This window comes from Sceloporus occidentalis, unplaced genomic scaffold, assembly GCF_023333645.1.
Source record: "Sceloporus occidentalis isolate IW3139 unplaced genomic scaffold, rSceOcc1.0.p SCAF_434, whole genome shotgun sequence".
NCBI classification, from domain to species: domain Eukaryota; kingdom Metazoa; phylum Chordata; class Lepidosauria; order Squamata; family Phrynosomatidae; genus Sceloporus; species Sceloporus occidentalis.
Window position 1 is genome coordinate 85,446 of NW_028317414.1, and position 143,730 is coordinate 229,175.

The following is a 143,730-nucleotide window of genomic DNA, read 5'->3' on the forward strand; positions in this document are numbered from 1 at the left end:
CTGGAGAGGGAAATCCTTGTCTGTGGGACCTTTACTTGTTGATGTTATTTTCTCCGGGGACTTTGGCCCCCATCTGTCTGGTTGGTATAAATATGTGTGAGCGGCCCTAGGAAATGGGAGTACTTCCTGGTCAGCGGCCGATGTTCTTGGGGGTAACGATATCAACGTCAGCGGCCGATGTTCTGGTATCGCCCAGGAACCCGCGAGAGGCTCAGAGGTTCGCGGGGGGCGACTAAAGCGGGTATTTCCAGCAAGGATACCGAGACTCGCTAGAGGTGCCGCGGGGTATCAGAGCGTTACTCACCCTGTATATATAATGTGTAGTTGTAGTAGTAGATGTGCGCAGTGTATTAATTTGCCCCCAGAATCAAGCACTGTATAGATCCCAGAATCCTCTCTGGCTGCGTCCGGTATCTCCAGGGTCTCGTTCTCGGAGATCCGCAGTCTCGATGCTGGGATGCACTCTTTAGATTTTGCCAGGAGTGATGCGCTAAAATCATTTTTATACCGGTATTTCCATTTAAACTCGTCACATCTCCACGGACGTGAAGAATCCCTCCGCAGCTCGATCTCCATGGGAATCAGGACCCCAACGCTGCGGAAATCTCTCCCTGTGCTGGGAAGACACCTGCAGACACGGGTCAGACACACAGACACGGGTCAGACACACAGACACGGGTCAGACACACAGACACGGGTCAGACACGGGTCAGACACACAGACACGGGACAGACACACAGACACGGGTCAGACACACAAACATGGGTCAGACACCTTCTGCATGTTCTGATGTATAGATGTAGGTAGGGGGTCAGTTAGTCCTCGGGGTGAAGGGTGGGTACCGGGGGCTCAGGTTGCTGAGGTGGAGCGTTTGGAGAGTGAGGAAACCCCTTTGGCGGGGCCGGATGGGGGGGCGCGGGGGCGTCTGCTGGGGTCATGGACGGCAAGGTTGGGGTTGAGAAGGGGTCTTTGGCCGGTCAGTGTCACTTTTGGCAGAACGGCTGACAGACTTACCTGCTTCCCTCCCTCCCTAATTTTATGTACTTTCTTTTCTTTCGTCACAGCTGGCGGTTTGCGTGTCCTTGCCGGTCTGGTTTGGTAAGTGATGGAGTTTGGATGCTGGTGTGAAGGAAGGTTTAGTCCTCCCCTGGCCTCTGTTGTTTTTATTGGACGTGCCCACTGGTCGGCTGGTGGTTAGCATTAGTTGTGGGACAGCGGATGTTAGCTGTCAGGTTTGTTTGGACGAGGGGGGAGGCGAGTACCTGTGGTTTGGATTGTACAGTGGTGAGCGGCCGGCAAGGACGGGGTTAATTCAGTTCCTGTGTTTGAATGGATTATGTTGTAGATTTGGTATTTATTATTAGTTATATTTTGTTGTTTGGTTGTTTATTGTGTGTTTATGTTAATTTATATATGGTGTTTTAGGCCAACACAGTTTGTTGTTTGTGGTTTTGTTAATAAATTGTTTTACCCAATGTCAGGCTCTGCGTCTTTATTTGGTGGGTCTTGGCGGTAGTTGGATGTCAGAGCACGGTACACACTACCTACATACATGGATGCGGGCTTTTTGTATCTTGGCGTGCGTTCTTGGGGAGAAATAATAAAGGGGTCTACTGGCTGTTTAATGACAGCCAGTGCAAGTGGGGGCCTTGTGCAGATTTAAGCACGGATGCTCATGATGCAGGGGTAGTCACAGCCTGTCCAAGCGCTTTAAGCGCGCCAAGACGGGTGCAGACTCAGGTCATTCTGGGTCTAAAGGGGAGAACGTAGTGAGGCGCGACGCTGCCGTGGCTGAGCCGTTACGGTAGGCGGGCGGCCGCGGCGTTTCTGGACGGCGGGTTCGCGCAGGGGTTTCAGATCCCCTTTGTTCCCTGGGATTCGCGGATACAGCGGGGTAATTTGAAGTCGGGGTATCCTGAGGTGGGGCGTGAGAAGCTGGCCAAGGAAGTTCAGTTGGGCCGTAGGGCGGGTCCTTTCAGGGAGCCGCCATTGGTTGGGTTGCGGGTGTCACCCTTGGGGGTAAGTTCCGCCGTATCCGAAGGGTGCGTCTGTTAATGACGACATTGCGGGGGAGCGGCTGTGACAGGGCAGGCTAGCTGTCGGTGTGACGTGTAGCTGGGTCACGGAGCGTCTGTGTCCGGTTTGAGATACCGTGACCAATGTTCCATCTAATTTCATACTGCCGTCTCTCCCCTCACACAATGCTGTCTTTTCCCCCCCGTACATACTGCCATCTCTCCCCCTCACACAGTGCTGTCTCTTCCCCGTACATACTGCCATCTCTCCCCCTCACACAGTGCTGTCTCTTCCCCGTACATACTGCCATCTCTCCCCCTCACACAGTGCTGTCTTTTCCCCGTACATACTGCCACCCCCCCCCTCACACAATGCTGTCTCTTCCCCGTACATACTGCCATCTCTCCCCTCACACAATGCTGTCTCTTCCCCGCACATACTGCCGTCTCTCCCCCTCACACAGTGCTGTCTTTTCCCCGTACATACTGCCACCCCCCCCCTCACACAATGCTGTCTCTTCCCCGTACATACTGCCATCTCTCCCCTCACACAATGCTGTCTCTTCCCCGTACATACTGCCATCTCTCCCCTCACACAATGCTGTCTCTTCCCCGCACATACTGCCATCTCTCCCCCTCACACAGTGCTGTCTCTTCCCCGTACATACTGCCATCTCTCCCCCTCACACAATGCTGTCTCTTCCCCGTACATACTGCCATCTCTCCCCCTCACACAATGCTGTCTCTTCCCCGTACATACTGCCAACCCCCCTCACACAATGCTGTCTCTTCCCCGTACATACTGCCATCTCTCCCCTCACACAATGCTGTCTCTTCCCCGTACATACTGCCACCCCCCCTCACACAATGCTGTCTCTTCCCCGTACATACTGCCATCTCTCCCCTCACACAATGCTGTCTCTTCCCCGTACATACTGCCATCTCTCCCCTCACACAATGCTGTCTCTTCCCCGTACATACTGCCATCTCTCCCCTCACACAATGCTGTCTCTTCCCCGCACATACTGCCGTCTCTCCCCCTCACACAATGCTGTCTTTTCCCCGTACATACTGCCACCCCCCTCACACAATGCTGTCTCTTCCCCGTACATACTGCCATCTCTCCCCCTCACACAATGCTGTCTCTTCCCCGTACATACTGCCATCTCTCCCCTCACACAATGCTGTCTCTTCCCCGTACATACTGCCACCCCCCCTCACACAATGCTGTCTCTTCCCCGTACATACTGCCATCTCTCCCCTCACACAATGCTGTCTCTTCCCCGTACATACTGCCATCTCTCCCCCTCACACAATGCTGTCTCTTCCCCGTACATACTGCCACCCCCCCTCACACAATGCTGTCTCTTCCCCGTACATACTGCCGTCTCTCCCCTCACACAATGCTGTCTCTTCCCCGTACATACTGCCATCTCTCCCCCTCACACAATGCTGTCTCTTCCCCGTACATACTGCCACCCCCCCTCACACAATGCTGTCTCTTCCCCGTACATACTGCCACCCCCCCCTCACACAATGCTGTCTCTTCCCCATACATACTGCCGTCTCTCCCCTCACACAATGCTGTCTCTTCCCCGTACATACTGCCATCTCTCCCCCTCACACAATGCTGTCTCTTCCCCGTACATACTGCTGTCTCTCCCCCTCACACAATGCTGTCTCTTCCCCATACATACATACTGCCGTCTCTCCCCTCACACAATGCTGTCTCTTCCCCGTACATACTGCCACCCCCCCCTCACACAATGCTGTCTCTTCCCCATACATACTGCCATCTCTCCCCCTCACACAATGCTGTCTCTTCCCCGTACATACTGCCATCTCTCCCCCTCACACAATGCTGTCTCTTCCCTGTACATACTGCCGTCTCTCCCCTCACACAATGCTGTCTCTTCCCCGTACATACTGCCACCCCCCCTCACACAATGCTGTCTCTTCCCCGTACATACTGCCATCTCTCCCCTCACACAATGCTGTCTCTTCCCCGTACATACTGCCACCCCCCCTCACACAATGCTGTCTCTTCCCCGTACATACTGCCATCTCTCCCCCTCACACAATGCTGTCTCTTCCCCGTACATACTGCCACCCCCCCTCACACAATGCTGTCTCTTCCCCGTACATACTGCCATCTCTCCCCTCACACAATGCTGTCTCTTCCCCGTACATACTGCCGTCTCTCCCCCTCACACAATGCTGTCTCTTCCCCGCACATACTGCCATCTCTCCCCTCACACAATGCTGTCTCTTCCCCGTACATACTGCCGTCTCTCCCCCTCACACAATGCTGTCTCTTCCCCGTACATACTGCCACCCCCCCTCACACAATGCTGTCTCTTCCCCGCACATACTGCCATCTCTCCCCTCACACAATGCTGTCTCTTCCCCGTACATACTGCCACCCCCCCTCACACAATGCTGTCTCTTCCCCGTACATACTGCCGTCTCTCCCCTCACACAATGCTGTCTCTTCCCCGTACATACTGCCATCTCTCCCCTCACACAATGCTGTCTCTTCCCCGTACATACTGCCACCCCCCCTCACACAATGCTGTCTCTTCCCCGTACATACTGCCATGGTAACAGAACTCCCTTTTCCCCTGCCTGGGCGGGACCTAGCCCCAAATCCATGGAACTGTACCGGCAATGTCTGACGAACTTTGGAACGAGGGCACCGTGGGCACTCGTTACTCTACCGCGTTGCTGTTTATGTGGTTATATGTGGTTATATTGTGCCTGTGGTAGAGCACATCGGGAGCGGGAGCTCACATCATTAAAACGGGGATCTCCTAGGCGTGCTTATTGTGGTTGTGTATAAATACCCGTGTTGTTTTCAATAAAGTGAGTTCTATTTTACCCCTGCGCTAAGTCTGGACCAGTGCCTAGGGGGAGCATTACTGAGGGCAACTGGAGCAACTGAGCATTCACAGCAAGGAAGATTTTTACGGCGGAGCTACTCAGTCCGAGTACGGGTCTCTGTCACACTCACACCCTACTAGGTTCCTCACACCCTGCTGGGTTCCTCTCTTCACACCTTGCTGGGTTCCTGCCCTCACACCCTGTTGGGTTCCTCTCTTCACACCCTGCTGGATTGCTCACCATATGCAGATGGTATCAGGACACAGAACCGCCACACGGTCAGGAACATCTTCATCCACTTGGGGCCAAATCTCCAATAAAATGGGGAACCAAACCCACTTTCTCTAAAAACAAAACCCAGCAGCCCAGAGGAGGCAGCTTCAGATTGTGAAAAGCGTGAACATTATGTGTGCTCCCTTCATGCACATTTACTCATTCACATTTGTTGCTCCACCTTAATAAGGCTGCCGGTCAAGTTCTTGCCAAGCTCATCTAACCACCTCTTTATGGTTTGTGCTCCGGGCGCCGGAAAAGAGAAGATTTTCCCCAAACTGTCACCACAAAGTTAGAAACCGAGCACTGTCCAAAAAGATGTCTCCTTCAGCTCTCCGTACAGAACCCCAACCCCAACAAACACTTTTCTACCTTCATACAGTAACTTATTCACACACACTAACACACCTTCATACAGTAACATTTTCACACACACACTAACACACCTTCATACAGTAACACATTCACACACACTAACACACCTTCATAAAGTAACATATTTACACACACTAACACACCTTCATACAGTAACACATTCACACACACTAACACACCTTCATACAGTAACATATTCACACACACTAACACACCTTCATACAGTAACACATTCACACACACACACTAACACACCTTCATACAGTAACATATTCACACACACTAACACACCTTCATACAGTAATACATTCACACACACTAACACACCTTCATACAGTCACATATTCACACACACTAACACACCTTCATACAGTAACACATTCACACACACACACTAACACACCTTCATACAGTAACACATTCACACACACTAACACACCTTCATACAGCAACATATTCACACACACTAACACACCTTCATACAGTAACATATTCACACACACTAACACACCTTCATACAGTAACACATTCACACACACACACTAACACAACTTCATACAGTAACACATTCAAACACACTAACACACCTTCATACAGTCACATAAGTCAAAGCGATAATTCAGGGCATGCCCAGCGAATGCCATTCAAACCCCCTATCTGTGGCATACATTTTGGTGAATCAGTGGGTCTGCATTTTAACCCTCGGAGACTGTCAAGTAATTTAAAGCCTTCTCTGAACACCTTTTTTTTCATTGCTTTGCCTTATTTTTGTATATTTTTTGTGTATATTTGCAGCTTCTGACCAAAGCTTAGAGTTAACCCCTCTCCTGCCGCACAGGAGCCTCATTAATGGAGTCCGGAGAAGTCATTAAATCTCTTTGGGGTGAACACTTTTTGTCTTACTCATATATTTCAAGGGGATATTAAAAATATCAGGCGCCGATAGGCTGTTGCCATAGAAACAGGAAATGCTTTTTTTCTGGGATTAAAAAAGAAAATTATAGATCTGTCAAATAAATTAAATAAAGGGTTAAGAGGATGTGAGAGTACCGTGATGCGTGTGCAGCAAACACGCTCCCGCAGCTATACGCTCTGTGGCGACTCTCACTTCTCTCTGTCATTTCCGTCCCTAAAGAGGTAACGACGGAATTTACCAATAAATAGACTCGTCCGCCAGTCCCCCAGCATCTCTGCGTATTTCCCAGTGTCTCCCAGTATATCTGCGTATTTCCCAGTGTCCCCCAGTATCTCTGCGTATTTCCCAGTGTCCCCCAGTATCTCTGCGTATTTCCCAGTGTCTCCCAGTATCTCTGCATATTTCCCAGGATCCCCCAGTATCTCTGAGTATTTCCCAGTGTCTCACAGTATCTCTGCGTATTTCCCAGGATCCCCCAGTATCTCTGAGTATTTCCCAGTGTCCCCCAGTATCTCTGAGTATTTCCCAGTATCCCCCAGTATCTCTGCGTATTTCTGTGTCCCCCAGTATCTCTGAGTATTTCCCAGTATCCCCCAGTATCTCTGAGTATTTCCCAGTACCCCCCAGTATCTCATGAGCGTGAGGCCTGTCACTTCAGACCTATGCGTCGGCAAATAATGGCGAGTGCGGGGATATGATGTCATCCCTGCGCTCTGCAGCAATAGCCGGCGCGTAATGATGAGGGAGCAGTGACAGACCTCGCGCTCCCACCGCAGGATACAGGATGGAGGCTGGAGGAAGAAGGAAGGAGGAAGAAGGAAGGAGGAAGAAGGATGGAGGAAGAGGTAAGAAATGGGGTGTAATGACAGTGTATATGAATGTGTGTGTTTGTAAGCTGTGTGTGTATGGACAGGTGTGTGTAAGAGCAATATATGTTTATATATGTATGTAAGGGCAGTGTATGTGTATATGTGTGTGTGTGTAAGGGCAGTGTATGTGTATATGTGTGTGTGTGTGTAAGGGCACTGTACGTGTATATGTATGTTTATGGGCAGGTGTGTGTAAGGGCAGCGTATGTGTGTGTATGGACAGGTGTGTAAGGGCAGTGTATGTGTGTGTATGGACAGGTGTGTAAGGGCAGTGTATGTGTATGTGTGTGTTTATGGGCAGGTGTGTGTAAGTTGCAGTTACTGGTTACATGTATAACGAGTTACACTCAGATATAACTAGTTACACTAACATATAACTAGTTGCAGTTACTGGTTACATGTATAACTAGTTACTCTCACATATAACTAGTCGCAGTTACTGGTTACACTCAGATATTGCAGTTACTGGTTACATGTATAACGAGTTACACTCACATATAACTAGTCGCAGTTACTGGTTACATGTATAACGAGTTACACTCACATATAACTAGTCGCAGTTACTGGTTACGTGTATAACGAGTTACACTCAGATATAACTAGTTACACTAACATATAACTAGTCGCAGTTACTGGTTACATGTATAACGAGTTACACTCACATATAACTAGTCGCAGTTACTGGTTACATGTATAACAAGTTACACTAACATATAACTAGTCGCAGTTACCGGTTACATGTATAACGAGTTACACTCAGATATAACTAGTCGCAGTTACCGGTTACATGTATAACGAGTTACACTCACATATAACTAGTCGCAGTTACCGGTTACGAGTAACGAGTTACACTCAGATATAACTAGTCGCAGTTACCGGTTACATGTATAACGAGTTACACTCACATATAACTAGTTGCAGTTATTGGTTACATGTATAACGAGTTACACTCACCTATAACTAGTCGCAGTTACCGTTACATGTATAACGAGTTACACTCAGATATAACTAGTTGCAGTTATTGGTTACATGTATAACGAGTTACACTCAGATATAACTAGTCGCAGTTACCGGTTACATGTATAACGAGTTACACTCACATATAACTAGTTGCAGTTACTGGTTACATGTATAACGAGTTACACTCACATATAACTAGTCGCAGTTACTGGTTACATGTATAACAAGTTACACTAACATATAACTAGTCGCAGTTACCGGTTACATGTATAACGAGTTACACTCAGATATAACTAGTCGCAGTTACCGGTTACATGTATAACGAGTTACACTCACATATAACTAGTCGCAGTTACCGGTTACATGTATAACGAGTTACACTCAGATATAACTAGTCGCAGTTACCGGTTACATGTATAACGAGTTACACTCACATATAACTAGTTGCAGTTATTGGTTACATGTATAACGAGTTACACTCACATATAACTAGTCGCAGTTATTGGTTACATGTATAACGAGTTACACTCACATATAACTAGTCGCAGTTACCGGTTACATGTATAACGAGTTACACTCACATATAACTAGTCGCAGTTACCGGTTACATGTATAACGAGTTACACTCACCTATAACTAGTCGCAGTTACCGTTACATGTATAACGAGTTACACTCAGATATAACTAGTTGCAGTTATTGGTTACATGTATAACGAGTTACACTCAGATATAACTAGTCGCAGTTACCGGTTACATGTATAACGAGTTACACTCAGATATAACTAGTCGCAGTCACTGGTTACATGTATAACGAGTTACACTCACATATAACTAGTCGCAGTTACCGGTTACATGTATAACGAGTTACACTCAGATATAACTAGTCGCAGTTACCGGTTACATGTATAACGAGTTACACTCACATATAACTAGTTGCAGTTATTGGTTACATGTATAACGAGTTACACTCACATATAACTAGTCGCAGTTATTGGTTACATGTATAACGAGTTACACTCACATATAACTAGTCGCAGTTACCGGTTACATGTATAACGAGTTACACTCACATATAACTAGTCGCAGTTACCGGTTACATGTATAACGAGTTACACTCACCTATAACTAGTCGCAGTTACCGTTACATGTATAACGAGTTACACTCAGATATAACTAGTTGCAGTTATTGGTTACATGTATAACGAGTTACACTCAGATATAACTAGTCGCAGTTACCGGTTACATGTATAACGAGTTACACTCAGATATAACTAGTCGCAGTTACCGGTTACGAGTAACGAGTTACACTCACATATAACTAGTCGCAGTTACCGGTTACATATATAACGAGTTACACTCAGATATAACTAGTCGCAGTTACTGGTTATGTGTATAACGAGTTACACTCAGATATAACTAGTCGCAGTTACCGGTTACATGTATAACGAGTTACACTCACATATAACTAGTCGCAGTTACCGGTTACATGTATAACGAGTTACACTGAGATATAACTAGTCGCAGTTACCGGTTACATGTATAACGAGTTACACTGAGATATAACTAGTCGCAGTTACCGGTTACGAGTAACGAGTTACACTCAGATATAACTAGTCGCAGTTACCGGTTACATGTATAACGAGTTACACTCACATATAACTAGTTGCAGTTATTGGTTACATGTATAACGAGTTACACTCAGATATAACTAGTCGCAGTTACCGGTTACATGTATAACGAGTTACACTCACATATAACTAGTCGCAGTTACCGGTTACATGTATAACGAGTTACACTCAGATATAACTAGTCGCAGTTACCGGTTACGAGTAACGAGTTACACTCACATATAACTAGTCGCAGTTACCGGTTACATGTATAACGAGTTACACTCACATATAACTAGTCGCAGTTACCGGTTACATGTATAACGAGTTACACTCAGATATAACTAGTTACACTAACATATAACTAGTCGCAGTTACCGGTTACGAGTAACGAGTTACACTCAGATATAACTAGTCGCAGTTACCGGTTACATGTATAACGAGTTACACTCAGATATAACTAGTTGCAGTTACCGGTTACATGTATAACGAGTTACACTCACATATAACTAGTCGCAGTTACCGTTACATGTATAACGAGTTACACTCAGATATAACTAGTCGCAGTTACCGGTTACGAGTAACGAGTTACACTCAGATATAACTAGTCGCAGTTACCGGTTACGAGTAACGAGTTACACTCAGATATAACTAGTCGCAGTTACCGGTTACATGTATAATGAGTTACACTCAGATATAACTAGTCGCAGTTACCGGTTACATGTATAACGAGTTACACTCAGATATAACTAGTCGCAGTTACCGGTTACATGTATAATGAGTTACATTGAGATATAACTAGTCGCAGTTACCGGTTACGAGTAACGAGTTACACTCAGATATAACTAGTCGCAGTTACCGGTTACATGTATAACGAGTTACACTCAGATATAACTAGTCGCAGTTACCGGTTACATGTATAACGAGTTACACTCAGATATAACTAGTCGCAGTTACCGGTTACATGTATAATGAGTTACACTCACATATAACTAGTCGCAGTTACCGGTTACATGTATAACGAGTTACACTCAGATATAACTAGTTACACTCACATATAACTAGTCGCAGTCACTGGTTACATGTATAACGAGTTACACTCACATATAACTAGTCGCAGTTACCGGTTACATGTATAACGAGTTACACTCACATATAACTAGTCGCAGTTATTGGTTACATGTATAACGAGTTACACTCACATATAACTAGTCGCAGTTATTGGTTACATGTATAACGAGTTACACTCACATATAACTAGTCGCAGTTACCGGTTACATGTATAACAAGTTACACTCACATATAACTAGTCGCAGTTACCGGTTACATGTATAACGAGTTACACTCAGATATAACTAGTCGCAGTTATTGGTTACATGTATAACGAGTTACACTCACATATAACTAGTCGCAGTTACTGGTTACATGTATAACGAGTTACACTCACATATAACTAGTCGCAGTTACCGGTTACATGTATAACGAGTTACACTCACATATAACTAGTCGCAGTTATTGGTTACATGTATAACGAGTTACACTCACATATAACTAGTCGCAGTTATTGGTTACATGTATAACGAGTTACACTCACATATAACTAGTCGCAGTTACCGGTTACATGTATAACGAGTTACACTCACATATAACTAGTCGCAGTTACCGGTTACGAGTAACGAGTTACACTCAGATATAACTAGTTGCAGTTACCGGTTACATGTATAACGAGTTACACTCAGATATAACTAGTTGCAGTTACCGGTTACATGTATAACGAGTTACACTCACATATAACTAGTCGCAGTTATTGGTTACATGTATAACGAGTTACACTCACATATAACTAGTCGCAGTTACCGGTTACATGTATAACGAGTTACACTCACATATAACTAGTCGCAGTTACTGGTTACATGTATAACGAGTTACACTCACATATAACTAGTCGCAGTTACTGGTTACATGTATAACGAGTTACACTCACATATAACTAGTCGCAGTTACCGGTTACATGTATAACGAGTTACACTCACATATAACTAGTCGCAGTTATTGGTTACATGTATAACGAGTTACACTCACATATAACTAGTCGCAGTTATTGGTTACATGTATAACGAGTTACACTCACATATAACTAGTCGCAGTTACCGGTTACATGTATAACGAGTTACACTCACATATAACTAGTCGCAGTTACCGGTTACGAGTAACGAGTTACACTCAGATATAACTAGTTGCAGTTACCGGTTACATGTATAACGAGTTACACTCAGATATAACTAGTTGCAGTTACCGGTTACATGTATAACGAGTTACACTCACATATAACTAGTCGCAGTTATTGGTTACATGTATAACGAGTTACACTCACATATAACTAGTCGCAGTTACCGGTTACATGTATAACGAGTTACACTCACATATAACTAGTCGCAGTTACTGGTTACATGTATAACGAGTTACACTCACATATAACTAGTCGCAGTTATTGGTTACATGTATAACGAGTTACACTCACATATAACTAGTCGCAGTTACCGGTTACATGTATAACGAGTTACACTCAGATATAACTAGTCGCAGTTACCGGTTACATGTATAACGAGTTACACTCACATATAACTAGTCGCAGTTACTGGTTACATGTATAACGAGTTACACTCACATATAACTAGTCGCAGTTACCGGTTACATGTATAACGAGTTACACTCACATATAACTAGTCGCAGTTACCGGTTACATGTATAACGAGTTACACTCACATATAACTAGTCGCAGTTATTGGTTACATGTATAACGAGTTACACTCACATATAACTAGTCGCAGTTACCGGTTACATGTATAACGAGTTACACTCACATATAACTAGTCGCAGTTACCGGTTACATGTATAACGAGTTACACTCACATATAACTAGTCGCAGTTATTGGTTACATGTATAACGAGTTATTTACACATGTACATGTAACGCATGAACGCGTGGAGGGGGCGGGTCGTCGTCTCATATTCTCTGATCATTCGCTCTCACTTCATCTTTTGTGGGTTATTTTTAACCCTTTTGTGCACCTGCAGACAGACAGACGCTCATTCTGGGAACAGGCAGAGAACGATGGGAGCTCGGAACCTCCTGTGTGCCGCGGTGATCGGCCAGCTACTGATCGGTGAGAGGAGGGAGAGAGGGAGGGAGAGAGGGATGGGATGGAGAGAGAAGGTGGGATGAATGGATAGTTACATAGTTATATAGGCTGAAAAAAGACCTGCGTCCATCAAGTTCAGCCTTTCCTGTATCTGTTAATTTGTTGCTGTTGATCCAAAAGAAGGCAAAACCCCCCCCCCCCCGGTTTCGCTCTTTCCAATTTTGCAGTAACCAGGGAAATAATTCCTTCTTGACCCCAAAATGGCCGTCAGATTTCTCCTTGGATCAATAAGCTTTTACCCCATAATTAAAGATTATATCCCCGAATATTATGTTTATCCAGGTATCCATCCAGTTGCAGTTTAAACGTCTGTACCGACCCCGATAAAACTACCTCTGCAGGCAGAGAATTCCACATCCTTACTGCCCTTACTGTAAAAAACCCTTTCCTCTGCCTTAGACTAAATCTCCTTTCTTCCGGTCTAAACGCATGACCCCGCGTCCTGTGCATAGTCCTGTTTATGAACAGATTCCCACACAATGGTTTGTATCGTCCCCGAATATATTTATATAATGTATATCCTCCCCGCATATATTTATATAATGTATATCGGCCCCGAATATATTTATATAACGTATATCGGCCCCGAATATATTTATATAATGTATATCGGCCCCCCGAATATATTTATATAATGTATATCCTCCCCACATATATTTATATAATGTATATCGGCCCCGCATATATCTATATAATGTATATCGCCCCGAATATATTTATGTAATGTATATCGGCCCTCTGAATATATTTATATAATGTATATCGGCCCTGCATATATTTATATAATGTATATCCTCCCCGCATATATTTATATAATGTATATCGGCCCCGCATATATTTATATAATGTATATCCTCCCCGCATATATTTATATAATGTATATCGGCCCCGCGTATATTTATATAATGTATATCGACAACGCATATATTTATATAATGTATAGCGGCCCCCCGAATATATTTATATAATGTATATCGGCCCCGTATATATTTATATAATGCTATCATATCCCCTCTGAGGCGACGTTTTTCTAAACTAAACAGATTTAAATTTGTTAATCTTTCTTCATAACTAAAGCGCTCCATTCCTTTTATTCATTTTGTAGCCGTCTCTGCACCCTCTCTAGTGCTATGATATCCTGCTTCAGAATAGGTGCTTCAAAATTGCACAGCATATTCAAGGTGCGGCCTTACCATTGATTTATAAAGAGGCAAAATTATATTTTTATCCCGCGAATTGATGCCCCTTTTTATACACGACAATACCCTACTGGCCTTAGCAACCGCTGACGGACATCGCACATTGAGGCCTAGTTTGTTGTCTATTCCCCAATTCCCAAATCCTTCTCATTTGTCGTTACCCCTAATTCACTACCGTTTAGGGTGTAGGTTGCTTGTGAGTTCCCTACCCCGAAGTGCATAACTTTACATTTATCTACATTGAATTTCATCCGCCATTTGTGTGCCCGGCCCCCCGGTCTATCTAGATCCCTCTGCAGCACAGTAATATCCTGCTCACATTATATTACGTTACAGAGTTTAGTGTCATCCGCAAACACAGAAACATGACTTTCAACGCCTACTGCCAGGTCATTTATAAATATGTGGAATAAAATTGGTCCCAGAACAGAACCCTGAGGGACACCACTTACCACTCTCCACCAGCTTGAAAATTTACCGTTTTTGACGACTCTGTTCTCTATCTCTAAGCCAAAGTTCTACCCAAGAACAAGAATTTGCATCCAGATCAATTTCCTTCAGTTTGAATTCTAACCTATTGTGTGGAACCGAGTCAAACGGGTCGGCAAAGTCCAAGTAGATTCCATCCACCACGACCCCCTGATCTACGCTTCTACGTAGAATGCAATTCAATTAGTTTGACAGGTCCTATGTTTCATAAAACCTGCAGATTTTGCTAATAACACCGTTCTTCCCAATGAATTCCTGAATATTATCCCTTAGTAGGCCTTCAAATATTTTCCCAGCCACGGAAGTTAAGCTCACAGGTCTATAATTTCCGGGCACAGAGTTTGAACCCTCTTTGAATATAGGAACCACATCTGCCTTCCTCCAATCCTCCGGTACGATTGCTGAAAGGAAATAAGTGAATCCCTGTTTAAAATCTTTCGGGATTCTTTCCTGACTCAGCTCCTCGTACTCGTGGGTGAAAACCGCCAGGCCCCGGAGCTTTGTTAACATTCATTTTCTTCAGTTGCTGCAGCGCCTGTCCCGAGCCGTCCAATCACAGTCTGAGTGTAATTTTTTTTCAGTGGTCCTATGTATATCCGTTGCCATAGATTCACCCTGAATATATACTGAGGAAAAATAGTTATTTCAAGTTTCTGCTTTTTCCTGGTCCTCCTTGACCAACCCTCCCCTCTCTGTTTTTAGTGAACCTACGTTTTCATTTTTTGTTTTTTTAGAATTTATGTACTTAAAGAATTTTTTGGGGTTAGTTTTGCTCTCTTTGGCAATCACCCTCTCATGTTCTAGTTTAGCCCATCTAATCACCTTTTTGCATGCTTTATTGGCTTCCTTATATCTTATATAGGATGCCTCTGATTCGTCTGATTTAAATGCTGTAAAAGCCATTTTCTTATTTTTAATTTTCTGCTTAACGTCCCCACTAAGCCCCATCGGTTTCAATTTGTTTCTTTTATATTTATTTCCTAGCGGTACGTACTGAGAAGTGCACCCTGCTAATATTTGTTTGAAAATACTCAAATGTAAAGCTGCCCTTATCTTAGTGAAATTGGCCTTCTTAAAATTATATATTTTAGTAATCTCCATGGGCAATTTCTTTTTTGAGTTTATTTCATAAGACCCCATATTGTGATCACTATTACCCAAGTGCCCCCCACTTGAATGTTTATCACCAGATCCAGACAAGAATCCTTTATGGTTGCTGCTGGTACCGGTTGTGACATGAAGGCATCATTTAACAGGTTAAAAAACCTGAATCCCCTTGCAGAACTGCCAGTCCCTCTATCCCAATTTATATCCGGGTAGTTAAAATCTCCAATAATTAACGTGTTACCCAGATGTGCAGCTTTCTCAACTTGCTCTAACAGCGGCTCTTCCTCCTCATTATTAACATTAGGTGGTTTATGACATATCCCACCAGTGGAGGGATGGGGCAACCAGCGAAGGGATTGGGCGACCAGTGAAGGGATGGGGTGACCAATGGAGGAATTGGGCAACTAGCGGAGGGATCGGATGACTGATGGAGGGATTGGGTGACCAGTGGACGGATGGGGTGACTGGTGGAGGGATTGGGTGAGTGGTGGAGGGATTGGGTGACCAGTGGAGGGATAGGGCGACTGGTGGAGGGATGGGGTGACTGGTGGAGGGATGGGGTGACTGGTGGAGGGATTGGGTGACCAGTGGAGGGATAGGGCGACTGGTGGAGGGATGGGGTGACTGGTGGAGGGATTGGGGGACTGGTGGAGGGATTGGGTGACCAGTGGAGGGATGGGGCGACCGGGGGCGGTATGGGGCTGTGGACAGATTGGATAAGAGAGGAGATAGGGTGGGCCACAGACGGATCCTGAGGAATCCGTCCTGCTGTGGATTTTTGGCCAAGTCAGCTTTAAGTGAAGTATCAGCCGTTATAATTTATACCCCCAGAGGGGTGACCCCCGGCACAAAACAGGAGCTTGTAGGTTTAAATGCATCTCTTACAACTACAAATCTGAATATTTAGGACCCGCCGCTCCAGGAGCCCCGGGCCCCTCAGACCTAAAAGGGAATTAAAATAAAGAGTCATTTGTATTTTTGGACGTTTGTGACCTTGACATGTTAGACGTTGGGCTCCCAGCAGGCTTTCCGCCTCGTTGGTGACCCGCCGGCTCCGTCGATATATCAGCACAGTGTATTCGTTCTTACGGGTAAAAAAGGTTAAATGCCCCGACTCTGCATCGTTGGGTTTGGCCCAAAGTCTTGGGGCAAAGAGCTGGGTCTCCAGGCCACTCTCTTGTGTTTGGCCACCCTCCCCTCAGGTTCCACTTTTTACACAGGTACTGGTTGTAACACCTTGATGGCAGCCCTGCCTCCCAGCAGAGGTGGTAGAGGGTAATACAGTGAGGGTATTAAGCATGCATGGGATAGACATACGGCTCCTGAATCTAAGACGAGACCAACGACTGATTAAGGTCGACTAGTTGGAGGCCGGATAGGGCCGATCTGCCGGCAGGTTCTGGGTTCCAACAACAATATGAATGGTCCAAGGGCATCTTATCCTTTTGCCCTGTTACTAATCTGCCCCTAGTGAAATGAAGAGCAACCCTTTCCACAGGTCTCCATGGCAACTTGTCTGTAACATCACCTGATAGAAATGTCACCAAGGAGTCGCTGGACCAAGGACCAAGCATCCAGGACACGTACACAGGGGGTGCGCGGGACACAGGATCACCACCACATCACGGCAAGTAACAACTCACTCTGGAGTCAGAACTCCAACGTCACTTCCCCCAGTGCCCACAGGAACTCCGACATCACTTCCCCCAGTGACCACCAATAACTCCAACATCACTTCCCCCAGTGCCCACCAATAACTCCAACATCCCTTCCCCCAGTGCCCACAGGAACTCCGACATCACTTCCCCCAGTGACCACCAATAACTCCAACATCACTTCCCCCAGTGCCCACAGGAACTCCGACGTCACTTCCCCCAGTGCCCACAGGAACTCCGACATCACTTCCCCCAGTGCCCACCAATAACTCCAACATCACTTCCCCCAGTGCCCACCAATAACTCCAACATCACTTCCCCCAGTGCCCACAGGAACTCCGACATCACTTCCCCCAGTGCCCACAGGAACTCCGACATCACTTCCCCCAGTGCCCACAGGAACTCCGACATCACTTCCCCCAGTGCCCACATAAAAACTCCGTCACTTCCCTCAGTGCCCACAGGAACTCCAACATCACTTCCCCCAGTGCCCACCAGGAACTCTGACATCACTTGCCCCAGTGCCCACCTTAATTAGGGTAGCCGTGTTTTCCAGGACAGGTGTACATTTCCATGATGCTGCCCAGCACAGGTAAAGTGATGCCCCCTGCAGTATTTCCAGAGTTTGTACATCCCACACCCTGCAGGGGGCGGCACTTTTCAAGGGGCCGAATGTGGCCCTCTGTCTGGTGTGTTTGATCTGACATGTTGTGTCTTTTGCAGCCCCCACCAGCTATGGAGCAGAAACGTCGAGCCAAACCGAGTCCAACCCCGGGCAGAGCGGTGAGTGCGATGTTTGCCCCGCAGACAGCCGTACGTTAGACATCACAAGCAATAAGTGACAGAAGAGACAGTCCACCCATAACCAGAGAGACAGACCCTAGACTGCATTATGCAGTACGTGTTATGTAGAATACCTGCCAAGTGTCCTTGTTTAGTCCTCCCAGCCCTCTTTTGGCCTCCACTGTACCAATCTTTCCTCCCATAATGTTTGCTGGGTATGAGGGTATCGGAGGGTTCTACTGCCCTAAAAGCCCCGATAAGGTGTTTTGTAAATTCTAGATTTATAATTTAATGTGAATAGTTCTGGATCGGCCTCTGGAGTCATAAATAGAGATCAATGGGTCACAAAGTAAAGGTAAAGCCCCACCCTGGCCACACCCAACTCCGCCCCTAACGCCCCCTCTCTCCGGCCGCGTGACACGCCCGCTTCAGTACAGAATGTGGCGGCTCTTTTGCCCTGTCCCGGCTGCTTTTTCCTGCCGTACATATATTGCGGATATCGGTGATATCCCAGTGATGTCCCGGTGATCCACCAGTCGTGTCCCGGTGATGGACATGCGCCGCCTGGCAGCTGGCTGTATCCTGAGTGGCTGTTTTTTTTTTTTTCAGGGTGCGTCTGGGACTTTTACTTTTACATCATTGGGGGATCAGTCGCCCTCCTGTTCGTCGTGTCGCTTGTTCTTTGTATCAGCAGCTGCTACCTTTGGGGTGGAAAGCACAAAGGTGAGGGGCAGTGACAGCAGGGGCAGCATTACCTCCTAGGCACTGGCCAGGCCTCTACAGGTGTTGCCCATAACGCCAACATTAAATGGGGGGTATGGGAAAAAAAAGAGTATGGTCAAAAATGGGCAGTATGGCAGTGGGTGGGGCTAACTACTAAATCACACCTCCCAAACAGGTTTCCATTGTGAAGTCAAAGGGAACAGGCGTGGGGTGGGGGAGGTCTGGGGAAGAAGGGTCCAGATAAAGCGGGGCAGAAATAATGGAATTATGGTAACAGTGGCCCCAACATCAGGAAGGTACATCGTCCACGAGAACCCATAGGCTCATTGAAAAACACCGTGTCCAGCCTTGAGCCGCCCGGGGCAAAAGGGTGCCATAGCCCCACAAGAAGGGGGGGTGAACCAGGGGTACATGAAATTGCCCTGAGCATTCTCGGTGGCTGATGTGATCTGTGCCTCTGGAGCCCCTTACAGGCTCAGTGCCCTACACCCTATATGATAGGGCAACCCTGCAGGGACCCCTACATATTATGAATATGATGTGATTTCTCCCACATGTCTTTATAGTGGTCAGTCCGGCAGATCGTGTCCCTTTGTCCTCGGTGGCGGTTCCTGATGAAACATCCCCAAACCACGGCGAGGCCACGGACCTCCCTCCTCCGGATGCAGCGGGAACACCTGGTGGGTCTCTTGATCAGCGACCCCCTCTTTCTGTCCTTCCCTCTCATTTATAAGCCGTCTCTGTTCCCCTCGAAGCCTAAAGTCTTCTTTCTCTGTCTGCGGCTCCCACCTCGTCCCTCGTCCCTCAGTCTGTCCTCCTGTCTGGTTGTGGCGTTTCGTCTACCGGCTCCAGGAACGTTTGGCATCAGCCACTTCTTCTAGAGACACGCATACATTTCACATTGTAAAGTGCTGCCCCCTGGAGGGTGTGGGGAGTATAACTGAACAACGGATTCCCTCCTGGTAGTTTATACCTCATACACCCTGCAGGGGGCAGCACCATACCAGCCAACGTTATTTGTGTTAATATTTCATCAGCTTGTTACCAAAATGCAGGAAAAAAGAGAGGATGGATGGATAGATGATGGATAGATGGATAGAAGGATAGATAGATGGATAGATGATAGATGATAGATAGATAGATAGATAGATAGATAGATGATAGATAGATGATAGATGATAGATAGATAGATAGATGGATAGATAGATAGATAGATGGATAGAAGGATAGATAGATGATAGATAGATAGATGATAGATAGATTATAGATAGATGGATAGATAGATGGATAGATAGATTATAGATAGATGGATAGATAGATTATAGATAGATGATAGATAGATGGATAGATAGATCATAGATAGATAATAGATAGATAGAAGGATAGATAGATAGATGATAGATAGGTAGATACATAATAGATAGATGATAGATAGATGGATAGATAGATTATAGATAGATGGATAGATAGATAGATTGATAGATAGATAGGGGGCAGAATATGGATGGGGTTACCATGGAGCTCCTTCCTACCCCTAAACCTGGCACTTTAAATGAGGGTCTGGTCTGGAAGATCTAGCCCCGGTGGGGCGCCACAGCTTCTGTTACCCCTCTCCAATAAAATCCCCTTTTTCCTAACACCGTGGCTTCTTTCCGCAGACATAGAGAACGGCACCTCAGCCCAGGAGACCCCGCAGGATCTGCCCAGTGAACATCTGCCACCCGACCAGATGCCCCAGTAAGGAACCCGATCACATCCATGATAATCATCATGAATGCCGCCACCCTTACCCGGTGACCCCAACACCCCGCCGGCCGATGGAGTCTCCTCCGACCTCATTAATAAATTCCCCAAATAATGTTTGCCCCAAAGCAGTAGAACGCAAGATGCCCCCTTATCCCTCGCGTCTCCATAGAGCCTGCAAACTGCCACCGGTGGAGCGGAGGGAAGGTGGGCAGGGGCAGAAACCCCCCAGTACCAGCCCATGCGGTGGATGACCATTTGCCCAATCTCGCAATAAAATGGACCGGGGGGTATTCCAGGGGTGCGCTAAGGCGAGTGCTGCGGTTTTCACGGCTCCCAACTGGGGTCACTCGGTGTGGTGTTAGTGTGAGTGTGTGTCAGTGTGTGGTGTTAGTGTATGTCAGTGTGTGGTGTTAGTTTGAGTGTGTGTGTTAGTGTGTGGTGTTAGTGTGAGTGTGTGTGTCAGTGTGTGGTGTTAGTGTGAGTGTGTGTCAGTGTGTGGTGTTAGTGTGAGTGTGTGTGTTTCAGTGTGTGTGTGTCAGTGTGTGGTGTTAGTGTGAGTGTGTGTGTCAGTGTGTGTGTGTCAGTGTGTGGTGTTAGTGTGTGTGTGTGTGTGTGTGTATGTCAGTGTGTGGTGTTAGTGTGAGTGTGTGTGTCAGTGTGTGGTGTTAGTGTGAGTGTGTGTGTCAGAGTGTGGTGTTAGTGTCAGTGTGTGGTGTTAGTGTCAGTGTGTCAGTGTGTGGTGTTAGTGTGTGTGTCAGTGTGTGGTGTTAGTGTGAGTGTGTGTCAGTGTGTGGTGTTAGTGTGAGTGTGTGTCAGTGTGTGGTGTCAGTGTGTGGTGTTAGTGTGAGTGTGTGTGTCAGTGTGTGGTGTTAGTGTGTGTGTGTCAGTGTGTGATGTTAGTGTGAGTGTGTGTGTCAGTGTGTGGTGTTAGTGTGAGTGTGTCAGTGTGTGGTGTTAGTGTGAGTGTGTGTGTCAGTGTGTGGTGTTAGTGTGTGTGTCAGTGTGTGGTGTTAGTGTGTGTGTCAGTGTGTGGTGTTAGTGTGAGTGTGTGTGTCAGTGTGTGGTGTTAGTGTGAGTGTGTCAGTGTGTGGTGTTAGTGTGTGGTGTTAGTGTGAGTGTGTGTGTCAGTGTGTGGTGTTAGTGTGAGTGTGTCAGTGTGTGGTGTTAGTGTGAGTGTGTGTGTCAGTGTGTGGTGTTAGTGTGTGTGTCAGTGTGTGGTGTTAGTGTGAGTGTGTCAGTGTACGGTTTTAGTGTCAGGGATGTTTGTTTTAGTCAAAGGGAGCTCAGAAAAAAAATTCTGCACCCAGGGGCCACAAAGCCTCGACTCCCCCCTGGTCCGGTCCTTCAGTCTAAAGCCCCGATAATAATTGGTATTAAAGGATCCTCACCTGCCCCTCCCCCGACCAACCTAATAACTAAGGTATGGGGATGTTAGGAGGATTTAAATAACTTTTACCTTATGGAGGGATCTGTAACCCGCGGTAACGGACAGTCACAAAGGGCAATTCTCAACAATTCTTATTTTTAGACCGGTTTTATAAAATGTTCTGCTGTTTTGCGTACAAACTGACTGCCCCTGCAAATCCCCCCCACCCCCGATCTCATCCTGTTCTCTGCGCGGAACGCGTGGGCTGCGCGGCTCCTCTGTTACCGAGGGCTGGTAGTGGGGGGTCCGAGGGTCTCGTTAGACCCCCCCCCGCGTTTAGGCTTTTGCTGTAGGCGGAGAATGTATTTTTCTAAGTTTTTGTTCACTGAATGATTTGAAATAAAGGTTTTTGAGTCGCGGAACTTGCCGGCCGATAAATCGGATATAAAATGTGCGGCAGACGGTGACACGGAAAGCGGACATTTATCTGCTGAGAGGAGTCACTAGCATCGGTAACATAAAACTCCCTGCCGCTCCATCGCAGTCTCTGACGCTCTAGTGTTAGATTCCGCTCTCTTTTTGTAACTTTTCTCCTCCTCTGAAATAAATTCCCTCCCGTCCTTTATGGATTTAAATGTCTTTCTCCTATCCCCTCTCTCATCTCCCCACCTCTCTCCTATCCCATCTCTCTCATCTCCCCCGTCTCTCTCGCTCTCCTATCCCCTCTCTCATCTCCCCATCTCTCTCCTATCCCCTTTCTCTCATCTCCCCATCTCTCTCTCCTATCCCCTCTCTCTCATCTCCCCATCTCTCTCTCGCTCTCCTATCCCCTCTCTCATCTCCCCATCTCTCTCGCTCTCTGATCCCCTCTCTCTCATCTCCCCCATCTCCCTCTCGCTCTCCTATCCCCTCTCTCATCCCCCCCATCTCTCTCTCGCTCTCCTATCCCCTCTCTCATCTCCCCATCTCTCTCGCTCTCCTATCCCCTCTCTCTCATCTCCCCATCTCTCTCGCTCTCCTATCCCCTCTCTCTCATCTCTCCCAGTCTCTCTCGCTATCCTATCCCCTCTCTCTCGCTCTCCTATCCCCCTCTCTCTCATCATCTCTTTCGCTCTCCTATCATCTCATCTCTCATTGTCTCTCTCGCTCTCCTATCCTCTCATCTCTCCCCGTCTCTCTCGCTCTCCTATCCCCGTCTCTCTCGCTCTCCTATCCCCTCTCCCCGTCTCTCTCACTCTCGTATCCCCTCTCTCTCTTATCTCTCCCCGTCTCTCTCTCTCGCTCTCCTATCCCCTCTCTCTCATCTCTCTCGCTCTCCTATCCCCTCGCTCTCATCTCTCCCCGTCTCTCTCTCTCGCTCTCCTATCCCCTCTCTCTCATCTCTCCCCGTGTCTCTCTCTCCTATCCCCTCTCTCTCATCGTCTCTTTCGCTCTCCTATTATCTCATCTCTCATCATCTCTCTCGCTCTACTATCCCCTCTCTCGTCGTCTCTCTCGCTCTCCTATCCTCTCATCTCTCCCCGTCTCTCTCTCGCTCTCCTATCCCCTCTCTCTCTCATCTCTCCCCGTCTCTCTCTCGCTCTCCTATCCCCTCTCTCTCATCTCTCTCGCTCTCCTATCCCCTCGCTCTCTCTCTCTTTGCGCTTTCCGTTTCTGTGACACCTGGTGGCTGGTGGTGGTATTGCAGGTCTGTAGATCTCATGCTTTTGACTCTATAGCGCCAGCAGATTCCGTAGCGCTGCTATAATAGAGGACAGTGAAGGTAAACAAGACAATTAAAATATCATTAACAGATGTTAAGCATACTGGTACAGAAAGAGAAGAGGGCCCTGGTCTGGGGAGCTGACAATCTATTTGCTGGTTGAGGGTAAGGCAGACAGTAGGAGAGGCTGCTTGGGTGCGGATGAGCTGATTGCAGCGAGGGCGATATGGAGGACTGTGTTCGTCCCGCAGGTGGACGCGGCCGATGGCTTGTTTGGCTTGCTGGCTGAGAGTATTAGGAGAGGAGGTTGTAAGTGGGTTTTCACTGAGAGCATTAGAATAAGGTAAAGAAGGTCTGATGGGAGGGGGCGGGGACTCCAGGAAATAGGAGCAGCAAGGGTTAAATCCTGAATCCTTTAAGTCAGACTCTCGCCAGATATTTAAAGTCTTTTAAAATGATTAAATCTCCCATAGCGGTTGGAGGTCTGTGCAGCCTCTCCACTACTAATACCCATCACTGTACTAACGCCTACTTGGGGCAGATCTTGGTGGTTTCGTTCTGATGTGAACTTATGTGACGTGTCATGATATGATGTCATATTGGCAAGGAATGGGCGTGGCTAAACACATCTCCAGGTGAGACCCAGAGAGTTCCCAGGTACAGCACTCGGGGGTCGGTCGCAGCCAAACCTCCCTTGCAATTAAGCTAAAGATTTAGGATTTAGATTGTAAACTCACGTGCGGGGCCCTCAGGAGCCCACCATTCTTGCCAAGAACTTTGAATGAAAGCGTCATAAGGCTATAATAAGGCTATAATAGATTGTAAGCTCACGGGCCAGGTCCCCAGCTCCTGTTGTATCTGTCTGTGTAAATGTATCTGTGTTATGTGTTTGTTAATCTTTGAATTGTACAGCGCCGCGGACTATATTAGCGCTTAATAAATGAAGTATAATAAAATGAATAAAAGGCAGGACATGCGCAGGGACATCGCTAATCCCCGGCAGCCGGACCAGGCAGGGCCGCAATGAAATGACAGCACGGAGGTGGCTTTTAGTCACTCGTCGTTGTTTTGTTTGGTTGTCGAATCCGCAGAATAAGGTGACAGGAAGTGGCGGAGAAACATCTGAGACCCGTTTCCTGGAAGAGAAGATTCAAACCCCGAATTTGCCTCCTACAGATAAACGAGCCAGAAATATACGTTTTTACCATAAACATCCTGCCCGGGGCCCTCTATCACACTTCGTTTATCCCAAAGTGCCAGGGAGGTGTTTAGGGCCCAGCATGTATCTGGGCCCCCGGGGGTCCCACTCTAATACTCTTCCCAACTTGAATAAAATATCAGAACTGTTTGTCTTTAATGGGGGCCATGGGGCTAAAGCAGGAGGGCTTTTTATTATGAGGGGCACCTTGGTAGGTAAGCATGATGGGAAGTGACTGGGTGGAGGTTGCGACTAGTTGCACCTCTAGTTGCCCCATGGCAGGAGATGACATCATATGCCAGAGCTCTACCTAATAACGATGCACGGTGAGGTTATGCACTGCCTCGACGGAGATCTCCATAGCGTCACTGAGCTGCTCACAGGGATCCCCGACCCTCACATTGAGCAGCAGGGATCCTGATCACCCAACAGCAGCATCAAAACTGCCGTGATTTAACATGAGATCATATCTAAAACGAAAACACGACGTAAGTGAGAATCACTGTCAGGTGAAGAATCTTTCCAACATCAACGCTGTTACCCAGAACAGGGATCTTCTAAACCTGGACATCTCTGAAGACCAGATTTCACAGAGACCACATAACGTTCCTTTACAGACTGGATCCTCTCCTCTCTCGGCGTGGCAGGGAATGTGTCCTCCTCTCTCGGCGTGGCAGGGAACGTGTCCTCCTCTCTCGGAATGGCTGGGAACGTGTCCTCCTCTCTCAGAATGGCAGGGAATGTGTCCTCCTCTCTCGGAATGGCTGGGAACGTGTCCTCTCTCGGAATGGCAGGGAATGTGTCCTCCTCTCTCGGAATGGCTGGGAACGTGTCCTCCTCTCTCGGAATGGCTGGGAACGTGTCCTCCTCTCTCAGAATGGCAGGGAATGTGTCCTCCTCTCTCGGCGTGGCAGGGAATGTGTCCTCCTCTCTCGGAATGGCTGGGAACGTGTCCTCCTCTCTCGGAATGGCAGGGAATGTGTCCTCCTCTCTCGGTGTGGCAGGGAATGTGTCCTCCTCTCTCGGCGTGGCAGGGAATGTGTCCTCCTCTCTCGGAATGGCTGGGAATGTGTCCTCCTCTCTCGGAATGGCTGGGAACGTGTCCTCCTCTCTTGGAATGGCAGGGAATGTGTCCTCCTCTCTCGGAATGGCTGGGAATGTGTCCTCCTCTCTCGGAATGGCAGGGAACGTGTCCTCCTCTCTCGGAATGGCAGGGAATGTGTCCTCCTCTCTCGGAATGGCTGGGAACGTGTCCTCCTCTCTCGGAATGGCTGGGAACGTGTCCTCCTCTCTCAGAATGGCAGGGAATGTGTCCTCCTCTCTCGGCGTGGCAGGGAATGTGTCCTCCTCTCTCGGAATGGCTGGGAACGTGTCCTCCTCTCTCGGAATGGCAGGGAATGTGTCCTCCTCTCTCGGTGTGGCAGGGAATGTGTCCTCCTCTCTCGGCGTGGCAGGGAATGTGTCCTCCTCTCTCGGAATGGCTGGGAATGTGTCCTCCTCTCTCGGAATGGCTGGGAACGTGTCCTCCTCTCTTGGAATGGCAGGGAATGTGTCCTCCTCTCTCGGAATGGCTGGGAATGTGTCCTCCTCTCTCGGAATGGCAGGGAACGTGTCCTCCTCTCTCGGAATGGCAGGGAATGTGTCCTCCTCTCTCGGAATGGCTGGGAACGTGTCCTCCTCTCTCGGAATGGCAGGGAACGTGTCCTCCTCTCTCGGAATGGCAGGGAATGTGTCCTCCTCTCTCGGAATGGCTGGGAACGTGTCCTCCTCTCTCGGAATGGCAGGGAATGTGTCCTCCTCTCGGCATGGCATATTTAAATTTTTTTAGAGGCTGGTCTGTTCGTGTAGAAAGAAGCTCGTTGGCCATCTACACGCAAGTTATCTCCATTTATCAATATTTGGTCTCCATAAAGAAAGCATCTGATTGGTGGAGGTTTGGGATATCATCACGTCATCCAATAACATGCAAACGGGAGCAAAGGAATTATGTCACAGTCTTTCGGTAGTTTGATCGTATGAAATAACCCCACTACTCCTGAAGCTGGTGCTGGAGCAGTCACGGGGGCAGCAGGGGCAGCATCCATACTGTCAGCAATTGTGGGGAACTTCTGAGTAATTGGATCCCACGCTTCGGGGCAGCCACTTCTCCTGATCCGTGATTCAAACTTATTTTCAGTAATGTAAGGAAATGAGATAATTTTACAAGAAAAGGAACAGAGCCCAATCACATGAATTTGGGTATCAATTTGTTGATTTTTTGCAAATTAACCTTTTTTTAGCCAGCAGATATTAGCCCTCTTCAGCCAAAACACTGCCTCCTTATCACCATGACAACCATCTTCCTGTCACTATACCACAGAGCCCCGTATTATCGCGCCTCGCGCGCGGCTCTCCGCAGGTGGCGGGGTACATTGAGGAATCGCCGTGACCTCATTCTGCTGCTTCACAAAACCAAGGGCAGGAAGCGGAGCACGAGGGGGTGTAGGGGCACTTTGGGGCATCTCATAAATGTGTGACATGCGTGAATTTCACATACTGCCCCATACCTCCCAACATTTCAAAATGTGAAAGAGGGACACTGTTTTTTGTTTGTTTTTCACTAACACAATGTCGCGCTCGCATCACCATGTAAAACACGTTTCATTTCTGGACTACAATTCCCATGGTGCTCAGCCAGCCAGGTGTCCAACATGACTAGGCATCATGGGAGTTGTAATCCACAACTAACACCTGTCATATCATCTGCTGTTAACTACAGTTCCCATGAGGCTCAGTCAGACATACTGCTTCCATGATCCTGGCTGAGCATCATGGGAAGTGCAGTCAACAGTAAAGCTGCAGGAGTTAGCTGTGAACTACAATTCCTATGATTCTCAGCCAGCCAGGTGTCCACCATAATGCTGGCTGAGTATCATTGGAAGAGTAGTCAACAGCAGCAAACAAAAAAAGGCTAATGTTAGCCTTCTTCCCAGGACCCTTACACGCTGCCTTTACACACGCCTGCCCATAAACACACATATACACATACACTGCCCTTACACACACATATACACATACACTGCCCTTACACACACATATACACATACACTGCCCTTACACACACATATACACATAAGCTGCCCTTACACGCCTGCCCATACACACTGCCTTTACACACACCTGCCTATAAACACACACATATACACATACACTGTCCTCACACACACATATACACATACACTGCCCTTACACACACATATACACATACACTGCCCTTACACACACATATACACATAAGCTGCCCTTACACGCCTGCCCATACACACTGCCTTTACACACACCTGCCTATAAACACACACATATACACATACACTGTCCTCACACACACATACACTGCACTTACACACACATACACTGCCCTTACACATACACACACATATACACATACACACATACACATACCCTTATACACCAACTTACAAATACTGTTCTTACACACCCACATATATACACATGTACTGGGCTTACACCACTTTCTCCCCATCTTTTACTTCATCCTCCATCCTGTGGTTGGAGCATAAGATCTGTCACTTCAGACCTCGCTTTACTGCTCCCTCATCACGCCGGCTATTGCTGTAGAACGCAGGAATGGCGTCATATCCCTGCACTCGGCATCATTTGCCGGCTCTTAGTGATTAGGGAGCGGTAAGGGACAGACCTCGGGCCGGTTAGAGGGGGTTTGTGATCTCCCATCTTGTCCTGCATGCTGCAGCTGCTGATCGCGTGGCTACGCGCCCCCCGCAGCTGTGCCCGAGGGGAGTACCGCTCTCACCTTACCCTTCCTACGGCCCTGAAAAGCAGGACAGTAGGGGGGCATGCTGCCCCTGTCAATACCCCTGGTATTACCCCTGTCTCATAGTAATGCCCCTGTTTCTCGGTAATGCCCCCTCATTGGGGTGTGAGCGACTAAGCGGCTATTGGGTGCAGGAGCGGTCCGGCTCGGTGCTGAGGAAGGTGCGCAGCCGCTTCACGTAACCCGGGACTCACCCCAGGGGCCCCCAAACTTCTGCTAAATGCTCCCGGTTTCACACCTTACTGGGAAGTGTCTCTGCCGTCCGCCCCGCACCCCCTGCCTCCGCTTCCTGACCTCAGCCGCCTGCAGCACTCAGCCTCAAACACAAAGCTGCCGGAGGATCCACAGCCTGCCGGCCTCCTCCGCTACACGATGTTACTGCTCGCCCTCCGCCTCGGCTCCTGGCTCTGGCTCTGGACTCTACTACCCACAGGTACGGCGCATCGCCTCGGGGGGGGGGTCGGGGTGTCATCAGCACTGCGATCGGTTCCTTTGGGGTGAAAAGGTGACATTCTGACAGTTTTTTGATCCCGGTGCAGAGATCGGCAAAAAAATTCTGGCAACGGATATAATGGAGTTTTCTCCCCAAACTGCTTTTATTTCAAATCTGTTTATTGAGATTTTTATGTGACAAATGGACATCGTCCTCAGCCAGCGATGACCCCACAAACCCGCGCGTTGTGACCCCGTCGGTGGTTGGTGTGTGCGCTTGGCTCGGTCGAGTGTGAGTGGTGCTGCCTGTAGAATGGGATGATGACCTGTTCAAATTTGGGGGCGCACCACGCCGTATGTTATTGGGAATCTGCACCCCGAATCTAACGAACACCTTATGGCTTCCGCCTCCTCGGATAAAGCGGCCTCGGCCTGAGTCCGTCGCGTTGGTCGCGTATGGTCGGCGATGAGATAATAATCTGCGTTCCCTTCGCCGACGGGAGAGACGGACCTCGGCTGCCGGCGACAGAAACCTCTCATTCCGTGCCTCAAACTAAAGGAAAAGAGGAAATTATGCGGCCAAGCGCTGCAGGCATTACGGGCCCGGACCCCTCAACTGGCGCTTGGCCACCGAGTACTAACGTCCCCCATCACCGGGGCAGACGTGGAGCTCCACATACGTTAGGCGAATCAGCGAAGAATCAGCCCAGAATCATCGAAGAATCAGCGGGGAATCAGTGGGGAATCAGCGGGGAATCAGCGGGGAATCAGCGGGGAATCAGTGGGGAATCAGTGAAGAATCAGCCCGGAATCAGCGGGGAATCAGCCCGGAATCAGCGGGGAATCAGCCCAGAATCAGCGGGGAATCAGCGAAGAATCAGCCCGGAATCTGCCCGGAATCAGCGGGGAATCAGTGGGGAATCAGCCCGGAATCAGCGGGGAATCAGCGGGGAATCAGCGAAGAATCAGCGGGGAATCAGCGGGGAATCAGTGGGGAATCAGCGAAGAATCAGCCCAGAATCTGCCCGGAATCAGCGGGGAATCAGCCCGGAATCAGCGGGGAATCAGCCCGGAATCAGCCCGGAATCAGCGGGGAATCAGCCCGGAATCAGCCCGGAATCAGCGGGGAATCAGCCCGGAATCAGCGGGGAATCAGCCCGGAATCAGCCCGGAATCAGCGGGGGATCAGCCCAGAATGCGTAACAAACAGTCCCTGCGAAGCCGACAATCCCGGCAATTCCTGCCATAAAAGCCGAGCTAAATGTCCAAGCGAAGCACCAGGTGCAGCTCTGGGCCTCAGCACGGGAGGGCCGGCACCTTCTGGCCCAGGGGGCAGGTAAACCCCAGTGGCCATGTTGGCCCCTTGACCCCCTCAGTAACTAATATACACATTAGCAAACATATTTACACACTTACACTAACGCACAATACACAGTACACTTACACTACACACTCATACTAATACACGCGCCCTCTAACACACACTTACACTCATACTAATACACGCGTCCTCTAACACACACTTATACACTCATACTAATACACACGCCCTCTAACACACACACTTACACACTCATACTAATACACACGCCTCTAACACACACACACTTACACACTCATACTAATACACACGCCCTCTAACACACACTTACACACTCATACTAATACACACGCCCTCTAACACACACACACTCATACTAATACACACGTCCTCTAACACACACACTTACACACTCATACTAATACACACGCCCTCTAACACACACTTACACACTCATACTAATACACACACCCTCTAACACACACTTACACACTCATACTAATACACACGCCCTCTAACACACACACACTCATACTAATACACACGTCCTCTAACACACACACTTACACACTCATACTAATACACACGCCCTCTAACACACACTTACACACTCATACTAATACACACGCCCTCTAACACACACACACTCATACTAATACACACGTCCTCTAACACACACACTTACACACTCATACTAATACACACGCCCTCTAACACACACACTTACACACTCATACTAATACACACGCCCTCTAACACACACACTTACACACTCATACTAATACACACGCCCTCTAACACACACTTACACACTCATACTAATACACACGCCCTCTAACACACACTCATACTAATACACACGCCCTCTAACACACACACTTATGGGCCGTCGGGGGCCGATCTGCAGGCAGGTTCTGGGGTTCTATGTTTCTGAGATAAATGAATGGCTCACGGTGTAGAAACGAAAGTAAAAACGAAGACATGAAGGTGAGAAAGGAGATAAAATCTCAGATAATCGCTATTTCCCGGTAATTTACCACCAAGAACTCCGCTGTCAGCCCTACAGACCACCGGAAAACGGAGAACGACCTGATCCCGTGACGGGGTCTCTTTTAAGTCTCTACTCCGGAAAGTGACTGTTTTCTGGGGCAGTGCAGTGGGGCAGATAGCTGCCTGCTGGCCGGTGAGTAGTGAGTGGGGCATTAAGTACCGGGGGGGTTTGGGGCAGCGGAAGAACAGAGAAGTAAAGAAAGGAAAAGCCGTAAGGGGGGCTGTGTGTGTTAGTGTGAGTGTCTGGGGGGTGTTAGTGTGAGTGTCTAGGTGTGTGTGTAAGTGAGTGTCTGGGTGTGTGTGTTAGTGTGAGTGTCTACTAGGTGTGTTAGTGTGAGTGTCTGGGGGGTTGTTAGTATGAGTGCCTGGGGGGGGTTAGTGTGAGTGTCTGGGTGTGTGTCTTAGTGTGAGTGTCTGGGGGGTGTTAGTGTGAGTGTCTAGGTGTGTGTGTGAGTGTCTGGGTGTGTGTGTTAGTGTGAGTGTCTACTAGGTGTGTTAGTGTGAGTGTCTGGGGGGTTGTTAGAGTGAGTGTCTAGGTGTGTGTGTAAGTGAGTGTCTGGGTGAGTGTCTTAGTGTAAGTGGCTGGGAGTGTCTGCCTTATAATATTAACCCCTTCCTGGGACTGTGACGGCGCAGCTTTCTGTATTTAACCCTTTGCGGTGGATGTACCAATCTTGTTGCTTTCATGCCGCAGGGAGAGTGACAGGCACTTTCTATGGGGCAGTTAATGGCTCCGTGGTGCTCGACGTGCCTCCGACTCCCGGCAGAGACGTCTTTGAAGTCCGCTGGAAAGACTCGAATGACCAACTAATGGGGAAACTCAAGAAAAGCGACGAGAAGCCGTTACTGGGGGGTCAGTGCGGCTGCGACGTCCACAGGAACGGATCCCTGCACCTCCTCCAGCTGAGGGCCCCGGGGGAGCGGATCTACACGGTGACCGCGTACAATGCTGCTGGGAGGCAGATCCACAACGGCACCGTCAGACTCGTCGTGATAGGTGAGCGGCTGCCGTGACCCCACGCCACAGCAAGTCTCCCCGCGTCAACTACACCTCCGCTCCCCACCTCGCCACGCTTACCTATCTGTATAATAATTTCTCCCCGCCAACACACTTCCCAACAGTCCCGGTTTTTGCAGAACAGTCTTGATTTTTGGGCACTGCCCCATAACTCCCCCGTCGGCAGGTTGGGTAAAAAGGGGCAGTTTTAAGGGGTGTGGTTGGGGGCTGGGCTGGGGGTCTTACGGAGAAGAATGAGTAGAAAAATGAAAAAAGTGGATCCCATTTATTGGTCCGGAAAAGGGTTCAGGAGCTCCGAGGCCGTCATGTTGGTGTCAGCGGTGGGATGAGGTCAGTGTGAGGGCACCGTGGGCACCCGGGGGTAACCCGACCACTCCGGCTCTTGTGTTACAGAAAAGGTGAATACGCCGCTCATTGGCTATAACTGCTCAAACACAAAAGTGAGGGTCACCTGCTGGGTGTCCGGCGGAACCGACCCCGAAATCCGCATTAAATGGGACGGTCAGGTGAAAGCCCGACTCAAAAGCCGCTCACTGGAGACGAGCATCGGCCACATGGGCAAAGCTGGGACCGTGACGTGCGGGGCCAAGAACCCGGTCAGCGACCAGGAGCAGGCAATGGAGGTCAACTGCTTGAAGGGTAAGAAAACCTGGGGCGTTAAAAAGATCTTATAGGCGGCGACAAGCAAGGGGGGCTGTAAGGAGACGCAGGCATTGAAGGTATCAGTGTTATAGCAAATGGCCAGCAGGGGGGCTGTAGAGACTGTCATAGAGGGGTTATAGGGAGCAGCCATCGGGGGGAGCTGGTAGAGAGACTAATAGACTGTCATAGAGGGGTTATATGGAGCAGCCTTCGGGGGGGGGACTGGTAGACAGACGAATAGAGCATAACTCCTACCATTATACAGTGAGGAAGGCACTGAAGGTGTCACAGCATAACTCCTACTATTATACAGTGAGGAAGGCACAGATGCTGGGACAGCATGACTCCCATTAGACCTACTGATGATGATTAGACCCCAGACTTGCAGAAGTTCTCCAAGGGGCCAGAATAACACAGAGCGATCCGCAGAGGGAGGCACAGAAACACTTCTCTTTCGCACCATACAATTCAATCTACCCCCTAATACCCCTCCTATTACTCCCCTCCTATTACCCTTTGGCATGGCTCTGAGGATGACCGCATCTTTTCCAGGACACACATACGTGTTACATGTACAGTGCTGCCCCCTGCAGTGTGTGGGAGGTATAGGTAAGTAACGTATTGAACATCAAACACGCTGCAGAGGGCAGCACTTTACCTGGGGGGGGCAGTAACATGTGACATGTATGTCCTGGAAAATATAACCAACGGAGTCACCCCAAAGCCCGCCTGTTGGTGTTATTCCGTATCACACTGTACATGCGGTTATTTGTTGGGAAGGTAATCACTGGTCACAAGAGCTTGCACTCTGATCTGGCTGCAGTAGCACACGTTACAACAGCAGACTTTGTCCCCCCCAATACATTTGCCCCAGTATGGAGAGGCATTTTAAAATAAATTGGTTAAATGTTCAGTATGAAGTGTTCTAGGAAGGCGCCGCCTAGTGGTGGAGACCACGTTTGACAACCTGTGTCACCGCTTCATGTGTTGCGTGTGTTGCGTGTTTTACCCCCAGTTTGGAGCCTTTACATGATCCTGGCCGTCGTGGGGGGAGGAGTCGTCTTCATCATCTTCCTCATCCTGCTCATTTACTGCGTGAGACTGAAGTGTAACAAACGCCGGGGGAGACACGGTAAGAACACGCTGTGCCACACGGAAACTGGCTTAATCCCACTAACTAGGCCCTATTACCCCCACGCGGGGCACGACCATGACTGGATCCCTTTGGTGTGGGACAGGATTGGAGGGCTTGCGTCCCGTGTGCTGCCAGCCAATGTATGGCCAATTATATTACTGGCTATATATGTGGGTCCCCCACCGACCCCTACATGCAGGAGTCAGCACCCAGGGGCCCAGAAACCTGCTCCTAAAACCACAGCGCTGTACGAGCCGCGCATGCACAAAACGTCTGTACATACTACAGCCTATACCTACATGCAGATCACATGTGCACATACATACATATATACAACATATACCTACATGCAAAACACATGTGCACATACATACATACAACATATACCTACATGCAGAACATGTGTGCACATACATACATACATACAACATATACCTACATGCAGAACACATGTGCACATACATACATACATACAGCCCATACCTACATACAGAACATACATGCAGATACATACATACATACAACCTATACCTACATGCAGAACCCATGTGCACATACACACATACATACAGCCTATACCTACATGCAGAAGACACATGTGCACATACACACATACATACATACAGACTCTATGACACGGATGGACACAGGCCGCGGCTCCGTATATACAGGTTCTTTGTATGTTGTCATGTTGTGTGTCACTGTTATTAACCCTTTGTGTTACACGCAGATGAGGAGGTGAGCATCACGTACCAGCCGGCCGGACACCGCATCCAGCAGCGCCAGTTACCAGAGCCCCCCACGGGCCGGCCCACCGCAGACCCCCCGGAACGCAGCCCGGGACAGAAGACCCCGATGAAGCCGGTGTCGGCCCCCCCAGCCGTGAAAGGAGCCCATCGCAAACGGCCCCAGGAGCCCCTGAAGGGGCCACAACCTCCGAATAATCCTCCCCAAATACCTAGCCTCCCGTTAAACCACCCCAACGAGCTGCCGCCCCGGCAACAGCCCCGGGCACAGCCCCGGCAACAGCCCTCACAGACCCAGCCACGGAGGAAGCAGTAGTGGACAGTGAGACGCTGAGTGAGGAGAGAGTGGGGGGCCGGGTCCCAGGGGCCACAAACCTCAGGGCACTTAGCAGAGTCATTACAACCCCCCGGGGGGGGCAATTTAATTATTAAATACCCCCTTACATAGTAAATCAATGATAGTGAGTTTATCATTCAGGCGTGTCCTGGCGGCTGACCAATGAGCAAGAGCGTCTGTCACCGCGCATCATAGTAATGACATGATGTCATACAGCGCCGGCAGCGATTGGAATGTCGTATCCATGACCGCGGATGACTGGCCCTTTGTGAACGATTCTGGACAGGCCTGGGGGGGCGTCTGAGCCTCTAGTGCTAGATTCCGGCCTCTTTTGTGATTGAAAATAAACTTCCCTCCCTTTGTGTAATTATGTATTATCAGTGACATCATTATCCGTGACATTATTATATGTGACATCATTATCCGTAACATTATTATCTGTGACATCATTATCCATAACATTATTATCTGTGACATCATTATCCGTAACATCATTATCTGTGACATCATTATCCATAACGTTATTATCTGTGACATCATTATCCTTATTGTTATTATCTGTGACATCATTATCCGTGACATTATTATATGTGACATTATTATATGTGACATCATTATCCGTGACATTATTATCTGTGACATCATTATCCATAACATTATTATCTGTGACATCATTATCCGTAACATCATTATCTGTGACATCATTATCCTTATTGTTATTATCTGTGACATCATTATCCGTGACATTATTATCCATGAGATCATTACCGCACAATGATCCAGTTTGTGACACTATTACCTCTTTGAGTGACAGGAGGGTGGAAGTGATTATTATAAAGCCCCCAGCTGTGATCTGTTACCCCAGGAGGCCAGGATAGGATTAGACACAATGACCCCCCCAGCTGCCCCTCCCTAGCACACAGATAGCTGAGCAGGAGCTGGGGCTGCAGCCAATCAGCAGTGAGGAGATAACGCAGCTCATTAGCCAATCACGAGGCGTGAGACAGCCCATTGTCAGCCTGGAGTTTCATTTAACCTCTGAGGTGCCAGTTGGTTAACCTCTTTACTGCCAGGACAGAGCGGAGGGGTATTTACCTGGGGCACTAACCTTGGCCTGGCCCAGGACAGAGCGGAGGGGTATTTACCTGGGGCAGTAACCTTGGCCTGGCCCAGGGCAGAGCGGAGGGGTATTTACCTGGGGCAGTAACCTTGGCCTGGCCCAGGACAGAGCGGAGGGGTATTTATCCTGTCCGACCTCCTCATAGATTGCAAGCTCCGGGGACAGGGCCCCTCCTGCTCTGCGTGTATTAATCATATTGTCAGTTTTCATGCCCCTTGTATCGGCGCCACTGCACCTGCGGGCGCTATATGAATAAGCGGAATGTTGCTCGTTCCGGGGCCTCCCGGCTGTGGAGTCTCCGCCGCGGGGCAAATGGTGCAAAATCTGCTCACATGTGATCTGCAAGGGTGGAAAATGTCTAAATATCTGCCCCAAACCCCCATATTAACCCTCTAATACCCGTCACACAGACCCTTTTTACAGCGCCTAATAGCGGTCGTTATGGAAACCGTGACTGGTCAGGAGTTATTCAGAATGGAGTCACCTGTAATCAAGCAGGGATTCCACCTGTGAGGAGAAATGCACCAACCAGGGCGCTCAGATATCATTAAATCAGAGGAGACTGTGTGACCCTAAGAATCTGCCCCGAGACTGGGGTAAATACCCTGATAATCTGCCCATTCACCCTGAGACCGGGGTAAATACCCTGAGAATCTGCCTATTCACCCCGAGACTGAGGTAAAAACCCAGATAATCTGCCCATTCACCCCGAGACTGAGGTAAAAACCCAGATAATCTGCCCATTCACCCCGAGACTGAGGTAAAAACCCAGATAATCTGCCCATTCACCCCGAGACTGGGGTAATAACCCTGAGAATCTGCCCCTTCACCCCGAGACTGGGGTAAAAACCCTGAGAATCTGCCCATTCACCCCGAGACTGGGGTAAAAACCTAGAGAATCTGCACATTCACTCCAAGACTGGGGTAAAACCCAAGAATCTGCCCCTTCACCCCGAGACTGGGGTAAAACCAGAGAATCTGCCCCTTCACCCCGAGACTGGGGTAAAAACCCAGAGAATCTGCCCATTCACCTCGAGACTGAGGTAAATACCCTGAGAATCTGCCCCGACACCCTGAGACTGGGGTAATAACCCTGAGAATCTGCCCCGACACCCTGAGACTGGGGTAAGAACCCTGAGAATCTGCCCATTCACCCTGAGACTGGGGTAAAAACCCAGAGAATCTGCCCATTCACTCCGAGACTGGGGTAAAACCCGAGAATCTGCCCCTTCACCCCGAGACTGGGGTAAAAGCAGAGAAAATGCCCCTTCACCCCGAGACTGGGGTAAAAACCCTGAGAATCTGCCCTGACCCCCCCCCACCTAAAAACCCTGAGAATCTGCCCTGACCCCCCCCCCCCGTATATGTAGAGCGCTGCCGTGCCGTATGATGAGGGCATCGGTTTCCCGGCTCACCCTGACTCGAGTCTCTGATCTGCTACGGGGGTAAATCTTCTCACCTCATTTACAATCCTGCCCCCCTCCCGTGCCTAATCCCATCAGTGCTATCTGCCCCGTGATATGATGATCCGCCCCGGGAGGGGTTATAAGGGGCTCACAGGAGACACCGAGAACATTCAGCCACGACAGATCCAGAAGCATGCGGCGCACACTCACCCTCGGCTGGCTCCTACTCCTCCTCTATACAGGTGAGTGCAAGGGGTTAAACTGTGCTATGGGCAGGGCTTCAGCATGGAATGGGTTAATACAGGGTGCGATGGCATGCAGGGACCAGCCATAGAATGGGTTAATATCTGCAGGAATGTATGTTATTGGCGGGTAATGATACTCTGCAGAGCTCTGCACTTTGGGGGTCCCGTCTGCTTGTCATCAGGTGTTCTTCTTACACAGGAGGGGCATTCTGCCAGCACCAGGTGCAAGTCCCCCGCGGTCCCCTGCTCCGCACCGAGGCCTCAGCAGTCTCCATCTGGTGTAACGCGAGCGGGTCCTCGGAGGGAGGGTTTGAGTGGTCTCTGTTTCCGTCTCACTCACCCTCCAAGAAGCTGCAGATACTGAGCTCGGCGGACCCCCACTTCTCCTACGCCGTATACAGGGAGCGGGTGAGCGTCCGGCGGGAGATCTACCTGGAGAGGGTGGGTAAGAACGCGGCCCGGCTTCATATTGCCCACCTGAGGGCAGAAGATGGCGGCGAATATGAGTGCCACACTCCGAACACTGCGCACACTTACTACGGGAGCTACAGCGCCAGCGTCCGGCTGACAGGTGGGGAGCCCGACGCATTTCACACCATTCCATCTGCCCCTGTAACCCCTCCTATCACTGTGATAACCCCTCCCATAATTTCCTATAACTCCTCCTATCGCTCCCTATAACCCCTCCCATTCCTCCATATAACCCCATCCTATGACTCCCTATAACCCCTCTATCACTCCCATAACCCCATCCTATAACTCCTCCCGTTCCTCCGTATAACCTCTCTTATCACCCCCATAACCCCTCCCATTCCTCTGTGTAACCCCTCCTATCACTCCCTATAACCCCTATCATTCCTCCATATAACCCCTTCTATCACCCCCAAAACTCCTCCCATCACTCTGTATAATCCCTCCCATTGCTCTGTATAATCCCTTCCATTCCTCCATATAACCCCTCTATCACTCCCATAACCCCTCCTATCACTCCCTATAACGCCTCCAGTCCCTCCGTATAACCTCTCTTATCACCCCCATAACTCCTCCCATTCCTCTGTGTAACCCCTCCTATCACTCCCTATAACCCCTCCCATTCATCCATATAACCCCTCCTATCAATCCCCAAACCCCCTCCTATCATCACTCCCTATAACCGCTCCCATACCTCTGTATAATCTCTCCCATTCCTGCGTATAACCCCTCCCCGTGGCTCCTCCCTTTAGTGATCCCAGACCTGTTGCGGGTGCTGAATTTGTCTCCAGCGCCTCAGAGTCTCCGGGAAGGTGACCCTTTGACCTTGTTGTGTGAGGTGTCGTCGGAGACCCCCCAGCACACCCACGTCTCCGTGGCATGGCTCCAGGCGTCTGCGGAAGCCGCGCATGCCGTTCTTGGACTGTCGGCACATGCGGTGGTGTCTGCCGGGCCGCGCTTCGCCGGGCGTCACAGGAACGGCGAGCTGAGGATAGAGAAATTAGCCGCCGCTCGGTACCAGCTGGCGCTGAGCCGCCTCCGTGCCAGTGACGCCGGGGGGTACTTCTGCCGGGCCACGGAGTGGATCCAGGACCCCGACGGCAGCTGGTACCCGCTGATTACCAGGAGCGGCAGCATCACCACCATCCAGCTGAGCTCTCCAGGTACAAAATGATTGGTGGCAGCGGTGGGATCACGAACCAAATTAAACAGCCAATCAGGGGAAGCTGTATTAGTGGGTGCTGGGAATTAACCCTTTACATTTTAATAAAGATAAAAAAGTGAAGAAAAAGGGAGGTTTGTATGAAATATTTCTCTATTTTCTAACTGTCACGTTTCCTCCGTCATTCCAGGTGTGATGTCAGGTGTGATGTCAGCGGTCCAAAGCGCCTCTGAGAATAGCGCTGCTCCCCCAACGCTGCTCGTTGGGCTCCTGGCTCTGCTGTCCTGGCCGCTGTATTGAACCCGCCGCCGACCGGCCAAGAACTGCCACTGGGCAACTCTCAGCACTCTTACCCCGGGGCAAAATCCACCGAGAGCCCCTGGCTGCAGCTCCTTGGACGGGCCCCAGGCTGCAGCTCCTTGGACGGGCCCCTGGCTGCAGCTCCTTGGACGGGCCCCATCTGAACAATCTGGGAATTGCCCCGAGGGCCAGAAAAATCCAGAACCTCAAATAATACCAACGAGCGCGAGTGCGGCCCCCCAGCCCTGAAGCCCCCCGGGTATTAGGATCTCCCGCACCCCGCAGACTCGAACTTCCCTTTTATAACCCGTTGTACTGCGCTGCGGAATATGATGGCGCTCTAGTGATCAATAAAGAGAAATGTGTGTGCCAGCGAGTCCCGCCGTGTCTGTGACGCAGTACCGCTTCCCACCAGCAGAGCGCAGCACACACCTCCGATTAATCCCCGGCGGGAGGGCGATGAGGGGTATCAACACACAAAGTGCCCCAGGGGGCAGATGTAAAAGAAGGGTTAATGCCCCTGGACGCCGAATGGCTTTTATGTAAATGGACAGCGCTGTTACTCGCAGATTTCTGCTAAAATGATGGATTTGGGGATTTTTGCTCCACTCGGCAACATTTCCAGCGTCGACCATTTTCTGGGCAGGCGCTAACCGTGGCTCCTGCCCCCGGCTGGGGCTTTTCTTCCCTCAGCCGGCCTTGAGTGTTACTGTTTATCCCCCCCCCCCCCGCACCTATATGATACTTAATATATTTAATCCGCCACCAGAAAGTGGCAATTTACACTCAAACAACGGGGTAAAGCATCCCCGGATCTTACTCACAAGTCCTACCCAGTGTAGTGAGGACAATAACGGAGTGCAGTCTGGGGAGCGAGTTTCGGGCCCAGTCTGAAAGCGGAGATGTTAGTCCATGAAGTTTAATGTTACAGAAACTGTAGTAGATAAGTGGAACTTCTTCCCAGCAGAGGTGGTAGAGGGTAATACAGCGAGGGTATTAAACACGCATGGGATAGACATACGGCTCCTGAATCTAAGACAAGACCAACGACTGATTAAGGTTTGAGTCTTTACAGCACTAGACGGGGGCCGGATTGGGGCCGATCTGCAAGCAGGTTGTGGGTTCTCTGGGTTTTTACCCCAGTCTCAGGGTGAATGGGCAGATTCTCAGGGTATTTACCCCAGTCTCGGGGTGTCGGGGCAGATTCTCTGGGTTTTTACCTCAGTCTCGGGGTGTCGGGGCAGATTCTCTGGGTTTTTACCTCAGTCTCGGGGTGTCGGGGCAGATTCTCTGGGTTTTTACCTCAGTCTCGGGGTAGGTTCTCTGGGTTTTTACCTCAGTCTCGGGGTGTCGGGGCAGGTTCTCTGGGTTTTTACCTCAGTCTCGGGGTGTCATGGCAGATTCTCGGGGTTTTTACCTCAGTCTCGGGGTGTCGGGGCAGGTTCTCTGGGTTTTTACCTCAGTCTTGGGGTGTCGGGGCAGATTCTCTGGGTTTTTACCTCAGTCTCGGGGTGACGGGGCAGGTTCTCTGGGTTTTTACCTCAGTCTCGGGGTGTCGGGGCAGGTTCTCTGGGTTTTTACCTCAGTCTCGGGGTGTCGGGGCAGATTCTCAGGGTTTTTACCTCAGTCTCGGGGTGTCGGGGCAGGTTCTCAGGGTTTTTACCTCAGTCTCGGGGTGCCAGGGCAGATTCTCTGGGTTTTTACCTCAGTCTCGGGGTGTCGGGGCAGGTTCTCTGGGTTTTTACCTCAGTCTCGGGGTGTCGGGGCAGATTCTCTGGGTTTTTACCTCAGTCTCGGGGTGTCGGGGCAGGTTCTCAGGGTTAGGAAGTAAAGATATTGTTAGCGCTGTTTAGGGGTTAATATGTGGCTATCACAGGGTTAATATTGGGGAATTAGCCCCGGATCTGGCCCCGCCGGCCCCCCGCTCACACACCTGCCCCACTTCTACCATATTCTTCCCACGTTAAACTGCCACGTGATCCGGGGGGATTACAGAGCGGGGGATGAGCGTCTGGGAGATCTGCTGCCCGCAGAGGGGGCATTCCTGCAAGGGGGGCTTATCTGCATCCAGAGGCGGGGGCGGAGCGGGGCAGGAGCGCCCGGGAACCCGCAGGGCACTTAGGAGTGATTGGGGGGTGTTGATATGGTAAATGGGGTAAATTAGACATGTAGGGGTGCCAAAAAAGCCCCCTCAGCTCAGGTTTGCCCCTATTAGTTAAGTCAGTGGCTGTGTGGGGGTCCTTCCCAAACCCTCAACCACGCGGCCTCTTAAGGGTTAACGCGGTCGGCTGCTCCATGGTGCGGGGCAGGTTTAGTTGAATTTGCCCCAGTAGAAGATGGGCCTGTGGCGGGGCAGACGCGTTTCTCTGGGAATTGAGTAATGAGTATGTGCGCCGACCGCTCCTATCTGCCCCTCTGCCCCCCTCGACCTCCCATTCAGGGCAGAACCTGCTTCATATCTACCCCAGGAACCTGTCACTGGGGCAGAATACCCCCCCCCGGCACCTGCCCCCCTGTCTGTCTGTCCCGACGCGTTCCGCTCTCGCACTCCGCCGGGGAGTCGTTTCCCTCTTCATTAGCCGGTAATTGCTTCTGTTAATGATAATGAGATTGCGTTACCATGACAACCCCGGAATTCCTTCATTAATTTGCCCATTTAATATGGCTTTATGGGCCGTTACCGTGCAGTCACCGAGCTCGAGACCCCCCCCCGGAATACTGGGGAAATAACCAGCCCCCCCCCGAAATTCCCACTGCCAATCCTTCACCCTCCCCCAGCGCTTGTTACCCCACGGGGGGTAACTGTCCCCCCAGCCGGGCAGGTCTGCTTTATGGCGCCGCGTGTTTGTGTAACGGGTGCGGCAGGAGACGGCCGTCAAAGGGCAACTACCGGAACGGCACAAAGACAGAAGCCCCGGGCACGTCCGGACCGGCCCCGGCGCCACGGGGGCAGATAACAGCCCCGGGTAAAGGCGCCAGATTCTCTGGGTTTTACCCCAGTCTCAGGGTGTTGGGGCAGATTCTCAGGGTTTTTACCCCAGTCTCGGGGTGAATGGGCAGATTCTCTGGGTTTTTACCCCAGTCTTGGGGTGAATGGGCAGATTCTCTGGGTTTTTACCCCAGTCTCAGGGTGAATGGGCAGATTCTCTGGGTTTGTACCCCAGTCCCAGGGTGTCGGGGCAGATTCCCTGGGTTTTACCCCAGTCTCAGGGTGTTGGGGCAGATTCTCTGGGTTTTTACCCCAGTCTTGGGGTGAATGGGCAGATTCTCAGGGTTTTTACCCCAGTCTCGGGGTGAATGGGCAGATTCTCAGGGTTTTTACCCCAGTCTCGGGGTGAATGGGCAGATTCTCTGGGTTTTTACCCCAGTCTCAGGGTGAATGGGCAGATTCTCTGGGTTTTTACCCCAGTCTCAGGGTGTCAGGGCAGATTCTAGGGGTCGGGAGGTAAATGTATTGTGTCTGCTATAGATACTGTGTGGCTATTACAGGGTTAATATTTGGAGTCTCGGGTTAAAGGTCATTAAGGAAGTTCCCAGGTGTGTGTGATCAGAGAACCAGCAATGCAGGGGTTAATCATCCACTCAGCTGGAAGCGCCTCCACCAATCAGTGGCCACGACAGGTGAGATCCGCGGCTCCTGATTGGACGGCACAGAGACGAGAGGAACGAAATCGCGCACCTGGGACAGTGACGTCATGGCTTCGAGACGGGAGCGGCAGTGGGTGGGGTCTCTGCTGTCGAGTGCCGGATTTGGGGCGGGGTTCGGCTGGAAGCATGGTGCTGGGCGGGGCGGAGTCCGGGGGCGGGGCAGCGCTGGGATAGTGAGTTCTCACCGCATTGCCCGGACTTCCCGGGAACGCAGAGCCGAAAATCCCGAGCCTGGAACCCAAAAGCGGGGAGCCCCGGAGTCATGAAACCCAAAATCCTACTCCTACTGATGCTCTGCACCCGTGAGTACTGCTGTAACACTGGGGAACAATACTGGGCATGGAGTGGGGTAACACTGGCCACAGAGGGGGTAACACTGGGTGAGGGTACTTTGCATGGCGGGGTTAACGCAGGGTAACAGTACTGGGTATGGCGGGGGTAACACTGGGTGAGGGTACTGGCCACAGAGGGGGTAACACACTGGGTAACGGTACTCGACACGGCGGGGGTAACACTGGGTCACGGTACTGAGCATGGAGTGGGGTAACACTGGCCACAGAGGGGGTAACACTGGGTGAGGGTACTGGGCATGGCGGGGGTAATGCAGGGTAACAATACTGGGCATGGTGGTGGTAACCCCGGGTGAGGGTACTGGGCATGGAGTGGGGTAATACTGGGTAACAGTACTGGGCATGGGGGGGTAACACTGGGTGAGGGTACTGGCCACAGAGGGGGTAACGGTACTGGACACGGTGGGGGTAACACTGGGTCACGGTACTGGGCATGGAGTGGGGTAATACTGGGTAATAGTACTGGGCACGGCGGGGGTAACACTGGGTGAGGGTACTGGGCACAGCCGGGGTAACACTGGGTGAGGGTACTGGACACGGCTTGGGTAACACTGGGTGAGGGTACTGGGCACGGCGGGGGCAACGCTGGGTGAGGGTACTAGGCACGACGGGGGCAACGCTGGGTGAGGGTGCCGGGCACGGTGGGGGGGTAACACTGCGTAACGGTGCCAAGCACGGCGGGTGTAACACTGGGTAACGGTGCCAGGCACGGCGGGTGTAACACTGGGTAACGGTGCCAGGCACGGCATGGGTAATGCTGGGTGAGGGTACTGGGCACTGCGAGGTTAACACTGGGTAACAGTACTGGGTACGGGGGGGTAATGCTGGGTGAGGGTACTGGGCACTACGGGGTTAACACTGGGTAACAGTACTGGGCACGGCGGAGGTAACACTGGGTAACAGTACTGGGCACGGCAGGGGTAACAGTGCCGGGGACGGCAGGGGGGTAACACTGGGTAACGGTGCCAGGCACGGTGGGGGGGGGGTAACGGTGCTCATTAGGCGTGTGGATGGGGCAGTAATAAGATGGGTAGCGAGTGTTTGTTTTGCGCAGAAACTGCATTAACCCTTTCATGCAGTGTGTTGTGTGCAGGGATCTTGGGGTATTTGGGTAATTATTGCCCCGTGAGGGATCGTTTTATTGCTGATTGATCTCCTACGTGTCTGGTGTCTGCACAGCTTCCCTCGTCCCAAGAGCTTGTAATCCAAACAATGTCGTGTTAACTGTTTGTTTGTGCAGCGCTGGTGACACTGGTTACCATTATATATATATATATATATATATATATATATATATATATAATATATCGCCCGCAGACGCCGAAGCGCAGAGACAGCGGGGAGAGAGAACACATATATACACGCACTATATATATATATATATATATATATATATATATATATATATATATATATATACGTGTATAAGAAGCTGAGTGTGTGTGTGTATCTATATCCGGCGCTCACCCAGACTGTGAGATATACCCCAGGCGGAGGCAGCGGGATGTGGGGTGTCAGCGTGGTGGTCCGGCCCCCGTGTTTGGTAAGCAGAATTTGGGGAAGTTTTTATTATTGATGTGGAAATCCAGCGGGGCTCTCGTATTATTCCGCCCCATCTGGCCCCCGTCTAGTCGCCCGTTCCTCCTGCCTTAAAGACTCAAACCTTAATCAGTCGTTGGTCTCGTCTTAGATTCAGGAGCCGTATGTCTATCCCATGCATGCTTAATACCCTAGCTGTATTACCCTCTACCACTTCTGCTGGGAGGCTGTTCCACTTATCCACCACCCTCTCAGTAAAGTAAAACTCCCTTCTGTTCCGGGGGCGTGTCCTGGTGCTTGAGGAACATGGCCGCACATTAAGTCGGCTCCTGCTCCTTACTCGGCAACAGCAGCCTTTATAGCCTATCCATTTGCCAGACCTGACTGTTTTTCGGCATCTTATCACCCAGCACCGAGATGTCCACCCGCAGGGGCGGAAAACAGGGGGCTTCCTCCGAAATGCCTGACTTTTTTAAGAAAAAGGACGCCGCACGGAGTGAGGGCCTAGCGGGAGCAGATGAGGCAGGCCCTTGCGGGAGCAGATGAGGCAGGCCCTTGCGGGAGCAGATGAGGCAGGCCCTTGCGGGAGCAGATGAGGCAGGCCCTTGCGGGAGCAGATGAGGCAGGCCCTTGCGGGAGCAGATGAGGCAGGCCCTTGCGGGAGCAGATGAGGCAGGCCCTTGCGGGAGCAGATGAGGCAGGCCCTTGCACTCGCAGCGACATCGCTGATCTCAAAGCCTGCATGCTCTCGGTCAAACAAGAGCTGCAGTCGGATCTCAAGGCAGGGCTGACGCTATCTCCGCAGATATTGCCGCTCTGGCCAATAGAACTGTTCAGTTGGAGACTGCGGTTGATGCCCTTACTGCTGCGCCTAGAGGCCACGTGCGCGGACCTTCAAGATGCCATGGAGGACTTGGACAACCGCTCCAGACGTTCCAACTTGCGGGTCAGGGGCGTCCCGGAGTCCCTGCCCGATATCCGCTCGTTCCTCCTCCGATATCTGCGACAACTTTTGCCAGACATTCCGGAAGAGGAGCTGCGCTTGGAGCGGGCTCATAGGGCGCTACGCCCGAAACCAGGCTACGGTGCACCCCCCAGGGACATTGTTGTGAAGTGCCATTACTTCACTACCAAGGAGGCAGTCCTGCGCGGAGCTCGACGGAGTGACCCCGGAGTGGTATGCCGACGTCGCCCCTTCTACCCTGCGGAAACGCCGGGCTTTAAAGCCACTTACAGATTTCCTGCGGGAGCACGGAGTCCCCTACAGATGGGGCTTTCCCTTTCGGCTCCTGGTGCAGAAGGGAGGACTACTTCTGCAGCTCCGGGAGCTTGAGGATGCCGGGCCCTTCCTGCGTCGCCTCGGATTACGGCCGCCTGTCCACCTAGACCGACGCTCCGATGCGACGGTTCCGTCGCCTCCTCAGGGTGGTCGTCCATCGCAAGCTTCGGTATCCCCGCGGTCCTCCCCCGGCCGGGCGGTCAGCCCCGATCCGCCACAAGATCGCCGTTGATTTCTACGTGCCGCCCTGGTTCTTATGGGGCCATGTACCTACAGATGTGCCGGACTGTACCCGCGGTTGCCTCCGTCCCCCGGGCAGTGGCCAGCTAAGTTCTGCTGTTCCTATCATTTATTTTTATTCTTTCTTTTTTCTTGGGACTTTTGCTATGTTTTATTTTTACTTTATTTATATTTTTCTGTGTACTAGCCACACGTGCGGTGATATCTTTGACTGTATATATGGCGCCACCCTTTGCTCTCTACATCGACATACATTACTTTGCCATGCTGTTGCCTACCATACAGGGTGGGATCGGCGTACTCGCCTTACCCCCCCACGCCTGATTGTACCTCTATGCTACACTTGCCCTTGTTGTGGTAGTTGGGGTGCTTTTGTCCCGCCCGCGCCGACATCCTCACCCTCCTGTGCTGCTCACGTTCACTTACCACACATCTTTTTTTTTTTTTTTTTTTTTATATATATATATATTATTATATATATTACACGCCGCATGTCTGTGGCACTGTGCTTGAGCCGCCTCCGTGTGGGACTGTATTCCTAGACACTCCACTACCCATTTGCGCTATGATATATAGGGGGGTCCTTCCCGCCTATTAGCTCTCGCCTTGATTCATTGGCTGTAGCTTCGCACCCACCTTCCCACACGTTTCCATATTTTTTTTTATTTTTTTATTTTTATTTTTTATTTTTTATTTTATTTTTTATTTTAAATATATCCACGCCGCATGTCTGTGGCACTGTGCTTGAGCCACCTCCGTGTGGGACTGTTTTCCTGGACGCTCCACTATCCATTTGCACTATGATATATAGGGTCTTTCCCGCCTCTTAGCTCTCGCCTTGATTCATTGGCAGTAGCTTCGCACCCACCTTCCCACACATCTTTCCACTACCCTTTTTTGTTTGTTTGTTTTGTTTGTTTGTTTTTTGTTTGTTTGTTTTGTTATGTTTTCTCTATTTTTATTTATTTATTTTCAAACATATACGCTCGCACCTTACGCGCCACTGTGTTGCCTCTCCCGATGTTCATACGCCACATTTCGGGGACTGATTTCCACTTACCCAGGGGGGCTCTCTTCCGTCCTGGACGGTCACTCCGGAGGCGGTGACCCTGATGCTAGTGGGCACGCCGCTGCTGGTCATTTATCTGTTCTGTGGTATTATTGTACCTTGTTCCAGTTTGCACTGTTTAATGGATGTTATATGCTTGTTCTATTTGTTGTTGAGGGAGCATTCTCTCCATCTCTTCATTCCGGTTCCCCCGAGATACTTTCTTATAGACACATTTGACTGTAGTCTATTACCTTGGTGCTGCACTGTTCTTTCCCTGGTGGTCTCTCCCACCGGTGCTCTTTCTTATCTTTCTCTTTTTTTTTTTTTTTTTTTTTTCCCTTCTCCTTTCCCTTTTTTCCCCTTCCTCTGCCTCCAGGCCCGGTCGTCTGACCGATGGCTTCCTCCCCACCGCTAGGGCTGAAGATCATATCCCACAATGTGAAGGGGTTGCTCTCCCCGCAGAAACGCCGCATGGCGATTCGACACTATGTTCGATTACATGCCGATATTATTCTCCTCCAGGAGACCCATTTCCGCAAGACATGCATTCCCCACTACTGGGACCCCCGATATCCCATGCACTTTCACTCGGCGGCTCCGGACAAGCACAACGGTGTCACTATTCTCATACATAAACGACTTCCCTTCCGCGTACTTCACTCGTCCTCGGACTTGGATGGTAGATTTCTCCGATTGGATGGCCTGCTCAACGACCAACCAGTTTCGATAGTAAACGTCTATGCTCCCAGTCCTCCGTGCTCTGCGTTCTTTGACAAGCTTCTGCACCTGCTCCTCACGGTTTCGCCGGGAGGCCTTATCCTTGGAGGGGACTTCAACTCTGTGATGGATCCTTACATGGACAGGACGCTTTCCTCAGCCTCCACTTGCCCAAAGCTCCTCTTTCAACCTTTGCAACGTTTTGTCAAAACCCTTGGATTGTTTGATGCCTGGAGACTTCTCCATCCCACGGACCGGGATTACTCTTTTTATTCTCACCCTCACACAATGTACTCCAGACTGGACTATTTCTTTCTGAATCAGTGCCTCCTCCCCTCGCTCCTTGCCTCCAAAATTCATGAGATTTCATGGTCGGATCACGCAATGGTGGAGATATCGCTCGCGGACCTTCAACCTCCTAATTTGCGACCCTTCTGGCGGCTCAACGACGCTCTACTTCTCGATCCTGAAGTCCGGGGGACCATCACGCAATCTCTTACCGACTATTTTGCTGAGAACTCCACTCCTGGGGTTGCTTTGGGTACTGTTTGGGATGCGCATAAGGCGGTCCTCCGGGGCCAATTTATTGCCCTGACTTCTGCTAAGCGGAAACGACTTCAATCCCAAGTTCAAGACCTTACTGCCTCGTTGCTTGCGTTGCAATCTGACCATAAGCGTTCTGGTGACCCTCGTGTTCTCCGAGAGATCGTAGCGACTAGGGGCCAATTGAATCTGTTACTCTCTACGGACTCCATTAAAGCGATCCTTCGTACCAAGCAAAAGGTTTTTGAGAAGGCTAATAAGCCAGATACTATGATGGCCAGGAAACTGGCGAACCTTACTCGCTCCCGGACTATACGCACCATTAAGACCAGATCGGGCTGTTTGACATCCGACCCTGAAGCCATTTCAGATAGATTTGCTGAGTACTACTCCCATCTCTACGACGGCAAAAAAACATCTTCATCTCCGGCCCTCGCTTCTACTTTGCGCCGCTTCCTCTTGGACTGTAAACTTCCTTTGCTCGCTCCGACGACCCTTGCTGCGCTTAATGCTCCTATCACGGTGGACGAAGTAGCTGCTGCCTTGAAGCTCTTCAAGAACCCGAAGGCCCCGGGCCCAGATGGCTTTACCGCCAAGTACTACAAGTCTTTTGCCGCATGTCTTCTCCCACACCTTACGAATCTCTTCAATACCTTTCTCACAGGTGAAGCGCGTCCTTCCTTGGACATGCAGAGGGCCAAGGTAGTCATGATCCCTAAAGAGGGTAAGGACCCCTCCCTTTGCACTAGTTATAGACCCATCTCCCTCATTAACTTAGATTTAAAATTATTCGCTAAAGTTCTCGCCCTTCGCTTGAACGAGGTCCTGCCTTCCCTGATCCATCTTGATCAGGTGGGCTTTGTCCCGGGCAGGGAGGCCCCAGATAATATTCGGCGTACTCTGACCCTACTCCACTCGTGTCGGAGGTCCGGCACGCCTATGATGCTTCTGTCCCTGGATGCTGAGAAGGCCTTCGACCGGGTGGATTGGGGATATTTGTGGTCCACTATGCAGGCTTTTGGTTTCGCTGGTGCCTTTCTGAGGGGTACCCAAGCCCTATATACACAGCCTTCCGCTGTGGTGGACATCGGCACGTTCCGCTCTAAGTCCTTTGCAATTAGGGGAGGGACCCGCCAGGGATGCCCTCTGTCGCCCCTGTTGTTTGCGTTGGCCATTGAACCCTTGGCCCAGGCTATCCGCCTGCACCCTGACATTAGGGGCACCACGGTTGGTGGCCATGATTATAAACTTAGCCTGTTTGCTGACGATGTCCTACTCTCCCTGACGTCCCCTCTCACGTCTCTTCCTAATTTATATGACTTGTTGGGTCGCTTTGGGAAACTTTCGGGTTACAAGATCAATTCCGACAAGTGTGAAGCCCTGAATGTGTCCCTCCCCAGTCCCATGGTAAAGCTCCTTTCTCTTAATTTCGATTTCAGGTGGCAGCTTCACTCCCTACGGTCCCTTGGTATTAATATCACCCCTTCCCATGAGCAGATGTATGCCACTAACTACCCGCAATTAATTACGACCCTTAAGCGAGATCTATCCACCTGGTCCTCCTATTCCCTGTCCTTTATGGGGAGGATATATGCAGTTAAAATGACACTGTTACCTAAACTGTTGTACCTTTTCCGCTCCATCCCCTTGCCGATCCGACGGAGGGACGTTGCTGGCCTCCAAAGTGCTATTGAGAGATTCGTCTGGCAGGGTCGACGTAGTCGGCTGGCTAAATCCACCCTCTACAAACCAAAGACGGCCAGGGGATTGTCCGCCCCCCTCCTTTACGAATATTATGTCGCAGCTCAATTGGCGATGCTCCTATCCATTTCAGTGAGCTCTCCCCCAGCGCGATGGGTCCACCTGGAAGCGGATATTTGCCTCGGGACGCGGCCGCGATGGCTTTTGTGGTACCCCGCTCTGGACAAATCAAAGATCCAGCATTGCCCCACCCTCCTTCACTCGCTTACCTTGTGGTTTCAAGTTCGACGTAAATTCCGGCTCACAGACGTCGGCACCAGGATGACTCCACTGTTCCAGAACCCGGGGTTCCCTGCGGGCCTCCAAGTACGCCCGTTCCAGTGGTGGGTCGCCAAAGGTCTTGTCACAGTGGGAGATTTGCTCCTGAATGATCGCCCCTACTCCTTTCAACAGTTGTCCTCCTTGCATGAGATCCCTCCCACGGAATTATTCCGCTATCATCAGCTCTCCCATTTTCTTCAACATTTTCTCAGGCGCCATCCCAACCATGCACCTACGTTTTACGAAAAGGCGAGCCGTCAGGCTCATAAACAGAGTGGAGCCATTTCCCAACTATATTTTCACATCCTGGGGATCAAATTTTCAAAGCCGCCGTCCTTTGAGGGGAGATGGGAAGCCGACCTGGGTCAAACGCTTGATTCCTCCGACTGGGGGGAGGTATATGACAATGTCTGGAAGGTCACTGCTTGCACTCTCGTGCAGGAAAACTGCTTTAAAGTCCTGTCCCGCTGGCACCTCATGCCCTCTCGACTCCATCATATGTTTCCGACATACCCTCCTACCTGCTTCAGAGGCTGTGATGAGGATGGAACACCTTTGCATATATGGTGGACATGCCCCAACCTTATGCCGCTCTGGGCCCACTTCTTCCGTATGCTGAGTGAGGCTCTTGGGGAGTCCCTGCAGCCGGAGCCTTGGACGGCTCTCCTCTGTAGAAATTACCCTTCGGATACTCTGACCAAACCAGCTCACCGCCTCATTTTTCGTATTTGTACAGCGGTTCGTCTTACTATTGCCAAGGTCTGGAAGTCGGGTGCGCCATCGATTCCTGAAATTGAGGCTAAGGTATGGCTTCTGCTGAAGCTGGAAAAGATCACGGCGTATCTTCATGATACCTCCCATTTATTCCTCGCTACCTGGGGCCCGTGGCTGGAGAAGTTTGGTTCTCGTGCATCCGTCTCGTGGATTTGAGAGAGCTGGCCATGGGTGGTTCCGCTTTGTTCTGTAGGCCGTGGCCGGATGGCTTTGCCCCTCCTTATCCTCCCCCCCACTCCCTTTTTTATTTTTTTTATTTTTTTTTCCCTTTTTCTTTCTCTCTTCTCTTTGTTTCTCTTTTTTTTGACTGTTCCTCCCACTCTCCTTTCTTTCTCTCCTTCTAGGTGTTTTCCACTGTCAGTATTGGGTCTGGTTCTAGACCCACCAGATTTTCCGTATTAGTGGCCCTCATGCATTGTGACTCGGGGCTCTGTCGACTCTCTCCTTTATGGTGCCGCGCCCGACGTCGACAGCTAATCCTGTTTTGTTATTATGCCTTTGTAAACATTTCTATGGGCTCATCAGCGTGTATGTATCTCTTAAACCCGCTATGATACGCTTGTTTCTTATGTATCTTTGGAACTCACCTTCTGTACTTATAACATAAAATAAACTAAATTTCTTCGAAAACTCCCTTCTGTTCCATCGCAGTCTCTGACCCTCTAGTGTTAGATTCCGGTCTCTTGTTGTAACTTTTTTTTCCTCCTTTGAAAAGAGGTCTCTGCCTGCCTGCCTCTCTGTCTGTCTGCCTGCCTCCCTCCCTGTCTGTCTGCCTGCCTCCCTGTCTGTCTGCCTGCCTCCCTGCCTGCCTGCCTGTCTGCCTGCCTCCCTCCCTCCCTGTCTGTCTGCCTGCCTGCCTCCCTCTCTGTCTGTCTGCCTGCCTCCCTCTCTGTCTGTCTGCCTGCCTCCCTCTCTGTCTGTCTGCCTGCCTCCCTCTCTGTCTGTCTGCCTGCCTCCCTCTCTGTCTGTCTGCCTGCCTCCCTCTCTGTCTGTCTGCCTGCCTCCCTCTCTGTCTGTCTGCCTGCCTCCCTCTCTGTCTGTCTGCCTGCCTCCCTCTCTGTCTGCCTGCCTGCCTCTCTGTCTGCCTCTCTGTCTGCCTGCCTGCCTGCCTCTCTGTCTGCCTGCCTGCCTCTCTCACTGTCTGCCTGCCTGTCTCTCTCACTGTCTGCCTGCCTGTCTCTCTGTCTTGTCTCACACAGTCCCCCCCCCACCTCCTGTGCACTGCAGACCATGGCACAGATAAGGATTTGCAGCTCCCACCTCTTCTGGGAGTCCAATCAATGATTCAACTAGACTCCTGGGTCAGTACCGGTCACAGTGCTGTGATTGGGCCTCGTCACCGGCACATGCATTCTGATTGGAGCACTCGGGTGCCTCGGGATCTGTCCTGTTCCTTTAAGACATAGAACCATAGAACGTGTTGGCCCGATTTCTGAGGATTCAGTCCTGGCATGATACCTGTGAGAGCTTTACGCTGATCCCATGCCTGCTAACTCCCTCACCACTTCTGCTGGGAGGCCGTTCCATGCATCCACCCTACTTTTACACGTCTGCACTTTGTCCTCTTGTAGTTCAGTCATACCTCCCCTCTGTCTCGTGTTTCTCCCAAGCTGTACATGTTTAGGTCATTTAAGTTTTTCCTGGGACTTTCCTCTATTAACCCTTTATTTGCGTTTCAAGTTTGCCCCCGGTGGTGGTGGTGGTGAGGGGGGTGCAGTTTGCTTCCTGTGTGTCGCTCTCTTGTTTACGTTCACTCCGGCAAACAGTGAGCGGTAAAAACTGCCGGTGATGGTAACGGGGCATATTAACTAAGGATGTCTGCAGGAGAGTCGGCCCCTGTATAATGCATAGATAAATCAGTGTCCGGCCCCCTGTATAATGCATAGATAAATCAGTGACTGGCCCCGGTATAATGTATAGATAAATCAGTGAGCTGTTGGGGGGGGGGGGGGGGATGATGACGGGATAATGTGGGGAGGATGCTGGCTTGGGGGGGGTGATGACGGGTTGGGGGGGTGTGGTGGGATGATGACGGGTTGGGGGGGTGGGATGATGACTGGATAATGTGGGGATGATGCCGGGTTGGGGGGGGATGATGACGGGATAATGTGGGGATGATGGTGGCGGGGGTGCGTGGGGATGATGCCGGGATAATGTGGGGATGATGCCGGGATAATGTGGAGATGATGCCGGATTGGGGGGGGTGGGGATGGTGGCGGGATAATGTGGGGATGATGCTGGGTCGGGGGGTGGGGGATGATGACGGGGGGGGGTGCGGTGGGATGATGACGGGATAATGTGGGGATGATGACGGGTTGGGGGGTGATGGCGGGGGGGTGAGGTGGGATGATGACGGGATAATGTGTGGATGATGCTGGGTTGGGGGGGTGATGACGGGATGATGGGGGGGATGCGGAGGGATGATGACGGGATAATGTGGGGATGATGGGGGGGGTGCGGGGGGTTGATGACGGGATAATGTGGGGATGATGACGGGGGTGCGGAGGGATGATGACGGGATAATGTGGGGATGATGACTGGGGGTGCGGAGGGATGATGAAGGGGGGGATGATGACGGGATAATGTGGGGATGATGGCGGAGGGTGCGGAGGGATGATGACGGGATAACGTGGGGATGATGACGGGGGGTGCGGAGGGATGATGACGGGATAACGTGGGGATGATGACGGGGGGGTGCGGAGGGATGATGACGGGATAATGTGGGGATGATGACGGGGGATGCGGGGGGATGATGACGGGGGTGTGGAGGGATGATGACGGGATAATGTGGGGATGATGACGGGGGTGCGGAGGGATGATGGCGGGATAATGTGGGGATGATGACTGGGGGTGCGGAGGGATGATGAAGGGGGGGATGAAGTGGGATGATGACGGGATAATGTGGGGATGATGACGGGGGGTGCGAAGGGATGATGACGGGGGGTGCGGACGGATGATGACGGGATAATGTGGGGATGATGACGGGGGTGCGGAGGGATGATGACGGGATAATGTGGGGATGATGACAGGGGATGCGGAGGGATGATGGGGGGGGTGCGGTGGGATGAGGACGGGATAATGTGGGGATGATGACTGGGGGTGCGGAGGGATGATGACGGGATAATGTGGGGATGATGATGGGGGGGTGCGGAGGGATGATGACGGGATAATGTGGGGATGATGATGGGTGGGTGCGGAGGGATGATGACGGGATAATGTGGGGATGATGATGGGGGGGTGCGGAGGGATGATGACGGGATAATGTGGGGATGATGACGGGTGGGATGCAGTGGGATGATGACTGGGGTGGGGATGATGCTGGGCTGGGCGTCTCTTGCTCCCTAATAACACCGATCCTTTAACCCCTGGGGCTCTGGGCTCGGCTGGGAACGGCAGGCGCTGTATTACTAATGCCTTAACCCCGTCTCTGCTGGCTGCGCGCTGCAATGAAATAGTTAACGATCCGCCAGCCAGTACCGAGCATGGGGAGGGTAACCCCCCCCCCCGTCAGCTTGTGGGGCGGTCTCCCGACAGTCGGCGACATCTCGAGGCCCCTGACGGCCGTGTTTGGGGTGAAACCACCTGCTGTTTCCGTGGCAAATTATTACACAATGTTCCTGGATGATGTCATCGTGCGGTCGGTGCAGTGGGGCCGTGGGAAAGCGGCCGCCGGTGATGGGGAGTGGGCCCCCCGGGCCGGTGATGGGGAGTGGGGTGGGAATTATTATATGATTATTAGCGCCGGCAGTCTGTGCCGTGACGGGGGCCCCGCGGGGAGCGTGTTCTGTTCATACATGTTCATGTAATCTCTTTCCAAATGTTGAGTTTCAATGGAGCGGGGGAGGGTGTGAAGGGGGCTTTTGGGGGTAAAGTCGGGGGCTTCGCGTGGGAGTTGTGACCGTGGAGAGGGCAGGAATCCTTGGGGGGGGGGGTGACCCCCATGCAGCTTTACGGCTCCGGAGGTGCGGGGTGTGGCGTGTCGCCTAAATGGGTCTTCATCAGGGTGGCATCGGGGTAGATAGCGGGGCAGTCTCCCAATCGTAGGCTGGCTCCTGAGGAGGTGACTTTTGACCCCGGTCACTGTCTATAGTGTTGGTACCGGCACCGGCCGAGGGTTTCGGGGTTGGAGTCCTTTTTGAGCCCCAATAAAATATATTCTAGATGCCCTGAGGGGGGTGTGGAAAAGGCTTGGGAAATGCCCCGGTGCCGGGGTGTAGTGCTGTGATTGGCCGTGTGTCTGATAGACGTGCTGCGCGCGGGGGGCGGTGGGGTGGTGTAAGGACCACAGGGGGCTTTGTGGCAGAATTTCTGGGGGCCCCCCGACCTGCATGCTCTCTCCGTAATACCCCGATTTCTGCCCCGGCACCGTGGCCGGGAGGATGCTGACAGCTGTGATCAGAGCACTTTTACCCCGATGTGGAGCTCTTCTTGCCCCTGGCATCTCGCCACCTTACCAAGAGTGGAACAGCCTCTCAGCAGATGCGGTAGAGGCTGATGGTTCAGGGGCCACATGCCTATCCCATTCCCTATAATAATGTGGGTTTTTTTCCTCCCCGATGCCCACCGGGGGGGCATTTAACGGTTATCTGTCGTGAGTGTGAGACGCGGCTGCTGTGACTCACCCCCACACCCCCTGGAGGTGTGGGCACAGAGGGGGGCCAAATTCCTTCGATAAACCCCCTACAAGGAAATAAGGAGGCATTAAAGGCTTCTTAACTCATTCAGCGCCGTTAGAAGAGCATTCGGTGCTGCAGCTGTTTGTAGTCATTTCACTCCCCGGCACTGAAGGGTTAAACTCCGAGGGATACGCAAGAGCTCACACTCTAAACAGATGGCCGAACAGTTCCTCGGTGTAAATGATTCATTAACTCTTTGGGTTGTTTGGATAAGTTGGCGCTGACAGGGTTAATTTGAGGGGCGCTGTCCGCTCGACTGTCCCGTTGTACTGCGCCGCAGCTCATGTTGGCGCTGGGCGGATATAGAATGAACTCCGCTGCATGTATGTGGTGTGGGGGGGGGTTTGGCCTCCGTAGTCCAGCGAGGGTTAAATCCCTAATGCCCCGGGGAGTCGGCGGCTATCGGGTGTCGGGTGTGATGGCCGGAGGGGGCCGGCAGCTGCACCGAGGGTGTGAAATCTGCCCGTCAGACAGCTGCCGGCTCCGCGCGCGCGTTAACCCTCTGTGAGCGGGGGCAAATCCTGAAATATTAACCCGTTATTAACCCGGGGTAAGGAGGGCGACAGGGGCCGAATCTGCTTGTTTAGGATTTCCTTGGGTTTAGTGGTTTATCTGGCTCGGCACCGGCCCCCCGGGCCAGGCTCTGGTATCTCTGTGGCCCCGCGGGCCAGGCTCTGGTATCTCTGTGGCCCCGCGGGCCAGGCTCTGGTATCTCTGTGGCCCCCCCCCGGGCCAGGCTCTGGTATCTCTGTGGCCCCCCCCCCCGGGCCAGGCTCTGGTATCTCTGTGGCCCCCCCCCGGGCCAGGCTCTGGTATCTCTGTGGCCCCCCCGGGCCAGGCTCTGGTATCTCTGTGGCCCCCCCGGGCCAGGCTCTGGTATCTCTGTGGCCCCTCTATGCTGTATATAGAGATGGGGAGGAATCAGGCTTGTAGAGCCCCCTCTCCATCCCAGTACAGATAAGACTGGAATCTGCTTATTACCAGTCTGCCCACTCCATGTAAAGAGGTTTAATGGCGTTGCCCCCTCCCCCACACTAACTGGGTGTTAACCCCCATGTGCCGGTCTGGGGTAGAAAATCTGCCCGTTTCTCCTGCTGTAACGACTTAAACCTTAATCAGTCGTTGGTCTCGTCTTAGATTCAGGAGCCGGATGTCTATCCCATGCATGTTTAATCCCCTCACTGTATTACCCTCTACCACTTCTGCTGGGAGGCTGTTCCACTTATCCACCACCCTCTCAGTAAAGTAAAACTTCCCTCTGTCCCATCTAAGTCTCTGACCCTCTAGTGTTAGATTTTTGCCCTTTTGTTCTCCTGTCTCTCCTCCTCCCTCTTTTTGCCCCTTTATGGTGTTCGCTGCTGGGGAGGGGGCAGTAATTTTGGGGTGGGGGAGGGGGAGTGCATTTTCTTGGCTGGGTCACCTTTGTTGTGGTTCCCAGAATGCTTTGCTCTGGGCAGGCTGGGACCTGACCCAATGAATAGACGCCCGGTTATGAGACAATGTTTTGGGATTGGCTGTCGGTGACATCACACCCTGCGATGAGGTCATCACTCACACACTGAGTCGTGGCCGCCGTGACCCTGTCTGCGGGGGGGTTTGTTGGGGGCAGCTAGCAAGGGGTTAACCGTGTCTTCCTGGGTAACACTCTTTGTGGGCTCTAATGGGTTAAGCCACTAATGCTCCGTATTATCGCCCAGATCTGTCCCCTCCGGGGCAAATTCCCAGACTTGCTGCTGATTAACCATTTCACCCCTGGAGGGGCGGAGCAGGAGCCACACGGGGTATATGTGCCGGCGCAGCGGGGTACTTCCCCCTGCGCCTGGGGGCAGGAGCCAGGATTTGCCCCATTAATACCACCTCTCGGTGTTACGTGACGGTCGCGTTTCTTTGGACCCAGAATATGTGCCCCCCCCGCTCCGAGGTGTGCCAGCCCCCCCCCACTTCATCAGTCTGAAACAGATTTGGGGCAGTAACAGCTGGGGTGGGGGCATTACTGGGGGGCTCTGTGCCCATTGCGTGTCTGTCCCTTTTTACCCCAGTCTGACCCCCGCTGTCCCCCCCCTGCAGGTGCCGCCTGGCCCCGTGTCGTCCGTGTCCCCCGGGGGCCGCTGCTGCGGGTAGATGGCACAGAAGTCTCCATTCCCTGCGACGTCAGCGACTACGAGGGTCCCGCCGAGCAGAACTTCGAGTGGCTCTTCTCCTCGGACGGGTCGGCCGGATTGGGGGTCCTCAGCACCTGGGACCCCTCGTTCACGGACCCCGCGTTCTCCAGCAGGGTAACTTCGGGGGGCATCCGGCTGCAGAGAATCAGCCCCAACCGGGTGGTGCTCCGTATCCAGCAGCTGCACGCGGCCGACGCGGGGACCTACACCTGCTCCACGCCGAGCACCGACGCCACCGTCCGGGGCAACTACGAGGACCGCGTCCAGCTGAAAGGTACGTCGGGGGGGGGGCGATGCTGTCAGCCGAGATATAGAATTACCCCGGTGCGGGGCAGTAAGTAGCAGCGGGGAGCTTTGTGAGATGTTTGGGTTGGGGCAGAGCAGGCATGCCACAAATTCTGACCCCCCCCCCCCTGCTCTGTGCTGATTCTGCCCAGATCGCCTAGCCCCCCCCCCCCCCCCCCCCCCCGTGCTGATTCTGCCGTTTCTCCTCCTCGCAGTCTTACTGGACACGCTGAGTGTTGCCGGTGCCAAGGGGCGGCTGGCGAGTACCCAGAATGTCACCGTAGGGGGCTCTTTCCAGCTGTCGTGCCACGCGGCCTCCTCCGAGACCCCCGCGCATACTCACCTGTCGGTGACCTGGGAGCGCCGGACGGGGACTGAAGCCGTAGAGGTGCTGACCCTGACCCACCTCGGCCGCATCCAGCCGGGCTCAGAGTACGAGAGCCGTTACGGCACCGGGGAGGTGGGTCTGGGCACCGCGGGGGCCGACGGCTTCCGTCTCACCGTGAACAGAGCCGAGAGCGCGGACGCCGGGGAGTACAGCTGCACGGCCGCTACGTGGGTGCCGGCCCCCGACGGCTGGGAGAAGATCCAGGAGAAGCGGGTGCCAATCGCACGAGTGGAGGTCCGGCCCATCGGTAAGCCGCCGGCAGCGTGTCCCCATCTGTCTTACGCGTCCCCCCCTGTCTGTCTTACGCGTCCCCCCCTGTCTGTCTTATGCGTCCCCCCCCTGTCTGTCTTAGGCGTCCCCCCCTGTCTGTCTTACGCGTCCCCCCCTGTCTGTCTTACGCGTCCCCCCCTGTCTGTCTTACGCGTCCCCCCCTGTCTGTCTTACGCGTCCCCCCCTGTCTGTCTTACGCGTCCCCCCCTGTCTGTCTTACGCGTCCCCCCCTGTCTGTCTTACGCGTCCCCCCCTGTCTGTCTTACGCGCCCCCCCCCTGTCTGTCTTACGCGCCCCCCCCCCCTGTCTGTCTTACGCGCCCCCCCCGTCTGTCTTACGCGCCCCCCCCCTGTCTGTCTTACGCGCCCCCCCCTGTCTGTCTTACGCGCCCCCCCTGTCTGTCTTACGCGCCCCCCCCTGTCTCTTACGCGCCCCCCCTGTCTGTCTTACGCGCCCCCCCCTGTCTGTCTTACGCGCCCCCCCCCTCTCTCTCTCTCTGTCCTGTGGCCCCCGGGCTGAGCGCCCCCCCGCTCTCTCTCTCTCTGTCCTGTGGCCCCCGGGCTGAGCGCCCCCTCTCTCTCTGTCTCTGTCTCTGTCCTGTGGCCCCCGGGCTGAGCGCCCCCTCTCTCCGCAGGTGTGAGTGTAAAGGCTCTACTGTCGGACGTGCGGATCTCTGAGGGTCTCCCGCTGAACCTGTCCTGTCTGGTGTCCGCCGACTCGGACGGGCCGGTCCTTACGAGGGTCCGCTGGCTGCTGTCACCGGACTCGGGAGAGCCTCGCAAGCTTCCAGGAGGGCCAGAGCCGGACCTTGTTGGTACAAATGAGGGCATTTATCAGCTTTTACTGCCCCGGGCGTGGGACAGCGGCAACTACAGCTGCCAGGCGACTGCGTGGGCTCCGCGTGGCAACGGGACGTGGCATCCGGCTGCAGAGACCGAGTCCGAGGCCGTCAGAGTCCTGGTGCTGCCCCCTGGTGAGTGATTGTGTACCTGGGACTGCCCCGCAAGCACCCTCTGCTGTATCCTGCCCCGCAAGCGCCCTCTGCTGTATCCTGCCCCGCACGCGCCCTCTGCTGTATCCTGCCCCGCACGCGCCCTCTGCTCTATCCTGCCCCGCACGCGCCCTCTGCTGTATCCTGCCCCGCAAGCGCCCTCTGCTGTATCCCGCCCTGCTCCTGCCCCGCTTCCTGCCCCGCAAGCGCCCTCTGCTGTATCCCAACCTGCTCCTGCCCCGCTTCCTGCCCCGCAAGCGCCCTCTGCTGTATCCCAACCTGCTCCTGCCCCGCTTCCTGCCCCGCAAGCACCCTCTGCTGTATCCCGCCCTGCTCCTGCCCCGCAAGCACCCTCTGCTGTATCCCGCCCTGCTCCTGCCCCGCACTGATGTTTCTTCCTTGTTCCAGAAGCGGATCTCGCGGTCTCGCTGAGCGCCGCTCTCCTGCCTCACTCCTCTGAGGAGCCCACGGAGCTGCTTTGCCGCGTTGCGGGACCGGAAGGGGCCCGTCTGTCTGTGTCCTGGTATCACAGCCCTTCCTCCCCCGCCGGCGCTCGCCTGGTGGGCTCCCTGGATCAGGACTGGACCCTCCGCGTGGGAGAGGAGTACCGGCAGCGCATGGATAGGGGGGAGCTGATCTTCCTGCGCAGGGACCCCCAGACCTTTGTCATGAGGATCCAGTGGACAACAGAGGCAGACAGGGGCAGTTACCGCTGTGTGGGCATCGCCTGGGGGCAGCAGCGGAACGACAGCTGGGCTCCGAGCGCGGAGGTGCCGTCGAGTCCCGCCGTCGTCTACTGGGAAGAAGAAGGTGAGAGCGGCGGGGGAGGGGGACTTGATTGGCCGTTATAGTCACTGCATCCGCCTCTTCCTTAAAGTGACTCCAAAAATGTGGATGTTAATCAGCAGCGGCGCTGCCCGTTTGGGGAATTTTCTGCCATATTTTAGGTTTTTTTTGTAAAAAGATGTTTTGGGGGAGATTATTACTAATTCCTCGTTTCCTGCGCCGGTTAAAAGTTGTTGCAAAGATTTTCTTCGATGGTTTTTTATTTTATACGTATACGCTATTACTTTATATAAAGGTTTATTATTATATAGTATATATGATTATTTTATACGTATACGCTATTACTTTATATAAAGGTTTATTATTATATAGTATATATGATTATTTTATACGTATACGCTATTACTTTATATAAAGGTTTATTTTATATATATATATGATTATTTTATGCGTATACGCTATTACTTTATATAAAGGTTTATTATATATGATTATTTTATGCGTATACGCTATTACTTTATATAGTTGTTTTTTTTATATATACTGTGTGATTTGTGTATATGTTATTTTATATATATTTACATTATTAACATTATTTTGTACATGGTGTGTATATATTAATTTTTTTTTTATATATACGTTATTTTATATAAGTTTATTACATAAATAGCCGTTATTTTATATGTTGTATACGTTATTTTATAAAGGTACGCGTTATTACATATATTATATTTATTATTATTCTATATATAATGTCTCCGCCGTATTCCGTGGCGTTTGTCTTTCAGAGCCGTCGCTTGCCGTTAATGCTCAGCTCACCAAGCTGGTGCCGGCGGCTGGCGGGACCTTCGAGATGCTCTGCGCCGTCAGTGCCGCGAACATCCCCTCCCCGCGGTACTCGGTTCAGGTGACCCTGGACAGGCCGCTCACCGGCCCCGTGGGCCCCGCTCCCGTTATCTCGCTGAGTCACGACGGGCTGACCAGACGGGGCCCGGAGAGCGCAGGGAACGCCGCGCTGGAGAAGGTGAAGCCGGGTCTGTATCGCTTCACCATGTACCGGGCGCAGACGCAGGACACCGGCGCTTACCGCTGCACCATCACCGCTTGGACGCAGGGTGGAGGCGGAGCCTGGAGGGAAATAAGAAACCAAACGTCCAATCCCGTGCCTTTAGAATTTCAGACCTCAGGTAGCTAAACCGCCCTTATAGGTCGCCTGGGGGCGAGGGCCGGTGTGTGGGTGTGTAAGGGGGGGGGCGAGGGCCGAGGGCCAGTGTGTAGGTATGTAAGGCGAGGGCCAATGTGTGGGTGTGTAAAGGGGGGGTGAGGGCCGGTGTGGGTGTGTAAGGGGGGCGGGGCGAGGGCCAGTGTGTAAGGGGGGCGGGGCGAGGGCCAGTGTGTAAGGGTGGGGCGGGGCGAGGGCCAGTGTGTAAGGGTGGGGCGGGGCGAGGGCCAGTGTTTGGGTGTGTAAGGGGGTGGGGGGCGATGCTGGTTCTCCTCTGTCTGACCCGATATTTTCTCATCTCCTCTCTCTCAGGTCCGGTGTTTAATGTCACGGCCCACACGGACAGATCCTCTGTCTACGCCGGGGAAAGAGCAGAGTTCTGGTGCATCATCTCCACGGATGGGCCAGCTATGGACCCAGGTACCGGCCGCGTCGTTATTCTGCTACCGAAAGCGTTGGGCTTCACCGGCGGGGGTGATGGGAGTGATGGAGTTCACCGGCGGGGGTGATGGGAGTGATGGAGTTCACCGGCTGTGGTGATGGGAGTGATGGAGTTCACCGATGGGAGTGATGGAGTTCACCGGCGGGGGTGATGGGAGTTGTGGATCTCCGTGCAGTAAAGTTACCCGGGAGTTTTTACAGTAGTTGCCCTGGGGTAAGACCTGGCCCGGCTGGGGCAGATGCTGTTTGGAACCGCCTAATGCCCTCTCGCCCTTCCTTTCTGCAGAAGACGTGGCGTTTGAGGTCTCGTGGTTCGCCGAGCGCCTGGGTGCCGGTGCCAGTCCCTTGGTGCTGGTGGATCGGGCCGCGCAGGTGCGGAGCGGCCGCAGGAATGGCACCAGCGAGGTGGCTCTGGAACGCGTCAGCGATATGGAGTACCGGCTCCGCATCTACGGCTGCGAAGAGGGGGACGCCGGGGGCCATTACTGCGCCGTCACGCCGTGGGTGCGCTTGGGCGAGGGGGGCTGGAACCAGCAGGAGGCCATCAGATCCAACGTGGTCTCCATCAGCGTCAGGATGGATCGTAAGTGAAAGCGTGTGCCGGCGGGGGTCATATGGCACACAGCAGACGAGGGGCAAAGAATTACACCCCCGGGGGGCAGAATCTCTCCCTATAGCGAGCTTCACACACCTGAGCCAGGCGTCACTCAAAGGGGCATCTGTGGGGTTGGGGGCTGTGTGTGGGAAATAACACGTTTCTTTTTCCCCCCCAGTGCTCAGCGCATTCAGATATCCCCTGCTGATCGGGGTGGGGCTCTCGCTCCTGGCCGGGCTCCTCTCCTGTCTGATTGGATACTGCAGCTCCCGCCTCTGCTGCAAGACCCAGCCCAAGCAGGACGTGCGCAGGGAGCACCGCAGACTAATGGCCATGGAGATGGACTGACTGCCGGCACGAGCTGCGTCTGGGGCCAAAGGGGGCCAGGGGAGTCCGGGGCGCAGAGAGTGATGGGAGTCCCAGGGAGCCATGGGAGTGGAGCCGGCACCAACCTCAGGGATTTGGACTCTTGCACCAAAGGGTTACGGAGGGCCAGCCAGGGCCAGCAGACGCACTGTGGGGGCCACGCTGCATTAACCCACGTGCTGCTGGCTGCGTTATGCAAAACGTTCCGTCTCAATGGAGAGAAACCTGGCAAATATGACAGCGCCACAGCCTGTGTGTGCGCGCTATAATCACACCGTCCAATGAGCCACAGACTCGTTTGAGGGCACCCTGCACTGTTCGGGGCCCCCAGGGGCCGGCTTGGAAGCTCCGTCCAGCTCCGCTGCTGCACACATTGTGATCCTCTGCCATAGAGACGCTGTTTGCCTGAAAAGCACACATTTCTGGGGTCTTTACATGCATTTTCATGATGTTTGGGATTTTAAAGGTTAAATGAGACTTTTTAACCCTTTTTTATATATTAAAGAAACGGCCGCGTCTCTCCCCCCCCCCCCGCCGGCAGGAAGGGGCTTCAGATAATGGGGTTTGCTGATTTCACCCTCTCACGCCCAGAGATGTTGGGTATCAAGCTCCTCTGGCAGTGGCAGGGTTAACCCTTCTTTCCAGACAGCCATATGATTTGCACTCCAGTTTAGGGGTGGGTGGGAGAGCCGGGGGTATTTTGGGGGTGCGTTGTGTGAGTTGCCCCCCCCCCCCTTACTGTTCTAGCAATAATCGCAATAAAAAGGACTTTATTTTTTCTGCGGGTGAGAAGAGGTTTGTGACGCCTCTGCAGCGGCATCATGGGAGCTGCATGTGCAGATCACGTGTGTCTCAAACACGTTCTGTGAATATTTAGCACCGCGGGTTGGGTTGGGTTGGGGGGGGGGGTGGTTACTGTGCCTGGCATTAACCCTTCACACTTACAGAATAATATCCTACAGTACACATACCGGACACATTCCCCCGCCAGATACTGCCCCCCCTGGCGTACCCCAGCCGCATATTCCAGGGCATCCAGAGGTCAGGTGGGGACACTGAGATTAGGCTGGTTCAGTGGGTCGTGGGGTATTTAATAACTGGTGACAAGTTACCCCATTCTCTACGGATAAACCAGGTGAAAACTGGATCCTGTAAGCCGCCTAAAGCTGCTAAAGGGGTTCTTTACAGTAACAGCAGCAAAGATGTGGAATTCACTCCCCATGGAGACTTCGCCATCAGGGCCAATAGATGCCTTTATATACGGGCCGCAGAGTATATAATATGAGGAATATACAGGGATATATAACAGGTTATAAGGACGGGATTAGTTATACGGCTGGAGAGTATATAATATGAGGAATATACAGGGATATAACGGGTTATAAGCACGGGATTAGTTATACGGCTGGAGAGTATATAATATGAGGAATATACAGGGATATAACGGGTTATAAGGACGGGATTAGTTATATGGGGGGAGAGTATATAATATATAATATGAGGAATATACAGGGATATAACGGGTTATAAAGACAGGATTAGTTATACGGGGGGAGAGTATATAATATATAATATGAGGAATATACAGGATATAACGGGTTATAAGGACGGGGTTATACGGCCGGAGAGTATATAATATATAATATGAGGAATATACAGGATATAACGGGTTATAAGGACAGGATTAGTTATACGGGGGGAGAGTATATAATATATAATATGAGGAATATACAGGATATAACGGGTTATAAGGGCGGGATTAGTTATACGGGCAGAGTATATAATATATAATATGAGGAATATACAGGATATAACGGGTTATAAGGACGGGATTAGTTATACGGCCGGAGAGTATATAATATATAATATGAGGAATATACAGGGATATAACGGGTTATAAGGACAGGGTTAGTTATACGGCCGGAGAGTATATAATATATAATATGAGGAATATACAGGATATAACGGGTTATAAGGACGGGATTAGTTATATGGGCCGGAGAGTGTATAATATATAATATGAGGAATATACAGGGATATAACGGGTTATAAGGACGGGATTAGTTATACGGCCGGAGAGTATATAATATATAATATGAGGAATATATAGGATATAATGGGTTATAAGGACGGGATTAGTTATACGGCCGGAGAGTATATAATATATAATATGAGGAATATACAGGATATAATGGGTTATAAGGACCGGATTAGTTATACGGCCGGAGAGTGTATAAAATATAATAGAAGGAATATACAGGGATATAACGGGTTATAAGGACGGGATTAGTTATACGGCCGGAGAGTATATGATATATATTATATATCATATACTCTCCGGCCGTATAACTAATCCCGTCCTTATAACCCGTTATATCCCTGTATATTCCTCATATTATATATTATATAATATGAGGAATATACAGGGATATAACGGGTTATAAGGACGGGATTAGTTATACGGCCGGAGAGTATATAATATATAATATGAGGAATATACAGGGATATAACGGGTTATAAGGACGGGATTAGTTATACGGCCAGAGAGTATATAATATATAATATGAGGAATATACTGGATATAACGGGTTATAAGGACGGGATTAGTTATACGGCCGGAGAGTATATAATATATAATATATAATATGAGGAATATACAGGATATAATGGGTTATAAGGACGGGATTAGTTATACGGGGGGAGAGTATATAATATGAGGAATATACAGGGATATAATGGGTTATAAGGACGGGATTGGTTATACGGCCGGAGAGTATATAATATATAATATGAGGAATATACAGGATATAACGGGTTATAAGGACGGGATTAGTTATACGGGCCGGAGAGTATATAATATGAGGAATATACAGGATATAACGGGTTATAAGGACGGGATTAGTTATACGGCCGGAGAGTATATAATATATAATATGAGGAATATACAGGGATATAACGGGTTATAAGGACAGGATTAGTTATACGGCCGGAGAGTATATAATATATAATATGAGGAATATACAGGATATAACGGGTTATAAGGACGGGATTAGTTATATGGGCCGGAGAGTGTATAATATATAATATGAGGAATATACAGGATATAACGGGTTATAAGGACGGGATTAGTTATACGGCCGGAGAGTATATAATATATAATATGAGGAATATACAGGATATAACGGGTAATAAGGACGGGATTAGTTATACGGCCGGAGAGTATATAATATAAGGAATATACAGGGATATAACGGGTTATAAGGACGGGATTAGTTATACGGCCGGAGAGTATATAATATGAGGAATATACTGGATATAACGGGTTATAAGGACGGGATTAGTTATACGGCCGGAGAGTATATAATATATAATATGAGGAATATACAGGATATAACGGGTTATAAGGACGGGATTAGTTATACAGCCGGAGAGTATATAATATATAATATGAGGAATATACAGGGATATAACGGGTTATAAGGACGGGATTAGTTATACGGGGGTAGAGTATATAATATATAATATGAGGAATATACAGGGATATAACGGGTTATAAGGACGGGATTAGTTATACGGCCGGAGAGTATATAATATATAATATGAGGAATATACAGGATATAACAGGTTATAAAGACGGGATTAGTTATACGGGAGGAGAGTATATAATATATAATATGAGGAATATACAGGGATATAACGGGTTATAAGGACGGGATTAGTTATATGGGCCGGAGAGTATATAATATATAATATGAGGAATATACAGGGATATAACGGGTTATAAGGACGGGATTAGTTATACGGCCGGAGAGTATATAATATGAGGAATATACAGGGATATAACGGGTTATAAGGACGGGATTAATTATACGGCGGGAGAGTATATAATATATAATATGAGGAATATACAGGGATATAACGGGTTATAAGGACGGGATTAGTTATACGGCCGGAGAGTATATAATATATAATATGAGGAATATACAGGGATATAACGGGTTATAAGCACGGGATTAGTTATACGGCCGGAGAGTATATAATATATAATATGAGGAATATACAGGCTATAACGCGTTATAAGGACGGGATTTACATCATACCATATAACATGTATGGGGCATCAGTGACATCACCCACCCCTGTGGGGGGCAGGATGTTGTGTGATAGTGCCACAATCTCCGGCTATGGCTGGTACCTGGCTGGCTCCCGGGGGCCCCTGGTCTTTGGGTCCAGTATTTCACTGCCTGGCTGGTTTTCCTGACCTAAAAGTAACGAACGGGGCGGAAAAAGGGGTTCCCAACTTCTACTGGCTGTAACAAAGTCCTGTTTTACCAGAAATTATTTAAAACAGAATTGGTACAAAAAGTATCACATTTACAATAACTCAAATAAACACCCCATTGGGGGGGCAATTAAAGCTACATAGCCCAGGCAGGAGCAGTTAACGATTTATTTCCTGGTATTCTGCGCCCCCCGGTGGCTAAAAGCAGCTATTGGAGTTTCTGAGAATTATCAAAATGCCTCCTTGTGTTTTTTTTGTTTATTAAAAACTGCCCCGGTGTCCGCTGCCCAGTCTGGGAAATCCGGGCAACTATTTGGGGCCACATTCCCCAGAAACAAAATCTAACACTAGAGGCTCAGAGGCTGAGATGAAATGGAAGGAAGTTTTACTTTACTGAGGGTGGTAGATAAGTGGAACGGCCTCCCAGCAGAGGTGGTAGAGGGTAATACAGTGAGGGTATTAAACACGCATGGGATAGACATGGGCGACTAGGCGGGGGCCCGTCAGGGGCCGATCTGCGGAGGGATTCCGGGTTTCTATAGGCTGTCGGCTGCCGTGTGATAACGTGATTTCGGGGTCCGTATCTGAGACGCGTCGGGGTAACCGCACTCTGTGGTGTAATCCCTGCCTCGCTGTCTCTTCTCGTTGCTCAAGCAGTTGGGTTTCCTCTCCCTGAGAGTCCGTGGTTTCCGGGGGCCGCGCGAGACGTCGCCCCGTCTGAGCATCTCTCTGGGTGACAAACAGACTGGCGGCTGCAAGACGGGCAGATCACCCGGGCTGCCAATCCCTGCAATGACTCCAATGTACACCTGCCTACTGCTGCTCAGCTTTATAGGTAAGTGCCCCGCGAAGCTGTCACATGGACAGTGTCCGGGAGGGGGTTAGGGGGGTAGGACAGGGGACTTGCCCCAGGGGCACCATGAAAAGCTTGTTCCGCATATAACAACCAGGGAGTCTGGAGTAACATGGGCTTTAGGCAGCATTTGCCACCTGACTGTATCCTTTCTGTGCTCCTTTCATGGACTTTCTATGCAGTTTATTTTGGCAAATATGTGTTGGACAGGACTGGATTCTGTGATTCGAGCATTGTTGTCCTTTACCCCCGTCGGCTATATCTTCCGACACCGTATTATCGGGTCTCCCCTGGGCTAAATGGTGCCAACTGCCCCGTATTACAGGCACAGTCTGGGGGTTAAACATACAATGAGCGTGTGTTTCTCTGTCACAGAGGCGTCCCTCGCCCAGCGAGAGGTGGAGGTCCAGCGGGGGCCTCTGTTCCGCACCGTGGGCTCCCACATCACCATCTGGTGCACGGTGCGCGGCTACCAGGGCCCCCCCCAGCAGCACTTCCGCTGGTCCATCTACCTGCCTTCTGCCCCCGAGCGCGAGGTCCAGATGGTGAGCACAGAAGACGCGTCTTTCTCCTACGCCATCTACAGCCAGCGCGTGCGCGGCGGAGACCTCTACGTGGAGAGAGCGTCCGGAGACCGCGCCGTCCTGCACATCCGCCAGCTGCAGGAGCGAGACTCCGGGGCGTACGAGTGCCACACTCCCAACACCGACCCCACCTACCACGGGAGCTACAGCGCCAAGGTCAACCTGACAGGTGAGAGGCGCGGGGGGGGAGGTCGGAGGGGTCTCCCCCATGTCCGCACGCTCACTCACCCAATAAACCTCTGCCCCGGAGCGCCTCGGGGTTCTCGCTTTAGATCCAGTGCTGCAGACAACTTTGTTGTATTTGCCCCTGGGGGCATCTGCTGCCTCCCGGGAATGGCGCGGTCTCTCCTCTCCCGTGGGGTAACCCGTACTTGTTTGTTCGTCCAGTCATTCCGGACACCTTGAGGGTCACGATGGCCGCTCAGAAGCTGCTGAAGAGCGAAGGCGACCCGATGGCTCTGACGTGCTTCGTGTCCAAGGAGTCCGCGCAGCACACTCACCTCTCCGTCACGTGGCTGCTCGAGAACCACATCGCCGTGGAAACCGAGATACTGACCTTAACTCGAGACTTCGTGCTCACAGCCGGCCCCGGGTATTCCGGACGCTTCGCCTCTGGAGACCTGCGGCTGGACAAACTCAACGCCACGTCCTACAGACTGTCCACGGCGGCCCTTCGGGTGACAGACGGCGGAAACGTGTCCTGCCGGGCGTCTGAGTGGATCCAGGACCCCGCGGACATATGGACAGAGATCATGGCGAAGCAGTCAGAGAAATCCAGCGTGGGGGTCTCTGCTCGGGAGGGTAAGTGTCAGGGGGGGGGTGACAGACCACCAACGTCTGTAAGTCATGCCGGGTAATGGCTCTTGGTGGTCTAGGCGGCTGCCTGTACGGTGGGGCTTTTGGGCCGTATCTGCTTCTTTTTGGTTCTTTTTCCCGGAACGTATCCGTCTTGAACCTTTTTTTTGTATATTTATCCCATTTCCAGGAGGTGGCTTTGTGGCTAAGCTGAGACCCGACGGCGGGGACCTCATCCCCGGGAAGCCCCTGGAGGTTTTTTGCTCCATCAGCAGCCGAGAGGCACCCGGGCGCCGATACCACGTCGAGTGGTTACTCAATAATAGCAGGCTGGGGACGTGGTATCCATCGGGGGTCTTCTCCTTCGAGGGGCAGCATGGTGCCCGGGGAGCCCAGGGAGAGCTGGTTTTGGGGAGGAGGAGTCAGGACACTTGGTATTTGAGGATTAGCCAAGTGCGAGTGGAGGACGGAGGCTCATACTCGTGTGTCGTGTCCGAGGAGGAAAGTGGAGGCTCGGGAACGCAGAGGACCCAAACATCTAACGCCGAGGTCCGTAACCGTGACAGAAATAGGTGAAGCGCATCTACTCAATGTACCCCAGCAGGGGCATCTGGGCATGATACCCGCCACTACACAGACATAATACACACCCACCCCCAAAGGGGTAGCATGGCCCACGGGGCAAGTGGGCCGTACATTAATGCCGTGTATAATGAGGATTATCTTTTACCATCAGACCAGGGGGTGGAGAGAAGGGGCTCAGAGAGGGGCCCATGGGAGGAAAGAGGGGCATCAGGGGAGGAGAGAAGTGAATTGGGGGAGGAAAGAGAGGCTCCAGGGATTTGGGAGTGGGACTGGCCAGACTAAACAGGGACACTCGGGAGGGATGCACCTACAACATATATAATATGAACATTTTCTTGAGGTGGGATATCTGTAACCGGACCTCCATTTCTCTCCCTTTAGAGAATCTGTGAGACGCGGGGGCTTCTTACGGTTTTTAGGGGCAGATTATCTGGGTCGGCGGGAATTATCAGGGAATTGATTTCCGCCATCTTGTGTCTGCAGGCCCCTCCCTGGGCGTGGCTCTCAGTGTCCGGGCGCCAGGCGTTGCAGTGGGCGGAGCCGTTGGTCTGATCTGTGCCGCGTCAGCCCAATACAGTTTGGCAAACAGAACCCTCCTGTGGGCCTGGGACTTCTGCCCCGGCTCGGGCCCCTGCGGGCAGTTCCTGGAGCTGGTTCGTATGTCTCCGAACGGCGACTTGTCTTGGGGGGACTCGCTGCCGGCCTTCCAGGGGAAGGCCCAGCTTTCTGTGTCTGGGAAAAGGTCGACGCTGAGTCTCCACCGTGTGCAGAGAGGCCAGTCCGGGTCGTACCGCTGCAGGGTCCGGACGGAGGAGACCACCAAAGCGTCAGCCGCCTCCAACAACGTAATGATACAAGTGTCACTGCCAGGTGGGTGCACGGAAGCCCCCGTCTCAGCCCCAGCAGGGGCATAAATGGGACAAGTATACGATGGCAGTCAGGTCAGGACCCTACGTCAAACGCGCAATGAGCAACTGCTCCATGTATGTTTAAATCCCCTCACTGGAGTGGCCTCTACCACGTCTGCTGGGAGGCTGTTCCACTCATCTACCCCCTCTCGGTAAAATAGAACTTCCTTCCATCCCACGTCAGCCTCTGACGCTTTAGTGGACGTGAGCCCTCTGCGTGCGTACAGAAGCCCATCTCCGCCGTTTAGCTGCTCTCTCGGTCTCTCCCCCTCTATTAATGGGGGTTTTTCACAGAATTAGAGTAGTGACGGGAAGCTTCCAACCGGCAGAGACCACACGCCTCAGACACAGGAAGGAAGGGTCTGCGGTCAGACAGAGCAGCGTGCAAATCATGCAGAACACGGAACATCACATGGGATACGTGCTGAACATATGACCTACATATAAAGATATATGGGGTCTCCTGTGACCGGGGGGCTTACCGCGGACGTATACCCCAGGGCTGCCATTAGAGTTCTTTATTTAATGGGGCCACCTGCCCCCAGCATTGCCGCCTCTCAGGCTCCATTACAGCCCCAGTCATTGCCCCCAGAGGCCGTGCAGGGGTTAATGCACGATCCGGAAGGCAGATCAGGATGGGGGGGGGGGACAGGCACGGCGTGAAGCGTGTGTGATATTACACATGAATGCCCTCTGATAATGTTCCGGGGGGGGGGGTAATTGGAATAAAGCCCCCATGTCTCCCGACTCTTTTCTTTCTTCCCCAGGCAGCCAACTGAAAGTTGACGGGACGTCTAGAGTTCTGTCGCTGAGTAACGGTGATGAGCAGATAAGTGTGAGCTGCCGCATCGGCGCCCGGACCCCTCATACCTTCCTCAACGTCACTTGGCTCTTCCGCCCAGTGGCGGCTCCCTCCCCACGGGAGATCCTGAGGGTCAGCCAAGACGGGGTGTCCACGCTGCTGGCCCCCACTCAGGACTCGCGATTCCTTAGTGAGCGAGTGTCCTCAGACACCTTCATCCTGAGGATCCTGAGACCGGATCTCAGCCAGCTTGGGTCATACCACTGTGTGGTCGGAGAGTGTCTGCGGGGGGAGGCTGGAGATTGGATCCCACTGGAGGAGAAGACGTCTGGGGACACGACCTTGGAATTTAGGAGATCTGGTAATGGGGCATATCCACAGGGGGTTAACCGGAAAAGTAGGGCCCGCACAATGCACCATTGGAGGGGGCAAAACTGTTAATATATGGGGTAAATATCTGAAGATGGGGGAAATCTGTTGATTCTCTTTTTATGGCCGTATTAATTCAATTAAATTAATTCTCCACACAGAGAAAAACCTCAACATCCCCAAAACCAACAGCAGCGTGAAGGTGGTGGAGGGGCAGGATGTGGTGCTGCGTTGCCCCCTGGGGGTGGTTCCGAACTCCGTGGCCCTCTACTCCGTGTCCTGGTATTATCAGGACTCCGCACCCCATTCCGCCAGACTTCTATTCCACGCCGGCTGGGACGGGGTGACCCGATACGAGGGGTCACAGGCAGAACGGCTGCGCCTCCTGACCACCAGCCGGGGCAATTACAGCCTGATCGTCCACGTTGTGGGGCAGAACGACTCCGGGACCTACCACTGCCGTGCAGAGGAGTGGAGGCAGCAGGCTGGAGGAGGAGGCCGGAGTCTGGAGGATTCTGACGTGTCCGGATACACGCGGCTCGCGGTCACGGCTCCAGGTACCGAGTATCAACACCCAGCCCGGGGAAGAAGGGGTTAAATAAAGGGGGGTTAAAAGCTACGTTCTGCGATTTTATCAAATGTCTCCATCTCCGGCCTCGGAACCGGAACCCTGAGCACCGAGGGCCCCGCCGCTGTATCTAGAACATCCAGTTTGGGGCAGAATCTGTTTTTTTAGGGTAGTAGAGACGGAGGCGGACGGAGGTCAGAGAAAAGGCGGTGGGAGGTCTCGCTAAAGACCGGGAACGGGAGCTCCTGCGTGCTCCGTGTCTCTCAGGGGCCCCGCGCTGTCTCACACGTGGTGCGTCGCGTTGGGGGTTCTATTCACTCTCTGTCGTTCTCTTCAGGGGATCATCTGAGTCTGAACTGCACAGCGTCGGCCCTCCTGGTTCCTGCCCCCCAGAGCCTTCTCCTGCCCTGCCAAGTGCTGTCCGTCTCTAGAACCGACTCCGCCCTCTCAGTGTCCTGGTGGAGGTCTGTGGCCCCCGGGGCCCAGGAAGAGCTGCTGTTCCGTGTCAGCCCTTGGGGTCAGTTTAAATACCCCAGTGAACAGGGGGCTCGGCTGCTTCAGTTTGAGAGGCCGTCCAAGCTCCACTTCCAGCTGAGGATCCTGCAGCCCGAGGAAGCGGACGGCGGGGTGTATCACTGCAGGGTTCTCGAGTGGGCGCCGGACGCCCGTGGAGTCTGGAACCCAGGAAAAGAGCGCAGGGCCGGGAACATCTCTGTCACCGTCCTGCCGGCAGGTACAGCGCCCACCACCTGAGAGCCCCCCCCCCGCAACCCCAAATTAGCAGGGAATAGTCAGGAGTCTAGAACATGCCCCTTCCCACCATGACAGCTGTACCTGGAACAGAGCTTTCACAGCACTCCAGCTGTACCTAGAACATAATGCTGATAATATTGTGGCTGTTGCTAGAGCACAGAACTTACAGTACTGTTGCAGTACCTAGAACATGTTTGTCTAGAACATTACTGTTATCGCTTCAGTGCAATAAGAAGAGTTTTATCTCCTTGCGGGTGACTCTAGAACGTGCTATTCCATTGTCTCCCATGGCTTTACCTAGAACCTGTCACCACTCACATTATTTATGACATATCTAGAACATGATTACATCTGATCTAGAACATTCACACGTATTCTTCTTTGTAAAGGCAGTGTGTCGGAGCCCCTGCTCTGCTCCCTGGTGGGGGTGGCCGTTCTCTGCGTCCTCCTGGTCTCTGCCCTCATCTGGTTGTTCCTGAGACAGAGGAGGCTCCAGAACCATCGCTTACATCCCAGGACAGAAGCTGAGATCCCGATGAAGGACAGGGAATGATCGCCATATTACTGCCCCTCCAACCACCTCATCGCAAGCAGTGACGGCCTCCACCTCATAGCAAGCAGCGACGGCCTCCACCTCATCGCAAGCAGCGACGGCCTCCACCTCATCGCAAGCAGCGACGGCGTCTCCTCATCGCAAGCAGCGATGGCCTCCCCTCATCGCAAGCAGCGACGGCCTCCACCTCATCGCAAGCAGCGACGGCCTCAACCTCATCGCAAGCAGCAACGGCCTCCACTTCATCTCAAGCAGCGACGGCCTCCCCTCATCGCAAGCAGCGACGGCCTCCACCTCATCAAAAAAGACTTTATCCAATAGTGTGTTAAAGGGTTAAAATAAATTCAGTTCCCCCCCACCCCGTGTGTCGGACTTACCGGTCTGTGATCCCCCGCCGCCTCATACCTCATCAGAGCCACCAACTCCCACAACTCCCAGTCCCAGATACTCTGCTGTAACGCGGGCCTTCACGGAGCTTCATGCAGGGGCCACGCCGGGTCATAATGTATAGATAAATCAGTGACCGGCCCCCTGTATAATGTATAGATAAATCAGTGACCGGCCCCCCTGTATAATGTATAGATAAATCAGTGACCGGCCCCCTGTATAATGTATAGATAAATCAGCGAGCCGGCCCCCTGTATAATGTATAGATAAATCAGTGAGCCGGCCCCCTGTAGAATGTATAGATAAATCAGTGACCGGCCCCTGTATAATGTATAGATAAATCAGTGACTGGCCACTGTATAATGTATAGATAAATCAGCGAGCCGGCCCCCTGTATAATGTATAGATAAATCAGCGACCGGCCCCCTGTATAATGTATAGATAAATCAGTGACCGGCCCCCTGTATAATGTATAGATAAATCAGTGTCCGGCCTCCTGTATAATGTATAGATAAATCAGTGACCGGCCCCCTGTATAATGTATAGATAAATCAGTGACCGGCCCCTGTATAATGTATAGATAAATCAGTGACCGGCCCCCTGTATAATGTATAGATAAATCAGTGACCGGCCCCCTGTATAATGTATAGATAAATCAGTGACCGGCCCCTGTATAAAGTATAGATAAATCAGTGACCGGCCCCCTGTATAATGTATAGATAAATCAGTGACCGGCCCCCTGTATAATGTATAGATAAATCAGTGACCCGGCCCCTGTATAATGTATAGATAAATCAGTGACCGGCCCCCTGTATAATGTATAGATAAATCAGCGAGCCGGCCCCTGTATAACGTATAGATAAATCAGTGAGCCGGCCCCTGTATAATGTATAGATAAATCAGTGACCGGCCCCCTGTATAATGTATAGATAAATCAGTGACCGGCCCCTGTATAATGTATAGATAAATCAGTGACCGGCCCCTGTATAATGTATAGATAAATCAGTGACCGGCCCCTGTATAATGTATAGATAAATCAGTGACCGGCCCCTGTATAATGTATAGATAAATCAGTGACCGGCCCCTGTATAATGTATAGATAAATCAGTGACCGGCCCCTGTATAATGTATAGATAAATCAGTGACCGGCCCCTGTATAATGTATAGATAAATCAGTGACCGGCCCCCTGTATAATGTATAGATAAATCAGTGACCGGCCCCCTGTATAATGTATAGATAAATCAGTGACCGGCCCCTGTATAAAGTATAGATAAATCAGTGACCGGCCCCTGTATAATGTATAGATAAATCAGTGACCGGCCCCCTGTATAATGTATAGATAAATCAGTGATTTAGAGGGTAGTACAGGAAGGGAATGATCTGCAGGTTCTGTGACATTTGCTGATCTGCCTCTAGGTGGAGCTGTCTGCGCAGGTTTCTCTGGGACAGGGATACATACACAGCGCTGGTTATACTGGGAGGCGATTGCAAGCTCTTCTGCTCAGCTAGTCGTCGGCATCAGGACGGACACTCCACGGTGACCCTCCAGTCAATGAGCGGCCAGATAGCCCCCCGGAATTATTATTACCCCCTGTTATTAATATTACACCCCCCCGGAATTATTATTACCCCCTGTTATTAATATTACACCCCCCGGTATTATTATTATTACCCCCTGTTATTAATATTACACCCCCCCCCGGTATTATTATTATTACCCCCTGTTATTAATATTACACCCCCCTGGTATTATTATTATTACCCCCTGTTATTAATATTACACCCTCCCGGTATTATTATTACACCCTGTTATTAATATTACACCCCCCCCCCGGTATTATTATTATTACCCCCTGTTATTAATATTACACCCCCCTGGTATTATTATATCCCCCTGTTATTAATATTACACCCCCCCCCGGTATTATTATTACCCCCTGTTATTAATATTACAACCCCCTGGTATTATTATTACACCCCCCCCCGGTATTATTATTACACCCTGTTATTAATATTGTATGTGGGGTGTGCAGGGGGTATGTGGGGTGTGCGGGGGGTATGGGGGGGGAGTGCGGTATGTGGGGGTATGCGTGGGGTGTGCGGGTATGTGCGGGGGGGGGTATGTTGGTACAGGGTCACCGTACCCAAGGCTGGGTCCCCCTATTTGAGGGCGGAGGAATCACCAGTCAGCGCGGGGGGTATGTGGGGTTTGCGGGGGTATGTGTGGGGTGTGCGGGGGGTATGTGGGGTGTGCGGGGGGTATGTGGGGTGTGCGGGGGGTATGTGAGTGTTCGCGGGGTATTTCAGCAGCATGCGGAGCATTCATTCATATATTTTCATGTTGCCACGGGGGGCGGGGCTACTCAGGGTATTTGCGGGGCGGTGGGTTGTTGTTGGGGGCGGGACTGGTTATTTTTGGAGGCGGGGTATTGGTTGGGGGTGGTGTTGTGGGTAGTTTTTGGAGGCGGGGTATTGGTTGGAGGCGGGGTTGTGGGTAGTTGTTGGGGGCGGTCGGTAGTTGTTGAAGGCGGGGTTATTGTTGGGGAGGGGTTGGGGGTAGTGGTTGGGGCGGTCGGTAGTTGTTGGAGGCGGGGTATCTCCCAGCTGCTGCTTGCGGATAGGTGAGTGTCGGGTCTCTGCAGTGAGTGGACCCTCCGCGCCCGGCTCTTACTCTCTTGGGCGCTAAGATCCTAGGGGTGCCTGCACGGCCAGCGCCGGGTAACACGGGGGGCCCGGGATCCTGGGGTCACAGGCTCAGCGACCCTCAGATACCCCCCATCCACAGCAGTCTCTGTGTTAGAGGAGAGGCCACGTGCTGTCTCTCTCTCTGCGGGGTGGGGGCCGTCTCTCGGTTTGAGAGCCGTCTCTCCGGGGTGGGCGGCGTCTCTCGGTTTGGGGGCCGTCCCTCTCTCTCCCTCTCTCTCCGGGTTGGGCTCATTGTCAGTTGTGTCGGGGAGGTGCGGCGGAGAGCAGTGGTTGTGATCGGCGGTTTCTCTCAGGCTGTCTGTCTGTATCGGGCTGCGGGTCTCTCAGGGTAACAGAGGTCAGCGGCGGGGATGTTGATGTTGCCAGTGGGGTAGCGGCAGGGATGTTGCCGGTGGGGTAGCGGCCGGGGTGTTGCCGGTGGGGTAGCGGCGGGGATGTTGCCGGTGGGGTAGCGGCGGGGATGTTGCCGGTGGGTAGCGGCCGGGGTGTTGCCGGTGGGGTAGCGGCGGGGATGTTGATGTTGGTGGTGGGGTAGCGGCGGGGATGTTCCCGGTGGGGTAGCGGCGGGGATGTTGTCGGGGTTGCCGGTGGGTAGCGGCGGGGATGTTGCCGGTGGGTAGCGGCAGGGATGTTGTTGGTGGGGTAGCGGCGGGGATGTTGTCAGGGTTGCCGGTGGGTAGCGGCGGGGGTTGCCGGTGGGTTGGCGGCGGGGATGTTGATGTTGTTGGTGGGGTAGCGGCGGGGATGTTGCCGGTGGGGTAGCGGCGGGGATGTTGCCGGTGGGTAGCGGCGGGGATGTTGATGTTGTTGGTGGGGTAGCGGCGGGGATGTTGTCGGGGTTGCCGGTGGGTAGCGGCGGGGATGTTGCCGGTGGGTTGGCCGCAGGGATGTTGATGTTGTTGGTGGGGTAGCGGCGGGGGTTGCCGGTGGGTTGGCGGCAGGGATGTTGATGTTGTTGGTGGGGTAGCGGCGGGGATGTTGTCGGGGTTGCCGGTGGGTAGCGGCGGGGATGTTGCCGGTGGGTTGGCCACAGGGATGTTGATGTTGTTGGTGGGGTAGCGGCGGGGGTTGCCGGTGGGTTGGCGGCAGGGATGTTGATGTTGCCGGTGGGGTAGCGGCAGGGATGTTGCCGGTGGGTAGCGGCGGGGATGTTGTCGGGGTTGCCGGTGGGGTAGCGGCGGGGATGTTGCCGGTGGGTAGCGGCGGGGATGTTGATGTTGTTGGTGGGGTAGCGGCGGGGATGTTGTCGGGGTTGCCGGTGGGTAGCGGCGGGGATGTTGCCGGTGGGTAGCGGCGGGGATGTTGATGTTGTTGGTGGGGTAGCGGCGGGGATGTTGTCGGGGTTGCCGGTGGGTAGCGGCGGGGATGTTGCCGGTGGGTAGCGGCGGGGATGTTGATGTTGTTGGTGGGGTAGCGGCGGGGATGTTGTCGGGGTTGCCGGTGGGTAGCGGCGGGGATGTTGCCGGTGGGTAGCGGCGGGGATGTTCCCGGTGGGTTGGCCGCAGGGATGTTGATGTTGTTGGTGGGGTAGCGGCGGGGATGTTGCCGGGGTTGCCGGTGGGTAGCGGCGGGGATGTTGCCGGTGGGTAGCGGCGGGGATGTTCCCGGTGGGTTGGCCGCAGGGATGTTGATGTTGTTGGTGGGGTAGCGGCGGGGATGTTGCCGGGGTTGCCGGTGGGGTAGCGGCGGGGATGTTGCCGGGGTTGCCGGTGGGTAGCGGCGGGGATGTTGTCGGTGGGTTGATGGCGGGAATGTTGATGATGTTGGTGGGGTAGCGGCGAGGTTGTTGGCGGGTTTGCCGGAGGGTAGCGGGGGCGTTGCCGGTGGGTAGCGGGGGTTGGCGGTGGGTGGCGGTGGGTAGCGGGGGGGCGGGGGATGTGTATTAATGGCAGAGACGGTCTGCGCGTTGATCGCCCCTGTGGAGTCTCTGATCTTTTCTCTCTCTCTTTGTAGGTTCTCTAACCCCAGTTGGAGTGAAGTTAAGGTGACCCGCCTGTCCGCAGTTACCCCATTTTGCCCCGCCTGTCCGGAGTTACCCCATTTTGCCCCGCCTGTCCGGAGTTACCCCATTTTGCCCCGCCTGTCCGGAGTTACCCCATTTTGCCCCGCCTGTCCGGAGTTACCCCTTTTGCCCCCGGGTACATGGCATTGTGACACGATGGGCACGGCCGGCATCTCGCTTCTCCTGGCTGGGATCTTCGTGCTCGGTGAGTGTGGTACTCTGTGTGGCAGGGCAGGGAAGGGGTTAATGTGGGCATGCAGTGCGTGAGGCTCGTTTGTTTAGTTGGTAGTGTGTGGTTTGGAAGGGGTTAATACGTATAGACAGTGGGACTGTGCAGTAGGCTGGCAGGGAAGGGTTAACTCCTACTTTGCGGCACATTACCATGCTGAGGTGTGGATCTGGTAGTTAAAGGGTTAATATTGATTCTATCAGGGGTCTATGGGTTACATAGAGAGAGAAGGCTGTTTGGTAGACAAAGGGTTAATGCGATGAATTAGCAGGGAAAGGGTTAATGCAGGCCTCATTGAACAGAGAGAGGAATGTTCTGCAGGCCTCTGGCAGTGAAAGGGTTGATGGATTTGGGGGGTTGGTCTTTGCTGGCAGTGAAGGGGTTACTATGAATCCTGTGGAAGGAGTGATAGAGGGTGCGATGCTCTGCAGTGTGCTGCGTGTTAGCGCGATGCTCTGCCGGCGGGATCCGAGTTGGGGCATGCGCTGGTGCCGGGGTGTGTGGGGCGGGGGGTTGTTGCATGCGCTGTCGCCGGGGGTAGTTGGGGCATGCGCTGTCGCCGGGGGTAGTTGGGGCATGCGCTGGCGGGAGCGGCCCCGGTGACTCGGTGTGAATCACGCAGAGCATCGCACTCTTTACCTGTATGAACGCCTCCGCCCCCCCTCTGCATCAGGCAGCGCTCCGCGGACGTTTAGATTGTCAGCTTCTGGGGGCCACACTTGGGACCTCCGTACGTTTAGAGTGTGAGCTCACGGGGCCAGCGCCTCTCTATGTTCCGCGCCATTGGTCCTGTCTTAGATTCTATCCCCTCACTGTATTACCCTCTACCACTTCTGCTGGGAGGCTGTTCCACGTATCCACCCCCCTCTCAGTAAAGTAAAACTCCCTTTTGCTCCCTTTTGGAGGGAGGAATAATATTCAGTTTGGGGTCCCTGGGGGCCCCGCCGCTCTTTTGCAGCCTCCTCGGGGGGGGGGGCCGCGGGTCCTCGTTACCGGTTTCTTCATAACGTTGCTGTCGGCGGGGGGCTGCCGGTGTGTAGATTTACCCCCGCGGGGTATCAGCTGCTAAATAGTTGGTTTTTATTTTTTTGATTGGCTGTTCGCTCTCTCCTGTAAGCCTATTGGTGCGTTTGCCGGGTCGTGGCGTTGGGTGTAGTTATGTGGAGTGGTTGCCGCGCGCTCGGTTTCCATGGCGATGCTGCATATTTATAAATAATACAGACCCGGGAGACACCCCCCCAACATCTGCAAAAGTGATGTCGGAACGTGCGGGGCCCCCGGGGGCCAACGGAGGCGAAACAACCGCAGTGAGTGGTATTCACCCCGTGTCCCCCCTCCGCTGCCGCCGCCCCCCCTCCGCTGCCGCCGCCCCCCCTCCGCTGCCGCCGCTCCCCCTCTCCGCTGCCGCCGCTCCCTCCCCTCTCCGTTGCCACCGCCACCCCCCCTTTCTGAGCACCAGGATGTGATGTCATATCCCAGAGCTCCGCATGCAGGCCGAGGGGGCGCAATAATGGAGCAAATCCCCCTTTTAACTGCCCCACTGACTGGGCAACCGGGTCGATTTCCTGGTGGGCCGGCAGGGCCGGGAGCGTTAGTCGGCCCCAGTGCCGCTCGGCCCCCGGACCGGAGCAAGCTGCGGGTGGGTGGGTGAATCAGTGTTTGGGGGCAGACGTGGCACAGGCAAGCTGTTTGGGGGTTAAGGTGGCACCGAGAAGTTGAGGCCCCTGCGGTTTCTGCCCTGACCCTTGGTGTAAGAGAGTGGTAGAACAGCCTCCCAGCAGAGGTGGTAGAGGGTAATGCAGTGAAGGGGATTAAACATGCATGGGATCGGCGTGTGGCTCCTGAATCTAAGAAGGGCCGATGGGGGCCGATCTGCCGGCAGATTATGTGAACGTATAAATCCTCCCAAATTACCCCAGAGCCGCGCTGGAGCCCCGCCGAGGTGGTCCTGGTTCGGTCAGGGATGCTCCGTGATATAGTGGCACACATGGCGGTGGCGCAGTACGTCTCCGCGGCGTCTCCTCATATATACCGTATTGGCTCGAATATAGGCCGCACTTTTTTCCCCCACTTTTAAGTCTTTAAAGTGGGGGTGCGGCCTATATTCGGGGTCTAGCGCCCGACGCCCGGGACATGCAGCGGGGTTAGGATACAGATCCCCCGCAGCGGTGCAGGGGACCCGCATCCTACTCCCCGATACGCTCAGACAGCCGCCCCTGCCGGCACTTCCGCACGGGAGGTTGTCTAACCGCACGATGCGTTTTACCTCTGGCCCCCCGCCTGACTTACCGGAGCAGACTCCCGGGTGTCTTGCGGGGCCGGCGGGGGACATCTACGCAATACAACTTCCGGTGCCGGCACATCCGGGGGGGGAGGAGGGACAGTGGTAGCATATCTGGGGGGGGGGGGGATAGTGACAGCATATCTCGGGGGGGGGACAGTGGCAGCATATCTCAGGGGGACGGACGGACAGTGGCAGCAAATCTCGGGGGGGGGGTACGGACAGTGGCAGCATATCTCGGGGGGGGGGTACGGACAGTGGTAGCATATCTCGGGGGGGGGGGACAGTGGCAGCATATCTCGGGGGGGGGGACAGTGGCAGCATATCTCGGGGGGGGGACAGTGGCAGCATATCTCGGGGGGGGGGACAGTGGCAGCATATCTCGGGGGGGGGACAGTGGCAGCATATCTCGGGGGGGGGACAGTGGCAGCATATCTCGGGGGGGGGACAGTGGCAGCATATCTCGGGGGGGGACAGTGGCAGCATATCTCGGGGGGGGGGGGGAGGAGTGGCAGCATGTTTTTTTTGGTGCTTTTTTAAAGAAAAAAACCTTTTTCTTTAAAAAATCACCAAACTTTTAGGGTGCGGCCTATATCCGGGGGCGGCCTATATCCGAGCCAATACGGTATATATATAGGTGACGAGTCTCCTCAAAGTCCTGCTTCCTTGGGCCTGTGCGGCTGGAACCAAAAGCCCCCCCCGCCCCCCTCGGGGTGAGATCGCTGCCGTCGGGCCGCACCGGGAACGTTCATTATATCACTTCTCGCCCCGGTATCTGTGCCCAATCACACTGCCCGGGGGGAACGATAGAACGCCTCGGTCGTAATTTGCATACGGGGGCCACGCTGCGACTCCCGCCCGACTCTTCTGTGTGACGGGTCGGAGGCCGCAGCTGGACAGGCCGGTTACTGAATACCCCGGCGTGGGCATGCGCAGCGCCGGCCCCTCCTCCGACCGCTCAAAGTCCGCGCTGTTCCCGCCTCCTGAATCCCAGATAAAGCTCAAGGACGGCGGATTATTTCACCCCAGGGGCAGGAGAGGAAGTCACCTGATCAGCTTCCCGTCCTGCGGCCCCCCGGGGAGGAATTAGTGAAGACACCGTGTGGGGGGGGCTTTAATGGCCGGTGAGCTGGACATGCTATAGGTGCCAAGAGTCCCAGGGTTTCTGTGGAGTCCCGAGCTCAGCCGTTACCGGGCGCCAGATTCTAAACCTGGATTTAAAGAGTCTAAACCGCAGACGTCCGGCCGGCGGCTTGGGTCTAAACTACTCCTTTAATGGAATTTGTCTGATAAACAGACTTTTTGCGGTGATTTCCTGTTTATTTCTCCCCGACCGCATTATCTCATTACCGCGGGGAGGGGGTCATGGCGTCCGGGACACCTGGCGGGGTATTAGTCACCCTGCGAGGACCAATCACTGTCCAGTAAATGAAGAGCTCGGGCTTTTCCTCTTTTGCCCTCAAACGCAGTGACTTTGGCTTCTGCTCGGGGGGGGGGGGTCTGATGGTTACCGGTTTTAGTATCCGCCCCGAGGAGGGTTTGTGTGGTCCTTGCAGTGCTGTGTCACCCGGCGGAGGTGGCCTGGGGGGGGTCGGGGGTCTGTCAGCGCATGAATATTTAATGCCCCCCGGAGCCCCCCCTCGGGGCATTTAACCCCGTGTCTTCCTGCTGGGCAGTGGATGGCGGTGGGGCGGACGTTCTGTGGGTTTGTGGAACCTCCGGTGCAGGCTCCGCTCTGCCCGTCCGCCGAGGGCCGCGGTGCGTGTAACAGACGGCCCCCTCACGGGAATCGCCCCCTCGGTACCCTGCGTTCTGGGGATTTGCCCTCTTGCCCCACAGTTTTAGTATCGCGGCCATCCCCCCCATCTCGCCCGCCGGCGTGTGCCGAGGAGGATGTGACCGGCGCCGCTCGGAATGGCTTCCCCCAACAAAGTGACTCATGAGGCCGGTGAGGAGGTTCCTCTGCTGGGGCTCGATTCCCCCCTCTGCACACATGCCCCGGCCCCCCCCCCTTACACACATACCCCGGGCCCCCCCCCCTTACACACATACCCCGGGCCCCCCCCTTACACACATACCCCGGGCCCCCCCCCCTTACACACATACCCCGGGCCCCCCCCCCTTACACACATACCCCAGGCCCCCCCCTTACACAATACCCTGGGCCCCCCCCCTTACACACATACCCCGGCCCCCTACATGTTACACGCGTGTTTGTAGAGAGTTTCCGCCTGTGCTTTCTCTGTCGGTGAGAGATCGGGGCGAGTCTGTGGAAAAAACCGGTCGGACCAGATTCACCGGCCCCGCCTGTCACGGGGCTCCACCCCCCTCCCGGCTGTTACCCTCCCCTGCCAGTCTGCCCCCTCCCAGTGCTGCCGGGGTAATTCACACACTTGCCCCGCCGTCACCCCCTGTCCTACAGTGTGGCTTCAGCCTCTGATACCATCTGCCCCTGTGTGTGCTCGCCCCGCCAACACTGCTCCAATCCTCTAACTACCCGTTACTGCAGTTACCCCGACGTCCATGAGGGTATTAAACATGCGCGGGATAGACATACGGGTCCTGAATCTAAGACGAGACCAACAACTGCTTAAGGTTTGGAGTCTTTCCTGGGAAGGGGGCCGCCGGGGGCCGATTTGCTGGCAGGTTCTGGGTGAGATTGGGGTATTTGTGCGTCTTTCCACGGTTTGTGGGGTCTGAATTCTGTTCCTGGGTTGGTGTTTTGAGCGGGGGGAGGGGGCGCGGTGACAGGGGATGGGGGGGCGCGGTGACAGAGGCGGGGGGGGGGCGCGGATCGTTATCTCTGGCGGGCAGATAATGTGGATCAGCTGGCGCCTTGTGCCCCGGGGGGGCCGCGCCGGGGGGGCCGCGCTACTCCTATCTCCCTCAGGCAGCACCGCCGAATCTCTAAACCCCTTCTGGGGCAAGTAGCGCTGCGCTGCTGTGATGTCTGTGATGGCGTAACGCGTGTTTCTCTGTCACAGAGGCGTCCCTCGCCCAGCGAGAGGTGGAGGTCCAGCGGGGGCCTCTGTTCCGCACCGCGGGCTCCCACATCACCATCTGGTGCACGGTGCGCGGCTACCAGGGCCCCCCCCCAGCAGCACTTCCGCTGGTCCATCTACCTGCCTTCTGCCCCCGAGCGCGAGGTCCAGATGGTGAGCACAGAAGACGCGTCTTTCTCCTACGCCATCTACAGCCAGCGCGTGCGCGGCGGAGACCTCTACGTGGAGAGAGCGTCCGGAGACCGCGCCGTCCTGCACATCCGCCAGCTGCAGGAGCGAGACTCCGGGGAGTACGAGTGCCACACTCCCAACACCGACCCCACCTACCACGGGAGCTACAGCGCCAAGGTCAACCTGACAGGTGAGAGGCGCGGGGGGGGGGGGCTGCCGGGGGTCTCTGGGAGAGGGGGGGGTCTGCCGGCGGTCTCTGGCCAGGGCGGAGGGGGGTAGGCTGCCGGGGGTCTCTGGCTGGGGAGAGGGGCGAGGCTGCCGCGGGTCTCTGGGAGAGGGGGGGGGTCTTAAAAGGGTTAATTTACCGTTTACGGGGATTTGGGCCAATCATCCACTACTCCTCTGTTTGCAAATACGTGGCAATCGCATTTAACTCTTTCAGAGGCAGAGTGTCGTTCAGTCCCTGGCGCTGCGAGGGTTAAGGCTGGTATTGATGACGGATTTATTGGTTCCCGGGGTATTTTACCGCGGATCACTGATGACGTCGCAGCCACTGCAGAGTATCACTCCCAGGGACACTCAGCGGCTGCAAATAACTCTTATAGTGCTCAGCCGGCTATTCGCTGCCGCGGGTGTGTGTGGGGGTTCTGCCCCACCACGTCTAAAGGGTTAATTAATTTCCCCTCTAACCCTGTGCCGCTCCTCCCCCCTCACACATTTTAGACCCCCTCCATGAATTGTTAATGGGGGCATTATCTGGATGTCTGTCTGCAGCAGCTTGGAGGGTCTCGGGAGACCCCTTTTAAACCGATGTCTGCTCAGAGCGGGGGTGGGGGATAGGACGGAAGGCTGGAGCGTGTCAGATGCCCCTCTGCGGTTGGATACTTGCTCCTGTGGGGGCAGTTAGGTGGGGCAAGGGGGTTTGGGGTCCCCTCCCCCGCACACACCAGGCAGGCAGCAGGGTATTTGTCTCACTGATATGTTAGTGGTGGGATGTCTCGCCAGTGTGTAACGCAGACGCTCTAATGGGTCCTGGGGGGGTCTTGCAAAACTCTCCTCACTGGGTGGTCTGTCCTGACGCGCCGGAGAGAGAGGGGGAGAGAGAGAGCCGGAGCGAGGGGGGGGGGAGAGAGAGCCAGAGCGAGCGAGGGAGGGGGGGGAGAGAGCCAGAGCGAGGGGGGGAGAGAGAGCCAGAGGAAGGGGGGGAGAGAGAGCCAGAGGAAGGGGGGGGAGAGAGAGAGAGAGAGAACCAGAGCGAGGGGGGGAGAGAACCAGAGCGAGGGGGGGAGAGAGAGAGAGCCAGAGTGAGGGGGGTGGGAGAGAGCTGGAGCGAGGGGGGTGGGAGAGAGCCGGAGCGAGGGGGGGTGGAGAGAGCCGGAGCGAGGGGGGGGAGAGAGCCGGAGCGAAAGGGGGAGAGAGAGAGCCGGAGCGAAAGGGGGAGAGAGAGAGCCGGAGCGAAAGGGGGAGAGAGAGAGCCGGAGCGAAAGGGGGAGAGAGAGAGCCGGAGCGAGGGGGGGGGGGGAGAGCCAGAGCGGGGGGGGGGAGAGAGAGCCAGAGCGGGGGGGGGAGAGAGAGCCAGAGCGGGGGGGGGAGAGAGAGCCAGAGCGGGGGGGGGGAGAGAGAGCCAGAGCGGGGGGGGGGGAGAGAGAGCCAGAGCGGGGGGGGGGAGAGAGAGCCAGAGCAGGGGGGGGGGAGAGCCAGAGCGAGGGGGGGGGGAGAGAGCCAGAGGAAGGGGGGGGGGAGAGAGAGAGAGAGAGAGAGAGAACCAGAGCGAGGGGGGGGCCAGAGCGAGGGGGGGGGAGAGAACCAGAGCGAGGGGGGAGAGGGAGAGAACCAGAGCGAGGGGGGAGAGAGAGAGAACCAGAGGGGGGGGGAGAGCAGGAGCGAGGGGGGGAGAGAGAGCCGGAGCGAGCGTGGGGGGGTGAGAGACGGAGTGAGGGAGGGGGAAGAGAGAGAGACGGAGGGTCTCCGGGGGTATGCAGGGATGGAGCGCTGTGTGTCCCGCAGGGGAATAGCTGCAGTCTGGCCGATATGGGGTTAAGCTGTCAGACGCCCCTCCCCCATCTGGGTCCCACCTGTTCCCTCTGCCCCCCCTCCTTAATGTGAGGATTACAGCATCTGCCACACAAAGTAACCCCCCCCGTAACACGCCCATTAGAACTGCCCCCTAATACCCAACCCCCCCCGTAACACGCCCATTAGAACTGACTGCCCCCTAATACCCAGCCCCCCCCCCGTAACACGCCCGTTAACCCCCCTCAGTGCTTTCCATCCATCACCTCCCTGCAGTTACCCCCTCATCCAGCAGTTGATCAGTTTGTGCCCCAGGGCCGTGCTGCTGTTGTACGGAGGGGTAATTGCTGGGTACGGAGGGGTAATTGCTGGGTACGGAGGGGTAATTGCTGGGTACGGAGGGGTAATTGCTGGGTACGGAGGGTCCCCGGGGGCGGCTCAGCTGTTAGGATGGATAATCTAATTAACCCCTCGGACCTCCGCGCCTCGCACCCCATCACTGCCGCTCTTCTGGGGGGCATGTACTGGGGGGGGGTTCCTGTTACCCCAGAATGAATAAAGCATGATGGCTGCTCAGACCCCGCGGGGTATTTATATTTACATGGGGGGCCGCATAGTCATTTATAACGGTGGCGTGTCTTCTCTCCACAGTGATCCCGGACACCCTGGTGGTCTCGGCCCCCCCGCAGACGCTGCAGAAGGTGGAGGGGGGGTCTCTGCAGCTCTCCTGCGACGTGTCCCGTCAGTCCGCGCAGCACACCCACCTGTCGTGTCGTGGTTACCGGGGGTCAGGAGACCAGGCGGAGGAGGTCGTGTCCCTGGGGCGAGACTTCATGGTGCAGCCCGGACCCGCCTACGCTCAGCGGCACGCGGGGGACGATGTGCGGCTCGACAAGCTGGGCAACAGCACTTACCGCCTCACCCTGTACCACCTGCAGCCGTCGGACCGCGGGGGACTACTACTGCCAGGGGGCCGAGTGGATCGAGGACCCCGACGGATCCTGGTTTGCCATGACCCGCAAGAGGTCGGAGGGGTCAGAGGTCAGCGTCCAGAGCACAGGTATAGCCCCCGAGCGGGCTTATTCCCGGGTTGCCCCGGTGGAGGGGGCTTCTGCCCCTGTTGGGGGGAATAGTCTAAGCCGTCTCTTAACCCTTTGCTCTCCGCAGACAGAGAGTTCACCGTGCGCCTGGACACGGAGCGGCGCTCGTACCGCGTGGGGGAGACCGCCGAGCTGCGCTGTGTGATCGAGGCGCAGAGCCCCGCCGAGCGCATGTTCTCTGTCTCATGGGCCTTCAACAGCTCCCTGATCGCCAGCCTCAGCCCCAGCGGCGTGCCTGCGCTGACCGGCGACTACGCGCTGCGGGAGGACCGCGGGGAGATCCGCGTCGCCAAGGAGACCGACAGCGTCTTCACCCTGAGGATCTACCGGCTGCGGCTGGACGACGGGGGCAAATACAACTGCCGGGTGACGGAGCGCGAGAGGGGGGGCGTCGGGGGAGCTGCTCGACCGCGAGAGCAAGAGGCCCAAGAACATCCCCATCACCGTGCTACCACCTCCGTGAGTGCCGGGGCAGATAGATCCCCCCTCCCCGAGTGAGTGACGGGGCAGATAGATTCCCCCCCCCAGCGAGTGACTGGGCAGAACCCCCCCCAGCGAGTGACTGGGCAGATCCCCCCCAGCGAGTGACTGGGCAACTGGGGGCAGAGCCCCCCCCCCAGCGAGTGAAGGGGCAGATCCCCCCCCCCCCCGAGCAAGTGACGGGGCAGATCCCCCGGAGTGAGTGATGGGGCGGATCCCCCCCGACAAGTGACGGGGCAGATAGATCGCAATCCCCCCCCCCCCGAGCGAGTGACGGGGCAGATCCCCCCGAGCGAGTGACGGGGGCAGATCCCCCGAGCGAGTGACGGGGCAGATCCCCCGAGCGAGTGACGGGGCAGATCCCCCCGGAGTGAGTGATGGGGCGGATCCCCCCCGACAAGTGACGGGGCGGATCCCCCCCCGACAAGTGACGGGGCGGATCCCCCCCGACAAGTGACGGGGCGGATCCCCCCCGACAAGTGACGGGGCGGATCCCCCCCGACAAGTGACGGGGCGGATCCCCCCCGACAAGTGACGGGGCAGATAGATCGCAATCCCCCCCCCCGAGCGAGTGACGGGGCAGATCCCCCCGAGTGAGTGAAGGGGCAGATCCCCCCGAGTGAGCGATGGGGCGGATCCCCTTCCGACAAGTGACGGGGCAGATAGATCGCAATCCCCCCCCCCCCCCCCCCGGTCAGGGAGGTGAGGGGTTAACATTTATTGGGGTCTTTCAGACCATTAAGCGCACCATCCCTGGGAGTTCCATCTGCGCATGTACTGCCCCCCCTGCTCGTTGTGGCCCCCTTGCTTGTCGTTGGCCCCCGGTGAGTTCTGGGGTAGGTTCGGGGGTCTCACGGATGTCTCCTCTTTCCCCCCCCCCCCAGGGACGTCTCTGACGGTAACCGTGACGACCGGCTCCAGCTCAGTGCTGGAAGGCGCCCCGGTGTCGCTGACCTGCGCCGTGGCCTCCCTCTCCGGCCCCCAGAGCCGCTTGTCTGCCTCCTGGTACCTGCAGGACCGGCAGGGCCGCTGGCGGGAGGTGGTCCGGCAGGACCGCGACGGGGGTGACGTGGGCGAGCGAGACGTACCGCGAGAGGGCGGCCGCTGGGGCGCTGCGCATGGTGAGGACCGCCTCGGACGTGTTCACCCTGGAGCTGGAGGGCAGTCAGCGGCTGGACTCCGGGGAGTATGAGTGCCGCGTGGCGAGTGGGTGCCGGCCGGGGATGGCGAGTGGCAGATGTTAGGGGAACGATCTGCAGAGTCCAGCGTGGAGGTCACGGCGCTTGGTGAGTTAAATATCCTGGGGGGGCAAATGCCGAAGGAGGGGCAGTTTGAAGGGGGGCGGACCTTTGGTGCCGGTGATTGGGGTGTCCCTGACACTAATGCCCCCTTTTTCCTCCCCAGAGACGGGTTTTGCCGTCACGGCCATCTCCCGGACCCCCGGGGTCTCCTACTTTGACACGTTCGAGCTGCAGTGCATCCTGAAGCCCCACTACCCCCCCTGGGTGGGCGTGTCGGTGACGTGGCGCTTCCTACCGGCGGGGGGCGGAGCCCCGCGACCTGGTGACCTTCAGCCGCGCCGGCGGCGTGCAGTGGGGGGAGCGCGCCGGGGGCTTCCGCGGCCGCAGCGTCCCAGAGAAGACCGATTCCGGGACACAACGTGCGTCTGAGCGTCAGCCGCGCTGGGGAGTCCCAGGCCGGCAAGTACCAGTGTGTGGCGGAGCTGCACCGCAGGGAGCCCGACGGCAACTGGACACGCCTGGCCGACAGAGCCTCGAACCTGCTGGAGATACGGGTCCAGCGCCCAGGTGAGGTGGTCTGCGGGGGCGGGGTTAGCGCGGGAGCTACGGAGCCGCAACACGCAATCCGCACACGGGTACCGACATGGAGAGATATGGCATAGACGGTGCCGCCGCGCCACACGCCCACTACCACCCCACCACACGTTTACACAGCCACAGTGCCACCCCGCCACGCATGCACTACTACATCACCACACTGGCTGGGCGGCGGATCCCCGGGAGTCCTGTTTCTACTTTCGTCACACGCATTAAACACCCACTCGGTGGTGCTCTGTGCATATGGTTTCCTTGACAACGAGCATCTCCTTGGCGACCGTTGCTAGGCAATGAGGTGCTGGGTGCCGATCGGGATTTCATTGAAATTGGGGCATGAAGCGGGGGAGGAACGCAGAATATTAAGCAGCGAGTGGGCGGGGGGGGGGTTACGCAGGGCTCGCCTGCAGAGCTGACACTGGGGGGGGGCAAAAATCACCAAAGCTACCTTAACCACGCAGGGCCGCTCCGCAGGCTTAGAATTCCCGTCTGCTCGGGGCATCCGCTCTGTGATCCACTACCTCCTTGCTGATGCGTGTCCTTTCCTTCCAGCGCCCCGTCTGCAGGTCGCGAAGGTGAAACGCTCCCTTAGCGTGTTGGAGGGATCCCCCCGTGACGCTGGCGTGTTCCGTGCTCTCCCAGACCGGCCCCAACCTCCCGCTTCTCCGTGCTGTGGTTTCGCTCATCGGCCCCCAGGGGCCGACGGGAAGCTGCTTGTGCGCAGCGCGGCCGGGGCGGAGTATGGAACGTACGCGGAGGAGGAGGAGCTAAAGAACCGTCCTCCAGCTGGAGGTGGCCGCGTCGGGGCAATACACGCTCACCCTGCTGGGGGCCCGGCCGGAGGACAGCGGTAACTACTACTGCCACGTCCAGGAGTGGGCGATGGACCCCGACGGGGCCTGGTACCGCCTCTCAGAGGACGCGTCGGGGATGACGGAGCTCCACGTCAGGATGCCGGGTAACGGAACCCACCGTGGTGATCTAGAACCCTCTTGAAATGCTTGGCCGCTGTTGGGGTTCTGGGTAATTGCCCTGCAGCCTGGGGCATTGGGAAGGAAGAATCTGGTGGGTGGGGGTATAGGCGGGGACCCAGTGGGTGGGGGTATAGGCGGGGACCCAGTGGGTGGGGGTATAAGCGGGGACCCGGTGAGCGGGGGTATAAGCTGTGGGCGGGTATAAGCGGGGACCCGGTGGGCGGGTATAAGCAGGGACTTGGAGGGCGGGGGTATAAGCGGGGACCCGGTGGGCGGGGGTATAAGCTGTGGGCGGGGTATAAGCGGGGCTCTCGCCGGGGGCCACATCTCGCTTTACTTGTCTCCTCTCTCCCCCCCAGATAGTAACCTGCAGCTGGACCAGACCCCGCGGAACCGGAGCGTCCCCGAGGGCCAGAGCTTCACCGTGGCGTGTCAGGTGCTGAACCGCACGCTGCCCGACTCGCGGCCTGGCCGTGGAGTGGCTGTCCTGGAGGGCCGGGGCCCCGGAGAGACGCACTCTAGCCAGGCTCACCGCGGACGGCGTCGCCCCTCCCCCGTCAGAGGAAGACGGCGCTGTCCCGGCCCCCGACCTGCAGCTGTCCCAGCCGGCCCCCGGCTTGTTCACCTTCACCCTGCAAGGGGCCACGGAGGACGACAGCGGCGCCTACAGCTGCCTGGTGCAGGAATGGCTGCGGAACGCGGCGGGGCGCTGGTACCGACGGGCCGAGGAACGCTCTGCAGCCACGTATATCAGCGTGCGGCGGCCAGGCGAGTAACACGGCCCCCTGCGGGCATTAACACGCGTGGCACACGTTAACGGGGGGGGGCTTCAGAGAGCAACGGAATAGCCCCATAGGGTTCGTTGAGCCGAGGGGGGGGGGGGTCGATGAAACCCCGGGCAGACATCCATGTTGGGGGGTTTCCATAGCGATTTAACGATACCCTGAAACGGCTAGGGGGTAGATTTGTTGCTTGTTCTGGTTGCTGCTGTTGCCCCCCCTTGCCGGTCCCGTTAACCCTTTCTTCCCTGCCCCCTGTAGACCCGGCCCTGAGCCTCGACGTCTCTCCTCTTAACGTCTCCGTGGTGGACGGCGGCCATTTTGAACTGGACTGCGTGGTGTCTTCGCGCTCCCACCCCGACTCCCAGCTGGGCCGTGTCATGGGCCCTGCAGGGGGCGGGCGGGCGGCGCGGGGCCCGAGGTGCTGCTGGCGACGGACCGTGGGGGGAGTGTGGTCGCCGCTGGCCCCGCGCTGGGAAGGCCGCCTGCAGCAGCTGCAGTTATCCCCCACACTGTACCGACTGAGGGTCCCGCAGGTGGCCCCCGGGGACGCTGGCAATTACACGTGCTCCGTCCAGGAGTGGCTGCCCGGCCCCCGCGGGGAGTGGTATCTTCTCGCGCAGGAAGAAGCCCTCTTGGGCTGGGTCAGCGTGCAGAGCGAGGGTAAGTTCTCGGCTCTCTTCCCTCCCCCCTCTCTCTGACCGCTCCCCCTCCTCTCTCTCTCTGGATGTTCTCTCTCTCCCCCCTTTCTCTCTCTCTCTCTCTCTCTGGATGTTCTCTCTCTCCCCCCTTTCTCTCTCTCTCTCTCTCCCCTTTCTCTCTCTCCCCCCGACCGCTCTCTCCCCCCTTTGTCTTTTCTCTGACCGCTCCCCCTCCTCTCTCTGGATGTTCTCTCTCCCCTCCTTCTCTCTGGATGTTCTCTCTCCCCTCTTTCTCTCTTCTCGCTGACCGCTCTCCCCCCGTCTCTCCCGGCAGAGTCCTCGCTGCAGTCGGCCATCTGCTCCAACGATGCTCTCTTCTACCTGGTCTTCTTCTACCCGTTCCCGATCTTCGGCATCCTCATCATCACCATCCTGCTGGTTCGATTCCGCAGCCGGCCCTCGGGCAAGACGGGCGAGGGCAAGAACGGGGTCCCCTTACTCTGGATCAAGGAGCCGCATCTCAACTACTCCCCTACCTGCCTGGAGCCACCGGTGCTCAGCATCCACCCGGGAACCATCGACTAAGCCAGGGGCCACACGCCGGTGACGTTATCCCCGCGCCGGCCGGTTTCAGCCGCTTTCATAGAGGGTGGGGAGAGCTTCCGTTCTGCCCAAGAGTTACCCCGGGGGATTTATTTGGCTTCCCGCCAAGGATCTCGGACCCCCAGGCTGATTATCCCGGACCCCTCACGTGGTACCCGGATACCCTCCGGACCCCTGACTCTGGCAGTCGGGGGAGGGAAAGGGAATGTCTCCAAAGGAACTGACACCAGGAATGTGCATTTCGTCCAGTGGGGGGAACACTTGCCCCTGTAAATACCCCGCTGGGAATTTTTTATTTTTTTTGCCCCGGGCGTGGTTACCGTGACGCCGCGGGCATCCGGACGCTTGTTGTGTTTTGTTTTTTTTGTATATATTTAATGTTTTCGTACCGAACCCGAGCTTCCCGCAGTCTGGAGGCTTTTTTATTCCTCCCCGAGTCCCCCTTTTTGCTGTGTAAAGTTTTTTGTAAATTGTGTTTTTTTTTACCCCTGAATTTTCTTGTCTATTTGTCTGCAGTCACCTTTTGGGGGGGGGGGGGGTTCACTCCTTTTACCGGGCCGGGGGAGGGGGATCTCCCACCTGCAAGGGCCATGGTTGTGAGTCTGTGTGGCCAGATCCCCTGGATACCAGCAGTTGTCACAGGCCGTGTTTCTTGGTCACGCGTGTGGGCGCGTAACGTGTTCCGGCCCAGCTTTAAAATGTCTTCCTGTTCATATAATGAGGTCTGAGGGGCATCTGTTGCCCCCCCCCCCCGGTTCTTACCACGCGTGTCTATCGGTCTGGCAAATGTCCAGGTTCTTCCATCCGGCAGCAGGGGGGCCGTCGCTCAGACAGCGCCTCCCCCCGGTCCCCCCAGTTTGTGGTTGGCGGGGGCTGTTATTTTGTGGCAGTAAAGTTGTGTTTGTTTCATGGATGTCGCTTCTGTTTCTGGGTGATGGGAGATAGGGGCGGGGCTGGCAGCAGAACCCCGGGGCAGCTGGCAGGGGTAGAGTGAGTGGCACCGGGGTGGGTTCCGGGCCGCTTCCTCCAGGACGGAGGGGCAGGAATCGTTTTTTTTTTTTTTACATTTTTTGTTATGTAACCCAAGAAAAAAAAAAAAAGTAATTAGATATTAAGAGGGGGGGGGCAGGAGGATCGGGGGCCCCCGGGGACCCTCACTGCGCCTCGCTATCAAATATTAACATTTACTGAGAGAAAAAACCCTGACGGGGGGGGGCGAGGGGGGGGCTGCGGCTTCCCGGAGATCCATTAATTATGCAGAGGAGCGCGGGGGGGGGGGTGAATCTGCGCAGAGATTACATACAAACACGTAACACACGGGGAAAACACGGCGTTGGAGGTTTAACCCTTTCAGGACTGCCAGGGAGTAAAACATTTATATTGCATGATATTGGTGGATAAGTGAGGGGATTAAACACGCATGGGATAGACATCCGGCTCCTGAATCCAAGACGAGACCAACGACTGATTAAGGTTTGACTTCACGGCTCCATTCATGTTCTACATGTTAACCACACCCACTCCCCGCCCATTTCCCCACCTTCACACAGCTAGTCCTGCCCCTCATAAAGCCGCTTCCCAGAAGAGGGAGAGTTCTGACCGCACAACACATTACTGCCCCACTCTATACATTATACAGGGGCCGGTCACTGATTTATCTATACATTATACAGGGGCCGGTCACTGATTTATCTATACATTATACAGGGGGCCGGTCACTGATTTATCTATACATTATACAGGGGCCGGTCACTGATTTATCTATACATTATACAGGGGCCGGTCACTGATTTATCTATACATTATACAGGGGGCCGGTCACTGATTTATCTATACATTATACAGGGGGCCGGTCACTGATTTATCTATACATTATACAGGGGCCGGTCACTGATTTATCTATACATTATACAGGGGGCCGGTCACTGATTTATCTATACATTATACAGGGGGCCGGTCACTGATTTATCTATACATTATACAGGGGGCCGGTCACTGATTTATCTATACATTATACAGGGGGCCGGTCCCTGATTTATCTATACATTATACAGGGGCCGGTCACTGATTTATCTATACATTATACAGGGGGCCGGTCGCTGATTTATCTATACATTATACAGGGGGCCGGCTCGCTGATTTATCTATACATTCTACAGGGGGCCGGCTCGCTGATTTATCTATACATTATACAGGGGGGCCGATCACTGATTTATCTATACATTATACAGGGGGCCGGCTCGCTGATTTATCTATACATTATACAGGGGGCCGGTCACTGATTTATCTATACATTATACAGGGGCCGGTCACTGATTTATCTATGCATTATACAGGGGGCCGGCTCGCTGATTTATCTATACATTATACAGGGGGCCGGTCACTGATTTATCTATACATTATACAGGGGGCCGGTCACTGATTTATCTATACATTATACAGGGGGCCGGTCACTGATTTATCTATACATTATACAGGGGGCCGGTCACTGATTTATCTATACATTATACAGGGGCCGGTCACTGATTTATCTATACATTATACAGGGGGCCGGTCCCTGATTTATCTATACATTATACAGGGGCCGGTCACTGATTTATCTATACATTATACAGGGGGCCGGTCGCTGATTTATCTATACATTATACAGGGGGCCGGCTCGCTGATTTATCTATACATTCTACAGGGGGCCGGCTCGCTGATTTATCTATACATTATACAGGGGGCCGATCACTGATTTATCTATACATTATACAGGGGGCCGGCTCGCTGATTTATCTATACATTATACAGGGGGCCGGTCACTGATTTATCTATACATTATACAGGGGCCGGTCACTGATTTATCTATGCATTATACAGGGGGCCGGCTCGCTGATTTATCTATACATTATACAGGGGGCCGGTCACTGATTTATCTATACATTATACAGGGGGCCGGTCACTGATTTATCTATACATTATACAGGGGGCCGGTCACTGATTTATCTATACATTATACAGGGGGCCGGTCCCTGATTTATCTATACATTATACAGGGGCCGGTCACTGATTTATCTATACATTATACAGGGGGCCGGTCGCTGATTTATCTATACATTATACAGGGGGCCGGCTCGCTGATTTATCTATACATTCTACAGGGGGCCGGCTCGCTGATTTATCTATACATTATACAGGGGGCCGATCACTGATTTATCTATACATTATACAGGGGGCCGGCTCGCTGATTTATCTATACATTATACAGGGGGCCGGTCACTGATTTATCTATACATTATACAGGAGGCCGGACACTGATTTTATCTATACATTATACAGGGGGCCGGTCACTGATTTATCTATACATTATACAGGGGGCCGGTCACTGATTTATCTATACATTATACAGGGGGCCGGTCCCTGATTTATCTATACATTATACAGGGGGCCGGTCACTGATTTATCTATACATTATACAGGGGGCCGGTCGCTGATTTATCTATACATTATACAGGGGGCCGGCTCGCTGATTTATCTATACATTTCTACAGGGGGCCGGCTCGCTGATTTATCTATACATTATACAGGGGGCCGATCACTGATTTATCTATACATTATACAGGGGGCCGGTCACTGATTTATCTATACATTATACAGGGGCCGGTCACTGATTTATCTATGCATTATACAGGGGGCCGGCTCGCTGATTTATCTATACATTTATACAGGGGGCCGGTCACTGATTTATCTATACATTATACAGGGGCCGGTCACTGATTTATCTATACATTATACAGGGGCCGGCTCGCTGATTTAATTATACATTATACCGGGGGCCGGGTCTCTGGTTATGTAATATCTAAGTGCCCCCTAGAGGGTATTTCTGTTTTTGAATTAACTCTCGCACTCCCAGCGCTGGATGTATAATTAGCTCGTTATGACATCACCAGCTGCAGCGCAGGAATTAATGGGACAGGAGATGCCTGCACAGCCAACCGTCTGATATCACGGGGGCCGCGCCTCACACTGCAGCCTCCCACTGGAGCAGCCTCCCAGCAGAAGTGGTAGAGGCTTATAGAGTGAGGGATGTTAAGACGAGACCAACAACTGATTAAGGTTTGAGTCTGTTCAGACTAGAGGGGCCGACGGGGGGCCGATCCGCTGGCAGGGCGGGAGTGTAATTATTCTGGGAGGGCGTTTATTGCTTTAATCCGGATGATTAAAATCCGCCGCTAAATCCTGGGAGCAAATTAATCATTCCGGGGGGGGCTGGCTGTACCAGCTGACCTGGCATGGACACGGGGGGCAAATCGTGTGCCCAGGGGGCCCGAACAGACCCAGATATACCCCCGCGCCTCTCATCTCCCCGCTGCAGGCTCTCGTGTGACGCCGTCTGTCTCTGGGGGCAGCCGGGGGCCCCGGGCTCTGTATTGGTCAATAACATTGTAATGAGGGTAACATGAGCTGATGAGGGGCGAACGGAGGTACTCGGTACCAATCACCATCGCGGCTTCACCCGGACGGAGGTACTCGGTACCGATCACCATCGCTGCTTCACCCGGACGGAGGTACTCGGTACCGATCACCATCGCTGCTTCACCCGGACGGAGGTACTCGGTACCGATCACCATCGCTGCTTCACCCGGACGGAGGTACTCGGTACCGATCACCATCGCGGCTTCACCCGGACGGAGGTACTCGGTACCGATCACCATCGCTGCTTCACTAGGACGGAAGTACTCGGTACCGATCACCATCGCTGCTTCACCCGGACGGAGGTACTCGGTACCGATCACCATCGCGGCTTCACCCGGACGGAGGTACTCGGTACCGATCACCATCGCTGCTTCACCCGGACGGAGGTACTCGGTACCGATCACCTTCGCTGCTTCACTAGGACGGAAGTACTCGGCACTCACATCACTCCTCTGATTGGCTGCCGGGCCATGTTTCCCAGGATTCACATACATGTCACGTAACGTTTACTGCCCCTGCAGGGTGTGGAAGGTAGAAGCGAGCGTCTAACTCCGCTGTGGGGGCGGTCACGGCTGATGTGGGAGCCGAGTACATTGCCGTCTCCTAAACGTAACTACAGAACTCAAGGGGTTAAAGCTCAGACGTGGGCGGCACTCTCTAAGTCTATGTTGGACCAATAATGATGTGACTTCTGATTGGAGAAGTCACCTGTCTGTCATATTGCCAAGCCAAATCGTGCTCTGTATATGCTGCTGACCGCCTCCTTCATGTTGATTGGGTAGTTTCTTGTGTTTCTCTTGGACCATGGCTCTCGGTGATTGGTTGTGGGGCGGGAATACCAGATCTTTGCTTGACTGGTGATTGGTTGTTTAGTTTGCAGCCGCCAGTTTGAAACTTGCCGGACTCTGGCGCATGAAAACCTGGTTGGCTGCAGGATAATTCACGCATGGGCGCTAGACGGCTCTTGATTGGATGAGGTTGAAGCGTCAGTATTGGCGCCGTGAAAGAGTGTGCGACTGGTGAAAGGTGAATGGGGTGACAGGACACGGGGGCTATTGGGTGTAGTGAGGGGGTAACTGTGACAGGACACGGGGCTGTTGGGTGTACCGGGGGGGGTGACTGTGGCAGGACACGGGGCTGTTGGGTGTACCGGGGGGGGTGACTGTGGCAGGGACACGGGGCTGTTGGGTGTACCGGGGGGGGTGACTGTGGCAGGACACGGGGCTATTGGGTGTAGTGAGGGGGGTGACTGTGACAGGACACGGGGCTATTGGGTGTAGTGAGGGGGGTGACTGTGACAGGACACGGGGATATTGGGTGTACCGGGGGGAGTGACTGTGACAGGACACGGGGCTGTTGGGTGTACGGGGGGGGGGGTGACAGGACACGGGGCTTGTTGGGTGTACGGGGGGGGGGGGTGACAGGACACGGGGCTGTTGGGTGTACGGGGGGGGGGTGATGGTGACAGGACACGGGGCTGTTGGGTGTACCGGGGGGGGGGTGACAGGACACGGGGCTGTTGGGTGTACGGGGGGGGGGGGACAGGACACGGGGCTGTTGGGTGTACCGGGGGGGGGGGTGACAGGACACGGGGCTGTTGGGGTGTACGGGGGGGGGGGGGGGTGACAGGACACGGGGCTGTTGGGTGTACGGGGGGGGGGTGACAGGACACGGGGCTGTTGGGTGTACCAGTTGTTGTTGTTGTTGTTAATATAATTTTTTGTTCTTTTGGGGGATTTTAATTTATTTATGTTTTTGGCGTCTGCTTTTTTTCCCGTTTCTTATGTTTTTTGTTTTTTTTTTTGTGTGTTTTTGTGAAAGATTTCCGGGTGCTGTGTGGTCGGCGCTGGTCGTGTTACCGGAGCCCTGAAGATATATACATATATACACGCATTTATATACATATATACCACATTTATATACATACATATATACACATTTATATATACATATATACACGCATTTATTTATACATAAACATATATATATATATATATATATATATATATATATATATATATATATATATATACACACCTATACATATATACACAAAAACGTATATATTATAACTGGCAGCTTAGTGATTTTTCCCGTCCTGTTATGGATAACGTGCGCTGCACTGAACACGGTGAGTCCGCACGGCCCTCGCGCCGAAGACATGGTGTGCTTCTAACCGCAGAGCATGCGGGAGCGGGCAGGCGGGTATAGTCCTGGCAGGAGGGGGCAGGCGGGTATAGTCCTGGCAGGAGGGGGCAGGCAGGTATAGTCCTGGCAGGAGGGGGCAGGCGGGTATCGTCCTGGCAGGAGGGGGCAAGGCGGTTATAGTCAGTCCTCGCAGGAGGGGTATAGGTCCCTGGCAGGAGGGGGCAGGCGGGTATCGTCCTGGCAGGAGGGGCAGGCGGGGTATCGTCCTGGCAGGAGGGGGCAGGCGGTTATAGTCAGTCCTCGCAGGAGGGTAATAGTCCTGGCAGGAGGGGGCAGGCGGGTATAGTCCTGGCAGGAGGGGGGCAGGCGGGTATAGTCCTGGCAGGCGGGTATAGTCCTCGCAGGCGGGTATTGTCCTGGCAGGAGGGGGCAGGCGGGTATCGTCCTGGCAGGAGGGGGCAGGCGGGGTATAGTCCTGGCAGGAGGGGGGCAGGCTGGTATAGTCCTGGCAGGCGGGGCCAGGCGGGTATAGTCCTCGCAGGAGGGTAAAGTCCTGGCAAGAGGGGGCAGGCGGGTATCGTCCTGGCAGGAGGGGGCAGGCGGGTATCGTCCTGGCAGGAGGGGGGCAGGCGGTTATAGTCAGTCCTCGCAGGAGGGGTATAGTCCTGGCAGGAGGGGGCAGGCGGGTATAGTCCTGGCAGGAGGGGGCAGGCGGGTATAGTCCTGGCAGGAAGGGGCAGGCGGGTATAGTCCTCGCAGGAGGGTAAAGTCCTGGCAGGAGGGGGCAGGCGGGTATAGTCCTGGCAGGAGGGGGCAGGCGGGTATCGTCCCTGGCAGGAGGGGGCAGGCGGGTATAGTCCTGGCAGGCGGGGGCAGGCGGGTAAAGTCCTGGCAGGAGGGGGCAGGCGGGTATCGTCCTGGCAGGAGGGGGCAGGCTGGTATAGTCCTGGCAGGCGGGGGCCAGGCGGGTATAGTCCTCGCAGGAGGGTAAAGTCCCTGGCAGGAGGGGGCAGGCGGGTATCGTCCTGGCAGGAGGGGGCAGGCGGGTATAGTCCTGGCAGGCGGGTATAGTCCTGGCAGGCGGGTATAGTCTGGGGCAGGAGGGCCACGGCTGCCGTGTTCTGGACGAGTTTCTTCTGATTTTCTCTCTCCAGGAATTCTCTGCTTCTTGAAAACCGGGACACGAGACGGACCCAACAAGGGGAAAAGCTTCTACGTGTGCGGAGCCAATCGCGGCGCCCCCTGCGGCTTCACACAGCCAGCGGCGTAAGTGAATGTATCATAATAAATACAGGAGCGGCGGGGGCGGCAGCTCTGCGTCTCTTTATACCCCCGGGGTAAGAGTCAGAGCTTCGCATTCAGCCCTGCTCTAAACAAACCACCGTCATATGAGGTAACCCTGAAGTTAGCCGCGCATGAAGGGCTCTTCTCCCGTACGGAGCGAGGGCCGCCGCTGGGGTAGGAGCGTCAGGCGTCTGTATATCTGCCGTTGCACACGTTTGGCTGGAATATTAACGCGCTCTTCCCGTGTGCAGCGTTCCTGCTTCCCACTGCCTGTTACATGAAGATTACATGGTGGAGCTGCAGGCTCTGGTCGCGCAGGAGTCCGGAGGGTACAGGTGAGTGTTTGCACCCCGGACCACCCCCTGTAGACCCCGGGCTTAGTATTGTGTTTTGTGTAACCTGTTCTGGGGGTCTGCGGTAGGGGATGGTAACTCGGCTCGTGGGGGGAGCTGCGGTTTTTTGGGGTCTCCCTCCGCTAACCCCGGGGTCTCCCTCCGCTAACCCCGGGGTCTCCCTCCGCTAACCCCGGGGTCTCCCTCCGCTAACCCCGGGGTCTCCCTCCGCTAACCCCGGGGTCTCCCTCCGCTAACCCCGGGGTCTCCTGTTCCAGGCTCTTTTATCGCTGTATGAAGAGTAAAGCGGATGGGAAGAAGTGGTGCGGACACGTGCCGTGGAATGTGAGTACTACTCCGGGGGGGGGGAGATGGGAATGTCGTTGCTGGCCGGTAACGGGGTGTCTCTTGGGGGTCATTTTACGTGTTGTGATTTTAGATGGGGGTGCCGGGTCTCCTCTCTGTCTTATTGGATAACGTGTGTTTAATTCTTCTAGGGCTGCAGCTAACGATTATTTTCATAATCGATTAGTCGGCCGAATTTTTTTGATTCATCGGATAAAAAATGAATGTCAAATTTTTATTTAAAATAATTTAATAAACAAATGATGTTAAAAAAACAAACAGCAGAATAAAAAAAAACTTTGATAAAAATGCGCACTTAGGCACATTGGAGCCCAGACATACCCCCAGATATGCCACTCTGTCCTCCCCAAATATGCCTTATGCCCCCCCAGATATGCCTTATACCCCCCAGATATCCCATAGTGCCTGCATAGAGTCAGACACCATACTTTTATAAATAAGTACTGGGTTAATCTTCACTGCCCCCAGGATTTAGATTACCCTTAGTTTGGCCCCCTTTACCTCTAACTGCACCTCAAGTTAACTTTATTAAATTAAATTAACCCTCAATCCTCAGCATTAAATTAACCCTAAACACCCCATTAACCATAGCTGCCCCTAAATTAACCCTAAACACCCCATCAACCCTGACTGCAGGGAGGGAGGGACTGTAAGTAGTAACTGCTGTGAGTCTCACTGAATGAAACGGATTATAAAACGAGGGGTATTTTAGGGAGCGTTTGCTCTGAAAATCCCTCATTTTATAATCGATAAAAACGATTCAACCAATCGATAATTAAACTTGTTGGCAACGAATTTCATTATAGATTTCATCGATTAGTTGTTGCAGCCCTAAATTCTTCCATTTAAATGTTCCTGTTACCCGTTTCAGTGTGAGTGAGCTGTGTCCGACCTGCCCTCTCGCTCTCCCCCGAGTGTCTGACGCTCGCTGTTTACCTGCCGGGAGCTGCTGGCTTCACTCGCGGACCCCCAGCGGTCGGCACTCTGGGGCGCTCCCAACATCCTCACAGCCGTGTCTGCTTGGGGTCTCTTCAAATCACTCCGCTTCTGCTTTCATTAGCTTATTTTACATTAGCGGCGCCCCCATCCCCATCGTCGCCTGCCCCCCATCCCCATCGTCGCCTGCCCCCCATCCCCATCGTCGCCTGCCCCCCATCCCCATCGTCGCCTGCCCCCAGCAAACCTGCAGGTAAATCGGTACAGCGGGGACCACAAATGTGGTTTGGATCTACGTGTCGTGATGATGTCATAGAGAATTTGGCTTTGTTGTATCTGTCGTCTGAGCCCCTGATCCAGTTTCTTTAGTGGCTGGCGAATAACCCCTAACGTTTCCGGCCCATAGGGCCACAGAGACTCGTAGTAATCCGCACCTGCGTTATCGCTTTATTTCTGGAAATAATGCTAAATTTTATGTTTACAGGCAACAAACTACAAACAAAAAGCGTCTAATGCCCCAGAGCAGAACCTGGGGGAAAAGATGGAGAAACACAGGAGGAATCCCTTCAAAATCCTAAACGATGACCCCAAGCATGATGTGTGGAAGCAGATGAGCGGAGAGAGAAAGAAGAATGAGGAGGAGAGCAGCGGCCAAGAGGAAAACCAGACGCAGAACGGAGCAGAAAGGAAGATTCAAGGAGAAAATGAGAAAAATAAGGAGCGAAAGAAGAGCGGTGGGGAGGAGAGAAAGAAGAGCGGTGGTGGGGAGAGAAAGACGAGCGGCGGGGAGAGGGGCGCGAAAGCGATGAGCGAGCCTCCTGTCCAGGCTGGGGCAGCCAGCAAAACGTGGGAAGAAAAGGTTTCCTTCCAGACGTGGAGAGAGAAGGAGCTGCCCGCTGGAGTAAAGGTCAAGAAGAAGCTTCAGGAAAACTCGGACGGAAAGGATACAAGACCTGTCCATATGGACGGAGACCCCCATTTACAAGATGGGGGCAAAGATCCCCCCGAGACCAGAGGGGTCCGTGACGCATCTCTCCAGGAGAGGCTCTCTGGCGGGGGAAAGGAAAATACCATCCAGCATCAAGTAGACAAAATCCCTGCCACAGACGCCACGGCAGAGACAGCGGGGGGCTCCAGCGGTCACAAGGAGAGCATCGCAAGCACCGAGAGCGACCCAAAGGAGCGGAACACCCCCCGGGAGAGCGAGGCATGCGATGATGATGATGATGATGATGATGACGACGTGTTGTTTGTGAGCTCCCAGCCTGCGGCGGAGAAGCAGAGGATCTCCGGTGGAGCCAAGCAGAGGACAATCACCTCCTTCCCAGGATTCAGCTCTCAGCCCGAGACCCAGAAAGCGTCGGCCCTGCACACGCAGCTCACGGCCCAGCTCCAGCAGAAGAAGGTGGGGGGCTCGTGCGTACCGCCAGCAGAACCCCAAGTGCAGAGTAGTCTGGGGGGATCAGGAAGCCTTTAAGGTTATGGGGGGGAGGAACGTTAACCGGTTTATATGGTGGACGGTACGAAGGATTTCTGCAGCTATTTATTTTAAACGCGAAGAGTTTCTGAAGAGCCGGCAGGATAGAGCAGAGATGACTGGCCTGGGGGGGTCCTTTGGGTTGACTGATGATCCATATAGCTGAGCATCGCTACTCTTGTTGCAGGCGACGCTGGCATCGGTTAATCTGAAGGCTCTGCCGGATAAGGGGGAGCGCTTGCTGAAGCAGGTGCAGGATCTGGAAGACGCTCTCGGCTCCTTGAACCTGTCCCCGGAGGCTGAGAATGGCTCAGGTGAGGACGCGTCGGGCTGACACCATGGGCTCTGCTGCCTGTCCTGTAGGGATATTTATTTCCTTGTAAATACATAGGAGCCTGAAAAGGACCTAGTGCAGCAGAGAGGGTGTACTATGCACACGGAGTGTAAATGTAATGTGCCGCGCATGTTCTGTGTGTTTCCCTGGTTGAAGATCCAGATCCTTTATTGAAACCTCGTTCTTGTGCAGGCTGCAGTCAGGACGGGGCAGTAAGAGCTCTTTCTGCCCCACTAAACCCATTCAGTAAACACGGAGCAGCTGATGAGTCCGGGGCCGTGAAGCCTTTGGCTTTCCATGAGCTTCCCACCAGCTCCTTTGGTCTGCATGCGCCGGAGAGACCCCTGACTTCCAGTCAGAACTACAGCAGCCTGTATGGAGGTGAGAGGAGCCCGCGGGGTGGTCCCTGACGGAGGGGACGTCGCTGTGCACTATTTTTATTATTTTCTACTATTCTTTTAGTGACTCCTCAATGGCAGAACTTTTACGGGGGCCGCATGACCGAGGACCGTCTCATCGCTGTGAGGAACGCAACCAGCGAAACTATTGATCACTTGCATAAGAGCCTGGAGTCCTGTCCCAGCCCAGATAGCACGGCAGAAGACCCCCGAGGACTGAAGGTACGGAGCCCCCTGTAACGGCTGGAATCTCCTGCTGTACTGAGATGAAAGCTCTGCCTCTGTTCATCACCATCGTTAAATAGAACCCGCCGGCAGATCGGCCCCAATCCGGCCCCCGTCTAGTGCTGTAAAGACTCAAACCTTAATCAGTCGTTGGTCTCGTCTTAGATTCAGGAGCTGTATGCCTATCCCATGCATGTTTAATACCCTCACTGTATTACCCTCTACCACCTCTGCTGGAGGGCTGTTCCACTTATCTAGCACCCTCTCAGTAAAGTAAAACTTCCTTCCATTCTATTTAAAACACTCTAGTTTTATCAATATTCATAAATCCTCCTCATTCTCGTAGCTGTGCACTGTCCATGTCCTTGTCCTGCTGCACTTAATGGGTTCTCTCCCTGGACAGGGGCTTCCATGTGAATGAAATAATTATATGTGACTGATAAAATCCCGCCGGCTTCCTGACGGCTCACGGTTTTTCTCTTGGGTTTCAGGTCCCGTTACTCTTGCACCAGAAGCAGGCGCTGGCGTGGCTCCTCTGGAGAGAGACTCAGAAGCCTCAGGGAGGTATTTTAGGTAAGGAGGAACCTGTCAATTCCACAGAACAGCGGTCAGTAAGATGTGCCTGCGCTGCTTTCTCTGCCTGGCCCTTTTATATCCTGTATATTCCTCATATTATATATCATATACTCTCCGGCCGTATAACTAATCCCGTCTTTATAACCCGTTATATCCCTGTATATTCCTCATATTATATATTATTTACTCTCCGGCCGTATAACTAATCCCGCCCTTATAACCCGTTATATCCCTGTATATTCCTCATATTATATATTATATACTCTCCGGCCGTATAACTAATCCCGTCCTTATAACCTGTTATATCCCTGTATATTCCTCATATTATATATTATATACTCTCCAGCCGTATAACTAATCCCGTCCTTATAACCCGTTATATCCTGTATATTCCTCATATTATATATTATATACTCTCCGGCCGTATAACTAATCCCGTCCTTATAACCCGTTATATCCTGTATATTCCTCATATTATATATTATATACTCTCTGGCCGTATAACTAATCCCGTCCTTATAACCTGTTATATCCCTGTATATTCCTCATATTATATATTATATACTCTCCAGCCGTATAACTAATCCCGTCCTTATAACCCGTTATATCCCTGTATATTCCTCATATTATATATTATATACTCTCCGGCCGTATAACTAATCCCGTCCTTATAACCCGTTATATCCCTGTATATTCCTCATATTATATATTATATACTCTCCGGCCGTATAACTAATCCCGTCCTTATAACCCGTTATATCCTGTATATTCCTCATATTATATATTATATACTCTCCGGCCGTATAACTAATCCCGTCCTTATAACCCGTTATATCCCTGTATATTCCTCACATTATATATTATATACTCTCCGGCCGCATAACCCCGTCCTTATAACCCGTTATATCCTGTATATTCCTCATATTATATACTCTCCGGCCTATATAACTAATCCCGTCCTTATAACCCGTTATATCCCTGTATATTCCTCATATTATATATTATATACTCTCCGGCCGTATAACTAATTCCGTCCTTATAACCCGTTATATCCCTGTATATTCCTCATATTATATATTATTTACTCTCCGGCCGTATAACTAATCCCGCCCTTATAACCCGTTATATCCCTGTATATTCCTCATATTATATATTATATACTCTCCGGCCGTATAACTAATCCCGTCCTTATAACCTGTTATATCCCTGTATATTCCTCATATTATATATTATATACTCTCCAGCCGTATAACTAATCCCGTCCTTATAACCCGTTATATCCTGTATATTCCTCATATTATATATTATATACTCTCCGGCCGTATAACTAATCCCGTCCTTATAACCCGTTATATCCTGTATATTCCTCATATTATATATTATATACTCTCTGGCCGTATAACTAATCCCGTCCTTATAACCTGTTATATCCCTGTATATTCCTCATATTATATATTATATACTCTCCAGCCGTATAACTAATCCCGTCCTTATAACCCGTTATATCCCTGTATATTCCTCATATTATATATTATATACTCTCCGGCCGTATAACTAATCCCGTCCTTATAACCCGTTATATCCCTGTATATTCCTCATATTATATATTATATACTCTCCGGCCGTATAACTAATCCCGTCCTTATAACCCGTTATATCCTGTATATTCCTCATATTATATATTATATACTCTCCGGCCGTATAACTAATCCCGTCCTTATAACCCGTTATATCCCTGTATATTCCTCACATTATATATTATATACTCTCCGGCCGCATAACCCCGTCCTTATAACCCGTTATATCCTGTATATTCCTCATATTATATACTCTCCGGCCTATATAACTAATCCCGTCCTTATAACCCGTTATATCCCTGTATATTCCTCATATTATATATTATATACTCTCCGGCCGTATAACTAATTCCGTCCTTATAACCCGTTATATCCTGTATATTCCTCATATTATATATTATATACTCTCCCCCCGTATAACTAATCCCATCCTTATAACCCGTTATATCCCTGTATATTCCTCATATTATATATTATATACTCTCCGGCCGTATAACTAATCCCGTCCTTATAACCCGTTATATCCCTGTATATTCCTCATATTATATATTATATACTCTCCGGCCGTATAACTAATCCCGTCCTTATAACCCGTTATATCCTGTATATTCCTCATATTATATATTGCATACCGTATTTGCTCGATTATAAGACGACCCCCCAAAATCTGAATATTAATTTATGAAAAAAAGCCTGAATATAAGATGACCCTATAGGAAAAAAGTTTTACCAGTAAATGTTAATTCATGTAAACATTTTTTTTTTTTTTTTTTTTTTTTTTATAAAAGCTATGATTTGAGAATTTGTTTTTTTATTTCCTTTTTTTTTTTTTTTTTTTTTTTTTTTCCTCAACCTGCCCCCCCAGTTATGCACATCTGCCCCCTGGCTTGCCACTCTGCCCCAGAAATGCCTTATACCCCTATATGCCACTGTGTCCCATGATATGCCTTTTAACCCCTTATGTGCCACTCTGCCTCCAGAATTGCCTTATACTGGCATTTAGGGGGTTAAAAGGCATATCATGGGGCACAGTGGCATATAGGGGGTATAAGGCATTTCTGGAGGCAGAGTGGCATTAAGGAGGTTAAAAGGCATTTCACAGAGCACTCTGTCTCCAGAAATGCCTTATGCCCCCCATTTAACACTCCCCCCCCCCCCCCCCCAAACTTACCGGAGCTTCTGAGTCCCCGGTGCGTGGTCCGGGCAGCGTGTAGAGCTCTACGCGATTCGCTGCAGCCGGGAGGTGGTGCGGTTAGCGGCGGGGGTTGTCTGCGTCCATCGCGCAGACCTTCCCTGGTTGTCGGAGATCAGAGTTCCCCGTGATGTCTGACAGCCGGGGAAGGTCTGCGCGATGGACGCAGACAACCCCGCCACTAACCGCACCTCCTCCCGGCTGCAGCGGAAGTTGTCTACGCGAATCTTGTAGAGCTCTACACACTGCCCGGACCAAGCACCGGGGACTCAGAAGTACTGGTAAGTGGGAGGGGGGGGGGGCAGGAGGATCCAGGTCCCCTGCAGCGCTGCGGGGGATCTGGATCTTAGTCTCATAGTCAGACCTAGTTGAGGTCTGATTATAAGATGACCCCAGAGCATTTGCTCTGGACAAAAACTCTTCGTATAATCGAGCAAATACGGTGCTATCCGCCCCATATTTAAAGGCATCTTTTGGATCTGTGGGAAAGCGGATTCCACATGTTTACTGCTCTTACTGTAAAGAAAATTCATTGGATGGCCTCTTGCTCTTTCTGGCCCTTTTAGTGATTGAAGCGTTTGGCTCCCAGTGCCTCTGTGCAGCTGTATATATTTGCGTTAGCGTTCTATATGTTGGTAAATGTGACCTCCGTTCGCAGCTGATGATATGGGACTCGGGAAAACGCTGACGATGATCGCGCTCATCCTGATTCAGAAACAGAAGCAGCAAAAAGAAAAAGAGGAAGAAAAGAAGCTCGAGTCCTGGATTTCCAAAACCGGTACTGTGGGCTCTGGACGAGCCGGGGCGGGATGGGGATGTGGGAGGCGGTGGGGGGGTAGGGCAGGCCGCGGGGGGGTAGGGCAGGCAGAGGCGGGTGGTAGGGCAGGCCGGGAGGGGGGGAGGCAGAGGCGGGAGGTGGGGTGTAGGGCAGGCCGGGGTGGGGGAGGCGGGGGTAGGGCAGGCCGGGGTGGGGGAGTCAGTGGCGGGGGGAGGCAGTGGCAGGAGGTGGGGTGTAGGGCAGGCCGGGGTGGGGGAGGCGGGGGTAGGGCAGGCCGGGGTGGGCGAGTCAGTGGCGGGGGGGGTAAGGCAGTCCGGGGTGGGGGTGGCAGTGGCGGGAGCCGGGGGGGTTGGAGGGGGAATTGCTTGGCAGGAGTGATGTATTATGCAGTATGGGGGGTAAATGGATTCAGTACAAGGATATTATTGGGGCGTTTTTTTCTTTTCTTGGTTCTTTCTCACTCTCGCTTTTTATTTTTTGGAACTGTTCCCTCCTCGCCCGTTAGACTCGTCTCTGACCGTCTCCCGAGGGACCCTCATAATCTGCCCTGCGTCCCTCGTCCACCACTGGAAAAAGGAGGTTGAGAAGCGAGTGTCAGACAGCCGGCTGCGGGTTTATCTCTATCACGGACCAAACCGCGAGAAGGACTCCAAGGCGTAAGAGACCGCGCTAAAACCCTTTGTTTAGTAGAAAAGGCCCAAGTCCGCCCCGTGGCAGACCCCGGCACTGGGATTTTAGGCATAAATTAGGGCAAATGACGTTTTAGGATTTAGGAGCTGAGAGACGCTTCTTCACCACGTTATACTCGGCTGAGTGTATCCTGCGCTGACCTCACTCGTGGCGTCTCTCGCTGACTCTCGCAGGCTGGCGCAGTATGACATCGTCGTCACCACGTACAGTCTGGTGTCCAAAGAGATTCCGGTGAAGAAAGAAGAGGGAGACGCGCCGGCCAAGGACCAGGACTTGGAGGTAGGAATGGCCCGCCGGCCCCCAGTGACAGACCTCTTCCTTTGAGGGGTTGTGTAATAAATTTTTTTTGTTACATCTCCCTCCTGTTGGGCCGGTCGATAATCTGGCGCCCTCCGCCGCTGACTCCAGGTCCTCGGGTTCCCTTGTCGTTTCAGGATAAGGCGGCCGCCTCTTCCCCTCTCCTGCGCATGGCGTGGGCCCGCATAATCCTAGACGAGGCCCATAACATCAAAAATCCAAAGGTCCAGACCTCCATTGCCGTGTGCAAACTACGAGCCGGGGCCCGATGGGCGGTGACCGGGACCCCGATACAGAACAACCTGCTGGACATGTACTCTCTGCTCAGGTGAGAGGACGGGGTGCAAGGAGATGGCCTGGGACCTGATCCCCTCCCCGCGGGCTTTATCTATTAAATGAGATTTATGAAGGGGGTCTTACTGGTGAGACGGCCCCTGAGCCCAGAAGGGAAATCTACTGCAGGGGTCTGGGCTCTAGTCTCCCGTTTCGCGGCTCGGGGCGTGAGTCGGGTTAGAAGTGAGACCCTCACTCGTTGTTTGGGCTCCGGCTGCAGGTTTCTGAGATGTTCCCCGTTCGATGAGTTCAAGCTGTGGAAGAACCAGGTGGACAACGGCAGCAAGAAAGGTGGCGAGAGGCTGAACATCCTGACCAAGAGCCTCCTGTTACGGAGAACCAAGGACCAGCTGGACCACACGGGGAGACCCCTGGTAACTAGGCAGCTGGCCCTGGCTGGTAGGCACACGTCCGCTTAACTGGTCCTGCTGGTAACTAGCCAATAGAGAGTGTTTGGTGGCAAATGTCGGGTAGTTAGGGTTCAGTGGCGGTTACGTCGTTACCCCCATAAACTCATTGAACGCGCGTTCCCTTCTCAGGTCCTTCTTCCTCAGAGACGCAGCGAGCTGCACCGCCTCACGCTGTCTGCGCAGGAGCGCTCCGTGTACGACGTCATCTTTGCCAGATCCAGGTGCGGGATATGTGTCCTAAACCGTAAATAATGCGTGTAAAGGGAGGGGGCAGCTGGGGCATTTTTTAGACCCCCTCAGCGGGGACTGAAGCCAACCAGAGGCAGCAACCAGCCCATGTGCCTCCCCGCGCAGGAGATGCATTTTATGGGATGGAAATCTGAGTAAATGTATATAGAGGACGTATTTTCTGTATATAGTTTATTACAGGGAGCAATGTTCTGCAGGTGAGGCGGTGAAATGGTTAATAGAGGTCCGGGCATGGCAGGCAGGGGGTTAATGGACACGTCCCGCTGTTCACGGCTCTGGTGCGGGATTGTATGCCCTGGGCTCTGGCTTCATATAGTTTGTGTGTCTGCGCTGATCTTTGAAAGGGTTAATGCCATCTTTACTTTTCCTGTGCCCTGGGAGAGATGTTCTGCGGGGTGCTGGCAGTGAAGGTGTTAATTACCTTTTATGTTTCTCCATAAGGTCTACATTACAGAATTACTTAAAGAAGCATGAAGGGGGAGCGCGGGTGCCGGCCAGGGGGGCGGAGAACCCGTTCGAGAGAGGTGTGTCCTGCTCCTCCCCTTCAACACCCTGCTCCTCCCCTTCAACACCCTGCTCCTCCCCTTCAACACCCTGCTCCTCCCCTTCAACACCCTGCTCGGCCACTGACAGCAAAGGGCCCCCAATGCTGTGTACTGTGTTGTACTTGGGACGTTCAATTCCCATTTATTTTACATTTAACATTAAACCGCAGCCACCGCGCTCTCCCCCATTCCTCTAACATTAAACTGCAGCCGCCGCCCTCTCCCCCATTCTACTAACATTAAACTGCAGCCGCCGCTCTCTCCCCCATTCCTCTAACATTAAACTGCAGCCGCCGCGCTCTCCCCCATTCCTCTAACATTAAACTGCAGCCACCGCGCTCTCCCCCATTCCTCTAACATTAAACTGCAGCCGCCGCTCTCTCCCCCATTCTTCTAACATTAAACTGCAGCCGCCGCCCTCTCCCCCATTCTACTAACATTAAACTGCAGCCGCCGCTCTCCCCCATTCTTCTAACATTAAACCGCAGCCACCGCGCTCTCCCCCATTCCTCTAACATTAAACTGCAGCCGCCGCGCTCTCCCCCATTCCTCTAACATTAAACTGCAGCCGCCGCGCTCTCCCCCATTCTTCTAACATTAAACTGCAGCCGCCGCGCTCTCCCCCATTCTTCTAACATTAAACCGCAGCCGCCGCTCTCGCCCCCATTCTTCTAACATTAAACCGCAGCCGCCGCGCTCTCCCCCCATTCCTCTAACATTAAACCGCAGCCACCGCGCTCTCCCCCATTCCTCTAACATTAAACTGCAGCCGCCGCGCTCTCCCCCATTCCTCTAACATTAAACTGCAGCCGCCACTCTCTCCCCCATTCCTCTAACATTAAACCGCAGCCACCGCGCTCTCCCCCATTCCTCTAACATTAAACTGCAGCCGCCGCGCTCTCCCCCATTCCTCTAACATTAAACTGCAGCCGCCGCCCTCTCCCCCATTCTACTAACATTAAACTGCAGCCGCCGCGCTCTCCCCCATTCCTCTAACATTAAACTGCAGCCGCCGCACTCTCCCCCATTCTTGTTTCTCACGAAAGGTCTACGCTGTTACCGTCCGTCATATCATCTGCAAAAAGACCGACCCCCGCAGACCTTCTGTAATATCCCCGATATCTCTCTCTCTGGCCCCCTGTCTGTCTGGCCCCCACCGGCCCCCATCTGCTGCTCTCACACTGTATTATTTTGCTGTCGTGCAGTTGCCCGGGAGTTTGGGGGCAGTCAGTGTGATCTCCCGTCCTCTGGACCCGCTCAAGGATCCAGTACTGTTCACATTCTGTCTCTGCTGCTGCGGCTGCGCCAGTGCTGCTGTCACCCGTCTCTGCTGCGGCTGGTGAGTGCGGGGGAGGGGGGACGGCGAGGTCTTTCTGACACTTCGGGGTCGGAGGGTTGATGTCTCGGGTCTCATCTACTCCAGACTCTTGACCAGACGGAGCTGAAGAGCGAGGGGGTGAGTCTGAGTCTGGAGGAGCAGCTGAACGCGCTGTCCCTGAGTGAGCTCCAGAGCCCCGACCCGAAATCGACCGTCTCCCTGAACGGGACCAGCTTCCCAGCAGAGCTGTTTGAGAGGGAGAGCCGCAGCACGAAGGTTGGTAAGGGAGAGACGCGGAAGAGCCTCCAAACGGGGCAAAAAAGCGTTAGCGAGCCAACGGTCCGAGAGATATAGACACCCAGAACCCGCCGGCAGATCGGCCCCATCCGGCCCCCGTCTAGTCGCCCGTTTCTCCTGCTGTAACGACTCAAACCTTAATCAGTCGTTGGTCTCGTCTTAGATTCAGTTGCCGTATGTCTATCCCATGCATGTTTAATCCCCTCACTGTATTACCCTCTACCGCCTCTGCTGGGAGGAAGTTCCACTTATCAACCACCCTCTCTGTAAAGCCCTGGTCACATGACCTTCACAATGGCTACGATATCACTGTCTAATTCTCTTCTCTCTTCAGATTGACTCCCTAATCTCCGAACTCCGCACCATTAGTAGCAGCTCTGTGCCCCAGAAAAGGTAAATGGGGGTCCCAGGGCTGGTGGGTGGCAGCGGGGGGGTAATATTCTGCGGGGGGAATTTGGGGTATAATCAGCGTTTGGTGTCGCAGCGTGATCGTGTCGCAGTGGACCAGCATGCTGAAGATCGTGGCCGTTCACCTGAAAAACATGGGACTGTCTTTCGCGACCATCGATGGTTCAGTGAACCCCAAGCTGCGCATGGATCTAGTGGAAGACTTCAACAGCGACCCCCAGGGGCCGACGGTGGGCACTTTGTGGGGCATTCTGGCTTTATGTGTAAGGAGTGGAAGCCTCGGAGGTCTTCAGGTGTTGGGTCCAGACATAGAGCCCCTGCGTGGCTGCGCATGGCTTCCATCTCCGGAGCTGGAGACGGCCGGTTCAGAACGCTGGACCCTCTGCTGGTCGTCTTCTGGCTGATAGACCCTAAATCCTGAGTCTGTTGGGACGGGGTCACCTGTCTGTAACGAGGTCACCTGTCTGTAACGAGGTTAATGTAATGGGGTCACCTGTCTGTGTGGAGAATATAAGGGGGTCACCTGTCTAACGGGGTTTATGTAATGGGGTCACCTGTCTGTAAGGGGGTCACCTGTCTGTGGAGAATATAAGGGGGCCACCTGTCTAACGGGGTTTATGTAATGGGGTCACCTGTCTGTGTGGAGAATATAAGGGGGTCACCTGTCGGGGTTTATGTAATGGGGTCACCTGTCTGTAAGGGGGTCACCTGTCTGTAAGGGGGTCACCTGTCTGTGGAGAATATAAGGGGGTCACCTGTCTAACGGGGCTGATGTTGCTTCTTCGCAGGTAATGCTGGTTTCTCTCTGCGCTGGAGGCGTCGGCTTAAACCTGATTGGCGGGAATCACCTGTTCCTCTTGGACATGCACTGGTAACACCGCCTGATCCCGACCGACCCATCTCTTAGAAATTAGGGGGTTGTACATCAGGAACTTTAAATCAGTGACCCTCCCCATCCCCGGCCCCATTTGGCCCCCGTCTCATCGCTTGTTTCTCCTGTTAGAGTGAGAGGGGGGGGGGGTTGTGGTTTTGCCCGCAGAGCCTGGAAGGACCTGCTTTTCTGATGTGTCGCCTCTCTGCCCCCCCCAGGAATCCGGCCCTAGAGGATCAGGCGTGCGACCGAATCTACCGCGTGGGTCAGCGCAAGGACGTCGTCATACACCGGTAACTCGGGGGGCCTGTGCGGTGTCTGTGACCCCCAACCCCCCCCTCCCCAGTTTGTGCCGCGCAGGTACTAAGTAACAGAGATGTGGATTGTTAATAAAAAGCGTCTTTAACCCTTTCCGCGCCAGGTTTGTGTGTGTGGAGACGGTGGAAGAGAAGATCACTCAGCTTCAGGAGAAGAAGAAGGATTTGGCCAACAAAGTCCTCTCCGGGAACAGCTCCTCGTTCACCAAGCTCACCCTCGCCGACCTGCGCCTGCTCTTCGGGTTATAGGAAGGGCCCCGGTACCGGCTAGTGACCCAATTTCTAAGAACTCTTCTCTTTTTTTTATATGTTAATAAATAAATGTTATTTATCTGAATTTTTCCTCCCCGGACTGAGCTGTTTTTCATTTCTGAAGAAATAAGCGGGAACTTGTGGTCTTATTTAGCGGATCTGTCACTTTCACGAATTTTTTCATTTTATGCGGTAAATGACCCCGGATTAAAAGACGCAGCCGTATGCATTGGAAGCCCCCCCCCCCATGTGCATGCAGCTTTCTGTTCACGGGAGGGTCTGCAGGATTATTCCTCCCCATTAAGTCGCTGCTTGGCACAGCCAGGCTTTGCTAGGGTGGGGAAGGAGAGAATCTCAGGACCGATAACGCTGGCTCTGCCACAGGCTGCCGTTCATCTCGGTTTCCAGGAGGTAAAATAATCGCTTAAACCAAATATCTCCAAAATAATTAGATTAAAAAACACAATCTGAGCGGATTTAATGAAAGTAGAGACCAGCCGCGCGTCACGTTATTCGTATCTGTCCGCTCGCTGCAGGGTCCAATGGGCTGCTGGCGTGGCAGGCTGAGTGCAGATCGGCCGGGTAGCCGGTCCAGGCCTGGATATGACGTTCTCTCTCACACTGGGATACGCGGTCTGGCTGGGGGTCTCGGCGTAAAATACAGACGTTCAGTTTTTTGTTTGTATTTTATTTGCTTTTTATTCTTTATTTCACTTTCAGTTAATTTCTTGGAGTAAATGCTGACCTCTGGCGCCACCTGCTGTCTGCTCTCTGTTATTACACTTTCTGATTTGCTCTAAAACAAACGTACGTCTTATAATCGAGCAAATATGGTATTTAACCCCTTAACGTCCATTGCCGGGTCAGGCACGGCATGCAAAACGGTCACTTAACGACCTATGACGTGCCTGACACGTCATCAGACTTAAACAAGCTTTGAAAGTGATCAATGATCACTTTCTAAGCTTAAACGGTGTTGCTGTAATGCCTCGATGTCGAGGCATTCAGCAACACCGAGATCGGCATGATGGGCCATGTCTGGCCCCTCCCCGGGGCGTCAACAGCCGCCATACATTGTATGGCGGCGGACGCCCGTTTTAAAAGCGTTTAGGAGGCGATCAACGATCACCTCCTAAACTTCAATGGTGTCGCTGGAATGCCTCGATCAGGAGGCATCCAGCGACACCAAACACTTACCTCTTGATGGACTGTGACCGCTCCGGAGAGCGGTCACAACCGCAGCTGCACGCAGTCTTCACCATCCGCAAGATGGCGGCGGCCCGGGAAAAAAAATAATAAAGTTGAAAAAGTTCGCTAGACGGTCTCCTGACCTTCTAGAGAACTCTGGCTCCACTTGCTGGTTGAATACAGGTACTGCATTCAACCATACAAGTCAATGGAGGCCAGCTTTCTAATCACTGTGATTAGTAAAATATTAAAAAAAATAAATAAAAAATAAAAAGCTTAAAAAAAACATGGTAACATTTAAAAATTATTATGCTTTAGAGGAACTATCCAGTTCCAGCAAAATGTAAAATAAAGTCCAAAAAGAGTAAAATAAATAAAATAAAAAAATAAAGTTTATTATTATGAGCAAGTGCTAAAATTAGCGCTGTATCTTCCCAAAAATCCTGACGTGGAAAAATTTTAATAAAAGCATTTCAAATACCCAAGGGGTGTCTAATTTAAAAAAATGAATGGTTTGATGGGGTAAATTGGAGCGGCCGGGCTCAAAGATAGGGCATAGGCACAGACTGACCGAAATGGGGAAAAAAAAAAAGCGCACTTCCAAAATGTGGCATTTTAACCTCAAACACCAGGCAAACCCATGCATGGGTGGTATGACTGAACTCGGGAGATGTTCCTGAACACATATTAGGGTGTTGTTTGATAGTGACGTATACCTAGAGCTATAAATTTATACCCAAAGTACAATTTGTGTGAAAAAAAAAAAATACTACCACAAAGTGTGGCAAAGGCTGGTGGTAGAATCTGATGCATGGAAAGGGTTAAATACTACCATTTTAAGTACCTTGGGGTGTCTAGTTTTCAAAAATATATGACTTGATGGGGTAAATTGCATTGGCCGGCTTCAAAGATACCCGAAATGGCACACGGGGGGAAGAATTACCAGATTTGGAAAAAATGGTTTTGAAATAGCAAAACGCTACCTGTACTTATTGCCCCATAATGTGCAGAAAAAAGTAAAAAAACATTGGGTATTTCTAAACTCAGGACAAATAGTAGAATATATTTAGTAGGTTTTTTGACTAGCTTTTTTGGATGAGTAAAAGATTTTTGGGGTAAAAGTCAGAAAATGTGGGGTTTTTTTACATTTTTCATCATATTTTATTATTTTTTTTATGGGAAATTAGATAATATGATTAAAACAATGGTATCTGAAGAAAGCCCTTCTTGTCCTGAAAAAAACAACATATAATTTGTGTGGGTCACTAAAGTGAAGAGAAAATTACATCTAAACACGAACACCGCAAAAGTATTAAAACAGCCTCGGTCCCAATGGTACAAAAGGTAAAACACAGCCTGGTCCTTAAGGGGTTAATAAGAGCAATGCGCTATTCCATGCAGTTTACAGGGTGTTTTATATATTATATCTTAGTACAGGGGCGTCCAACGTGCGGCCCTCCAGCTGCTGCAGGACTACATCTCCCATAATGCTCTTTCAGCTAAGGGGCTGGCTGAGGAGTATGGGAGATGTAGTCCTGCAGCAGCTGGAGGGCCGCACGTTGGACGCCCCTGTCTTAGTATATACTGAGAATAATACGCTATTATATGCATTATACAGGGCATTTTATTTAGTATACCTTTTATATACTGAGTAATGCGCTATTACCGTATTTGCCCGAATATAGGCCGCACCCCCCCACACACACTTTAAGCCACTAAAGTGGGGGTGCGACCTATATTCGTGGTTTAGCGCAGGAATGTGCAATTTATAGCGCCCGGGACATGCAGTTCCGGGCGCCGGGCAGGCAGCAGGGTTAGGATACAGATCCCCCGCAGCGCTGCAGGAGAACTGGATCCTACTCTCCAGCAGCCGGGGGACATCTGCGCGATACGCGTAGACGCGATTATGCCATTAAACAACCTCCCTTGTCGGCACCGGAAATGTCTATGTGAATCCCGCAGACGAGTGCATTGGTGGGTGGGGGGGGGGGCAGAGTGGCATATCTATAAGTAAGGTGCATTAAAATGGCCATTGGTTTTCTGTTTGTATGTAATATATGTTGGCTAACTGCAGCATAGATACCAAAATGTTAAAATACAGCGTGTTAGTTAGAATGCTGTTTTACTATTCCACTAATGTGTAGGTTTTTCTAAAAAACCACCTAACTTTAAGGGTGCGGCCTATAATCGAGCCAATACGGTAAATGCATTATACGAGGTATTTATTATACATCTTATTATATACTGAGTAATGTGCTATTATATGCATTATACAGGGTATTTTATATATTATATACTGCGAGTAATGCGCTATTATATGCATTATACGGGGTGTTTTATTTATTATACATCTTATTTACTGAGAGTAATGTGCTATTAAATGCATTATACAGGGTGTTTTACTTATTATACAATATTATATACTGAGAGTAATGCGCTATTATACACATTATACAGTGCGTCTTATGTATTATACATATTATATACCGAGAGTAATATGCCATTATATGCATTACACAGGGTGTATTATTTATTATACATATTATATAGTGAGCGTAATTATATGCACTTATTTATTTTTTTAATATATTTTGTAACTTTTATTTTATACTGAGCATATTTATATTACGCAGCTTATTTTTTTAATGTAATTTATGATATTTTGAGAGTATCCTGCTATATTATGCTGGGTTATATGTTTCTTATATAGAGAGTATATCTGAATTATGCATTTATTATACAATAATTTTCATATAGTGAAAGAATCCTGCTCTATTTATAATGCAGTGTGTTATTTAATTTATACTGAGAGTATTCTGCTATGTGTATTATCCTGTGTATTATTTAATAATACATATGTATAAAACTAGGTATAATGTATATTGCCGAGTATTCTGCTATATGTATGCAGTATGCAGACTATTATATTTATTATAAGCTGAGAGTACTACACTATTTATGCTGGGTAATATAATTAATATATGATTATATACGGAGTATTCTGCTGGGTATGATATATATATATAATGTGTGTGTGTATATATATATGTGTGTGTGTGTGTGTGTGTGTGTGTGTGTGTGTGTGTGTGTATATATATATATATATGTGTGTGTGTATATATATATGTGTGTATATATATCCTGGATAGTGTATTTATCTTCTTTATTAATATATATATACTGGGTACTCCGCTATATTTATTATGGTGGATATTATATGTATTACTATATTCTGTGAGTATTCCACTGTATGTATTATGATGGGTATAATATTTCTTGGTATATACTGAAAGTATTTTGCTATATTTCTAATCATGTATATTATTATAGAGTGAGAGTATTCCTTTGTCTAGTACGCTAAGTAATATTTTTTGCTGAGTATTCCGCTATATGTATATATAGATATTTATAATATGTATATGTATGTGTGTATATAGATATATATATTTATATATATATGTGTGTGTATATACTGTATAATATGAATTATCCAAGGTATTTTACACTGAGAGTATTTGGCTAAATGTATTATGCATTTTACAGGGTGTTATATTTATTATTATATACTGAGAGAATTCCACTATATGTATTATGCTGAGTATTATACATATAATTTACATTATATTCCAAGACTGTACTGTATTATATTGATTATAAAAACAAATTCCACTAGGGGGCGCTCACATAAAATGTAAAAAGATAAGAGATACAAAATAATTGTGTAGAGTGTAACAATGTATCCTGTATAATAATAATAATAAAGGCCTTCCAATGCACTCACAATAGTGACGCGTTTTTTCAGGCTTTTCTGGGTTTCTTTAGGGTCTCGTCTGCGGCACATCAATCAAATGTGCTAGCTGCGTCTTATGCTCCGCGAGTCGCTACTTATCCTGCCATGCCGAGGATCTTCCAGCGTGGGCTCCACGCCGTGTACTCCGACGACTCCGCGGTGTGCCCGACAGAAAAAACCTAAGTAACCGTATGTTTAAAAATATAAAATATATTTAATCAAGGGAGGATTCCCTGTAAATATAAAAATCTATAATAAATAAAAACTAGTTGTAAAAATAAAAAAAAAAGTCTGTATTAAAAAGTTTGTGTGCTAAAGCGCTTCGTAGAGCGCGTCGCCAGGAAATTGGCTTCATCAGGAGGTATCGATAGTTGAATGTAAATATAAATATATATTTTTCAACATACGGTTACTTACGTTTTTTTGTAATATACTTACATTATGTTTTATGCTGGGTGTAAATAAATATATACTGGGAGTATTCTGCTTATATATGTTTACGTATCTTGAGTAATGTATTCTGTATATTATATTTTAATGAGTGTGTTCATGCTATATGTGATATGCAGGTTATTATAGATATATACTGATTGTATTCCGCTAAATGTATATACTGAAACTATTCTGGTATATGTTTTTATTTATTTTAACACTTAAAGTTTATTGGTTTTACAAAACAGAATTACAGAGAAACCAGGGGTATGCGAAATAAAAGTCCAATATTATTCACGATGCATGTCGGCATACATAAATAGAAATAAGGAATAGAGAGACATGCACCAGAACACTAGAAGAGCCCAGACGATACAGAAGAAGGACAAGGACACAAATAAAGTAAGGACAAGACGAAGGGGGGGGCGGCAAGAGTGAGAACGCGAGGGCCGCATCAACGCCAAATGTATGGAGCCCAGGAGGCTGCAGTGGCCTTTATAACCCTTGGTGTACGTAGAGATCCCAACATAAAGCCGGAAGGGCTGTGGCCAAACTGGCTGCGATAGAACTGGATCCGGCAATCCCAGGTCTCCGCAAAAATATGCGACGTGGTGGCTGCAAAATGGGCCGCTCTCTTGTATTGGCATTTATTGTCGTAGCGAGGGAGTAGAGAACGTGGTGAATAGTAGGGGGGAGATGAAGATTTCTACTCTCTGGCGATACAAACCTTTGCTGCAATGAGAACGCGAGCCAGGAGTTTACGTTGAGGGCCAGAGAGGCCGTCGGGAAAAATGTCGAAGAGGGCAACTTCCATAGACCTCGGAACCGGAATAGAGAAGGTGGCTACTGAGGGCGCAGACGTCGCTCCAATAGCAGCGCGGGGCACTCCCACCAGACATGCGCCATCGTGCCCGGGCACCACATGGGGAAACCGTCGGATATATGGACGCCAGCTTAGACGGGACATAATACCAACGGAACAATATCTTCCTATTAGCTTCAAAATGAGTCGCGTTCTTCGATACGCCCCGAATCGTGGAGAGAGCCTGAAACCACGCGGAAACATCGAAGACACGGCCCGCTTCACGCTCCCGAGCGACCATGTAGGGGAGCTTGGCGTCCATTATAGGATTCAGCAGAGCCAGAGAGCACACGGAAATAGCCTTGGGAACAAACGGAGCCCATAGGCACAACAGGAGCAGCCGGGTCAGAAGATATGAATTTCTGCAGAGCGGAGCTGGAGGTATTTGAAGAAATCCCGTCGAGGAAGAAGAAAATCAGCACACAGTTCCTGGAATGAACGCGTGTGAGAATGAGTGAAAAGCTGCGATATCGACCGGACCCCCCGACGGATCCAGTTATCCAAGGAAACGTGCGGCAGGGGAGGTGTCACGGCAGAGAGAGGGGCGAGCCGTGGAACCGACGATGGAAAACGTACAATAGATCTATGTTTGTCCCGGACCGCTAGAGACCGTTTCGTAGCCGGTAAAGCGTCAGGCAGAGATGGACGAAGTGACTTGGGGAGCCATAGTAGATCGCCAATCCGGTAAGACTGCGCAAACAGGGCTTCCCGATCTACCCACGCCAGAAAAAAGCAGCAGAGTCTGAGCAAGAGTTATATATACTGTTCTATGTATTATACTTATTATATATATCATTATATGCAGAGAGAATTGCACTGTATATGTATTATGCGTGTTATATATAATATATATACTGTTCTATGTATTATACTTATTATATATATCATTATATGCAGAGAGAATTGCACTGTATATGTATTATGCGTGTTATATATAATATATATACTGTTCTATGTATTATACTTATTATATATATCATTATATACAGAGAGAATTGCACTGTATATGTATTATGCGTGTTATATATATAATATATATACTGTTCTATGTATTATACTTATTATATATATCATTATATGCAGAGAGAATTGCACTGTATATGTATTATGCGTGTTATATATATAATATATATACTGTTCTATGTATTATACTTATTATATAAATCATTATATGCAGAGAGAATTGCACTGTATATGTATTATGCGTGTTATATATAATATATATACTGTTCTATGTATTATACTTATTATATATATCATTATATACAGAGAGAATTGCACTGTATATGTATTATGCGTGTTATATATAATATATATACTGTTCTATGTATTATCCTTATTATATATATCATTATATGCAGAGAGAATTGCACTGTATATGTATTATGCGTGTTATATATAATATATATACTGTTCTATGTATTATACTTATTATATATATCATTATATGCAGAGAGAATTGCACTGTATATGTATTATGCGTGTTATATATAATATATATACTGTTCTATGTATTATACTTATTATATATATCATTATATGCAGAGAGAATTGCACTGTATATGTATTATGCGCAGAGGCGTATCTAGGGTATGGCAGCTGTGGCTCGTGCCATAGGCGCCATTTGAAAGGGGGCGCCAGTGAGCGGCTTTTAAACGCCGTCTTTTTTTTGATGCGGAGGAGAGAGAGGGGCGTCTAGCAACGGATCGGCGCCCCTCATTCTCCTCCATGTGCCCTCTACCTCCGCCCCGGTGCCGGCATTTCATGCTAAGCGCCATAATATGACGTTATATTCCGGCGCTCAGCAGTGAAGCAGCGGGCACCAGCGAGCGACGGGCAACAGCAACGGCTTGGCGCCCCTCGTTCTCCCACGCATCAAAAAAAAAAAGACAGCGTTTAAAAGCCGCTCGCTGGTGCCCGTCGCTGGACCTCAAGGTGAGAGAACTACAAAGGGGGAGAGGAAGAGGGTAGTAGGGAAAGGGGTTAGAAAGTAACAAGGGAGGGAGAGGGGGGTAGTAAAGAGTGTGAATAAATGTGTGGAAGTTTGGACAGGGGCGCAATTTCAGTGCTTGCCATAGGCGCTATTTTCACCAGATACGCCTCTGATTATGCGTGTTATTAGAGATAGATATATATAATATATATACTGATTGTATTCCGCTCTATGTATTTGATGCTGGGTATTGTATTTATTATATATATTATTATGTACCGAGAGTATTAATTACAGCCATCCATCGCACTCCGTCAGCACATCACATTTTCAGCTCCTGACTAATGTTTGTGTGGATCTGTGATTCCTCCCCGATCCAGGGAAAAGTAGCCGATCGCCTATTCAAGGGGCCAGGAAGGAATTGTTTGCTTGGAATCCAGTGACAACGTTTTGTCCTCCAAAGATTTTTTTTTTTTCCTTTAGGGCTGTTTTATTGCCTTAAAGGTTTTTTCCTCCCCTGTTTTTTTTCCCTATTCTATTAAAATTCTCATAAATATTTGAATCTCTTTGAAATATAACAGACAACGAGCGTGAGGGTAACACACGTGTAACATTGTTATGATGTCATAGCACTTCTCGCATGTCTTGGTCACTCTGCTATTACAAACACGGATGTCGGCATCAAGAATGGTGATCGTCCAAGTATTTTTATATCTCTGGGGAGGTCAGACGATGGGGTGCGAGGGACATCCAACCGCCTGCATTCTGACAGCGCGGAAGAAATAAAACTGCCCCCGGGGGCTGGACGCAGAGAGGGTATCAGTATCGGGGCTCCACCCCCAAACCGCATCGCCCTTCGCAGGTAAATCCTACGTCTGTTTACTAATTCAAACACTTTTATGGCCCAGGATCAGGGGCAACTTGGCCTGCGAAGCAAAAATGGTTAGACGCACCTCCAAGGTGCCCCGCTTTTCCCAGGACAGTCCTGGTTTTCATGCGCTGTCCTGTTCCGTGTGAGAGTTGGCGGAGGGTAGGGTGTGATGAACTAAGCACGTTTCAGAGTGTCTTTCGGAGTGAGTGTGTTAGAGTGTGCATGTGTGAGTCTGTGTACAGCGAGTGAGTGGGTGCAGAAGGTCACTCAGCTCTACCCCCCGCTGGGTCAGAAGGTTCCCTCCCCTCGTTCAGTTTTCTGTTACCCCGTTATTTGATTCCGTTACACATTTATCTTATTTGAGGCGCACCCAGCGAGGGTCCCCGACGCGTTCCCACCCCCCGCCTTACCGCCATCGTGCGATTATAGAGAAGGATGCGCTGCGTCCGTCTGAACTCCGTTACCGGTACGTTCTCAAAACAGACTCGTTTTCCGGTGGAACTAACGCCCCCCCCTGCTAAAAAGCCCAGCTCCGGCAGCCGCCCCGCAGATGCCCCCCTGTGACCCCTAAAGCTCCAGGATGATCTCCTGAGCCAATTCTAATCTAATATTCAGGTTACTGAATCTGGGGCCCTCTCCTCGCCCTACGGGCATCTTTACCCTCTAATCATAGACATAGCAGTCACTCACACTCACACACTGTAATAATACCCAGACACTAACACACCCAGACACTCACACACTGTAATAATACCCAGACACACACACCCAGTCACTCACACTAACACGCTGTAATAATACCCAGACACTAACACACTGTAACATACTCAGACACCCACACAACCAGACACTCACACTAACACACTGTAATAATACCCAGACACTCACACACCCAGTCACTCACACTAACACACTGTAACATACACAGACACTAACACACCCAGTCACTCACACTAACACACTGTAACATACTCAGACACTAACAAACCCAGACACTCACACTAACACACTGTAACATACTCAGACACTAACACACCCAGTCACTCACACTAACACACTGTAATAATACCCAGACACACACCCAGTCACTCACACTAACACACTGTAACATACACAGACACTAACACACCCAGACACTCACACTAACACACTGTAACATACTCAGACACTAACACACCCAGTCACTCACACTAACACACTGTAACATACTCAGACACTAACACCCAGTCACTCACACTAACACTGCAATAATACCCAGACACTCACACACCCAGACGCTCACACTAACACACTGTAATAATACCCAGACACACACACCCAGTCACTCACACTAACATGCTGTAATAATACCCAGACACTAACACACTGTAACATACTCAGACACCCACACAACCAGACACTCACACTAACACACTGTAATAATACCCAGACACTCACACACCCAGTCACTCACACTAACACACTGTAACATACTCAGACACTAACACACCCAGTCACTCACACTAACACACTGTAATAATACCCAGACACACACACCCAGTCACTCACACCAACACACTGTAACATACACAGACACTAACACACCCAGACACTCACACTAACACACTGTAACATACTCAGACACTAACACACCCAGTCACTCACACTAACACACTGTAACATACTCGGACACTAACACACCCAGACACTCACACTAACACACTGTAACATACTCAGACACTAACACACCCAGTCACTCACACTAACACACTGTAACATACTCGGACACTAACACACCCAGTCACTCACACTAACACACTGTAACACACCCAGTCACTCACACTAACACACTGTAACATACTCAGACACTAACACACCCAGACACTCACACTAACACACTGTAACATACTCAGACACTAACACACCCAGACACTCACACTAACACACTGTAACATACTCAGACACTAACACACCCAGTCACTCACACTAACACACTGTAACATACTCGGACACTAACACACCCAGTCACTCACACTAACACACTGTAACACACCAAGTCACTCACACTAACACACTGTAACATACTCGGACACCAACACACCCAGTCACTCACACTAACACACTGTAACACACCCAGTCACTCACACTAGCACACTGCGGAGTAGTTTAGGGGTTTGATTCTGGAGGGTACAGGGAGCCGGCGGAGCGACTGGCGCAGAGGAGTGGGAGATGAGGAGCGGGGCAGAGAAAGATTACCCCAGCTGCAGTGTTGGACGGATTGGAGCGGTGAAGGCAGGGAGGGCAATTAGTAGGGAGTTGCAGTAATCCACACACTCATTAAAATATCATCATGCTGCTGCCTCGTGTGGGCAGTTGCCCCATTGCCTCCTCCCGGATCTGCCCCAGCATGTGAGAGGTCCCGTGGCGCTTGGAGACGGATGCCTTATATTAACGTCCTGGAATCTCTTAAGATGCAAAGAGGGCCTTCATCGTTCGTCTCTGAAAAGCCATCGCTCAGCACTTTCAGACCAGTGGCCTCAGTGAACAGGAAGTGTACCTGCGAACGCTTCCTGCTCCCAGCAGAGGCAGCAGGGGGCGGAGCTACATGAGACGTCTGCATTTTAAAATCTCTCTTAAACCGACCCATTCTTTCAGACTCTGTCATAGCATCTTAACATTAACCACCCCCCATCCCCCGCTCCCTGTAAAGACTGCTACACAAGAACCCCAGAACCAGGTCCAGTGTGAATGAAGGGTTTAGAATCTCTCTTTCTCTGAAGCTGTTTATTGTGACATGAAATAGAGTATAAAAGCGCAATAAACGCAGTGCGCGGCACTTCTTTGGGTAAATGAACCCAAACATGCGCAGATGTCATGTGACCGCGCTCTCCGTCAGAGACCTGAATCTTCTTACTGCCATTACAGGGTTAATGTGAATTTTCAGCCCTTTATTGCTAATTTTTCGCCGCAGGATTCAGCGGGTGCCCCCGCGCCCCCATTATATCATAGAGCGACTGTCCTAAGCAGGTTCCGGGGGGCCGTGTCCTTAACACCCCAACACTCAGACTTCTCTGTGGCGCAACCACAACATGACCAGTGAGGGTGTCCGGGGTGGCCCTTGTGCCCGTGACCACAGCCCTGGTACCCACCTAAAAGGGGGGGAAAGTACATTTGTAAAATGTGTAAAAAGATGTAAATGCCCCTGGGGGAGAATAAGTACCCCGCAAAGCTTTGGTCATGGCTAGGGCAGGGTAATTGCCCCCTGGCAGCCGGTGTATAAGAGACGACCCTGTGAGAGCGGCTCAATCCAGACCCCGAGACAGAGGGGAGGAAATACTTTTAACCCCTTCCCTACTTCCCTCTCTATTAGTGAGATCATGTGTGGAGGTGGAGTGACCCCCCCCCCCGGCTCTAATCTTTTGTAGTAAGGGGTAGTGATATAGATTGTAAGCTCCTGGGCCACCGCCCTCCTGACCATCTGTACCCAGAGTTGCGCATGTTATTGTTAATATTCTATGGTTATTGCTCTGAGGATGTCGGGTCCCTTTCTGTGCGCCGGGGCTCTTTGCACGTACCTGGCATGGTGCCTCCACACCCGCAGCGGGCATCCTTTTGCCCCCCACTGGAGCAAAATGAGCAGCAATGGTAGATCCCAGGGTGCTTGCGCGATTTGCCCTTCACCGTCACGCTGAATGGAGAGCCCTGGGAGGAGGAAAGGGTGGGAAAATTATAAACTATTGGGGGTCCAACTGGTGAAAAGCCCCTGGGGTAACTTAATTCTGGGCATTACGGGTATGCGGACTCGGTGGCATGCTTCGGTGCGAGTAACACGAATGTGTCTTCCCTTGTTGTCATAGCAACTGCGTTATCTGCCGGCGTGATGGTCGCCATTGTAGATGGTCATGTGATGGCTAAAGCCCCTCCTCGCTCACAACCCACACTGTGGACATTGCTTTACGGCAGGGTTTGTAAAGTCATCTCATTGGTCATCGGAGTCCATCGGAGACGTGGCCGCTTCCCTGCGAGTGACTAAGGGGGAAACTCCGGGAAGCTGCAGCGGTGTTACAGCGCGCCCCGCGCCCCGCTCCCCACCCTCTCTGCCCGCGTCATCGGTATGTAAACATCCTACCCGCGCCCCGCTCCCCACCCTCTCTGCCCGCGTCATCAGTACGTAAACATCCTGCCCCGCTTCCCACCCCCCGACATCGGTAGGTAAACATCCTACCCGCGTCCTCCGAGGGGGATCCTGAAAGTTCCCAGATATGCTTGGGGGTGGCTAAGACATTTAATGATAAGAACTCGTTAAGTTTTCCTATTAGAATAACCCAAAGAATATATTTATTACAGTAACGTCACAGGAGGAATTAGTCTTTAACCCTTTGGTGCCCCAGCTCACCTGCATGTGACGACCCTTGATGAGGACGCTGACGGAAAGCTCCCCGGGCTCCGCGGGGGTGTATGAGACGTGGTACGTGCCGTCGTGGTTATCTTGGACCGACGCTCGGATTGGCCTGTGTGCGATACAGAGAGAGTCACGCACGGCCCTGTCTCACAGCAGCCTCCCGCTCGGGGGTCCCGCGGGGGGCCGGGTTGCTGCGTTACCTGTCTGAGCCCCCGTGTAGGATGCGCACTGCGGGCTGCTGGCCGCCATGTCCCATGCAGTCCCCGGATCCATCGTTACAGATCAGCGTGAATCCACAGAGCTCTCCTTCCCACGCGGCCTGGAGACCTAAACGGGAATAATTAACCCTTTATCTGGATGCCCGGGTATCTGCCCCAGCCGGGTCCCCCTAACCAGCAAACCCTCGAGAGGAATCTTATTTCTGGCCTAGAACATCCCGTTGTACAGCGCTGTGGAGTAAAAAGACCCCATTACCCCGTCTGGCATTCTTACCCCGTCTGGCATTCTTACCCCGTATGGCGCACCTCTCTGGATTTACCCCACGTCCCTTCACCACCCCATACATTGGGTATCCTTGGCACTGTCCTGCCTCTTCCTGGGGGCTGAACTGGAGGCCGGTGGTCTCTTCCACGTCTGTCATCCTTTGGCTCTCTAGACTCAGCTCCTTCAGGCGGCTCAGCACCAGGCCATGGGCTCTCACCAAGTGCAGGTCGGGCCCTCGGCCCAGAACGCCTCGCGTGAACTGCGCGGCCGTGCGAAGGTCTGAGAGCCGCTGTTGTATTCGTGCTCCTTGTAGGCTGAGAGTCTGCTGCCTCCGCCGCATCTCCTCGTCGATGTCCCCCAGGAGCCGGGCCCTGTGCTCGCGCACGGCACGTATATATTTCTCCGCAAAGTCTTCAACTTCTCGCCGCAGGGCCTCGGCTCTCACAGTCAGGGCCTCCTTCGTCCCGCAAACCCCATTAATGGCGTCCTCCAGATCCCTGAGCTGAGGCTCGGCCTCGTTAAGGACCTTGTGAAGCTGCTCCCGGTGTCTCCCTGCAACCTCCACCACCGGTCGGAGGACATGTCCGTGGTGCTGGGCGAGAGCGCAGTCCCTGCAGGAGGGGACGGCACACGGCTCGCAGAACAAGCGCAGCTCCTCCAGGGGGTGGACGCTACAACACGGCACCGGCGAGAGGCAGAGGCCGGGGGGCAAATCGCGCACGGGTACAAGGAGGTGATTTGCTGTCCTTTTCTGCCTCCTGTGCAGAGACGAGACAGGGAGTCATTTATAATCAGTCGGCAATAAACCTCTCGCTGTCATAAAAACACAAGAAGTGCAACGCAGATAAATGCAAAGTCACGAATTTGCAACAAAATAGCAATTTTTAAACAGAGCGGTTGATTCGGTATAAACTATGTATATAAATCACATAAACTTATCGTTCAGGCATATATATATATATATATATATATATACACACACTATATGGGTAAAAGTATTGGGACGCCTGCCCATGGCACAAACAGGAACTTTGATGACATCATATGCTAAATACATAGAGATTAATATAAAGCTCCGTAAAGAGACGGTTGGGTGAGTTTGGTGAGAAGAGCTTTTCCTGACCTCATCCCCAGCGAAGCCCATCGGGAAGAACCGGAGCGGAGACTACGAGCCGGGCGTCTCGTCCAACATCAGCGTCTGACATCACAGACGCTCGACTGGATGAACGGGCAAAAATCCCACAGAAACGCCCCAAAATCTTATGAAAAGACTTCCCGGAAGCCGTTATATCTGCAAAGGGGGGGGGGGGTGACTTCATATTAATGTCTCTGTATCTGGAATATGATCATCGTTGACCTTTTTTGCATGCGCCTACCCAGAATCCCTTGTGGCAGCACCATGAGATTTCTGAGGGAAAAACAAGCTTTCGGGCCTGTCTGGTGTCTGTAGATGAGCGTTTAATAATAATAATAATAACGCTTCTACTACACCCTTAATTACATCACCTTTACCTGCCATAACTCATGTTATTAGTATTTAGAATATGATGCCATCAAAGTCCTTGTTCGCTTAATTGGCAGGCGTCCCAATACTTCTGGCCATATAGTGTGTGTATATATCTGTCTCTCTCTATTATATATATATATATATATATATATTACGTAACCAAAGAAAAATGGGCACTCACGGGTCTTTGTAGTAAAGTGCATTAAACACTAGTTTATTTCAGTCAGCACGGTCAACGTTTCGGACCACCTCTGGTCCTTTCTCAAGACAAGACTATATACACACGGAGGGGTATACTCGCCATGTGCCCAGTGTGGGTACTGGGTTATATTTACCCCATGTCTGGTGAGAAGAGGGGGGGTATAAGGAGTATGTTCACTTTATACGCGGTGTGAGTACTGGGGTACATTCACTAAGGTCCGGTGTCAGTAGAGTGACGACGGGGCTATAATCACCACCTCCCCGGTGTAGAGGGGTACATTCACGCCTCTTGTTGGGGGTATATTTGCAGCACACAGTGAGTATGGGGTGTATTTGCGATGTGCCCAATGACTATGGGGGTATATTTGTGCTTAATGTGCGTGTTTTGTGGCGGGGCATCGTCCGGCCCTTTGGGGCCGCTCACCTGTGGGCCTGGCAGCAGAATTCGCACATATTCGCCTTGCAGTCTTGGCATCTCTTTTCCGCCCGGCTCTCCCCGCAGAGGTCGCAGGTCATCTCGTGGCCACCGCTTTGCAGCCGCTCCAGCAGCACCTCTTCTTGCGCCGCCAGGTCCGGTACCAGCCCTTTAACCCCCGCGAGGGGCAGCAGAACCTCTGAATCACACACCGGGCACAGAAGACTTTTCTGGGTTTGGCCCTGCGGCCCTTTCCCCGCGGCACCGAAGGGCTCCAGTTTGTCGAGGCAGTTCATACACAGCGTGTGCAGGCAGGGCAGGACCCGGGGGTCCGAAAACATCTCCAGGCACCCTGGGCACTGGGACCGGACCCCAGAACGGCTTTTTGTGCTGGACATTTCACCGGGGGGGGGGCGAACCGGCAGTGTCTGTCTGGGTCAGAACCAGAAGTGTAAAAGTAAAGGGTCAGGTCCACTGGCACCGGAAGGGAGTGAATCCTGCTCCGAAGTCCAGGCGGCCGCACCAGGTTTCCCAATCACGCTCAGTACCCTGCTTGGGGGTCCCTGTTCATTGGTTAAATGTTCTCAACGCAGAAAACGCTGTCTGGGATCCGGCCCTCGTGGGCCAGGTTTCTCACCTCTCATCCGGGACGGACAGCCTCACTCACCTAACCATTAAAAACAGGAGATCAGACGGAGTGAAAGGTCCGGGTCACACTCCGGCACAGAAACCTAAGGCTTGGGGCATATGGGGCAAAATCCAGGATCTGGGAAGCTCGGTGTGTCCTGCACCGGCTTCCTTTGGGGCCGAGGATCTCCCTCCCCCACCCCGAATCACACCTCCTCTGAAATGTGAGCACATTCCAGCCAGACTACCCCCTCCAACTGCCCCATCTACACTGGACTGATATGGGATTTAACCCCTGTCTACCTGCGCTCAATCATATCTCCCTTTTTTTCTCCCCGATACTTTTCTAAGGTCAGACTGTTTGCTGGGTATGAAGGTATCGCAGGGTTCTACAGCCCTAAAAGCCCCGATAATGTATATATAGTAACGGGGGAGGGGCATGTAAAGTAAAAAGGGGGAGGAGAAGAATGTAAAGATTTGGCCAAAAAAGAAACAACTTCCCCAAAACATGAGACAGTCCTCTCCGGTCCCCAGACCCCTGATACCCCTCTCTCCTCTCCAATGCCTCTCTCTTCTCCCCCGATGCCTCTCTCCCCTCTCTCCTCTCCAATGCCCCTCTCTTCTCCCCCGATGCCTCTCTCCTCCCCAATGCCCCTCTCTTCTCCCCGATGCCTCTCTCCCCTCCCCTGATGAGGGTTCTACATTAAAATCACTCCTGTGGCTTCGCCTCCATTCCTGCATCCAGATCTGGACCATATAGAATTCCCCCCCCCGCCCCCCTGCTCCTGATGCACTTTTTAAAAATATTTTTACATATAAAACCCTAAAAATTCTGGCTCTATATTAATCATTCATGCGTATAGCGCCGTCACATACCGCCGTGCTGTACAACGGCTAAACAGGCGCATCACATAACCACTTGCAGTAACGGAGGCCCTGCTCATAGAAGCTTACAATCTACAAGGAGGGGGCTATTACACAAAAGGTGGTCCGGCCCATCTGAACGCTGCCTAAATATTTTGGGTGAGGATCTCTTTATACCTTACGGTGAAACGCGCCGGGGCCGTCACACCCTGAAAGGGGCCGACACACCCTGAAAGGGGCCGACACACCCTGAAAAGGGCCGCTGCGGCACAAGCCCATAATGGCGCTGGCTGCTCCCTCATTCATTGGTTTCATGGGCCCTGTCACCTAAATAGCACTCTCTGTGCTTACACAGAACAGCACGTAGATCAGCAGCACCTAAACAGTTAAATGGTTATAACACCCTAATGCCTGGGATCGGGAGAAAAGCGTCAACCTTTAGTGAATCTGCCCCAGACATCGCCTGCCACTTCTTACCCTCTCCTCGATCACAAACCTCAGTGCTGTATACAGTCATATAACCCCCAGCGCTGTATACAGTAATATAACCCCCAGCGCTGTATACAGTAATATAACCCCCCAGCGCTGTATACAGTAATATAACCCCCAGCACTGTATACAGTAATATAACCCCCCAGCACTGTATACAGTAATATAACCCCCAGCGATGTATACAGTAATATAACCCCCAGCGCTGTATACAGTAATATAACCCTCAGCGCTGTATACAGTAATATAACCCCCAGCGCTGTATACAGTAATATAACCCCCAGCGCTGTATACAGTAATATAACCCCCCAGCGCTGTATACAGTAATATAACCCCCCAGCACTGTGTACAGTAATATAACCCCCCAGCGCTGTATACAGTAATATAACCCCCCAGCGCTGTATACAGTAATATAACCCCCCAGCGCTGTATACAGTAATATAACCCTCAGCGCTGTATACAGTTATATAACCCCCAGCGCTGTATATAGTAATATAACCCCCCAGCGCTGTATACAGTAATATAACCCCCAGCGCTGTATACAGTAATATAACCCCCCAGCACTGTATACAGTAATATAACCCCCCAGCACTGTATACAGTAATATAACCCCCAGCGCTGTATACAGTAATATAACCCCCCCAGCGCTGTATACAGTAATATAACCCCAGCGCTGTATACAGTAATATAACCCCCCAGCGCTGTATACAGTAATATAACCCCCAGCGCTGTATACAGTAATATAACCCCAGCGCTGTATACAGTAATATAACCCCCCAGCGCTGTATACAGCAATATAACCCCAGCGCTGTATACAGTAATATAACCCCCCAGCGCTGTATACAGTATAACCCCAGCGCTGTATACAGTAATATAACCCCCCCAGCGCTGTATACAGTAATATAACCCCCCAGCACTGTATACAGTAATATAACCCCCCAGCACTGTATACAGTAATATAACCCCCAGCACTGTATACAGTCATATAACCCCCCAGCGCTGTATACAGTAATATAACCCCCAGCGCTGTATACAGTAATATAACCCAAGCACTGTATACAGTAATATTACCCCCAGCGCTGTATACAGTAATATAACCCCCAGCACTGTATACAGTAATATAACCCCCCCAGCGCTGTATACAGTCATATAACCCCCCAGCGCTGTATACAGTAATATAACCCCCAGCGCTGTATACAGTAATATAACCCCAGCGCTGTATACAGTAATATAACCCCCCAGCGCTGTATACAGCAATATAACCCCAGCGCTGTATACAGTAATATAACCCCCAGCACTGTATACAGTAATATAACCCCCCCAGCGCTGTATACAGTCATATAACCCCCCAGCGCTGTATACAGTAATATAACCCCCAGCACTGTATACAGTAATATAACCCCCAGCGCTGTATACAGTTATATAACCCCCAGCGCTGTATACAGTTATATAACCTGTCATAAGTCAGATGGTCCCTTTGGTTGATTAAGACCGAGCCGTTCTATTGTCTCCCACAGGCAGTATGATAAGGAGTCGCAGTGTTTAGTAGATTGGGGATCAGATAGAGCGAGAATCATACAAACGGCTGCCTGACAATATTATATTATGGGGCAAAAAAGGAAACATCAGAATATTTATGGGAACTAATTATTAATCTGACACGGAAAATAAAAGATTTGCTCGGAGTTAACCCTTCCTAACTGCCGCCGGGCGTGGCGGGGTAAGCGGGTGTGGCGGGGTAAGTGTTACAGGGTCACCGTACCCAAGGCTGGGTCCCCCTGTTTGAGGGCTGAGGAATCACCAGTCAGTCCCTCATACGGAGCTCCTGCTATCCCCGGATCATCCAGATCACCATTCGCAGCTGTCACGGAGCTGGCTCGTCCGACCGGCTACCTCCGCTGTCTTGTGCTCCCTTAGCCTGGGACTCCACACTCTTTCCCCGGCTCCCCAGTCACTCGCCGAGACTCAGTGTCGGGTAAAACCAAACGAAGACTCATTTATTTCTCACACACAGAGCTGGATATATCCAGCAAAACACACATTATATATATATATATATCACACACACACATTATATATATATATATCACACACACACATTATATATATATATATATATCCAGCAAAACACACATTATATATATATATATCACACACACATTATATATATATATATATATCCAGCAAAACACACATTAACATAAAACAAGATATTGGGACACAAACCGCCCCCTTAATCTGCCTCCCAGAGACAACAGGGGCAGTAACGAGATTAACAATACAATGGGGGGGGGGGCTGATTTATATAACATTAAACTGAAAGAATGGCGGCCTCTCCCTGGTGGCAGATCCTGGCTGTCTGCCGGAGATAATCCCCTCAGCCAGTGATGAGATGATACTGCTGGGGGTGACACAGAAGTCTTTACTAACCCAGGGCCCATAGTCAATAGGGAGGAGGCCGGCAGTCAGGCTTCTCCAGTGGCCCCAGTGATGGAGGCTTCCGTCACAACAGTAAAACAAGAACTTTATTTACAAACACACAGAACTTTATATATAACCTCAATCCAATGTGTTTTGGGCGTTGTGGGGTAAACACCCGCCGGGCGTTGCAGGGTAAGCGTGTGTTGCAGGGTAAGCGGGCGCCGGGTGTGGTGGGGTAAGCGGGTGCCGGGCGTGGTGGGGTAAGCGGGCGCCGGGCGTGGTGGGGCAAGCGGGCGCCGGGCGTGGTGGGGCAAGCGGGCGCCGGGCGTGGTGGGGTAAGCAGGCGTTGCAGGGTAAGCGGGCGCCGGGCATGGTGGGGTAAGCGGGCGCTCTCCTCCCGGCAGCTTCATGCTCGCGTTCCGCTTGGCCCCGGCTTGGTTGTGCCGGTTCTCCCGCTGCCTGGTTTGGCTTCATATATATGTATATAACGTATACAGATTGCCGAGCGGCCCCACAGGGTGTGGGATGTAGAGACTCATCGATGGAACCGACTAGTTATACATCCTCCATCCTGCAGGGCGGTGCTTTATCGGGGCCGGTCAACAATCTGTATAAATGATACGTGTCCTGGAAAACATGACCGACGTGGTCACCCCGGTAACCGCCCCGGCTTCCCTCATCACATCCGCACTCTGAGTCCGGTCACAAAGACCGCACCGCCGCACACTCGGCGCGCCAACGCACACTCGGACACACTGATGCACACTCGTATACGCTGATGCACACTCGGACACGCTGATGCACACTCGGACACGCTGATGCACACTCGGACACGCTGATGCACACTCGGACGCACACTCGGACACGCTGATGCACACTCGGACACGCTGATGCACACTCGCCGCTCCGACGCACACTCGTACCGACCAATCTCAGCCACATAGACATCCACTGAAACACGCGCGTGACCCGCACTTACACGTCCTTGCCACATACACCATTCCCAACCTCACCTATCACTCTCAGCCACACAGCCTATGATCAGCCAGGACTCCTCCCACCCGGCAGAGTCCCGCCTCCTGGCTATTAATAGAATGATCCGAGACGAGGCCAGAAAGGGTTAATCTGGACCCGGGCTGCTGATCTGTGTGTGCAATATAATGTATATCATGTATGTAATAGATATAATATAATGTATATAATATATAGTAATATATATAATGTAAATAATATATATATATATATATATATATATATATAACGTCCGCCCTTATCTGCCGCACGCACCCCTCCTAACCGCCCTGCTTATCGTTCTGCCCCAAGTTCCCTAACTTTATATGACGAGGCTCGCCCCTCCCCCACCGGACAGAGCAGCCGTAACCCCAGCCGATCCGCGGGGGGCCGATAATCATCGGAGATTATTCCGGGGTAAAAGGGGGTTTCAGCGGCCGGGTCAGGAATTACCCCTCAGTAACGGCGCCATCGGAGGGACTGAATCAGGGCAGGGTGGGGCAGAAAGCCCTCTGTAGGGGAAACTCCGCGAACATAACTCTGACTCCCGGCGGAGGCGGCTCCTTCACATTTCCTCATTTAATTTTTTTGCCAAAAATTGTTATTTACGGTTAATGTACAACGTGCAGCGGACTCCGCCACGAAAGGGTCAAACGGCGCAGGCGGCAAAGCGGGGTGGGGGAGGAGCCTCTGTCACTCGTTCCGGAAGTCACTCGTCCCGGAAGTCCCGGCCAGAAGCCGGCTCCGGAGTCATGTTTCGGTGGATTCTCTTCCCGCTGTCCTTCGTGGCGGTGACACACGGTGAGAACGGATATAGTTTAGTCGGCGGCCCCCTGTATAACGTATATAGATAAGTGGGCGAGCCGGGGCCCCTGTATAATGTATATAGTCTAGTCAGCGCCCCCCTCCTGTATAACGTATACAGATAAGTGGGCGAGCCGGGGCCCCTGTATAACGTATATAGATAAGTGGGCGAGCCAGGGCCCCTGTGTAATGTATATAGATAAGTGGGCGAGCCGGGGCCCCTGTGTAACGTATATAGATAAGTGGGCGAGTCGGGCGCCCTGTATAATGTATATAGATAAGTGGGCGAGTCGGGCGCCCTGTATAACGTATATAGGTAAGCGGGCGAGCCGGGGCCCCTGTATAACATATATAGATAAGTGGGCGAGCCGGGCCCCTGTATAACGTATATAGATAAGTGGGCGAGCCGGGGCCCCTGTGTAACGTATATAGATAAGTGGGCGAGCCGGGGCCCCTGTATAACGTATATAGATAAGTGGCCGAGCCGGGGCCCCTGTATAACGTATATAGATAAGTGGGCGAGCCGGGGCCCCTGTATAACGTATATAGATAAGTGGGCGAGCCGGGGCCCCTGTATAACGTATATTGATAAGTGGGCGAGCCGGGGCCCCTGTATAACGTATATTGATAAGTGGGCGAGCCGGGCCCCTGTATAACGTTTATAGGTAAGTGGGCGAACCGGGGCCCCTGTATAACGTATATAGATAAGTGGGCGAGCCTGGCCTACTGTATAACGTATATAGATAAGTGGGCCAGCCGGGGCCCCTGTATAATGTATATAGGTAAGTGGGCCAGCCGGGGCCCCTGTATAATGTATATAGGTAAGTGGGCGGGCCGGGCCCCTGTATAATGTATAACGTATACCCGCCCTGTGTTCTCTCCCCAGCCCTGCGGGTCGTGGAGCGCGTGGAGGGGGAGGACGTTACGCTCGTTCCGGAATTTTCCGGGGAGGCCGAGGAGATTCTGTGGAAGATACGGGAGGATAAGCTGGTGGAGCTGGTCCGGGGCCGACCCCCCCATTACTATCAGCTGGGGGGCCGAGCAGAGGCCCTGCTGCCGACCGGCAACCTCACCATCTGGCGCCTGACCGGCAACGACAGCAACCGCTACACGGCGGAGATCCTGATTGGCTCAACATACACGTACTCCGCGCATGAGCTGCGAGTGCTGCGTGAGTGCCTCTTATCGACTCGCTCGAGAACGGAAGAGATTTATTTACCGAGCAGGTGGTAGATAAGTGGGACAGCCTCCCAGCAGAGGTGGTAGAGGGTATTAAACATGCGTGGGATAGACATCCGGCTCCTGACTGATTGGGATTATTTAATGGGCGGATTAGATGGGCCTGATTGGGCGATCTTCCGGCAGAAGCCCCACCCCTCCCTCTCGGATTGGTTTAGATTTATGCCCCGGTGACCCCTCCGGACTGACGACTCACCGTGTTTAACCCCGTGGGGTGCGTTGGGCTTTTGTCCCTCTGATTGGGTGTATTTGTTGACCCCGCCCCTTTCCCTCCCGCAGCTCCCATGCCCACCGTGCATTATGTGATTGGTCAGGAGGGGGTTAATCTGTTCTGCGTGTCCCCGGTGAGCGTGAGCTTCGTGTGGCGGGACGGCGGCGGGAACGTTCTCGCCAAAACGGCCAACTTCACGGCCAGCATCAAGGAGCTCAGGAACAAGACCGATGTGACCTGCGTGGTCAGCAACTCACACTATAGCAACAACCGAACCCTGCAGCTGGATCTGCCGCCCGAGGGAGGTGAGTCCGGCGCTGCGCGCTCCCCGCTGTTATATAATAGGGGGGTCCCGGCCCACCCTTGCTGTACCGTGTGTGGGGGGGTCCTAGCCCGCCTTGCGTACCCCAACTGATGCGCGTGAGCGATGGCTGAGGCTGATGTGATTTATCTTGCAGGGGAGTCTTCCGGGGGCCGCGCTGCCATCTGGGTCCCGATCGTGGTCGTGGTGCTGCTCGTGATTGCGGTCGTTGTGTTCTTGGTCTATAAATGTAAGTCCTCCCCGTTAGTCTGTTCCGTGTCTCCGTCCTTTTACCTCCATGTTTACTGCGATCGGTGCCGACCCCCATCGCCAGGGGCTGAAACCGTGACGGGGGCGGGGGAGACCTCGGCGTGTCCGGCGTTGGGGGGGGGGGGGGGAGAGATGGGGGGTTAGAGAGACGGTTAAATCCATAAGGCAGGGCTTGACACATTTGTTGTGAATCTCGGCGCCAGGTAAAAAAGTTAGGAGCCAGGATTTTTTTAAACTACCAGTTGGTCAGCAGGGATCCGATCCTCAGCCCACTTACTAAACTCACAGCGTTTCACCTGGAAGCGCCCTGGACTTTCAGCTCAGTGCTGGTTTTTTTTTTTTTGTTTTTTGTTTTTTTTTTAACTCTTTCGATGCCGATGTTCCATTGGAGCACAGCATTGACTGATATTTAGTCCCCACAAGCTTGTGGGGACAAATGTTAACCCCTGCAATGCCAGGAATGTGTCATACACAATTGTGGCATTGAAGGGGTTAAAGCTGCACCGTCGCTCTCATGGAGCGATCAGGCAGCTGGGGGGTGTTGGGGCTGCTCTCCTCACTCATGTGGAGACCAAAGAACCTTCTCCCCCTGTCCCTGAAGCTGCCTCTGGCAGCTGAAAACACGATTGCTGGTTTTGCAGCAACCGCGTTTTCAGCCTACAGGATCGCTCCGTGGGAGGGGTCTCAGGCTCGGGGGCGGGCTCTGTGTGGCTGTGCTGTCTGCCCAGACTCCTGGGCTGACAGCAGCAGCAGCGCCCCCGTGTGGTGACTCAGCCTCTTACAGCCACATTTTTTTTCTGGATGTAAGAGGCTGACAAAACCTAGGCGCCAGGACAAAATTCTCTGTCGCCATGGCGACCTGGCGCCTGGGATTTGTCGAGCCCTGCATAAAAGGGTTAATAAAGGACGGGAGGGAATTTATTTCATAGGAGGAGAAAAGAGAGCGGAATCCAACACTAGAGTCAGAGGATGGGATGGAAGGAAGTTTTCCTTTACTGAGAGGGTAGTAGATAAGTGGAGCAGCCTCCCAGTAGGAGTGGTAATGCAGTGAGGGTGGGTGGGATAGACATTTGGCTCCTGTATCTGAGACCCGCGAGGTGTTTGTGGGATAGACGGCCGGAGTCGCCTTCACCGATCTCTCCGTTTATTTGCAGATCGAGATTCAATCAGAAGTTGGTCTTCGGGCTTCAGTGCGGTGCCAAGGGATCCAGTCCGTGAGTACCCAGCGATCGCCGTGAAATAGTAGTCTGTGCCGTCACCGGCCGCCCGGCTGCCTTCTCCCTCCCCCGCAGAGGTGTACACACGAGGAAAGTCTTAGTTTTACAGAGACTTCCTGTTTAGAGGGGAAGAGAGAGCCGCCGACCGGCCCGTGACACAAAATTAACTTTATTTGGCTGTTACCATGGCAGCAAATATTGTGAACGTGGCAGCATGCTGGGAAAGCCTCGGTTCCTTACACGCAGCGACCGGAGACGCAGGAAAACTCCCATCACCCCAGTCAGAAGAGTGATGAGAGTTGTAGCCCCCGAAAAGCAGGCAGACCAGGCGTGTGAAAGGGATTTCTTGCGTGTGGATTGCGTGTGCTGTCTGCATGTATGTAAAGCCGCTTGTCATGGATAACGTTATGAAGGCGGGGCTTCCAAAAGAAATACTTGATTATTTATTATATGCTGTTTTGCGGGATCCGGGCAAACGAAAACAATCACCCCGGAGGAGCCCTCCTGCGATGGGAATGATGGTAAGGGGCGGGGTGAGTGGTACTCACTTTTGGACATATTCTGTCCTACCCAGGCTCCGCCCATTATGGGTAGTTTTCCTATTCAGTATGGTTAAGGGGCATCAGGGGCACTTTAACCCTTTAACGTTCATTGACAGGTCAGGCACGTCAGGGGAAAAGGTCACTTAACGACCTATGACGTGCCTGACACGTCATTTCATTACGCATAAATGGTGTTGCTATAATGCCTCGACGTCGCGATTGGCATCATGGGCCGTGTCTGGCCCCTCCCTGTGGGCGTCAACATCTGACACATTGTATGGTGGCGTTCGCCCGTTTTAAAAGTTTTGGAGGTGATCAGCGATCAATGGTGTTGCTGAAATGATCACAAGGTATTCAGCGACACCGAACACTCACCCCAGGACACACCGTGTGTTCAAAAAAATTGGTAGCATTTAAAATAATTACGCATCCGGTTCCAGCAGAATAAAATAAAAAGATAGTTTATTACGAGCAAGTGCCAAAATTAGCGCTGTATCTTCCCAAAACTCTTGACATAAAAGCATTTAATACCCAGGGGGTGTCTAATTTAATAAAGAATGAATGGTTTGAAGGGGTTAATTGGAGCGGCCGGGCTGGATATGGCGTAGGCACAGACTGACCAAAATGGGGAAAAAACAGCTCTTCCTAAATGTGGCCTTTTAACCCCAAACACCAGACAAACCCACGCATGGGGGGTGCTGAACACACAATGGGGGGGG

The 143,730-nt window shown here is 52.3% G+C and overlaps 5 protein-coding genes and 1 pseudogene across 5 annotated transcripts; 5 read left to right on the forward strand and 1 right to left on the reverse strand.

The window, feature by feature from the left end:
* The first annotated feature begins 31,632 nt into the window (after positions 1 to 31,632).
* CD2 (CD2 molecule) lies at positions 31,633 to 35,558 on the forward strand. The gene is made up of 6 exons (XM_089506909.1): positions 31,633 to 31,638; positions 31,804 to 31,834; positions 32,396 to 32,698; positions 33,113 to 33,358; positions 34,377 to 34,493; positions 35,227 to 35,558. Exons 1-6 carry the CDS (start codon positions 31,633 to 31,635, stop codon positions 35,556 to 35,558), a joined length of 1,035 nt encoding a protein of 344 aa, XP_089363035.1.
* A 2,661-nt stretch (positions 35,559 to 38,219) lies between these two features.
* LOC149272597 (immunoglobulin superfamily member 3-like) lies at positions 38,220 to 40,283 on the forward strand. The gene is made up of 4 exons (XM_089506910.1): positions 38,220 to 38,347; positions 38,533 to 38,921; positions 39,574 to 39,984; positions 40,174 to 40,283. The coding sequence occupies exons 1-4, from the start codon at positions 38,220 to 38,222 to the stop codon at positions 40,281 to 40,283; spliced, it is 1,038 nt and encodes a 345-aa protein (XP_089363036.1).
* Positions 40,284 to 55,928: 15,645 nt separating this feature from the next.
* LOC149272598 (prostaglandin F2 receptor negative regulator-like) lies at positions 55,929 to 64,610 on the forward strand. Its single transcript, XM_089506911.1, has 9 exons — positions 55,929 to 56,160; positions 59,190 to 59,558; positions 59,785 to 60,204; positions 60,862 to 61,200; positions 61,627 to 62,028; positions 62,793 to 63,191; positions 63,539 to 63,646; positions 63,954 to 64,250; positions 64,441 to 64,610. Exons 1-9 carry the CDS (start codon positions 55,929 to 55,931, stop codon positions 64,608 to 64,610), a joined length of 2,736 nt encoding a protein of 911 aa, XP_089363037.1.
* Positions 64,611 to 70,113: 5,503 nt separating this feature from the next.
* On the forward strand, positions 70,114 to 94,866 carry LOC149272599 (immunoglobulin superfamily member 3-like; annotated as a pseudogene).
* A 6,579-nt stretch (positions 94,867 to 101,445) lies between these two features.
* LOC149272600 (transcription termination factor 2-like) lies at positions 101,446 to 116,949 on the forward strand. The gene is made up of 23 exons (XM_089506912.1): positions 101,446 to 101,473; positions 102,645 to 102,756; positions 103,026 to 103,109; positions 103,385 to 103,451; positions 104,893 to 105,813; positions 106,073 to 106,199; positions 106,412 to 106,600; positions 106,682 to 106,839; positions 107,334 to 107,415; positions 110,846 to 110,965; positions 111,471 to 111,621; positions 111,829 to 111,934; positions 112,090 to 112,280; positions 112,506 to 112,659; positions 112,825 to 112,916; positions 113,386 to 113,468; positions 114,695 to 114,828; positions 114,913 to 115,083; positions 115,439 to 115,497; positions 115,589 to 115,742; positions 116,301 to 116,383; positions 116,602 to 116,676; positions 116,805 to 116,949. The coding sequence occupies exons 1-23, from the start codon at positions 101,446 to 101,448 to the stop codon at positions 116,947 to 116,949; spliced, it is 3,486 nt and encodes a 1,161-aa protein (XP_089363038.1).
* A 12,061-nt stretch (positions 116,950 to 129,010) lies between these two features.
* On the reverse strand, positions 129,011 to 133,413 carry TRIM45 (tripartite motif containing 45). Its single transcript, XM_089506913.1, has 6 exons — positions 133,025 to 133,413; positions 130,902 to 131,650; positions 130,610 to 130,736; positions 130,404 to 130,518; positions 129,583 to 129,709; positions 129,011 to 129,156 (listed from the first exon to the last, which is right to left on the reverse strand). The coding sequence occupies exons 1-6, from the start codon at positions 133,411 to 133,413 to the stop codon at positions 129,011 to 129,013; spliced, it is 1,653 nt and encodes a 550-aa protein (XP_089363039.1).
* Positions 133,414 to 143,730: the final 10,317 nt, after the last annotated feature.

What these genes read in the sequence shown, in the direction of transcription:
- LOC149272597 (XM_089506910.1), top strand. Translation starts at nt 38,220, where the DNA reads ATGATGATCCGCCCCGGGAGGGGTTATAAGGGGCTCACAGGAGACACC. An exon ending in CCTACTCCTCCTCTATACAG is followed by an intron (nt 38,348 to 38,532) that starts GTGAGTGCAAGG and finishes GCTTGTCATCAG; the next exon opens with GTGTTCTTCTTACACAGGAG. An exon ending in CATCCAGCTGAGCTCTCCAG is followed by an intron (nt 39,985 to 40,173) that starts GTACAAAATGAT and finishes CCGTCATTCCAG; the next exon opens with GTGTGATGTCAGGTGTGATG.
- LOC149272600 (XM_089506912.1), top strand. Translation starts at nt 101,446, where the DNA reads ATGGATAACGTGCGCTGCACTGAACACG. An exon ending in GGCTTCACACAGCCAGCGGC is followed by an intron (nt 102,757 to 103,025) that starts GTAAGTGAATGT and finishes TCCCGTGTGCAG; the next exon opens with CGTTCCTGCTTCCCACTGCC. An exon ending in AAGGACGTCGTCATACACCG is followed by an intron (nt 116,677 to 116,804) that starts GTAACTCGGGGG and finishes TTTCCGCGCCAG; the next exon opens with GTTTGTGTGTGTGGAGACGG.
- TRIM45 (XM_089506913.1), bottom strand. Translation starts at nt 133,413, where the DNA reads ATGTCCAGCACAAAAAGCCGTTCTGGGGTCCGGTCCCAGTGCCCAGGG. An exon ending in CTACACGGGGGCTCAGACAG is followed by an intron (nt 130,519 to 130,609) that starts GTAACGCAGCAA and finishes TATCGCACACAG; the next exon opens with GCCAATCCGAGCGTCGGTCC. An exon ending in TCAAGGGTCGTCACATGCAG is followed by an intron (nt 129,710 to 130,403) that starts GTGAGCTGGGGC and finishes TCCTCCTCCCAG; the next exon opens with GGCTCTCCATTCAGCGTGAC.
- LOC149272598 (XM_089506911.1), top strand. Translation starts at nt 55,929, where the DNA reads ATGGGGAGGGTAACCCCCCCCCCCGTCAGCTTGTGGGGCGGTCTCCCG. An exon ending in GGACCGCGTCCAGCTGAAAG is followed by an intron (nt 59,559 to 59,784) that starts GTACGTCGGGGG and finishes TCCTCCTCGCAG; the next exon opens with TCTTACTGGACACGCTGAGT. An exon ending in AGTGGAGGTCCGGCCCATCG is followed by an intron (nt 60,205 to 60,861) that starts GTAAGCCGCCGG and finishes CTCTCTCCGCAG; the next exon opens with GTGTGAGTGTAAAGGCTCTA.
- CD2 (XM_089506909.1), top strand. An exon ending in AGATAGCTGCCTGCTGGCCG is followed by an intron (nt 31,835 to 32,395) that starts GTGAGTAGTGAG and finishes TTCATGCCGCAG; the next exon opens with GGAGAGTGACAGGCACTTTC. An exon ending in CGTCAGACTCGTCGTGATAG is followed by an intron (nt 32,699 to 33,112) that starts GTGAGCGGCTGC and finishes CTTGTGTTACAG; the next exon opens with AAAAGGTGAATACGCCGCTC.